Source organism: Sminthopsis crassicaudata, chromosome 1, assembly GCF_048593235.1.
Source record: "Sminthopsis crassicaudata isolate SCR6 chromosome 1, ASM4859323v1, whole genome shotgun sequence".
Lineage (NCBI taxonomy): Eukaryota > Metazoa > Chordata > Mammalia > Dasyuromorphia > Dasyuridae > Sminthopsis > Sminthopsis crassicaudata.
Genome location: NC_133617.1, coordinates 322,243,342 through 322,387,520, shown reverse-complemented (window position 1 = coordinate 322,387,520; position 144,179 = coordinate 322,243,342). Strand labels below are relative to the sequence as shown.

The 144,179-nt window shown below is 33.1% G+C and overlaps 1 protein-coding gene across 1 annotated transcript; it reads left to right on the top strand.

Annotated features, from left to right (window-relative positions):
• The first annotated feature begins 26,867 nt into the window (after positions 1–26,867).
• On the top strand, positions 26,868–115,828 carry LOC141549881 (calcium load-activated calcium channel-like). Its single transcript, XM_074279888.1, has 3 exons — positions 26,868–27,001; positions 29,353–29,426; positions 115,374–115,828. Exons 1-3 carry the CDS (start codon positions 26,868–26,870, stop codon positions 115,826–115,828), a joined length of 663 nt encoding a protein of 220 aa, XP_074135989.1.
• Positions 115,829–144,179: the final 28,351 nt, after the last annotated feature.

The following is a 144,179-nucleotide window of genomic DNA, read 5'->3' as shown; positions in this document are numbered from 1 at the left end:
GAAAATGAATTGTAAGATGAAAGAAGTGGGCTTATTTAGAAATGGGACTGACCCTAAGTTAGGTTAATAGGGAAGAAGGCTAGGCATAATAAGAAAGATGAATTCTACATGCATTTCATCACCACAATTCTGAAAATAAGTCTGACTATAACTTTAAATCAAACTAATCAGCACCATTTACCTAGACTGTAGTGTAATCATAATAATTGGTACTTTAAAATTTTTGATGATCAGACAAACAAGTAAACTGACCATATGTGACTGATTCATCTGAAGGTTACTGTCAGAATAGTTATTTTTTCAGATCTGTTAAGTCACACTACTGGATTTTTAAAAGCTGTTTTCTTGAAGTAATTATAGGGAGAAGGAGAACAGTAAGATTATATCCAATGTTTCTGTTTAATTGCTAATATGGTTCAGTGAATAATAATTCTGTATAATGATAATCATGTTCAATAAATTAGTCAAAAAGATTGTGAAATCATCTTTCATCTATCTTTTAAAAAGTACAGAAAAAAGCAACATCAACAATGGTTTTAAATAATTTAACTTATAAAGATTTTTAATCATCTGAGATATCCTTGTACAGTTAATGCAAAAAGATAAAACAATTGCTACTATTATATTTTAATAAAGTTAAATTTCTGCTTAACACATCTCTTGAAAAAAGTTTATTCATATAATAATTTCTTGGAAAACTAGTTTTCTTGTATCATGAGTTGCCATGGTCCATATATTTGTTTAGGGACTCCTCTATCAGAAATGATCTTTCCCATATTAAGCAGATTGAACAATGAACAGATTACACAATGTGTTTCTGGAACAACACGTGAAGCTTTCCCAGATAGATAAAAATTACGAGGATTTATGTTCCATTGGCAGACTTTCTAAGAACTCCATACCACTAGGAAGCATCAAAGTAATTTTTGAAGCAATTTGCTTAGTCTTCAGGGGGAAAAAAAAAAGTCCATCATAAAATATAATTCAACTTTATTTTATATGTTAACATAAAATCAAAATTAGACTAAGAAAGTATACAATAACCGCAAAGTTTGCAAATGAATTATGAGCTTTAAATATTATTATTGACCATAATTTTTAACAACATTCTCAACCATTAAAGAAAGCTGAACAAAAGTAACAAAAACTTTATCCATGTGGCACTAATATGATTATGGTATGTGAATGAAATTCAAGATGGAGGATCTCAGCCTGAAAGCTATTTCATAAGTGTCCAATATTGCCAAAATATCTAATATTGCTTAAATGCAACAGCTGTTAGAATAGGAAAGAACTGACAAAAATTATGTTGATGTGAATTAACAAAAATAAAAAGTGAAAAAGAAGTTGTTACTAGAAAGGCATTATGAAACAAAGATAATTAAATGGAACCTTAAAAAGTATAACAATGTGGGTCAAACAAGCATTTTTTCACATCCAACAGCTAATTAATGCAGGATATATTCCTTGTCCTATGGCAACTTATTTGTTCAGTTTCAGCTTCTTAAGCAATAGCAACACCTTCAAAGGTTAATGCACAGTTCTAATAATACTCCTTTTGGAAATTTATTGTTAAAATAAATTTTCTTTGAATTGCCCTATTATTTGATATGTTTTAGTTAACCTAGATATATGCTAACAAATTAAATGGAAATAAAGAAATTTTATAAGTAACTGAGATTTAATGTGACTTTTATCTGAAATATCCACTTACCTGAGGGAAATTCCATGTTTTGTTGTTGTTTTTACTCACATTGTACATATAATTATTAGTATAATTGATCATGATATTTATTCCATTATTTCAAAAGTTTGCAATGTCTTGTGCATGAAGATAGAGTAAAAAATAATGATCTTCAAATCCGTGAAGAATTACTGTTCTAAAGCAGTAACATCTCAAACAGAAAAGGTAAAAATACCATTTGGAAAGAGGAAGCTAATTATATTAAGAAGTAATTGTGATATTCAAAAAAAGTCATTCTTATGGCTCATCTCCATCAGTATTGCAGCTCCACTAAATACTATACCAAATACTATTTTTATTCTTTACTTTTTTTTTTTTTTTAATCTTCTCCTTGTAACAAGACAGACATAGGGGGAAAGAAAACTAGGCTGAGGTGAAAAGGCCTGAATTCAACTATGTCACTAGAAAACTATAAATTTTGAGATTATCTTCTGGTCCTCCATTTCTTCTACTTGGTATTATTAACTTCAGGTTGCAAAATAGAAAATGGAAGATCAAGAAATTGTTTTTTAATTTTATAATTATATAATTTTTTGACAGTATATATGCATGAGTAATTTTTTTTTATAACATTATCCCTTGTATTCATTTTTCCAAATTTTCCCCTCCCTCCCTCTACTCCCTCCCCTAGATGACAGGCAATCCCATACATTTTACATGTGTTACAGTATAACCTAGATACAATATATCTATGTAAATACCATTTTCTTGTTGCATGTTAAATATTGGATTCCGAAGGTATAAGTAACCTGGGTAGATAGACAGTAGTGCTAACAGTTTACATTCGATTCTCAGTGTTCCTTCTCTGGGTGTAGTTATTTCTGTCCATCATTGATCAACTGGAAGTGATTTGGATCTTCTTTATGTTGAAGATATCCACTTTCATCAAAATACATCTTCATACAACATTGTTGTTGAAGTGTACAGTGGAGGATCAAGAAAATTAAGGATATTGAATTAAGGAAATTAAAAAACTACCCTTTAAAGCATGTCATAATATTATTCCTTTTTCTTACACTTTATTATTCTGTACAAACTCTATGATCTAGAATTATCTGGTTTCCTCTTCCTTTGTCTTGAAATTCCATATCATGATGCTATACTTGTTTACTGGATATTCCTTAGGCTTTGAATTCTCTGCTTCATGACTGCTTACTACCTGTCTATTTTCTTTCAAGTCTCATCTCCAAGAGAACATTATCTGTTTTTTGCCATTCATCCATGTTACCAATCATTTATACCATAAATCTTGAATGTACATAGTTACTTGAAAGTAGTCTTCCTTGTTAGACTGCTGAGGTCAGGAATTGTGTTTATGCATTAATATCTCCTGAGCTTAGCCTTTATTATGTACCTCAAACATGATAAGTGCTAAATACATAATTCCACCCTGAAAAGTATTAGAGATTAAATGACTTTTCTATTGGCACAAAGGTAATAAGTGGCAAGAGTTTGTATTTACATTTATAATGTAATTTATAATTTATAATGAAACCAATATTTTTTCTAGCTATATCACATTACTTCCCTTAGGTCTCTCATTATGCATATATATGTGAAAACTATTTATCTACTTATCAGTCTAATCTATGTTTACATATATACAAAATATACTCTATTGTTGGTAAGTATTAATTTAAAATTAAGATGATTTTTTTATCATAATTAACAGATTAAATTGTATTTAACTTCACAGGCATAGGGCTTGTGATATTCAAATTCCTATAAACAAATCTTTTGTAGGCAGTTTAGAATGTAGATTATCTGGATTTCAAATTTTGTTGTTCTTTTCTAATGAGTGAACTTGTTCTACCACTTCATCATAATTGGGGTGGTACTGTAATGCACACAGGAGGAAAAATTCACAGAAATGCAAATTCAGTGTGAGCTGTAATAAATGAGTTGCTGCTGTGGAACCCCCACAACAGATAACAAACCTAGTGCAATTTGGTTTCATAAAGTTAAGCAGTGTTTGTTATGATTTTCATATAAAATGTTTGCTATGCCCAGCTGCTACTTTTTATTTAATTGTATAATTTGTTTCATAATTAGTTTTTGCTTCATTTTCCACAAAGTGTCAATTCTAAAATCCAGGCTCTGAGGTATCCACTGTAGAGCAGAGCCCATTAGTTCCTCAGCTTTCATTTGCAACCCCAATCTCAAGTTAGAGGAAAACAAATACAACTACATAGAAGATCAATAAAATGCTGAAGAAGGCTATATTTGATGTTCGAATACTAAATGGTTGCAAGGAAATTATTATTTCTTGGCTTCTTCTAAAGAGATTAAATAACTTTTCAACATGAAATACTCATGTGGTTATGTTGCCCACTTTTTCCAAGAATAAGCCAGTAGGGATGTGGTCAGGACAACAGATACTTTGTGAGTACTGTTTTACATTAAGATTTAAAATTTTAAAAGCTAGTAAAAGCAAATAGATTATGCCATAATACTGTTTCTAATTCATTCTCTTCCCTAGAGAAGTTTGAAATTTTCCCTTTTATTCCTTTTGCCATAGCACATAATTCAGCAAGTAAGGAGTACAAAAGAAAACAAAATAAAATACTAAATCACATTCTAAGTGAGTTTTGCTTCCAGTGATCATAGTGAAGGTTAATAATAGAGACAACTAAAAAGTAGGGAAAACAGTGGCAAAAGCTTTTGAAAAACAAAATACTGAACTCAAGCCATAATTAAAACAAAAGTTTATTTTCCTTATTGATGCTTTCCTTTCCTTTCAGGCCCAACTGATATAAAGAAAAGCAAATATCTTCAAGAGATGTGCAGTTGAAACTGATAAGATATAACAGATGAATGTATCAAATGAATGAAACAGTATGGAGTAGAGAAGAAAGGAGGGAAGGTAGATCTACCTCAAAGAAGTAAGAGAGAAGAAGCAAGAATAAATGTGAATTGTTTTAATTGGTAATTTAAAAGATTTGCAGTTGATAGAAATAGAGAATAACTTTGAGAAAAGAATAGATTTGAATAAAAGAGAATCTCTTGTTTTCATTTTAATTGTTTACTATAATGATAAATCCTTTATAGAGGGAGAAAACTTAAAAAAGAACTTGGCAATACCAGAGTGAATTTCAGATGACTGTTAAACTTATGAATCCAGATTCAGGAATCATTTGCATAGAGGCAACACATGAATCTAGGAGTTGATGTGATAACCAAAGAAGATACTCTTAAGAAGGAAAAGAAGACACCCACAGTAGAATTATAAGAGAACATGGAAGGAATATGGGAAATCATTTAGAATAAGATATACATGAATAAAAACCCTTCTAGACTCATCTCGTCATTATTGTTGTCATTATTTTCAACTTAGACATCATCATCATTCAGCAGAATCTTTCATTGAGATTGAAGATTATCTTCTTTTTATTTTCTTTGCATTCTTAGCATCATCCCTATAATTTAGAAAAAGGTAAATAAATGATTTTTGCTCAATTGTTAAGAACTGACATTTATATAGTATTTTATGGTTTGGAAAGTTCTTTGTATAAATTATCTTAAGCTTTTACAAATGAGCTCAAACATTCCAACCACATTCTTGATAAGTGATTGTTACTTAAAGATCTCTCTTGAAAGGCAACTCACTGATCCCTGAAGCAGCCCATTCTACTTCTGGACAAGGTTAACTGTTATCAGCCCATTCTACTTCTGTGCAGGATTAACTATTAGAAGTTAAAGTCTTAGCATTGTCATATTCAAAATTATAATATCTTGTATAGTTCTTTACTTTTTTCTGAACCTCAGGTTCAGAATGATAACTGACCAGTTGTTATAGAAACAAAATGAGATAATGTATTTAAAGTACCACATAACTACAAAGTACTTAAATATGTATAAGGTGTTATCATATGTATTTCTAACACTTAAGTTGACATCACTCCAAGATGCTTGTCTCCAAATATTTTTTTAATATCATACTCTTATGAGTTAAAAAAAGATCACGAACCTCTAATATGTGTTCATTTTCCTTATGTATTAATAATTTCCATGGCTTACTATACTCTTACATATCCTTTTTGTCTCATATAGACCTCGGCCTTAAAAACAGCTGCTTTATGTTATACAATGAGTAAGAGCACTTTTTTGATAATTAGCTTAAAAAATAATTTAGGTCAAGTCTTAATGTATTTTTATGAGGATATAGATCCGACAGAAATACAAGTTCCTTAATCTCCATACTTTTAAAAGTTTTTTCAATCAATTTATTTCTCAGTACATACAGGATTTTAATTGATCCTGATCTCAAAACTGCTTTGAAAGCTTGCTAAGTTATTTGATTGTATTAATTCTCATATGTATTTTCTCTTGCCTTTAAGATACAGATGTTAATGACTATAGCACTTCTTGTGAAGGCAAATAAGATAACTTAAGGACCACTTTGAAAATGTTGAAATTCTATCTATAATCATAACAGAGACCCAGTTCAATTTCAGTCTACTAAAAAAAAAAAAAAAAAAACAAATTAACACAGTTGTGGTGATATGATTATATTAAGCTCTCTTATTAAACATTATCATCAGAGAGATTACAGAGGGTTTAATTTTAATTTTTTTTGCTGTTTTATTTGTGTGTGTGAGAGATGAATAATTTTAAAAAGGATAGTCATTTTAAAATCAATGCAATGTCAGATGGTGAAATTCACTATTACTTTATTCTGCTGTCAGCAGTTTCTTTTTCTCTAATTTTGGCAAAATGAAATAATATTCTTCAAAGAAACCCAAAGATTTTGAAGAGAATTGGTAGGCTTCATGTAGCAATGAGAAACATAGCTTATACACACTAACCCTTTGAATTGAACATTGCATTTGTACTAGATTGATTCCATTTTAAATACACATACTTTCTAGAAAAATTAATTCACTTTCATTATACATGTAAATATCAGTATATATACAATAGCAACAATAACAAAAACAATATTTGTCATTTCAGGAATAATATAACAGTAATGAGATTTTAAAATTACCTTGTATTATCTGGAGTCTCCTTGGATTTTGTTTTGTTCCTCTTTCTAATTTATATTTTGGTCTCCATTTATTTAATTAATTGGTGATTTCCACAGGGCTCCTGACTAAAGGCTCAAATATTAAAAGCATCCCTAGAGCAATTTAAAATATAGAAAAGAAATGAGAATGTTAACTTCCTGAAAATGTGCAAGAAGATGATGTACTAGATTATTTGAATAGAGGTTTAATAAAGTATTTAGCTTTCAGAATAAAAAGTCAAAAAAGAATTTATTCTCTAAGGGAAGGGGAAAATCAAGGCAATTAAAAGGCCATTTAAAAATAGCTTTCTTTTGATTATCTGGATATTTCAGACAAAACTTTCTTCAAATGTGAATTGCCTAGATAATACTTGGTTTTTGACTATGGCTACATAACAGTAAAAATTGTTCAATTAGGCAAACCTTCAATAATATTGACTCTTTCCTATTGAGTAGATAAGAAATGACTGACCCATTTGACTGAGCAAAACACTCTATAGACAGTCTAATTCAAATTTACATATCCATGTTTTTTATTGAGCAAGTTTTACCAGACTTCTAACAAATTCTTATACTGATTTTACTCTAAACAATTCTGCATAGAATTATCTTCATTTCTTATCCTTTTGTCTTAGCTTATATATATTTCTGTTTACACAAGAAAAGGGAACTGTTTGCCCATATTATTTCTAATTTTTATCAATACCAAATCTTTATTAACACTTAAAATACTCTTAATTTCCCAAGACTTCTGATTCTCATGAATATCTACAAAGATTATATAAATAAAAATATACCTATATAAGTCTACTTTCATTTGGTTGGCTTTGTTAATTTTATAATATCATATTGTGTATGTGTGTGTGTATATATAGATATATAAATATATATATATATATATATATATATATATACATAATTTGATAATCTAACTAGCATAGCTATATTTTCATATATCTTTATTATGACTTATTATGTTTTAGGAATTTAGATGTAGAGGAAAGAGTATTGAATTAAATTTATACAAATCAAAAATTTATAATTTGAATATTCAGATTACTTGACAATTAGTTCAATTTGATAATTCACTTTTCATTGTAAACAAAGTAAAGGTAATAGTTATGCCAATTTATGTCTTCTATGTCTTCTTAATTCAATCTCTTTCCTAGATCAATTCAAACAACTAGCCTTAGAAAACTTTGGATTTAAATATCCTTGACTAACTTTCTAAAAATCTATAATAATTGAGATATTTCTCAGATTTAGAGCAAGTAAACACAGTAAAATCAATCATTTTGAAAAACTTTTAACTATTTAATGGTTTATTCTAATTTGTAATTGTTAGACAAGTGAAATAAAATATACATATGTGAGCATTTGAATATTAATTTATGAATGTTACAAAGAAATACATGCAACTGAGTCCTTCCTGGGAACAAATGTGTTTATACAGACAATATGCAATTTATACAATCCAGCTCGAACCTCTACTACCATCCTACTCACACATTAAGTGCAGGTGGGATCTGAGGTCTTCTCATTTAGACTTGACTTGGTCTCTCACATATGGACAAATACCCTTTTTATAACCTCAACTAAGTCACTTAATTTTTCAAAGTTCTGGGAAACCCACTAAAATTCTAAGTTGCAAAAAAGATAGTGTCTGCATTATTAGAGGGAGTTTTCTCCTAAAGAATTTTCCTATGCCAATGAAATCGGAGATTCTATTCATATTTTATCACAAATGGTATTAATTTTCTGACAGTTTGTTATAACTGTATTTAAATTATGTTACATATATATACATATATATATAATACACACATATAAACATATATGTGTGTACATGCAAGCATGTATATATGTGTATGTATATACATATGGATACATTCATTAACAAGTGTTTATAACATGTATTATTAAACTAAAAGAGAAAAATGGAAATATAAAAAACAATGCATGGTTTTTTAACTGCTATATTCACTTTGAAAATAAATATATTATTATAAAATATACTTTTGCTTTCAATATTACTTGTTACTGTTATGTAATTTTAATGATCATATAGCTAGGAGGAATCTTAAAGGGTATCTGGACCAATCTTCTCATCTGAGTGCTTATCACAGTGTTTTATACATATAGGCTCAGTAATGCCTTTTGATTGATTGATTTATCTAATATGAGTATTTTGAGTCCCAATGCATTTCAATGATTTATGTATATGTCTGGGCCAGACACTGCACAAAATAAATAACCTGTGCTCACAATTGAATGAGAAAAAGAGAGAGATAGATTACATAATACATGCTCTGCAACATCCACTAGAAACTATGTGCTAGATTGAAAGAGCACTATTGCTGCTATTCCCCTCTGTGTTAAGTAGTCCCTGAAGTGTTGGGGTGGGCTATTTCCAAGTTCTATAATTCAAAAGCTCACATGAATGTGCTTCTCCCTATGATTATTTGTGAGTTTCAATTAGTCAGTCAGATAGAATTAACTTCAAGAAAGGCATATTTATTGTATTGGAAAGTTAAAAAAATATAAAAATCATCTATACTCTAGAAACAGCTAGGGAATGACTTGCCTTGAGCACTGGAAGTCCAAACTCACCATTTAATAGTTGGGTGACTTTGAGCAAGTAATTTAACTTCTGCCTCAAGTTTTCTAATGGGTGAAATGGAGAAAGTAATAGCACCTACCTCATAGAATTTTTGTGAGGATCAAATGAAATAATATTTGCAAGGAATTTAATATAGTGTCTTGTATATAGTATGGACCTAATAAATGATTGCTTCATCCATACAAATGTTTGCGCTCTGTGATACATTGTCCAATAAGTATAGAAATCTCAGAAAAATAGTCTTATCTACTTTAAAGTAGATATGGCAAAATTAATCATAAACAAACAAATTAATAATGACTAAGCTTTTGGGTGATAGAAGTCTTTTCCCACCACTTTATAAAATTTTCCTCTTAATTGGAAGTTAGCTTTTATTCTAGCTCCCTATAGAACCCCTTTCTTTACCACAAACAATGTCTCACTCCTGATGTAGACATTGCCATTAGACATTTGAAAGATGCTGCTATGACAACAATGAAAAGTCCCAAACTTCTGACTTAAGCAAATTCATAAATATTTCCTCCAAAGGGAGGTTGGATAGAAGGGTGAGACCAAGGATAAACTAAAGATTTTTCTACTCCACATCCCCTCACAGCAACTACTACTAAGAATTTTGACTAGAAGTTTCTACTTCTAAACTAGTTTAATTCCAAATTTTGAGTAGCTTAGTTCTGAACTTATTCCTTTTTTTTTTTTTTTTTTTAATAGGTTAACAGAAGGCAGTGATAAATTTCTAGGCAAAGTCATTCCATTCATCTGTGGGTTTCAAAGATTTCAAATTGATATAGTATTTTTACACTTTGACTAAAACCTAGGAATGATTGAAGAGGCCATGGACAAGTATTACGCAGTATGAGAAGGTATAGATTGGCATTAATCAACAATTAAGGATGAACTGTCTACATCAATGAGACTACCATTCTATTAAAGGACTGAAGAACTGAAAAATATTTCTCATAGTAAGAACAGAGATAAGAATAGAATCATTTACTTATTCATTCTTTTACAAATATATATTTTAAAAATATCTATATCTTTTAGAGTTCTTTTCTAGGGGACAGAGAAGATATAAAAATTATATAACATATGATCTCATTCATCATGCAGTTTATATTAAGTATGGGTATGCAACATGTATAAATAATGACAACAATTAAAAATAATAGAAGGGTAAGAGATATTTGAAGTCTTAGACAAAGCTCCATGGGGAAAATGAAATTAGATTGTGGAGGTCAAGGAAGACCAAATAAAAAATGGAAATCTGAATAATAATTTTAAAATGTTGAGTGAAAAGATATTCCAGATATATGAGGTAACATGAACAAGAGTATGATTGTCAGAGAGTATTTCAGGAAGTATATTTTGGAATAAGGGCAGTCCAGTTCTAGTTCAGTGCTTTTTATCACACTTTACAGCATTCCAAAGGCAAATGATAACTGGGCCTAATTTTAATTTTATTAAAAGACTCCATCTGTGAGTCTATTCAGTCTATTCAGACAAGAATTAACAAAAACTATTGAACTTAACTTCAATATATATTTAATATAATAAACACCCTTTCCTCTAAGCAAAATGTATTCAATTTAATAATTATAAATACCTGGCTGTGTGCAAAAATTCAAATATCAAAAAACAATACCATGTCTTTCAAAGAGGATCTTACAGTCTAGTAGATACGTGAGACATTGATAGAAATAACAATTCAAATAGAAAATTTTTAAACAGTGTGTGTATTGTGTGTGTATAAAAGTCACATAGCAAAACCTGAAAGAATTTAAAGAAAAAATATTATTTCCAACTTGGTGAAACAAGAAGAGATTTCATGGAGTAGGTGCACCTTTTATGAGCCTTGAGAAAAAGTCTAGAAAGGCCATGTAGAAAACAAAAGAAACAGTAAACTATAAGGAATGATAAGTAGTTCATTTTGGCAATAGTTCAGAGAGTCAAAAGGGAATAATTTAAAATAACTCTAGAAGTTTAGGTATAGACAAGTTGCATAAGATTTTGAATATCTGCATGAAGAGTTTGTTTCATATGGTAGGAAATATGATGGCATGTGTATATTAGAAGGATTACACTTTCATTAGTTGTTTATTCACTTTTCAGTCATTTCTGACTCTTCATGTACTCATTTGAGGATTTCTTGGCAAAAATGCTGGAATGGATTTCCATTTCCTTCTTCACATCATTTTATAAAAAAAAAGAAATTGAGACAAACAGGATTAAGATACTTACCCACGGACTCACATCTGTTAAGTATCTGGGACTGGATTTAAACTAATGAAGATGAGAATTTCTGATTCTTGGGGAGACCTTCTATGCATTGTGCCATTTACCTGCCTAGAACAAGGAAAGAGGAAAAGGACTGAGGGTGGGGGGACAGGGAAGCACATAATGTTCAGATAAGAGCACTAATTAGGAGGTTATCAATAACAGTACAGGTAAGAAATAATAAGACTTTGAACTCCATATGAAAAGAATATTCAGAGAAGGAGGGTAGGGAGAAAGGATGGATGGAGGAGGAAAGGGAGAAAGGGGGAAAGAAGGAGAAGGAGAAGCAAAGGGAGGAGGAGAGGAAGAAGGAAGGGGAGAGGAAAAGGAAGTGGAAGAGAAAAGGGGAGAGAGGGAGGGAAAAGGAAATATCAGTCCAGGAGAGGAAGACCTTCAGATGAAAAGAAAATAATGGCTAATTACACTTATTTTGAGTCATCAAAACCCAAACAATGAGCAAGAGAATCTTGAACTGGTCAATCAATGAAAGCCTATTTGGTTCACAATTAGCTTTTTGAAAGACTTCCCCTCCCATAGCTATATTTCAAGAAATCATAAATGAAAACTCCAAGAAACAAGAGTTAGTTGTCCCAGATTTAAAAAATAATAATAAATAAAAATGGGAGAGTAAATCTAAGCTCCAAAACCCAAGATACATATTAAAGTATAAGTGATCAAAAATTAAATTCCTTTTAAAAGAATACCTACATATAAGGGTCCCAGCTCAAAACAAGAAGGAGAAGATCAGTAAGGAATATGCCATTAAATCTGGTAATCAGAAAGCTATTATGCTTACTATGAGTAGTAAAGCATAAGGAAAGACAGATAGATTATATTTAGGGAGAGAGAAGAACTTAGTGTTGTCCACATTTTCTGGAATTTTAGCAGGAGAGGAAGGTCAGTAACTTGAAGTGATAATGGACTCACTTCATTTAATTTCACTTCAATTCAACAATATAATATTTAAAAGTCCTTAAACTATGGAGTAAGAATATAAGAAATGGTAAAATGTATATAAATGAAATAAATTAATTGACCTCAGTTTTGATACAGAAGAGATTTTTCTGTCACTAGAAAGTGCCCCCATATTTTTCAGCAAGTTTGGAGGTGATGTTTATTTTTAAATATTCTTAGAAATGCATGAGATTCTCTGCCAATTATTTTTCTAAGAGGCTATTACCTAATTTTCTAATATGACTTTGACATTTGGAGTTATTTTTGTTATTAAATGGACTGAGCTACAAATCAATATAATTGTTTTATATAAACCATCCCTATCAAGGAACATACCAAATTGAAACTTATTTTCTTTAAAATATTAGGGACCAAAAATAAAAAGATATTTGAGGTCACCAAATAAATAAATTTTCCTTTTATTTATTTTCCTTTATTCCCTCAATATTTTATGAGAACTTAAGGTTGAAACATGCAATCTCCATCTTTGTTATGGGAATAAAGGCAGCAGATTAAAGGTTGATGTTGTTTATCATCAACACTACACAGTAATATCTGATTTCAAACTTCTGACTTTCATCTTTGATGAATGAGAACATTCTTTACAAGTGCTTTTATTTTGACTCTTCTTGAGCTGATCAAAGAATTTCATATTGAGCAGAAACAAAACAAATGTTACCATCCAATCCTCTTAATCATGGATCTGAATTCAATAGGAGCATAATTTAGTCCAGGTGTTGTTCAGAATATAGAATCAAGAAATAAAATCAGATCAAAAGCTTGACCAAATTAATTTTCCTATCTCCACGGAATTTCTAACTTTACCAGCTCAATTAATCAATCTGAGAAACATATTCAAAGAAATAGCAGTTCAGCATTCTGAATATGGTAAAGAAAAGTACCTCTTATCTATGCCTTCTGGTCATATCTTCTAGAAGTGATCTGATAGAATTTTAAATTTTGAGAAGTGTTTATAAAACCTATGCAAAGGTTACATGTATCAATTTAAATGTGAAAATTTAAGTCTTTGTTTAATTTACTCTGTTGCTTTTTATCTAAAAAATAAAAACCTGCATGCCATCACTCAAACAAGCCTTGATCAGTTTTCTGATCAAAATATATGTTATGTGACCCCAAGTGAATGGAATAAGTACATTCAGGCAGTAAAGATATAATCAAAGCAATGCTAAGGAAGAGGAAAGGTGACAAGAGAAATAAATTTATAACAGATATTCAGGGATAAAAAGAGTGTTCACACTTAAAAATATTTCACACACTGGATAGAGCTCCAGCCCTGAAGTCAGGAGGAGCTGAGTTCAAAAATGGTCTCAGAGACTTAATTTCCTAGCTGTGTGACCCTGGGCAAGTCACCTAACCCCAATGGCCTCAGCAAAAAAAAAAAAAAAATGTCATCTATAGAAAATGTACCTGTATAATAACTGACATAAAGCTTCCAACCATAGTGAGAACCAAAACCAACATCATAGTTGTAACATTCTTTGGGAAGAGAGTGAAAAAAGTCATTACAAAAGATATTCTGATATATATGTGCAAATTCCATGTAGAAAAAATAATATAATCTCTATCTTATTACTCTTATCACTATTGCAAAATATGCATTTATTAAATCAAATGAGTCAATTTTCTTCCTATGGATTATTTCTTTTAATGAAAGCTCCCCATTATTGGAGACCTTCAAACAAAGGTCACATAGATTGCAGACAAAATTCTTTTTCAGATACAAATTGAACTATTTGCTCACTGATGTTCCTTTTAACTCTGAGCTATGATTCTATGATTTTATGATATATTTGTTTTTGAGATCAAATCAAAAGTGATGAACTTGAACTTTTAACTAGTATCATTCGTTACCAGAAAGAATATATAAAGATAACCTGTGAAGACCTGTGAAGGAACAGTATGAAATAGCCACAAAGAGCTTTGATCTGCTATGTATCTTGTCCAAATTGACTGATGGCTATCTTATGAAGGTTCACAGCAGTCTGCTCTTTTCCTGGTGGATCACAGAATTGTAAAGAATCATTTCCTAAGATTTTATCATCTATTTTTCCCTTAATAGGTAGCATATTTATTACAAAGAGAGGTAGATAGAATGGCATGGAAAATAGATATGTGACCTCATTGTTAGAATGACCTGGGTTCTTGAACTGCCTTTAACACACAATGATTATGTGAATCTGGGAAACTCATTTAAAGTCTCAGCATACCAAGAAGCTCTATAAGAGTGTAAATTGCAGAGAAGGTGCCAACCTAGATTGTCAGAGGAATGTTCTTTGTTCAGAGATCTCTATATCTATAATTCACAAGTCTATCCATCCATCATTCTTATTATCCATTACAAAATAGAATTGAGAAATACTATTTTTAAGAATTCTGATCAAGTACAGAATAGTATTTACTTATCATCAGTGTACTTTCTTGGTTACAGATGGCAGGAAAACCCATTTCAAGAATATAAGATCAATCTTATGACTGGGAAGAATCAAAAGGTATCTATGACTTATGAATCAATATCCCCAAATTTCTTCCCCATAGTGTATCACAGTTCCTAAATTTTCACTACATCCCTACTTCATACAACATGGTACAGTGGAAAGAATACTATCTCTATACTCAGAAGCTATGCCTATGTGACTTTGCTCAAGTCACTTGGCTTTTTAATTCATAATGAAATCATGTAACAAATTATTTAATTTGTTACATTTTAATTTGTGAGTATAAAAATAGAAATGATAACTAAGGGTCTGTATGGATTCACAAATCCTTAGGGAAAACTCTTAAGCTATCTCTGGCTCTGTATCTGAATGTATAAAATGTGAATAACAAAACAAAAGCTCACAGGGGTGTTGTGAAAAAAAAAAAGTGTTAAAACAGAAACTGCTTTATATAAAAGTTATTTGTTGACATTAAGTGTTATGAAAAATGTTAATGATGTTATTATTCCATTCATCCCTACTAGCTTCTTAGTTTATTTTATTTTCAAAATTAAAAAAAAAATGAATATAAAGTAGATATGGAAAATTTCAAAAGATAAGAGACTGGGGTGAGCCTCTCTTGGTTCTTAGTTTCTTTCTTTGAAGGGATTAACTTTGTTAATCTCTAATGCCATTCCTGGGCTATCCTTTTCCTTTTCTTCCCTTTCCCTTTCCTCCCCGTTTTCTCTCCTTCTTTTCTCTTTTTTCCTTTCCTTTCCTTTTTTTTCTTCCAAGGGGAAAAGATTGTATTACTCTACTAATATCAGGCTAAATCCATAAGGGTTTTATATTGTTTCTTTATTTGTTTTTTTGGTAAGGTAAGGATTTTATCAATTAGCTAGGGGGAAGACTAGTTCCTTATCAGTAATCTGGAGAAGATGCCATTAAGGGAAAATTGTCCCCATGTGGGATTAGTCTAATTCTTAAAGGATTTAAACCCCTAAAAATGTTAGCAAGTTAGTGATATATAGTTAAATACTTTTATAAGGGAAATATAATCTCAAAGGAGTAGAAATCATATCTTGGCTTCCAGATTAGATATAGTAAAGGTGAAGTTCTGATGGTTCAAAGCAAAGAATTCAGTTAAGAATTCTACCAGAGGCTTCAAGGCAAGGTTTGCAAAGACTTAGTTAACATCAAAAGGTCAAGTTAATCACTGCTCTACCCTGCCCCTGCCCCAGGGAGCAGTTTAGGCTGTAAAATTCAGTTTTTCTTCCAATAAGGTCAGTCCCTGAAATCTTGCTCAATTATCAAAGATCTGGAGTTCCTACCTCATCATTTACCTCTCAAACACATGGGACCCAAAATATTTTAAGGTATGGAACAGAGATCTCATTTTCTGAAACTACTTCCTTTTGAGATTACAGAGTAGCCCCTGACTCAGAGGTCCTTGCTCAGGTGGTTAGGTGCTCTCTAGGGGGAACTTGGCAATGGGAGTCTTTGCCTTGAACAAAAGTTGAGCTAGCAACTGGAAAGACATATCCTAGAACTTAGAAGAAATAAATCTGACAAAGGGTATGAACAAACATGGTCCAAAAAGTATTGTGCCACAGAGCAGGAGAAAGGTGACTAAAAGAGGTAGGTGGAAGAGACAACAAGAGAATAGCCAAAATCCCCATGAGGAAGATTACTTTAGGCAGCTGAGATTATCATGAATTTCTTGTATCTAATTAGCCTTTTACAGAATATGTTCTATACAAAGTTCTGCCAGCTAAGACTTAATAATGAACACACAAAATAAACTTTTGTCCAGGGCACAAATATCTCCACTAGAGGTGAGAAGATGGATAATCCAACACTGCTCTATTACCTCTCTACTATCTAAATTTGCTAAAGAATATAAAATTGTGAAATTTCCCAGAGACTGAAAGCTGTTTCATTAGTCATCTGATTAATGGCCTATGTAAGGTTAGAAAGAACATGCTCACATTGTAATTGCCTGTACAAAGGAAATAGATATTATGCTCCTTAAAAAAACAAACAAACAACAACAAACAGAGAACATTTTCCCAGATACAAAGTTCTTTCTAAGTAGAGATGTTAGGTTTTGTGGTATTAAAATGGAAAAAGGGGTTCCAAAATCCCAGAGTACACATGCCAAAATTTTGTAAATTGTTAAAGATTCTGTGTCTAGGACATTGCTCGAGTTACTTGAGGACATATATGTAAAGTCTATTTGCCTGTCCTTGCCTAGATATGTACACCTGAAGAGGTTTTAAAAGAGAGGAGTTTTACAGCAAATTCAAGTTTCACTTAGGAACAAATCAGGCAGGCTTAGCAAACCTGCCTAATGGTTTTTCCTAGTTTGTGACCAGTTTAGAAAAAAAAGGGGGGGGGGGGTTCAAAAGGGATTGAAGAGCATTCTTTCCAAAATAGGTAGCTTAGTGTAGACCTCTAATCATTTCTAAAGCCAAGAGCATATGTTCTCCTCCCCCTAATAAGCACCTTTGTGGGAATTAGCAGTTTGTTAGGTTTTTTTGTTTTGTTTTGTTTTGTTTTATTTTTGATGAAGAGAAAGGCCTTTGGGACTGAGATACAAAACTGGCATCTGTGAAAATATAGAAAGGAAGGAAAAAGTGGCTGAAAGAAAAAAATGATGAGAGAGAATTTTGTCTATTTACCAATTTGGGCTAAAGCCAAACTCTAACCCCCTTCACATATGCTCACTACAGGAGTTCAGGTTCATAGAGGTCAGACTTTGCAAAGCCTTGCAGGTTCAGAGATTATATTAGTAAATATGATTTTGGGCCTAAAGCAAGAGAAACTGGCATACTTTTATCCTAGTGTCCTTGCTCAGATATATTAGGAGGGGAAAAAATCTAAAGCAAATTTCCTTTGTGAAATAGCACAGCAAAGTAGAAAAAACACTAACTCTGGAGTGAAAATACCTAAGTCCAAATATCATCTCTGAAGTTACTAATTGTAGGACTTGAAGCAAGACACTGGGCCTCAGTTAACTAGTTTATCATTTTATAAATTTAACAATTGAGTTTCATTTGTGTATTGATGCTATTAAAAGTACGGTGTTCTGTATTCTGAGGATTTTTTGAAGTTTTACATTTGTAATACTATCTTTTAAAGAGAATCATTTCATTCATTAGCACAGAAATCACATGCAGTGATAGATAAGAAATATAGTCTAAGAATCAGAAAGAATGTTTGATTATAACCTTATAAACATACACAATGTATGACCTTGAAAACATCATTTAACATTTCAGTGTTTAAGGCTACTCTATGATTCTGAGGAACAGAGAAGTTGATCTCCATTTGGATAAAAACAGTTTACTCAGTAGGAATTTCCTATATCAAGAAATTATGGTTCTGGTATAAAAAAAGAAAAAGAAATCCATAACCTACACTAATTTCAAACATTTCTTTTAAATAAAAATTTGTATGAAGGCACTGTTTTTTATATGACATAATGTTTAATATGATATGAACTGGTATGTGTGACATTGTCATGATTTGATCATCCATTGTCATGCCTCCATAATGTATTTGTATGAAACAAATGTAAGGTTTTTTTGTTCAGTGTATCAAAAAGATATAAAATATATAATAGAGCCACACATATATCCCATAGAAACATATACATACATGATATATGAAACAATGTACATGTACATATTATATGTATACTCCAAATATGTAAATATGAATACATTCATATAAATATATATATATATATATATATATACATACATAAATTCAACATACCACACATGAATATATTTCTGCAGTATTTATGTATATATTATCTATATTATAACTATCATGACTCAATGAACAAAGAAATAGAAATATCTTTCATTTTATTCATGAAAAAGTTTAAAATTACATTATAGGTTTATATGTATATATGTGTGCATGTATGTACATATGATAAACATGTTTATGTACACACATACCAATATATCTCATAGACGTATTTTATATATCTACATATTTTTAGTCATTATTAAGAAAGTATGCAAGAAATTACATGATAAATGAAGTAATAAGATATAACATGTTATCTAATTCTAATCCAGTTCTGCAAATTACAAGCATCAACTAGATGTCAGGTACAGTGTAAGGCTCTGGAGTTATACAGACAGAAGCAAAACAAAAAGCATAAAAGCCTTTAAAACATCAGCTTCTATTGGATAGATACATGTATAAAGGTAGTACAAGGAAAAATGAAATTGGAAAAAGCACTAAAAACTTAGCGGATTGGAGAAGCTTAGTAGAAGAGCATCTAAGCTTATCCTTGAAAAAGAAGACCAAAATAGATAATGATATACAAGACATACAGTATGAACTTGAAGGGCTCTATGAATGGAGAGATATTGAAGATGGGTTGTCAAGCTTAGGGAATGACAAATAATCTGGACTTGTTGGAAAATAGACTTTGTAAAGAAAGACTTATGTGAAATAAAGCTAGAAATGTAGGGAAGAAGTTGGTAAGTAGAGTTATAAATATAAGATTCATGTACCCTTGGAAATATTAAATTGGAGCTCTAATGAATGTTGGTGAGCAAAGATAAAAATGCTAGATTTATCCAATAAGTAGCATTAATTGTATCCTTGGCTTTAAGAGACTAAATTTGAAGAAACTTAGACAAAGAATAGCATTACATACAAAGGTAACATTATATAATATGAGGTTGTAAAATGGAAGTTAATCAAAGCAATAGGAGCTCTTAAAGAATTATAGATTTGTAATGTGGTCACACTTAAACCTGATGAAAAGGAAAAGGGAAAGCTGGAGAGCAATAGCAAATTCAGATTTTAGTTGATGGGATAGAAACAAGATTAAATCACTGAAAATCACTTAAACAATAAGAGAACAAAACATAAAGAAAACAAAAATACTTTACATAGAAAAAAAGTTAATGGAAAATTAAAGTAAAAGTTAGGTAAGAAAGTAGAAAAATAATAACTGATACTTTCATAGTTTTAGAGTTGTCCTCTTCATGGAATCCTCAGACACATATCAGATTTTATTTAATATTAAAAGCATTTTTTTTAAAAGAGCATTGAAAAGGTACATGGATCAAAGAGATATGTATCAAAAATAGGACTGCATTTCCAACTGGCTCAGTAGTATCATTTGATCATGAAATTAGAAGAAGAAAAGACTTTAGACATCATTTATTTCAACCTTTTCTTATTACAAGTCAGAAGATTGAGTCCCAAAGAGGCTAGGACATTTAATAAGTAGCTGTACCTTATAAAAAGAGAAAATTATTCAGTTAAAATTATGTGTTAAAACACATAGCCTGTGCTTCACAGAACATTACTCTTCTACTTTATCTGAGGGCTAAGTCAAGGTATTCAAATTCGGGAGGGAAAAAAGATTTGACATATTGAAAAGTTAGTTTACCAAAATATAACAAGATTAATATGATCCCGGGTCAGCTAGGTGGTGCAGTAAAGAGAGCACCAGCCCTCAAATCAGGAAGACCTGAGTTCAAATGTGATCTCAGACACTTAACAATCCCTAGTTGTGTAACCCTGGGCAAGTCACTTAACCTCAATTTCCTCAGGGAAAAAAATTAATTAGAGCTGCATAATTTTCTCTTTTTATAAGGTATTTTAATCTACTATTCCTAATGTCATATGTGAATAGTGTGCAATCTGGTATCATTCATTATTTATTTTTTTCCTGTCTGAAATGTGTGAATTTAAATTCTAAAATAATTAGAATTACAGAGTCAGAAGATCATATCAAATTTAGAAAATACTTTGTATATTTCTAATAAAAACAATTCACCCTACCAGGGGTTCCACTATGAAAGAAAGCTCTTTGACAAGTATTACTAAAAACATTAAATAAACATCTGTGGCAGTGATGGACTCTCTTACATCTCAGAATGATGAACTTGTTGGCATTTGCTAGTTCCAAGAAATAATTTAATGTTTTCCTCTCCATCATTATCATCTGTTTAAAGCACTTTTCCCCCCCTTTTTTATTTAATATGGTCCAACATATTTGAGCATGTCTTACTTGATGTGCTCTGGCACTGGAAATTTATTCAAGGTTTGAGAAGACAGAATCATAAAATACAAAATTAGAGTATAACTTTTTAAAAATATCTATGATGGAGATAGCTAATAATAACTGAGGAATGGAATAGCATAATTCTAAAGAAATAACTCATATTTCATAAATATATCGATTATGCTGAAATATAATTCTTTGCAAGTAGAACAGTTGTCAATTTTATTTAAAAATCCATTGACAATATTTTGTTTCATACCTATTATGTGCTAGGTACCATCTTAAGAACTGGGTGTACATAACTAAAAGAAATCAAATTCCTAAAATTCCTACCTTCAACATTTTATAGGGGATATTGTATATATATATATATATATATATGTGTGTGTGTGTGTGTGTGTGTGTGTGTGTGTGTGTGTGTGTGTGTGGTAATCACATACAAAATAAACACAGGTTCTTCTGTAGAGAGGTTCAGGATATAGCTATTAGCCATATTAGGAAAGGATTTACAAAGAAGATGGTAATCAAGCTAAAATCTAGAAGAAACAGGATATCATAAGTCAGAAATAAAGGTGGTGGGCATTTCAGGTTTGGAGGATAGTCTCTTGGCAAAGACACAGTGATTGAATATTTCCTGATATTATGGCTTGCTTCTCATTAAGCCTTTGCATATAAAGATGAATAATTTATTAGAAATATGAAAAAGGAGTTTGGAGCCAAGTTGTGGAACCTGAATTAAATATCAAATAGAATAGGGACTTTATGTATATTTATTTGTTACAATAGAGGTAATAAAAAGTCTTGATTCTTTCATTTGTAAAGTGTATTTAGTATAAATCATACTCACACATCAGATAATGATGTGTGATAGAAACTTGAAAGTATTACAGAATTAAGCAATTTATTATCAACCATGCTTTTACTACTGTTCTCACTATTACCAATTCATTTTACTTTATTGTTTCAGTATTGTAACTTTTTTAAAAACAGAATTTGTATTTACCTTATACTTTTTTTTTTCACAAAGTAGTTTCTTCAAAATAATCCTATGAACTAATTTGTATAATTTCCCCACATTTTTAGATAAGGAAGCTGAGGCACTGAGAGGTTAAATTTTTTAACCATCATCATGCAATTAATATCTGAAATGATATTAAAATAAATCTAAGTACTCCAATTCTAAATCTACTTCAATATTCACCAAATCATACATTTTTAAAGAAACTCAGGTGTGATTAATCAGTGATTGAGATTGAAATGTGGATTTCTTGTTTTTCCATAAAAGTAATAGTTGTTGTTCAGTTATTCAGTGCTATCCAATTCTTCAAGACTCTGTGGACTATAACTAAATAAAATAATGTTGTCTGGGATTTTCTTGGCAAAGATACTGGAATTATTCGCCATTTCCTTTTCTAGTTCATGTTATAGATGAGGAACTGCAGCAAACAGGGCTAAATGATCTGTCCAAGGTGATACAGTTTGTAAGTGACTAAAGTCATATTTAAACCCAGAAAGAGGATTCTTTCTGAATCCAGGTCCAGTAACACATTGTGCCACTTAGCCGCCCCTGTGTAGTTGTAAGTTGGCTCCATGATATCTCTAGGTTAATCCTGCTAACATATAGATACCATTATGAAGTTCCCTTATTCAAGAACTTTTAATGGTTTTCCAAAATTCCTCTTTTTGATTTATAAGATCTTCCAAAATTTTGTATCAAACAATTTGCCCAAAATATGTTTTCCATTAGTTAGTCCCACTCAATACAAAATGGTTTGTTCACTTTATAGCATGTGAACATTGCTTTTTGTGTTCTTCTGTTATTTTTTAAAGGACTATCAGAATTCCGTGTTTCCTCTTTCTTACCTAACCACAATCTATAATTCCTTCATGACTAGTTAACTCCCACTCTCCAAATCAAACTTTTCCCTACTCTTTCAAAATACAGTGATTTCTCCCAAATCTTAACCCATAGCACTTATCATCTACACTATTTGTTGGACAATTTAATTGGTACTGCTTTGTAGTAGTTGACATCTGCATTATTTTTCATTATTTCATCATGGGATCATGGATTGAATACTAGAAGTTATCCATAGAAGTCATCTATTCCCAAATCTTTATTGTATAGACTTCATATATGGGGTCCAGAATTCATATATGTAACTGAATAGCAATGTGATTACATATTCAACTCTCTATTAATCATGCTTTATTCATGTTTGTAATTGTTCATATATCCAAATCAGACATTTAAGATCTTGAGTGAATGAAATGAATTGTTCTTTTTTGTATCCCCAGAATCACATAGGAGAGCCTATAATCAATTTCATTTTAAGATTTTCAATGTTTAGTATCTTCTCATGACTTAGCAAATAAAAAGATGTGTTATAACCTTCAGATGTATTTGAATTTGTTAGAATTGAAAAATTTTACAAATTAGATCAGCCTGTACATATATATGGGAAGAGCCTGGAATTGGACCCAGTATATATTCCTGTATTATGTAATTCTCACTAATCCATCCCTAAACTTTTAATATTATAAGGATGATTTATCAGATTAGAACAATGAATATTATGAACAATGAAAGAAAACCTACATTTCCCTATTTATATTGCTTTAGCAATTTATTTTTAATATATTACTCATTCAATAAAATATGTTTTCTTTGGTTTGGCAACCTCTAACTAAACCCCACAGTACTTAAGATTTTTCACTGTATCCTGATTTATTTTATTTTATTTTATTTTTAAATAAGCAGACTATGTTTGGGCATGTCCTGTTTCTAAAATACATTTTTCATATAAAATTTAAGTTTCATATGGGGCTGCTTCAGATAGGTAATGATGAAGAATACAGTGTTACTTTTACAGCTCTAAACATTTTTTTTTTCTCTTTTCAGTATCTTTCTCTGATTAAATGGACAAACCTTTCATTGCAGGAATTGCTGAAATTCTGCTCAAATAGCTTTTATTTTTAGAATATTACTACCAAATATTGCATGTGCTCTTCACTAAAACTTGAGTATGTCTCTTCATTAGACTAAAGAATTCCTCTTTCTATAACCACCAATAATGAAGATAAATTCTAGGAAGTGAAGGGAAAATCATCCCTTGACAGATCAGGTTTTCTGGAAATCATTTATAATAGTATTAAATAGTATAAACCCAGTTCAGTACTATCATTAAGTTGACTACTATTAATAATAATAATATGCATTATCATAACGTAAAGCCCTGTTTTTGAACCTGAGTTCAAATTTCACTGCCTTTGTCATTGACTATATAATCTTGAGCAAATAATTTAACTTCTACATCTCAGTTTTCTCACCTCTAAAATGAAAGAGATCCATCTATATGACACCTATGGTCCCTTTTAGTTCTGAATCTATAACAGGAGACTTAAATGCCTAAGTTATAATCACATTCAAATTGAAGATACAATTTCTCCAGTACATAAGTTCCTCATGAGAAGAAACTATATTTTGCAATTCTTTTAGACCAAAAGTATACAATACATTTTTCATTTATTTTGCTTGAATTCAATTGTTTTTACAGGAATATAAGGAGAGGGATTGGGGGTGGGAGAGCCACTGAATCTATAAGCCTATCAAGAATAGGTCAAATCCTGGTGGGACATGTTTAGCAAATATATGTGAGGAATAAAATGAAATAGGACTCTTTCTGACTACATTTGCAGAGATGTACCTGTTTTCTGATTATATACTTTGATTTTTTGATGTTAAAATTTAACTAAATAAATCCCAAGTATGAACTGTTATGTTTTATAAATGTATTCTGGCAATGAAGGTGGAAAACACTCTATTATTCCAATGGAAATGGAGAAAAATAAATGCAAAATTTTAGTTGATCTTATTTAATCCCAAGATGTTTGGGTATGCATGAGTTTTTTTCAGTGAGGCTAGACTTGGTAAACTAGGAAGACGGCTTATAAATTTAAAAGCCCTCTCACATCAGAAAAGAAGGGTATATAGCATCATCCAAAATCTATAAAGAAATAAGGGAAGAGGGATGGACAGACAATGAAGCAAAGGGTGTAGGAAGAGAAGATCCATGGATGGTGGGAGGTTATAGCAAGGCAAGTTAAGGAGCAGAATTAAAGAACAGAGTCAGCAGGAATAGAAAAGATATTGTGGGGGGGGGGGGTAGTGGTGTGAATGTATATGTATTTGTATATATGTACATAAATATAACCTGCTTGGGGAATGTGGGAGAAGATGAAGAGGGGTAGGGGGAAGAAGAAAATTAAAAGGTGTGCAGCAGAAGAAAAAAAAAATTTACAAGGAAATAAAGATGGACTATCATGACTATAATTTCTTCTATTACTGTACATATACTTTCTTGAACTAGTAATTCATTGTTACATATTTTGAATCCTCCTGATGTCCTGCTGGGCACATAAAAATATTCTCTTTTGTTTTGTATTCTTTTTGTCTTTTTTCTTATTTTGAAAAAAAAAAAAAGAAACAAATATGTAACTAAATCATCACAGTAGCATAATATTCTATATGCAGTCAACTTTCTTGAATTGAATTGAATGTTTCTTGAAATAGTGAAAATAATAAAAAATAATAATTATTATTATTAACATTTGAATGGCACTTACAATGTGCCTGACATTTGACGAAAATAAACTAGTCCACTAACAGTGGACTAAATACTTTAACAGTTTTATCATTTGATCCCCAAAAGAGTTCTGAGAGGAAAGTATTATTATTATCATTTCTATTTTATAGTTGAATCAATCGAGATCTAGAAGTAACTTGCTCAAAATCACAAAGCTAGTGAATATTTGAACCCAGGTTTTCTTGACTGCAGGCTCTTGTACTCTGCAAAGCCTGATCATAAAAATAATTATCAATTGTGAATATAGACAAAATTACATAATTATCCAATATTATCCATTGCATTGTCCACTTTGTTTGGGTATACCATAGAATTTAAAGGAAGATTAAATTTCATGTAATACTGTCTCTTCAGCTTACAAAGAGGAAATAGAGCCAAATTTACATATTGTAAACATTATACAATTTTACAAAAATTATACAAATTTACAAGTGGAAAATGGGAGAGCAAGAGTCTATATTTCAAATTCAGAAATCTTTGCAATGTCCCATGCTTCTTCCAGTAGTGAATATCACACATCGAGAAATTAGAGAGATAGGATGGGTTAGTAGAAAGAAATTGAATTTGAAGCCAGAGAATTTAGCTTTGAGTTCAGGCTCTACTCTTATAACTCTTAACACCTAGGCCAAATCTCTTTACCTCCCTCATTCTCATGATCTACATCTTCACAAGTAAGAGTTTGGACAACATGATTAACTAAATTCTAAGTTTTCTCATATCTGTAATTCACTTAATTCTCTGACTGAAGCACAAAGAAAAAGGTTACTTACTACAAGATTACTCACCCATACTTTACTGCATATATGAGTATAGAGAATGTCTAATTCTTTCAGTTAAGAGTAATCAGTGGGTACATTGAAAGTTGTTCCCATTCTAAAATAAGCTATTCACAATTCTATATATTCCTAAAATAAATGAAAATAAAAAGTTCTAGGATAATTCTAGGAATTTTAACCAAAATATGAAAACTATTTGATTTGATATGTGGTTATTTTCTCTTGGATATGTCTATTAATCTGGAAAAAAAATAATTTATGAGCATGAAGTATTCTTTAGGAATATGATTAATGCTTATAATAAACACTTTAAATTGAAACTAAATTAAGAATATATGGTAAAATATCCCACACTATGAAAATTTAGATAATGTCTATGGGCTTAAGACATGAAGAACTCCTCTTTACAAGCAAAGACAATCAATCATTTTGTCAGACTTTATCAGATTACATCTCCCCAAATGAATTGAGCCAATTGGAGCATAATGAGTTATATATTTCCAGGTAAGCTAACTCTACAAGAAATATGTTATTTTAATGGAAATCAATTGCTGATAGTGGCAACAAAAGATAATAAACTTGCATCTCCTAAGCACTTTCTAATCATCAACTTGTCTGTCAAGTTTCTGAAACAAATTAGCATCAAAGACTATTATCTTTTTTTATGTCAAGGCAGGGATTCCAGAAGACAGAAACACCATTATCATAACACATTCTAATGCGACAATAGAAAAAGTAAATATTAATGATTCTTGAATATATAAGAAATTAATTTTCTTTTCAAACATATCTTCTCCAAAAGGGAAAAGGCAATTTAAACATATTTTCTTTTAAAAAAAATCTAAGGACTAGGCAGATGTTTTGGAAATACAATTAAAAGTTTTTGTTGTTAAGCTCCTTAGCTCACAAGTCAAAGTGTCAGTAGGATTTCAAATTATCTTAATTTCTTGCTTGGGTCAGCACAGTTCCTAACTCAAAGGAAGTGCTTAAAAATGCTTTATCTTTAATCTTTGTTTTGTCCCATATATTATGCATGAATCCATGAGATTTCTAACCCTCTATCCTCCATGCAAATTTGGCAGTGGAGCTACTGAATTTGTCTTTGAAACCATATCTGAAGTAGGTGGCTTCTTTTGAAAACTTTAGTAGAAGGAACATAAAATAATGATGTTGATGAATATGTTGCATTGGTCTTCTATAATATGAGACATAGGTGGAATTATTTTCCTCCCATCACTGCCTCTTTAACTACATTTCTCCTTAGAAGATTGTTCAGAAAGAACTTTTACAGGAATGCATCTGGGTTGTCTCTCAATATGGAAAAGTACAGGAGAACTTGATACACCTATTGTCTGTCTAGGCTTTAAAGGATTTAATTAAAATATGAAAAAAAAAAAAAAACAACATGTAAAGTACATTGACTAATGAAGCAATATAATTCTGAGATACTCCATTATCAGTATTCTACTGTTAGTTGCTTATCTATCTATCAAATGGAACACAGAGCAAAGACTCATTGGAAATAATTTGTATTAGAATACATTTTTACTTATTACCATCATTTGAACAAACAAAAAAAATAACAAAACAAGGCAATGTTTTAGAAGCATAAAAAAATAAGTTGATTAAGTGGACTTAAATTTTAATCATACATAACATTTAAGACACCAAAATTAATTTTAAAATTATGACAATTATTATTCACATACTGTTAAATGCTTATTATTGGTATATTCTTTTGATGACAAATTCATCATATAATAGAACTGCTTGTCCTAGATTACAGAACCAGAAGTGAGTATACCAAAATAACAAACATATTAGGATTGCAGGGACAAGTAGCCCACAACTACTTCTGGCACAATGAACTGTGAACTGGCAAGTACAATACCATAAAACATAGGACCATAAGGAGCAGACTCAGAGGTGCTAAAACTATTAAGTCTGCTGAGGTCAGAATTAAGGAACACTTACTTTATCATCTTTTTTTTTTTTTTTTTCCTCACTTTATCAATCTTTCCAAAGGGAGATAAAACTTTTGCAATCTCTTTGTCTTAAGAGCTTATTATGTCTTCAGAGAACATTTTTTTTGGTTGTTGTTGCTTTGAATGTTATAAAAGTGTCTCTAAGATAAAGTAGTTAATTATTGAATTGCTGATTTGAGAATCTCCTCACAAATTATGGCATAACACTTCTACTACTCCCACTGCTACAACTATTTTTTATTCACTTAATAGTATTTTTTTCCAATTCACTTTTGTAAGATTTTGTGTGACATTTTTTTTTTCACCTTTCCCTTCTTCTCTTCCTCCTCCCCAGGACATATGCAATCTGACAAAGATTATATATGTACAATCATTTTAAACATATTTCCAATTAGTTATGGTGCAAAGAAAAATCAAAACAAAAGGGAAAAACCACGAGAAAGAAGGAAACAAAAAAGGTGAGAATTGTATGCTTTAATCCATATTTAGTTACCATAGCTCTTTCTCAGTATGTAGAAAGCATTTTCCATCACACTTCTATTGGAATTGTACTGGATCACTGTATTGCTGAGAAGAGCTAAGTCTGTCTTAGTTGATCATCACATAATCTCTTGTTACTGTGTACAATGCTCTCCTGGTTCTGTTCATTTCACACAGCATCCTTTCAGTCTTTTTCTTAAATCAACCTGCTCATTATCTTTATAGAATAATAATATACCTTTATATTCATGTACCACAATTTATTCAGCTATTTCCCAGCTGATGGACATCTAGTTAATCTCCCATTCCTTGCCACCACAAAAAGCTGCTATAAATATTTTTTTCTATCTGTTGATTCTTTTTATTTTTTATGATCTCTTTGGAATACAGACCCAGCACTAGCACAGCTATTAACACTTCTGCCACTACTGCCAACAGTAGTACTACTGTTACTACAGTTGCAGGTACTGTAAGAACAACTACTTGACATTTACATACTACATGCTATATACTAGGTCTTGTACTAAGTATTGTTTTATTTTACCCTTAAAACACCCTAGGAGATAGGTGCTATTCTTACATTTTACAATCAAAGAAACAGAAGCAGACAAAGATTAATTGACATGTCCAAGGTCATACAGCTAGTATGTCTTTGAGTTGTATTTGCATTCATGTTTTCTTGATTACAGGTCCAGCATTTTATCTACCACACCAGAAAAAGTGGCAATAGACAATAAAGTATATAGGAGGAAGATAAAATAATAAATTAACTTCAAAAACTTGTTCTTGCCTAGTATTTAAAAGTGAACAAATGATAATTAGTGGGGATTCACATTCTCATAATTTTATACAGTAATGAGAATAATATGGATTCATATTCTCCAAGTAGCAGAAGGAACAATTTTTGCAGAGAAAAAACTAGAGTGAACTGGAATCAATATGTGAAGTAGTCTCTCTGGCACATTCTACTACTATTAACCAATTCAAAAAGAAAAGCAAGCCAAGGAAGCTGAATAAAAAGTAAGTCATACTTGAGGAGAAGAGTTGGGAGGGGTAGCATTGCCCTGATTATTACAATGAAGGCAATCAAAAGGGATTGCCACTTTATTTACCTCATTGGTAAATAAAATCTGATACCACTAGTACATTGTGATGAAAAAGAGATACAGCATAAGTATAGAACACCTCTGATGTATCTCTCCATGTGGCAATACTTTAGAGACTTTTTCAGTGAGAGTTTGAATATACATTAAAGAGATTGTGGAGAACATATAGATATTTTATAACTATACAATTAGAAGCAACATTGGTGACTGTTTAGTGAGATAGAAAAATGCCTTCAAAAAGACTCAAGTCAACTTCAATCTAGTTTCTTTGGACATTTTACTTCAGCTATATTCTGCTAGAGTTTTTTGATTCATCACTGAAGAATATCCATGAAGAAATAATGCTGTAAGAAGAAAAACCTTGGGACCAACTATCTGTCAAGATCAAAAACAGTATCTAAAATTAATCTTTGGCATTTCAATTTTTATTGTTTTAATTTAGTCATTTTAGTCATGTATAACTCTTTGTGACTTCATTTGGGGTTTTCTCAGCAAAGATACTCAAGTGGCTTTCCTTTGCTTTTCTAGGAAATATTCACAGATGAGGAAATTTGGAAATTTGGACAAATAGGGTTAAATGATGTGCCGGGGGTTATGTCCCTAGTAAGTAACTGAGGAAAGATTTGAGCTCAGGAAGATGAATCTTCCAGAATCCAGATCTGATACTCTTCCCCCTGAACCATCTAAATACCTACTCTTTTTTTTTTTTTTTCCTAATGTATCTAAAGGAAATAGGGGCTCAAATTTTGTTAGCTTCAAAATGTTACAGAGAGATAATATAGTTAATTCACAAATACACTATTATCTCTGTTAAGTCAAGGAAAAAAAAAAGAAAGCTCACTTTACCTTCTTTTGAGTATTATGTGGACTTCCTTTGACAAATTTTAATCAACATAGACAAGAATATCAGTAAAGGCAGGAATGAATAGTAACAATATATATTATACAAAGTTCCCAAGATAAGTACACAGAAAGGAGTTAAGATACAAAAAAGGCCTTCCTTACTTTTTAAAAATGGAATTTCTAAGAGGAGCTCGCCAAAATAAGATACATTAGGGGGAGAGTGGTCTTCCAGATTAAAAAAGTACAGAATCACTGTCAAGTAAGAGTTCAAACCAATGGAGCATCCAAATTATCTATCTATTGTCTTTTGCTCTTTTTTATATTAAAAAATTCATTTGAATTTCTACTCATACATTTTAGATATGTTATCTTCTGAACCTTTTACTGCATGAAAGTTATCAATGGCAATAGGCTACTGTATGCCCTTCATACATTTATATATAGCTCTTTGAATTACCCACAACTTTAATTCTTGCAATTCTTTTGAAATATCTGTGACTTTTTTGACATCTCCTAGAGAACTCCCTCACAGTTCACTATTTTTATAAAAAATTAAATGTGCTTCGTAGAAATCTACTCTATAACAGATTTCAGTCAAGCTTTAGAACAGAACTATATTTAGATATTATTCCTTTTCTAGCTTTATGTTTTTATGTTCTCTCCTGGATTTTTTGTTTTTATTTTTTTCTTACCTGTCTGACAATTCCTTTATATTGTCCTTGATTTGCCTATTATTCTGTTCCCATCATGTAAACTGGATTTCACTCAAAACTCTTTTTTTCTATTTTCCTCTCAATTCTCTCTCTGCTTTTTCCCTTTATGATATCATTAGCTTCTATTCAAATGACTTCTACATCTATATGCATAGTTTTAATCATTATTCTGAGTTCCATTATCATATACAATTGATTGCTGGAATTTTCATCTACATATCCTACAGACATTGTAAAGTCAACATATATTAGGTAGAACTCATGATTTTCCTTAAAAATCTTTTTCCTGTAACCTTTCTGATTTCTATTGAAAGTGTCACCATTATTCCAATTAACAGGCTTAAAACATTGAAGTTATCATTGAATTTTTCCTTTTCCTCATTTCTTATCATTTACTAGTGTAACTGAGGAAAATCTATAGTATTACGATATATGGTATCATTCACAAAAATGGCCATCCTATAGGAATCTTTTATTACTTTTCAACTTTGTAGCAGACTTTCTTCAAGACTGAATATATTTTGGATATGGATCCAAAATATATTGCATATTTAGGACCTTGCTTGATATTGACAATCAGATCATTAAACAATCTCTATGCTTGCATTTACCAAGAAATCTTACAAGATATTAGTAATGTATGATAGACGGATTGTCTAATTACAATTGAGAACATCTGACCAAAACCAAAGCATTTATATAAAAGGCATTATGTGGAAGGCACTGTTATAAGCACTTTTTTACAAATGTTATCTCATTTGGTACCTTTAATAACCCAACCAACTATGTGCTATTGTTATTCCCATTTTACATAACTTGAGAAAACTGAAGTAAACTAAAGCTAAGTGATTAGAGTAAGGTTACACAGATAGTAAGTGTTTGAGGCTGGATTTGAATTGGGATCTTCCCATCTCCAGGACCAGCAATCTAACCACTAAGTCATTTAGTTATCCCATAGCTAGAATTGGTCAAGTATCATTCCATTGGGTAAAATTTGGAAGGCATACATGCTCAGTAGTTAAAAATCATGGTACTGATACTAATCCCGATGATGCAAATTCAGCATTTTCTGGACTATTTTGGCATTAAGTGATGATATGAGAGCAAGATCTGAGCACTGCAATTCCTAGAAAAAATAATCAGATCATACCTATGGAATCCAAGGCAATAGAAAGTATTTCATATCTCTTTGTTAGACTGTCTAGATTAATTACAGAAAAGTTTATAAGGCTACATTTCACTCTGTAAAATAAACTTTAAGTGAGAATCAACAAACAATAAACAGGATATTATATTCTCTTTTCTTAGTCAAGTGGCATTGAATTAACATCTAATTATTTCCATTTACCTTCCCATATCTTCATCAAGGAAATACTACCCACTAACAGAACATTTTCATAAAGGCTTTATAAAAATACAGAGGCAAGTTTGGCAGTTATTTCTGCAGTCTTAGTTCTCTTTTTTATTGATTCTATCCCATTATTTTGATTATTTTAATGAAATCTTGAGCACTATCTATCAGATTAGAAATTATTTAAGTACCAACACAGGAATGGATGGTGTATTTGTTGTTTGAGGCCTAGTTAAGTTCAAAGAAATTCATCTACCGAATGCTGGGGACTAGGTAATAAATGCCAGAGAAACTCATGAAAAATTAAGGCAGAAAGAACTGCCATCTGCATTAATAGCAGGAGTGTTTGGGTAGATTAAATTGTGAATCTTATGTAAGTCACAAATTCACAAAATTTGTCTTTGTTTTAAATTTCTATGGGCTTCATTCCTCCTAGGTTTTTTTTTTTGTTTTTGTTTTTGTTTTGTTTTTTACATTTTTCCCTTTCTGATAATTGAAACTGTATTAGGAAACTATTTATAAGCTATTCAGGAAAGGACTGATGAGATGTGGGGGAGAAAACCTATACTCTGAAATGTTTTATTCCATACCCCCAATGGGATTTTGGCTCCAATACTCACATTTCATTCTCCACAGGCAAATGTATTTTATTCCCTACATCCCTACTAGTCTCTCATCAAACAATGTAGGTTCTGTCAATCAATTTGTAGTCTAGGGTGCTTATGAAGCAGCATGTAAACAACATTTTCATAAATTAAAATTCCCTCTAGCTTAATTACTTTATACACATTTCTCACGCAAAGAATTAGAAAGTACAGCTCCTTTTTTCATTGTGAATGTGTTTACTTGAAATTTGCACACTATTGCCTGTGCATTAAGAAAAATTAAAGACAATGGATCAAACCTTAATTGTGAGTGGAAAATATTTTTTCTCTTAAGGAGTACCACTGATTCCTACATACATAAAGATAGTTCAGTCAATGGAGATATATTTGTGTTATATTAAAAAATGATCACAGCTACAATTATCTTTTTCATAAGAATATGTAATCATTTATAGAACTTTAAAAAATATCCATTATTAATAATCTTCATTTCTCTTAAACTGAGGTAGCTTAATGTTCCTAATGTATATTAGATCAAATTTATTGAAATATATTAAAATTTTCTTTTCAAATTTATATCTAAAATTTATTATGATAAAAATTTAAAAGACAAGAATTGCATTAAGTCCTTGAACAAAGAACCCAATCAGACTTCATTTACACTAGCCAACTATCATTTGGGCAGGAGATGATTAATTGTTTGATATATGTGTGAGTAGTTGTTATTTCTTTTTTTTTTAATTAATTTATTCAATATTTTCCCCAGTTACTTCAAAACAATTGTTTTACCTCTTTTTAAAAGATTTTTGAATTCTAGGTACTCTCCCTTATCCTCATCAATAATTAAGAAAACACTTGTGAAATTATGTGAAACATTTCCATAAAAGTCAAATTTATATATTTCCTACCCCAATTAAAATAAAAACCCTTACTAAAAATTAAGTTTAAAAGAAAGAGATAAAGAGAGAGATAAATAAAGAATGTTTCAATCTGTATTCTTCTCTGTATATGGATAGAAATTTTCCTTCAGAGTCCTTCAGAGTAGTTGTGGATGGTTGTACTATTGAGAATAACAAAGTCTTTTACAGCTTGTCACCCCAGAACATTACTATTATTTTGTATAGATATATTTCACTTTGTTTATGGAAGAGTTTCCAGGTTTTTTTGTTTTTTGTTTTTTGTTTTTTTTTTTCCTGAGAGCTCCTGCTCATCATTTCCCAGAGAACAATGATATTCCATCACAAACACATACTTACAGTTTGTTGAGCCCTTCACCAATTGATGGTCATCCTCTCAATTTTAATTTTTTGTCTTAGGAAAAGATATTATAATAATTTTTGTACATATAAGTACAGATCTCTCTCTCCTTTTTTTTTTTTTTTCAAATCTTTTTTGGTATTTTTTTCTAGTAGTAATGTTGTTAGGTCAAGTGATATGTATGAATTTTTAGCCCTATGGACATAGATGGTATATTTGGATTATTTATCAATTGCAGCATGATTCTCAATTTTTTACAAATTTGACTCAGTTCTCTCTATGCTTGAAAAATGAGGCCTTATCAGAAAAAAAAAAAAAAAAAAGTTTCAATTTATTTATTTATTTATTTTTTACAATTGCTATTCTTAATTGTATTTCCCCTATTTACCTTTCCCCCCCCTCTAGTCTCTACATTTACCTTGTTGCTCCAAAAATGTGTTTTGGGCACTTTCTTCCCCAACATGTTTTTTTTTTTTTTTTTTTTTTTTTTGTCACCCCCTGCCTTCCCATGTTCTATTCCCTTATTGTTTTCCTGCAAGGTAAAATAGAGTTCTATACTGCTATTGAGTGTGTATGTTATTTCCTATTTGAGTCAATTCCAATGAGATTAAGTTTCACTCACTTATCTTCTCCCTATCTTTCTCTTCATAGTAAAAGCTTTTTCTTGCCTCTTTTATATGATAGATAATCTGTACTATTCCACATCTCCTTTTCTATTTCTCCCATTATATTCTTCTCTTACCCCTTAATTCCATCATTAAAAAAAGATAGTATCCCTTCATATTCAACTCACATTCATGTTCTCTGTTTATATATACTCCTTCTAACTGTCATAATAATGAGATTATTCCAATGAGTTATAAGTATGATTCTCCCATGTAGGAATATAAACAGATAACCCTTATTAAATTCATTATTACATCACCTTCTTGATTACCTCCTTATGCTTTGCCAGAGTCCTCTATTTAAAAATCATATTTTTCAATCAGCTCTTGTCTTTTCATCACAAATGTTTGAAAATTCTCTGTTTCATTCAATTACCACTTTTTTTTCTGAACGGTTATACTAAGATTTGCTGTATAGGTGATTCTTGGTTGCAATCCCAGCTGCATTGTTCCCTGGAATATTGTATTCCAAGCCCTTTGGTCCATTAATGTAGAAGCTGCTAAATTTTATGTTATCCTAATGTGGCTCCATTATACTTGAATTGTTTCTTTCTGGATGTTTACAACATTTTCTCCTTGATCTCAGAGTTCTGGAATTTGGTATAATATTCCTGGGAGTTTTCAGTTTGGGATGTCTTTTAGAAGATTATTGGTGGATTCTTTCAATTTCTATTTTACTCTTTGGTCCTAGAATATCAGGACAATTTTCCTTGATAATTTCTTTCAATTACATCAATAATTTTTAAGTTATCTCTCCTGGATCTATTTTCCAGGGCAGTATACCCAGTCCCAACCCTGGGCAGACCTCTGAATCATTGGCAGTACTGATGGATTCTATTTGGGATTTTCTTCACAAAAATGCTGGAATGGTTTGCAATTTCCTTTTCCTGTTCATATACAGAAGAACTGAGGTGAGCAGGATCACATGACTTGCCTAGGGTCACATAACTAGTAAGCATTTGACACCAGATTTAAATTCAGGAAGATGAATCTTCCTAATTTCAAACCTAGTGTTCTCTGTATTGTACCACCTTGGTGCCTATAGGCTTAGGAAGATAGAAAGATAACTATGTATATATGTCTGTGCATATATGTGTGTGTGTGTGTGTGTGTGTGTGTGGTGTGTATGTATGTATATATATATATATATATAACACATATCAACATTTGTTGTTTTTTCTAAAATAAACAATTTAGTTCCTTAAATTTTATTTCTGGTGTCATATTTCTTATATTAAAAAAGATAATCTAAATGAACATGCTAAACCTGCTGAGTTGAAAATGGAGAGAAGAATTAGTTGTATTCTTTATTATAGAAGGAAAAATATAAAGATAAATGCAATGCATTTGCAAATGTTTCTAAACTTCTATTCAGATGTAATTCCAATCTTCCTTCAGAAAACAAAGCTCACCCAAATCAATGAGTTCAATCAGAATAAGTGAAGTCAATATAATGCACTCAACTGGGACTAATGAGTTGTTACATGCTTATTGCCTTTGTTGATCAGACAGAAAGAGTTGTTATTGTAGAAGTGAATCCATTTTTCCAGTTTAAGCAAAACATATAATTATTCTTTTGATTATGTGAAGGCTAACCCAATGAGAACTCCCATTAACATTTGGTATAGTTTCAAAATTGATTGCAATCTGTATGAGCATAACAGTAAACAATTGAGTAGCAGAAGAAAATATATTGAAATTACTTTAAATGATAATTATGCTTATATTTTTTCTTCAGGTAAATGATTCCTGTTTTCAAATTACCTCCTAGAGCACATTCCTTGCTTTCTCATTTTATGAAGGTGTTGTCCAAATGGAATGGGCAGAACAAAATCAATTGGTGATGCATTATAGCTCTCTATCTAACAAATCCTACTTCTGCTTCAAGGATGAACTCAAGTCCAATACTCTTATCAAGTACTGATTATTCTACTCCTTTAAAGCCTTAGACTTTATTACACACACACACATACCCATACACACACAAATCACAGAATCTCAGATTTATAAGGGACATTATAGTTCATCTAGTCAAAACATAATTGAGCAGTATCTACTATATCATTTTAAAGAGCTGAATTATCATTCTCATTGTAATGTAAACACTGTTAGGAAAAGGAGTATATTCCTATATCATGTTTTCAGGTCTAATGCATATAGTAGCAATTAACTTTTCTGTGCTATGTGTTACTGGAGGGCTTCCACATGGCATATCCATTTTTCTTTGCTACTAGTATTCCATCAGACACACACACACACACACACACACACACACACACACACATACATACACACACAAGAATTGGAGGACAGAAATCAGCTGAATTGATCATTATTTTTAAAATTATCATTTGCCTTTATTTAAAATTTCCTTGATCAATGATAACCGTTTATTTCACTCAGTAGAAGTACTAAGGATTCAACTTCTCTATAATTCTCAAGAATGATAACATTCAGTCTTCAGATTGCTTCTCAGTGGTGTAGTACCTATTCACTTTTCTGGATTGTGATATCTTGGGCATCATAAAATCAGGAATACTACAGAGTGAGTCCCAAATCAGATTAAAATAGAATTGTTCTATGATTATCAATTATGAAAGACTTAGTTCTTGGCGGATCTAAGGCGATTCTAATGAACTTTGGATAGAAAATGCCTTCTGCATCCAGAGAGAAAGCTATGTAAATCAATACATGCTATATTAACTTTTTTTCCTTTTTCTTTTTTTTTTCTCTCTCATGATTTTTCCCTTTTGTTCTGATTTTTCTTTTTCAACATAATTCACAAAGAAATTGATATTTAAAAAATAATGTATATATATATATGTATATATATATATATATCCAGAAAAAAGAAAACAATAAAAAAGAAAAATATAATTAGAAAAGATTTAATAAAATAAATAAAAAATACAGTTTCAGTCAGTCATTTTTATATCATGTCTGACTCTTCATGCCTCCATTTATTATTTTCTTGGCAAAGACACTGGAACACTTTTCTATTTCCTTTCCAAGCTCATTTTACAAATGAAGAACTGAAACAAACAGGGCTTACTGACATAGCCACACAGCCAGTAAGTTTCTGAGGCCATATATTTAAAATCATGAAGGTAAGTCTTCCAGACTTCCAGATCAGCACTCTCTCCACTGTGCTATTTAGCAGTCCCAAAATACAAGAAACTATAGATAACATAACTATGTGGTTTTTCAAGGCAATGTATAGCTTTGCATGCCATTCCCTTGCCTCATTTATTATGTAGACTTAATCATTGATTCAATGTCACCTGAGTAAAAAAAAGTGAGACCTGTTAAAAACCTTCCCTTAAGAGGGGTACTAAAATCCACTTCACTTACATGTCATGGTATCATTTCCATGATAACCATCTCTTCCAGAACAAAGAGCACAGTCCCTAAAATTCTACTTTTAGTGAGACATTTAACTTTAGAGCTAAAACGAACATTCAGAAATTTATAGTCTAATCTATCACTTTACAGACAAGGAAACAGAATTCACTCAGTAAAAACGAATTTGTTAAATGGCCTGGTGAGACATCTAGATGTCTCAGAACATAAAACATCTTACTTAGAGTCAGGAAGGCCGGAGATTAAATCTTGATCTCAAACACTCACTATCTGTGTGATCCTGAACAAGTCATTTAACCTTGGTTTGCCTTATTCTATTGGAAAAGAAAATGAAAAATTACTCCAGTATCTTTACCAAGAAAACTCCCATGGACAGCATGAACTCATAAAGAGTCACAGAGGATTGAACAAAAGAATAATAATGGGCCAAGCACTGTGCTAAATGGCAAGGATATAAAGAAAGGCAACAGCTACTCCCTTTTTTTAAGGAGCTAATCAGGAAGACAGCATTGTGAGAAATGAATAGAGATTTGTTTTCCACAGTAAATTGGAGAAATGAAGCTTAAATTCTAAAAATTAAGCCTTCAAGAACATCAAGGAATAATCAAGAGTAAAGTTAATTTCCCTCCAAAAGAATGTAAATTCCTTGGGAGTAGGGATGGACCTTGATAATGAAAGGTGGGGTCCTGAGATTTGAAAAAAATCTTTTGTTCTTTGCTCTTAACCCTGCTCTGTTACCTTTCCCATTCTAGAATGTATGCTCTTTGGGAGCAGGGACTCTCTAATGAGAGATGGAGATCCTGTAACTTCTGTAATATCCAATTGATGGGGAATCAGGGGAGGCACTTGTGCTTCAGAAAAGGAAATAAAATGCTGCCTTTGGAGTCCCAAAGGTGTGTCTACTCACCAAGATACCCATTCTTGCAAGAATATAAAATAAATCTTTCCTGCATTCATCAGTGAATCAGTGGAGTTCTTGGTAAGATACTTTGTTACAATATGAAAAAAAAAAATCCTGTATACAAATAAGCTATATACAGGAGTAACAGGAAATAATCATCAAAGAGAAAGCTCTAGAATTAAGACAGATTGGCAAAGGCTTCATGTAGAAGATGGGAATTTGCTGAGACTCAGAAAAAAAGCCAGGAGGTTGATATGATAAAGGAGAGAATTCCAGTGGCTAAACAGTTAAAAGTTAGGAGATGGAGTATCTCATTTGAATGTTTGCAAGGAGGTCATTGTCAACAAATTTCAAAGAGGGATAAGAGAGAGATAAAGTGTAGTAAGATTTAAAAAGGTGGGGGAAATGCAAGTTATGAAGGGATTTGAATGCCAAACATATATTTTTCTTAAAGGGGACATGGAGCCACTAGAATTATTGAGGCTAGGGTGAGGGTAGAAGTAACATAGTCAGACTTATACTTTACAAAGGTCACTTTGACAGAAGAGTGGAGAATTTCTTGAGATAAGAAATGACTTTTCAATGATTTCACAGTGAGTTGGGGGAAGGCACAGAAGCAGGTTTGAAATGCAGGCCTCTTGCTCACTAGTCTATTGTACTTTTCATTAAACCATACTCTCTTAAACACATGAAAAGTAAACAAACTATTCAATATTTCACTGGGAATTTCTATTTACCAAAAAACTCTCAAAACAAAAAACAATAATGTCCAACAATCAAAACAATTTTAGCCCTTAGTTTTCTGCCTCATTTAGTATATATTAAATAGAATTTTCAAGCTGTATCATATTGAGCATATGGATGATTGGCTTTGTTTCCCCAAACAGATAACTTTTCAGATTATAAATAGCTTGAAGCTTTGGAAAAAGCAATAGCATGGTTTCCAGTGCTTCAGCAACAAAGTCTCACTTCAGTGCATCTCCTTCCATTTGCTTAGCTCAAACTATGGGACTTAGGTTTGCAAAAGAAATATTTTCATTTCCTGAACTATAGTTCTGCCTATCTCTGCTTTCAGGAACTGATTTAAAGGTATTTAAAGTATGAGCCTCACATTTGTCTGGGAAACATGGGAGATAATACTGGCAAAGTCTGCTTTCATATTTCCAACCCCAAAACAGTCTTTCAGGGTTTGGAGAATGTAAAGCCATAATCTGATATTCCATGAAGGAAAAAAAATCCTCTCACAGCATGAAATAATTCAGGGGACCTTAAGAATTGTCTTCATTTTTTTTTTTTTCAGAATTCTTAGAATAAGCAGAATTCATTTCTGAATGTTGTTTGGAAATGTCTCAGTTTATTGCTTCTAGACAGGGAGGGGTAAATACATCTCCTTCTCTTTGCTAATTTTCAACAGATAAAGGGTCTTTGTCAATTTAATGCATCTCTTCCCAACTAAGTATAATTGAATGATACCAAAAATTAATGGTCTACCACTCCAATAAGATTAGCAAAAGCAAAGGAACATTTTCTTCGTATCACTAGAAGATTTTTCTGCACTAGGGATGGGAAAAATTGGGCTGGGAATTTTCTGTGAAGATTCTTTTCTACAGCAGCTATATAGCTGAGAGGACAAATGCTATGAGGCACTTGTCTAGGGAATTCTTTATATCAGTCACTTCGAAAGATAATGGAGAAAGGCAAAGAAAATCTCATGTCTTCAGAGCTTACCCAGGAGAGAAAGAGAAGTTGAAAAGGAGGCTTTTTCTCAGACCTGTTGAGAAAATGTCTATAAAAATGAATTAGACAGATGTTAGACTAAAACAAATTAAATCATTGTGATAACCCTCAATACTGAGAAGAAATAGAATAGGTTTAATCATTATTTAGCTATTAGCATTAATTAAAGTGAATAAGAGGTTTTTTTAAAGAGAAAAAAAAAAGAATATTTTACATGGACAGTTTTTGTCCTTGAATTTGCCAATTACCCCTATTCTGAAGGTAGGTGATACACAGAGAACACAAGGAAGGGATATGTGGCAATTTTTATTAACATGCTTGACTTTCTGCTTTAAGAAACGACTTCCTTAAAGTAGCCAGTACAGATTATAGAGGAGATTTATACAAATTGGTAAAATATGTATTAACTATAGTCAGTCTATAAGGCAATGGGAGCCTTGAGAATCCCACTAACAATAAAATAAGAGCTAAAACAACTTAAGTGCATTACAGTACTTTAAAATTCATGAGGAACTTTTCATGCATTATTTCAAAACAATATTGTACTAAAGTATAATTTTACAGTCTGAGACATGACAGTGGACCTGTTCATCGTCCCATCATAAGTTAGTGTAAAAGAAACTTTTCAAATTCAAATTTTCCTCACTCCAACCAAGTCCAAAATCGTATCCAGTGCCTTGAGGCATGTACGGCAGGCATACTATGTTGCCTATGCTACAATAATTAGGAATAAATTGCAAACATGTTTTGTTGTTATTGGTTACATGACTAGCAGAATTCTAGAGTTGGAAGGGACTTGAGAAAACATGTGTGTATCTGAAGAATTATCTGTACACCATTCCTTACAAGAAGTACAACATCTGTTTGAAAACCTCTATATATACACAACCTCCAAAACTAGTCAGTACACAATAATATAGATCTAAAATTGTTTAGATTCTGGGTCAATCTCCTCCATAGATTACAAAACTAAATCTGACTTCTTACAATTTCTTTCTACTGCTCCTACTTCTGCCCTCTGTAGTCAAGCAGAAAATGTCTTATCCTGCCACATGCCTCCCTTTCAAACATTTGAAGTTAGCTTTTGTGGACCTTTAATCAATCAATCATTAAGCACGTAATATGTGTCAGGAACTGTGCAAAATGTTAAGATTTTAAAAGATGCAAAAGATATTCCTTGCCATCCTGATTTAATTTTAGGAAAACTATCAGCATAAAGGACCATATCAATAACAAAATAAGTAGAAATTATATTTCAATAGATGCAGATAAAACCTTTGACAAAAATGCTGTTCTTATTAAAAACATTAGCAAGCATAGGAATAAATAATGTTTTCCTAAAAATGATAAGCCAGTATCTATTTAAAATCATCAGCAAACATTATGTATAATGGGATAAATTAGAAACCTTCCAAATAAAATCAAGGATGAAACAAGGATGTCCATTATCACCACTATTATTATTATTAAATTATTAAATATTGTACTGGAAATGTTAGCATTAGCAATAAGAAAAAAAAAGAAATAAAAGGAATTGGACTAGGCAATGGAGAAATAAAACTGCCACTCTTTACAGATGATATGTTATATTTAGCGGATCTTTGAGAATCAACTAAAACTTGAAATAAAAAATTCAGCAAAGTTGCAGGATATAAAATAAGCCTACTTCAGGACAAAATAGTCAATGACTATAGTAATCTGATGTTTGACAAATTCAAAGACCCCAGTTTTTGGGATAAGAATTCACCATTTGACAAAAACTGCTGGGAAAATTGGAAACTACTATGGCAGAAACTAGGCATTGATCCACACCTAACATTAATAAAATTCATCTGGAAGAACAAAAGTTCAAAAATATCAAGGGAAGTAATGAAAAAAATACAAAGGAAAGGGGCCTAGCCATTCCAGATCTAAAACTATATTATAAAGAAACAATCATCAAAATCAGCTGATACTAAGAAATAGAGTGGTGGATCAGTGGAATAGGTTAGGTACCATAAGACACAATAGTCAATAACTATAGTAATCTATAGTTTGATAAACCCAAAAACTCCAGCTTCTGGAATAAGAACTCGTTATTTGATAAAAATTCCTGAGAAAGCTGGAAAATAGCATGGAAGAAACTAGGCATTGGCCAACATCCATACTGTATACCAAATGGGTACACAATTTAGACTTAAGGTATAATACCATAAGCAAATTCAATAGTTTACTTATCAAATCTATGGAAAAGGGAAGAATTTAAGACTAAACAAGAGATAGAAAACATTAATCAATGCAAAATGTATGATTGTGATTACACTAAATTTAAAAGCTGTTGCTCATATGAAACCAATGAAACCAAAATTGGAATGTAAACAGAATGTTTGGAAACAATTTTTTCTCTGTGTTTCTCATAAAGATCTAATTTCCAAAATATATAGAGAAGTAAGTCAAATTTAGAAGGATACAAGCTATTCCTCAATTGATAAGTGGTCAAAGGATATGAACAGGAAATTTTCAGATGAAAAAAATTAAAATTATCTATTGTCATATGAAACAAAAACTGCTCTAAATCACTGTTGACTAGAGAAGTATCACCTTACACTTATCAGACTAGTAAATGTGAAAAAAATAAAATTGAAGAAATGACCATCAACTACAAAATGACTAAACAAATCATGGAATGTGAATGTAATGTAATACTATTTTTCTTTAAGAAATTATGAGCTTGTAGAGGGGAGCCAGGATGGCGGAGAAGAAACACACGTCTCTGTGAACGTCCTCACTCCCTCACAACCAATTAGATAAATTAAGTATCAGAATTAGCTCAGGACTGACAGATACCACAAGGACTGGAAGCACGATTTACCAGCTGAAGAGAATCTGGAGTTTCAACAGGAAAGGTCAGTTCTCAGGGGAGGAATAAGAGAGACCAGCACAGACGGTGGGGTAGTGGCACACTGCGCCCATTGCGCTGGGAAGGGCTCTGGGATCAGAGAAGCCACTGAGGTAAAGGAATCTGGCACAGGCTGTTAGCTCTTCTCTGCTAATTATTTAGCAGTTCAGAAGAGAAAGCCAAAATATTTTAAAACTCAGATTAGATTTTCCCCAGATCCTGGGAGTGACTCAGCAGATCTGGGCACCAGGGGGTGTGGCCTCAGCTACCACCTGAGAATAGTTAAGAGATTGACAAGTGGGTGGATACGGCCCAAGGCAACACACACTGCCTAGCTTAGCTGGAGGGAGTGGAACTCAGCTCCAGGAAGTCCCAGAGAAGCGGAACCTTTGAACTAGGGACCGAGGTTTCTGGCAGACACTTCCAGTTTGAACACAGGGGCTTCTCACGTCACCTGCTGCAGACATCCACTCCCCACCCGGACACATAGGCTAGGCTTCTTGCTGTCTTTACTATTCTACGCCCTCGAAGCACAGTAGTGCTAATCACCTCTGAGGAACTTCCAGGGAGGGGGTGGGGAACTCTCTCCCAGAGCTCTATCTTACCTCAGGCGCGGGGCCACTGCATCCATCCGGTCTGGGAGGAAGCTGGTAAAGAAGTAAATATTTTCCTACCCCAGGGACAGACCCCAAAAGATTTTTTTAAATATGAGCAAAAAAGCTAGAAAAACCATAGATTCCTTCTATACAGAGAAAGAGCGGGTATCCAACCCCAAGGAAGTTAACAGCAGAGAGTCAGCAGATAACAAACTAAAGGGGAACGATTCCTGCCCCCCATCACATAACTCTCTCCTAGAAGAAGCTCTTAAAAAATTAAGGGAGTTTGAAGAAAAATGGGGAAAGGAAAGGGAAGCTATGATAGAGAATAACAACGTCCTGAAATTGGAGTTGGAAAAAATAAAGAATTCACAGGAGATGCAGGGAAACAAAATTTATGAATTAGAAAAGGTTAAAAAAACACAGGAAAGTAGGATTTCTGAATTGGAAAAGATAAAAAAGTCTCAAGAAAATAGAATTTCTGAATTGGAAAAAGAAAATAATTCTCAAAAAAAAAAAAATTAGGGAAATGGAAAAAAATTCAATAGAGCAAAATAATTCATTTAAAAACGAAATTGGGCATTTACAAAAAGAACTAAAAACTGTGAAAGAAGAAAATAACTCCTTAAAAGTCAGGATGGAACAAATAGAAATGAATGATTCACAGAGAACCCAAGAATCAGTCAAACAAAACAAAAAAAAATGAGAAGCTGGAGAACAATGGCAAATACTTACTGGGAAAATCTATAGACCTGGAAAACAGATCTAGGAGAGATAATCTGCGGATTATTGGACTTCCAGAAAACTATGACCAAAAAAAGAGCCTAGATTCTATTTTACAGGAAATTATCAAAGAGAACTATCCAGAGATAATAGAAACAGAAGGGAAAGTAGATGTGGAAAGAATTCATCAAACTCCTTCTGAAATAGACCCTAAAAAAAGAACACCACGGAATATTGTGGCTAAGCTGCAGAATTACCACACAAAGGAGAAAATCCTGCAAGCAGCTAGAAAAAAACAATTTAAATACCAAGGTGCCACAATAAGGGTCACCCAAGATCTGGCTGCCTCCACATTAAAAGATAGAAGGGCCTGGAACCTGATATTCCGTAAGGCAAAAGATCAAAGACTGCAACTAAGAATGAACTACCCAGCTAAGTTTAGCATCTTTTTCCATGGAAGAAGATGGTCATTCAATGAAACAGAGGAATTCTATATGTTTCTAAGAAAAAAACCAGACTTAAACAAAAAATTTGATCTACATCCACAAGACTGAAGAGAAACAGAAAAAGGTACAGAGAACCCTTGAGAACTGTAACTCTGTTGTGGGTATATAAAAAATACTCAAGGATAATTTGATTTTACTGATATAAAAGAAAAAAAGGGGGGTGTAGTAAAGGGATGGAGGTCGGTTCAGAAAAAGGGGAAGGAGTGATAAAAAGAGGGAAACTACATCCCAGGAAGAGACATAGAAAATACACCATATCTGAGGGAACTTAGTGAGGGGGAGAATCATTGTGTGAATCTTACTCTCATCAGGAGAGGCTCAAAGAGTAAATAATTAACATATTTGTTTTTCAGAGAATTTTCTCTCACCTCATTAAAAGGGGGGAGAGGAAAAGGGAAAAGGAAAAGGAGAATAAGTGAAGGGACTTGGAGGCAGGGGGGAGGGATCCTAAAAAAAAAAAAAAAAAAGAGGGAGGGTTGCGCGTCAAAAGGGGGGTCTGTAAATTAAATATCGGGGAGGGGGATCAGGGGGGTCAAGGGAAAAAAGCATAATCTGGGGATAATACAATGGCAGGAAATACAGAATTAGTAATTTTAACTGTAAATGTAAATGGGATGAACGATCCCATCAAACGGAGACGGATAGCAGATTGGATCAAAAAGCAGAACCCTACAATATGTTGCCTACAGGAAACACACTTAAAGCAGGGAGATACATACAGAGTAAAGGTAAAAGGTTGGAACAGAATCTATTATGCTTCAGGTAAAGCCAAAAAAAGCAGGGGTAGCTATCCTTATCTCAGATCAAGCAAAAGCAGAAGTAGATCTCGTTAAAAAAGATAAGGAAGGAAACTATATCCTGCTGAAAGGTAGCATAAATAATGAAGCCATATCAATACTAAACATATATGCACCAAGTGGTATAGCATCTAACTTTCTAAAGGAAAAGTTAAGAGAACTGCAAGAAGAAATAGACAGTAAAACTATAATAGTGGGAGATCTCAACCTTGCACTCTCAGATTTAGACAAATCAAACCACAAAACAAACAAGAAAGAAATTAAAAAAGTAAATAGAACATTAGAAAAACTAGGTATGATAGACCTTTGGAGAAAACTGAATGGCAATAGGAAGGAATATACTTTCTTCTCAGTAGTTCATGGATCCTATACAAAAATTGACCATATATTAGGACATAAAGATCTCAAAATTAAATGTAGGAAGGCAGAAATAATAAATGCCTTCTTCTCAGATCACAATGCAATAAAAGCTACATTCAGTAAAAAGTTAGGGGTAAATAGACCAAAAAGTAATTGGAAACTGAATAATCTCATCTTAAAGAATGACTGGGTGAAAGAGCAAATTATAGAAACAATTAACAATTTCACCCAAGATAATGATAATGATGAGACATCATATCAAAATCTTTGGGATGCAGCTAAAGCGGTAATAAGGGGAAATTTTATATCTTTAGAGGCTTATTTGAAGAAAATTGAGAAAGAGAAGATTAACGAATTGGGCTTACAACTTAAAAGGCTAGAAAAAGACCAAATTATAAACCCCCAACCAAAAATTAAACTTGAAATACAAAAATTAAAAGGAGAAATTAATAAAATTGAAAGTAAAAAAACTATTGAATTAATAAATAAAACCAAGAGTTGGTTTTATGAAAAAGCCAATAAAATAGATAAACCTTTGGTAAATTTGATCAAAAAAAAGAAAGAGGAAAATCAAATTGATAGTCTTACAAATGAAAAGGGGGATCTTTCCACCAATGAAGAGGAAATTAGAGAAATAATAAGGAGTTACTTTGCCCAACTTTATGCCAATAAATTTGATAACTTAAGTGAAATGGATGACTTCCTCCAAAAATATAGGCTCCCTAGATTAACAGAGGAGGAGATAAATTGCTTAAATAGTCCCATTTCAGAAAAAGAAATAGAACAAGCTATTAATCAACTCCCCAGGAAAAAATCCCCAGGGCCAGATGGATTCACATGTGAATTCTACCAAACATTTAAAGAACAATTAACCCCAATGTTATATAAACTATTTGAAAAAATAGGGGATGAAGGAGTCCTACCAAACTCCTTTTATGACACAGACATGGTACTGATACCTAAACCAGGTAAATCGAAAACTGAGAAAGAAAATTATAGACCAATTTCCTTAATGAATATTGATGCTAAAATCTTAAATAAGATATTAGCAAAAAGACTTCAGAAAATCATCTCCAAGATAATACACTATGATCAAGTAGGATTTATTCCAGGAATGCAGGGCTGGTTTAATATTAGGAAAACTATTAATATAATTGACCATATTAATAATCAAATTAATAAGAACCATATGATCATCTCAATAGATGCAGAAAAAGCATTTGACAAAATCCAACATCCATTCCTACTAAAAACTCTTGAGAGTATAGGAATAAATGGACTATTCCTCAGAATAATCAGGAGCATATATTTAAGACCTTCAGTAAGCATAATATGCAATAGAAATAAACTGCAACCTTTCCCAGTAAGATCAGGAGTGAAACAAGGTTGCCCACTATCACCATTACTATTCAATATACCGTGTTTCCCCGATAATAAGACACTGTCTTATTATTTTTTTGGGACTAAAAAACACCAGAGGGCTTATTTTCAGGGGAGGGCTTATTTTATCCTCCATCATGCCCCTTTTATCCTCCATCATGCCCATTTTAGCCTCCATCATGCCCCTTTTAGCCTCCATCATGCCCCCTGAGTGCTTATTTTATTCTCCATCGCTTACTGAACTTACCGAGTTTTTAGATGGTCCTGTCTCAGCTCTACTCCGCGGCGCTGCTCTCAGTAGCGCCAGCAAGCAAATCACCAGGGAAGAAGAGGATGACGCGCTCACTGCTGCAGCTCTGATTGGATGCAGCTCGGAGCGTGACGTGCGTTTCACCCGGGAGGGGAGGGCGGCGCTGCTTAATGAAGGTACCGCTACGCAGCATATAGCGCAGGGGATCACCATGATGACCGTTTTCATAGTAAGTTCGATAGGGCTTATTTTCGGGGGAGGGCTTATTTTAGCGGAATATTAAAGAGTATGTGGGTGTCTTATTTTCAGGATAGGTCTTATTATCGGGGAAACACGGTAGTACTAGAAACGCTAGCCTCGGCAATAAGAGCCGAGAAAGAGATTCAAGGAATTAGAGTAGGAAATGAGGAAATCAAACTATCACTTTTTGCAGATGACATGATGGTATACTTAGAGAACCCCAAAGACTCTGCTAAAAAGCTACTAGAAATAATTCAAAATTTCAGCAAAGTGGCAGGATACAAAATAAATCCACATAAATCCTCGGCATTTTTATATATCACTAACAAAATGCAACAGCAAGAGATACAAAGAGAAATTCCATTCCAAACAAATGTTGAGAGTATAAAATATTTGGGAATCCATCTACCAAAGAAAAGTCAGGAATTATATGAGAAAAATTACAAAACACTTGCCACAAAAATAAAATCAGATTTAAATAATTGGAAAGACATTCAGTGCTCTTGGATAGGCCGAGCGAATATAATAAAGATGACAATACTCCCCAAACTAATCTATTTATTTAGTGCTATACCAATCAGACTCCCAAGAAACTATTTTAATGACCTAGAAAAAATAACAACAAAATTCATATGGAAGAATAAAAGGTCAAGAATTGCAAGGGAACTAATGAAAAAAAACTCAGAGGAAGGTGGTCTAAGTGTACCTGATCTAAAGCTATATTATATAGCAGCAGTCACCAAAACCATTTGGTATTGGCTAAGAAATAGACCGGTAGATCAGTGGAACAGATTAGATACAAAGGACAAAAAAGGGTACATCTATAGCAATCTAATCTTTGAAAAACCCAAAGATTCCAACATTAGGGATAGAAATTCATTATTTGGAAAAAACTGTTGGGAAAACTGGAAATTAGTATGGCAGAAATTAGATATGGATCCACACTTAACACCATATACCAAGATAAGATCAAAATGGGTCCAGGATTTAAGCATAAAGAGGGAGATAATAAATAGATTAGAGGAACAGAGGATAGTCTACCTCTCAGACTTGTGGAGGAGGAAGGAATTTATGACCAGAGGAGAACTAGAGATCATTATTGATCACAAAATAGAAGATTTTGATTACATCAAACTAAAAAGTTTCTGTACAAGTAATACTAATGCAAACAAGATTAGAAGGGAAGTAACAAATTGGGAAAATATTTTTAAAAACAAAGGTTCTGACAAAGGTCTCATTTCCAAAATATATAGAGAACTGACCATAATTTATAAGAAACCGAACCATTCTCCAATTGATAAATGGTCAAAGGATATGAACAGACAATTCTCAGAGGAAGAAATTGAAACTATATCCACTCACATGAAAGAGTGTTCCAAATCACTACTGATCAGAGAAATGCAAATTAAGACCACTCTGAGATACCACTACACACCTGTCAGATTGGCTAAGATGACAGGAACAAATAATGACAAATGTTGGAGGGGATGTGGGGAAATTGGGACACTAATACATTGCTGGTGGAGTTGTGAAAGAATCCAGCCATTCTGGAGAGCAATCTGGAATTATGCCCAAAAAGTTATCAAACTGTGCATACCCTTTGACCCAGCAGCGCTACTACTGGCATTATATCCCAAAGAAATACTAAAGAGCGGAAAGAGACATATATGTGCCAAAATGTTTGTGGCAGCTCTTTTTGTTGTAGCTAGAAACTGTAAGATGAATGGATGTCCATCAGTTGGAGAATGGTTGGGTAAATTGTGGTATATGAAGGTTATGGAATATTATTGCTCGGTAAGAAATGACCAGCAGGAGGAATATAGAGAGGCCTGGAGAGACTTAAATCAACTGATGCTGAGTGAAATGAGCAGAACCAGAAGATCACTATACACTTCAACAACAATACTGTATGAGGATGTATTCTGATGGAAGTGGAAATCTTCAACATAAAGAAGAATCCAACTCACTTCCAGTTGATCAATGATGGACAGAGGTAGCTACACCCAGAGAAGAAACACTGGGAGGGGAATGTAAATTGTTAGCACTAATATCTGTCTGCCCAGGTTGCATGTACCTTCGGATTCTAATGTTTATTGTGCAACAAGAAAATGATATTCACACACATGTATTGTACCTAGACTATATTGTAACACATGTAAAATGTATGGGATTGCCTGTCATCGGGGGGAGGGAATAGAGGGGAAGGGGGGTAATTTGGAAAAATGAATACAAGGGATAATATTATAAAATATATATATATATATATATATATATATATATATATATATATATATAATAAAAAAAAATAAAGATCAACTAGAAAAAGAAAGAAAAAAAAAGATTTTGTACAAACAAAATCAATGCAGACAAGATTAGAAGGAAAGCAGTAAACTGTGGGGGGGGGGGGATTTTCATTCAAGGATTCTAATAAAGGCCTCATTTCTAAAATGTAGAGACAATTTATTTAAATTCATAAGAATACATGTCATTCTCTAATTCATAAGTAGTCAAAGGACATGAACAGACAAGTTTCAGATGAAGAAATTAAAACCATTTTTATTATTTATTAAATTAAAAACCATATTTATCAATGGACTACAGCTCCATAATATGTGAATAGTTTCTCTCTGAATACTTGTAATATTTTCTCCTAGACTTGGAAGTTTTAGAATTTGTATAATGTTTCTGGGAGTTTTCATTTGGAGAATGCTTTCAGAAGATAATCTCTGGGTTCTTTCAATTTCTATTTTATACTATGAATTTAAGATTTCAGGAATTTTTTCCTTAATAATTTCTTGAAAATTATGTCTAGGTGCTTTACTTGATCATGGCTTTAACATTAAACAATAATTCTTAAATTATCTTTTCTTTTGTTGAAAAATGCTGTCTACCTCCAGAGAAGAACTGATAAAATCTGAATACAGATGAAAACATAATTAAAAAAAAAAAAAAAAAAAAAAAAAGAAATTATGAGCTTGTAGATTTCAGATATATAGAGACTGATGCTAAGTGAAAAGAACAGAATCAGGAGAACAGAAAGAGCAACATTTTGTGAATACTAATTTTGATAGACTTGGCTCTTCTCAGAAATATAATGATCCAAGTCAAAAGACTCATCATGAAAAATATTATCCACAGGAAAAGAAATTCTGCATTCTGAATGCAGATGAAAGCTTGACATTTTCACTTTTTTTTTTTCACAGTTTTTTCCCATTTTGTTCTGTTTCTTCTTTCACAAGATAACTAATATAATGTTATGTTTAATATGTATGTACATGTATAATCTGTCAGATTAATTGCCATCTTGGAGAGGGCGGAAGAGAGGCAAAGACTTTGAAGGGAAGAGAAGTTTAGTACATATAGATGGGGCATTCCAGAGGTCACACTGGAAGAACTTTATATCATTTGGTTGACATGGTTTGAGAGACTATATATCATTTGTATTTGTTAAGGGTGCAATAAATAACCAGGTTGGTGACAAAATGAGAATATGGACTTGAATGACAACATATAAGTGCTCAGAATCACTGCTTTGTATGCTTGTGATCAAATATGAATATGATTGTCATAGAATAGAAGATGCAATTCCCCTTCCTAGAGGAGATTAGAAATAAGATAGGAAAAATGTCCAACACAAGATAGGACATATAGGGCCATATAGAGAACTAGATTTCATTTTTCTTTCTCCCAACAAGGATTGAGACATTTCAACCGAAACAAAATTTTATACTTTATTGCAGGTGATGATAGTCCTATTCCCCAGTAACTTTCCTCTTCCTCTTCCCTGACAGGACAGTTGCAGTAAGGCATAAAGGACTGGAGGGCAGAGCTCAGGCTGATCTTTAAGCTATAGACTTGGCAGTGGAGAGAATGCTAAACATAGATCTTTGAGATGATATTCATGAAATCTGAGTTCAAAAACCAACATTGCTACTTATTACCTGTCTAACAGAAACCCCACACCTAATTTTTCTTAGTTGTAAATGTAAGCATTTATATTTACATTTAACATTTACATTTACATTTACATTTATATTTACTAGATGTCTCTATACTTTTTTCCATCTCAGGATCTATGACAATACAAGAATATAAATATAATTTTGCAAATTGCATTATGAGACATTCCGAATAGTTTTTCTTTTCTCATTTTGGAAAAATAAGACTAAAGATTTGAATTTTCTTCCAGGCTACCAAACTACAATGCAGTGTATAATGCATTTTTCACTGCTTCTCATTTACTTTTTTTATTAGAATTAATTCAGCTAAAAATCAATGATTGCTTAGGGACATGTTTCCAAACACTACAAATGACAGGTAATTGACATGTTCCAATAGCAACATTAAAAAAATATATTCCCAAGAAGAAAGTATTCTAAAAGAAATTTTATTCAATATTTAATTAGATAATAAATTCTTTTGAAATTTAAGTTATTTGTGGGAAATTCATTAAGACTTGAATGACATTTTACAACAGAATCACTAGATTTCTTTACAAACATTTTGTTCCCAAGGGTATTTACATAATCCATTGTTATGAAAAACATTTCACTTAGCATCAGTTCATGTAAGTCTCCCCAATCCTTTCTAAAATCATCCTGCTGATCTTTCCTTTTAGAACAATAATATTCCATTGCATTCATATACCTTAACTTATTCAGCCATTCTCCAACTGATGGGCATCTACTCAAGTTTCCAGTTTCTTGCCACTACAAAAAGGGCTGCCACAAACATTTTTTGCCCATGTGGGTAGGGATTTTAAAAAGATAAAATTGTGAAGTTACAGATCACTAAGAATTTGGTATTCTTACAATAACATTCACATTTTCTGATTTGGCTTACAAAATTACATCAAAATTCATGTGACTGGCTTGAAAAACTGACTTTAAAATGGTGAAATCTTTTAGTGGCCTACAGATTTGGCATTATATTTAAATATAGAAGTTATGATGTTTCCAAACTTCAGTTACCATTGGGTCTCAATTTCCTCATCTGAAAAATGATCAAGTTAAACAAAATGGTTACTAATATCCCTTCTAAGTCTAAATTATCTGGCTTCCTTTAATTCTGCGACATTGGTTTGAATAAATACCTATAAGATACACTTACATCAATGATATACAACATAGAAAGATGAAAGTCAAAAAGAATTACTCAGTTGAATATATAATCACTTTTTAACCAATTTTTAACTTAATCGAAGAAGGAAAAATTATCCCTGTTTATGATGATGGAAATTGCTAAGAAAATACATTAATTAATTCATAAACATATATTTTCTAAAAGCATATAGTGCTATTATAGAAGGTCTGATGGTTTGGGCTTTGATGATACCAAGAAGTTGCTAGCAACAGCATTCTTCAGGCTACAAAGGGTCAAACAATTGAACAAATTAAAAATGTGTCCACTAGGAGGTACCAGTCCTAAAGTTAAGATTAATACTAGGACGTACTAGTCCTAAAGTTAAGATTAATAGTGTTCCCTTGACTTAATTAATCATGTACAGACTTCAGGACATGTCTAGTTACTTTTCTCTGAAGCGAAGAATTTCTATGAAGGACATGAGATCATTAAGCTTGCCTTGTCAGGTCAAGTTCAGAACTGTACTGCTATCCAGTTATAGCTAAGAAAAAGACTATGAATAATAGACTCACTTCCCTGAAGCTTTGGAAAGCAAAAGTTCCAGAAGAAGGCATTAAGAAGGGCACCATGCACAAAGGAGTTATTAGAAATCACGGAGAATATAGCCTAAGTTTTGGGTATCTTTAAATCATTGTTTCAAAGGCCACGGATTCTTTGAAATTAAGTAGTTTTCCCCCAAGCTCCAAAAGGGGTTTACTTCCAAAGGAGGCAGAGAAAAGGAAGGTTAGAAGTACAAATGTGGTACAGCAAGCAAGAACAAAGCATAGCTTAAACAACAAGATGAAGGACAGAAGTACAGGAAGCACATTTAATGTGGAAAACAAGAGCAATCACAAGAATCCCAGTAGATTTTCTTTAAAGGAAAGTATCTTTTAAGGGGTGAAATAGATGGTTAGAACAAAAGATATAACAAAATTCTTAGTTTGGAAGGAGAGGAATAAATGTATGGGCCTTTGTCATCTTATCACAGTCAAAATGTTCTTACTTAGAAGAAGAAATTCACTGTTAAAGTAAGCCGGAAAAGACTTCCCTGAGTTGATGCAAAGTGAAATTTCTATGTACAAAATAACAGTAAGATAGTAAATTGTGAATGATTTATCTATTCCTAGCAATACAATGATTCAAGATAACTCTAAAAGACTTATGATGAAAAATGTTGTCATTGCCAGAGAAAGAACTGATGATGTCTGAATACAGATAGAAGCATGCTTTTTTGTAATGACCATGTTAACACCCTGGATACCTTAGAATCAGCCTGAGTCAGGATAAGCAAAAGTCCTTGGTCTTTATTCTTGGTCTTGTGGGGTAGCAGTCAGGGGAAATGGATACAGGAATCTCCATACCTTCTTTCTCTCTCTCCACCTCCAAAATGTCACTCTTCCTTGTCTTACTCCACCCTCTGATCCCTCTCACAATTCTCTGTCTACACCCACAGATTGAGCCAGCACAGAATAGTTGGGCAGGGCTATTCTCCAAGCATATGTTAATAGAGTATTGTCCAATTGGTAATTAGCCTTAAGTGCTGGGTTATCCAAGTGCACCTACTCAGATATTCAGCTCTTTACATTTCCAGCTTTATTTTGTTTTAGAACACAGATGATCAAGCTCTCCCTGACTTCTCAGGAAAGGAAATGAAAGTACTAAAAAGGAGATAATCACACTCTCCCTGACTTCTCAAGAAGGGAGATGTAAAGTATTAAAGGGAAGTTATGACATTTGACTCATGAACATCAAAAATTGTTGGACTTCAATATCCTCATTTTAAATATCATCAGGCTGCTTATTAGAAGTCTGTATCAATAAATCTGATGTTACTATTTCTCCTGGTTGATAAGTAACATATTGTCTACACAGTAACATTCCCAAGTTTCCCACATCAGTGTATGGATGAACACGGTTTTGTAAGAACACTCAGGAAGTGAAATGGTCAAGCCTACTATGCCTGGAGGTAAGAGATGCATAGGCTGGAGAGGAACACATTTCACCTCTCCAGGGGGTATCTCAGTTGTCCCTGCTGCATACAACTCTATTCTCCCCAATTGTAATCCCTTTCTCCCACCAGATGGCTTCCTGGCTGATTGGTCGTGTCTGGGTACTGGACTTCTAGGAACTCTCTGGGTGTAGCATTGGCTGCCATCATGCCCCAAGTGTTTTTTGCCTGGGGCCCTGGGATTGGGGCCCTCATCTCGTTTCACTGAATCAGTCTACATCTGATGCCCAATGGAAGCCTCTGTTGCATTTTGGACTTTGGGTATTGGGTCTTGTTCTCCCACTCTGTTTTCTCACTCTGTCTCCATGGCAACATTGAGCTTTCAGACGCCCTGCCTTACCACATTGAAAACATTGACGAGTCTCTCTGGAAGTCTCTTGCCACAAGGGACCTTGTCTTCCCATGTTGGGATCTTGGGAAGTCTGTATCATAGCCTGGCTATAAAAGGTATTTGTGTCCACTGTGGCACAGCGTCTTATGATCTCCTCTAAAGGAGCATCCTTGCATAACCCTAGTACAATTCTTCTGCAAACCCCATTAGCATTTTCTTTAGCAAGTTGCCTTATCATAATGTCTGTTACTGCATTTTCACCATTAGTCCATATGATAGCTGTCTGCAAACATCCCACAAAATCACAATTCATTTGGCCCTTGTACAATTTTTGTGAAGGTCTCGCCCTTGTCATTTTTATTGGGGAGAGAAGCCCATGATTTGATAGCAGCAGCAGCAGCAATTTCCTCATATGCTGCTATGGGGTAATTAATCTCTACTGAAATTTATGCATAAGACCCTACACCTGTTAGTTGGTCATAGGTGATTGAAGTATTAACTCCACTATGACTATTTTGTTGGGCTTGTATCCTACAGACTCACTATATTCAGAAAGCCACAACAAGTTTTGTCCAGGTTCTAAGCATGTCCTTGCTATAAATTTCCAGTCACTAGAAGTTAAGACTTCACAAGTAAATTCTGTAATAACATCTTAACATAAGCTGATGTAGCTGCATGAAGAGTGCAAGACTTTTTCAGGTCTTTGAGGATTTCTATATCAAAAGGAGTATATCTTTTACTTTCTTTACCTAAAGAGTTAAACTGTTCAATCACAGGATATATTTCTATTCTCAAATCAGCTGTATTCTGCCCTTCTTCTCTGTCTTTAAGTAGTGCCTTTTGCAATCTAGTCATAGGAGGGGGTGATTGCTAGAGGGGAGTTGCTTGTGGTATCACTGTCCCTTCTACTACTCCTCTTCCCTCCATCCAGGAATGTGGGAAGGTGGAGTTGATGGAGATATGTCAATTATCTACTCAATAGACAGAGTTAAAGCTGCCTTGTGAGAGTGATAATCACCATACCTTTGAACTTCATTTAAGTCCCCATGTCCTCTGGCAATATGGTCATTAAACTGTTCTTTGTCTTCTTTTTCCTCACACTTCCTCCTCTGGCTGCTCTGAAAACTTTTCTTTTTTCTATAACTTGCAGGATTCTTTAAGGCCAATTGTATTACGTTGTATATATAGAATGTTTCTTTGGAATTTGAATCAGGACCATTATCATTATAATATTCATATAGTTGATCTCCTACTAGCTACCAATTCTCTGCTCCTATATCTTCTTCACTGAAGAACCAAGGGGATGTACATTCTAATGTATCCACTAATCTATCAATCTGCTCCAAAGTCATAATTAAACCCTGTCTCTTTATAAGTCTGAGTATGCTTCCTGTAGATCTCCTTTGGCGTGGCGTTGGGGATGAGGGAGCATCTTTTCCTAATATCTCCCCCATTTCAGCTAGAAAAGGTTACTAGTTTAGCCCTTGACAAAGTAAGTTCCCTGTTTGTCTATTAAGACACTCATCTTATTTCCTGGTTACTAGGGGACTTCTTCAGTGAACCTAGGGTCCTTGGTCCACACCTAGAGCACCAAATGTAATGACCACCTTAGCACCCTGGATACCTTAGAATCAGCCAGAATCAGGATAAGCAAAAGTCCTTGGTCTTTATTCTTGGTCTTGTGGGGTAGCAGTCAGGGGAAATAGATACAGGAATCTCCATACCTTTTTTCTCTCTCCCCATGGCAAAATGTCACTTTTGCTTTTCTTACTTCACCCTCTGATCCCTCTCACAATTCTCTGTCTATACCCACAGATTGAGCCAGCACAGAATAGTTGGGCAGGGCCATTCTCCAAGCATATGTTAATAGAGTATTGTCCAATTGGTAATTAGCCTTAAGTGCTAGGTTATCCAAGTGCATCTACTCAGAGATTCAACTCTTTACACTTTTTAACCTTTATTTTTCTTTAGCGGTTTTTTCTGTTTTCTTTCAGAACATGACTATTACAGAAATGCTTTGCAATCTTAAACACATATAATTTATATCAAAATGGTTACCCTGATCAATGGGCCTGGAATGGGGAGAGCAGAAGAAAAAGAATCTGGAATTCAAAGTTTTAAAAATCAATGGTAAAATTGTTTTTACATGCAAGTGGAGGAAAATGAAATATTAAAAATGAAAAGAAAAGAAAGAAAAAATAAATTAAGCTAGAATTATGTGCATTTCTCAAGAAACTTCCTCTGAAACCCTAGAATGTATGAGGCTGAGGAACATTTCTCTATAAAAATGGGTCTTTATGGTTAAACCTTAGGGTTCCCATTTCTGCAAATATACATGTGCATACACAAGCTCTTCAGAAACTAGAAACTTTTTTTTTTCTCCTAGAAATAGGCATTATGAAGAAGACAACTGATTTTGACACTTGCATCTTTCTTTTAAAGGAGATTACTTTCAAGAAAACCTACTTTCCTTTCTGAGACAAATGCCATGGAATAAGCTCAGGCTTTCTTTAATGAGACTTTATAGTTGGGAACATTCTGCTGATGAATATAGAGCAGATGCTTTGTGGCTATTTCTTCATACAATTTGTTTGAGTTAACATTGCTTAGTCAAAAATGTGCCAGGAATTTTTCAAAATCGTTGTTTCCACAAATTTTCATACAAATACCTCTATAATTGATGTGACAAAGGTAGAAATATTAGCAACTATAAAAAGAATAAATTTATGAGGAGATAACCACTTACATATGGATATGTGTGTGTATCTCTCTCTCTCTCTCTCTTTATATATATATATATATATATATATATATATATATATATATATATATATATATATATATATATATATGTATATATATCTCCAAACTAATTTAAGGTTTAAAACAAAACAAAACTATTTCCCCTCTAATTCTGAATGACGACAGCAAGTATAAAGATAATTTCCTATTTCTTTGCTTCATTACTAATTTCAATGAAAATTATTTACATTAGCAAATTGTTTCTTTGGATAGGCACTTTGTGAAACAAATGCATGCATCTAGAGTCAAAAAAGATACTCTGTCTTTGTTTTCTTGGGGACAGATGATCCCTTCACTAAAAAGTTATCCCTTCCTTTATTTTGCCAACCAAAACGTAAATGATTTTTGATGTTGAAACATGATACAAATGAATTTTAGATAATTTTTTGGAAACAATTTCACAAAACTCCTACTATATGGAAGAGATCTAAATGGAGAAGAGAGAAAGGAAAAGAAAAAAAATCAGCAAGAGAAATACTTTAAAGACCAACAACTTCTACTAACTTGTTGGCACAGTGGATAGAGCTCTGAACCTGGTGTCAGAAAGACTAGTACAGATTTAGGCTCAGAATATGACCTTAGGAAAATCATTTAAATTTGTCTACCTCAATTTCTTCAATTATAAAATGGGAATAATAATAATTATAGACATATAAGCTATAGATTCATTGTGAAGATTAAATTAGATATTTGTAAAGCATTTAACACAGTAGATTGTTAACAAACAAATGTTCCTTCCTTCCTTCCCTTCTTCCTTCCTTCTCTTCTTTCTTTCCTTCTCTCCTTCCTTTCTTCCTTCTTTCCCTTGTTCCCTCCTTCCCTCTTTCCTTCTCTTCTTCCCTCCTTCTTTTCTTCCTTCCCTTTTTTCCTCGCTTCCCTTTTTCCTTCCCTCCTTCCCCTTCCTTCCTTCCCTCTTTCCTTCCCTCCTTCCCCTTCCTTCCTTCCTTCTTTCCTTCTTTTTTCCTTCCTTCCTTCTTACCTTCCTTTCTTCCTTCCTTCCTCCTTTATTTTTTCTTTCAAATTAATATATTCAAATTTCTATAAGTAGATCATAGTTTAATCCTACCATAATTGGTAGGGCAAACTATATAACTTTGGGCTAATTATTTAATCCCTCTCATTTTGTTGCCTCTATAAAATGATCACTAAGGTCTCTTCAAGTTCTAAATGTATGATGTAGTGATTCTATTTTTCCTCATTAAAAAAATAAATTTATAAGATATGTTTTGTTTCAAAATCATCTAAAATTTCCCAATGTCTCTTCTCTTTTACTTCCTATGAATCTGAAAGAAGATTGAGAAATGAAATTGTGCTGAGAAATGAACTCCATTTCAAGTCCTTTTTTTGTGAAGGAAAGAAAAAAAAAATATATAGGAGATGATAAGCTTTGAAATATCCAGGGAACCTGTGACTATCTCTCCCAGATGTACCAAAACAATCCTGATATAAAGAAAAAGAAATATAGTTTTTCATAAAGTTTGTCAAAAAGAATATCCTTGATCAATTCATATTGTAATGTTTGGCTCAGAAAATAGTTACCTTTCTAAGGTCAGTACAAGAGAACAAAATAGCTAAATACCAAGGAATGTTAGGTCCTCTTAGGGAAATGCAGAAAAGTTGCATCCCAATTACATAAGTAATTTACATGAAAAGAAAAAAAAAAAAAAAGGAGAGAAGATAAGTTCTGCACAGATGCATCTGCTACTTGGGTGGGTGTTCTCACCCAGAACGGAAGGCACCAAGTGCCAGAAATACATGTGTACACCTACTTCTTCTCATTTAGAACATAAGTTCAATTTTAATGTAGTTTATGGGTGTGCATTAGGGAAATTACAGACTTCAAATAGGGGGATTAGCTGTACTGTAACAAGTATTTTGTTGTAATTTAAGACTTTTCAGGAGGGCTTGATTCTCCATTTGGGAGCACAACTGCTTCTGTTTACCAAGATGTATGTAGGATTTTGTAAACAAATAACAAACACCCCCACTAAACAAACTGCTTCAGAGACTGTCATCAAAATATTTGCCAATAAATAATAATAGTGAAAGAGATGTGATGAATCACACTCTATCACTGTCATCCATCTTCTTGACTATGAGGTCCATCTGAGAAAAAACACATATAACGTTACTTAAATATAGAGTTCAGAATAAATAGAATTAACTGTATCATGGATTTTGAAGTAAGATAAATAATTTTTTACCCAGATCATGGATAATAAATAGACCTTTTGAGGACCACAATTCTGGGGAGTGAGTACTTATGTAGCCCTGTTTTGCTGGCTAATTTTTCATTAATGCTAGCTAGTATTAATATTTATGGCAATCAGGAATAATGGAAGTGATATTAAACTTGAAGCAGAGGATTTGGATTAAAATTGTAATACTATTGTTGTGCCATATTTCTCTTTTATTGTTCTGACTCGGTTTCCCTGAATTGTTCTGCCTTGGTTCCTAATTGTTCTGTTCAATCCTGCAATACCATCCCTCCCTCCTAATCATGATGATCCAGATAAGGAGAAAGACCTTCTAACTTAGGCATCATCAGCATGTTGGGTGCCTCTCCCCATTCTGTTATCCCAATTTATCAGAATGCCTCCCTGCCACCTTGTCAGAACCGGATTGTTAGTCCCATTCCTGCTCTCAGCACCCTGACTCTGCTTCTGCCTCGGTCTACCCACTGAGTCTGAGTCACCTGTATATATGTTATTGAGAACTCACATTGTTTGCTAGATTCTTGGAGAAGATAGTCTGATTCAGCCCTGGGACCAAACCATGGATCCATTTGGTCCCAGTAAATATAACATTAAAAAAACTCTCTAATCTCTATCTTGCCTCAGTTTTTTTCCGGCATTACACTATTTCCTCCTTCCTGTCTTACCTTTGGCAAGTAATTTAACATCTCAGGACCACAAGTTTTTTAGAGAAAGGAAGAAGGCTTGGCAGCATTAGACCAGATAAAACTTTAAAGTCCCATCTGTAAACCTTTAATTTTCAAAGTGTTTAATGATAAATGTACAATTGAAGTGCTGAGTTACATGAAAATTGTGTGACTTATGGTACTGTATGTTTCTCCCTGTCTATTCTTGCTCTCCAAACCATTTTCTCATTAGTTTCTTTTTACTATTAATTAAATAAAGGACATTATCAAAATTATAAACTGGGAAAACTTAATGCCTTTGTATGAAATAATTCCCTTATAAAAATATAGGTAATCTCAGATTTTTTTCATCTCTCTGTATCTGTAAAGAATGTAGTCTCTGAATATTCATGTTTACAAAAGGAAATGAAATTAATTCAAGAAATTTGCAAAGGTTCACGATGGTTTACACACTCATGATATTGCTTTTTCTTATTAAACACCTAGCATTGTATAGGTAATATTGTCAAGACATTGTCATCAAAGAGTCTATAATTTAAAGGGAAAACAAGATTAATATCTTCAAAATCAAACAACAAAATCTTAGAATTGGAACAGACCTCAGAGGCTAGGAAATACAACCTATACATAAGTAAGAATTCAATCCAATAAAATTAGAAATATTTATTATCTAAAGTGTTCAATTTAATAAGTTAGACTTTGGGGATAGGACTTAAAAACAACAATGAATCAGCCACTATCATCAAGGAGCATATATTTTATCCATTATGAGACATACACAAAAACAAATATAAATAATCACATATATCACAAAAACAAATATCACATAGCTACTCCCCACATCACATCAAACAAATATAGAATGAACTAGCTGTGTGATCCTGGGCAAGTCACTTAACCTCAATTTCCTCAGCAAGATAGATAGATAGATAGATATGTAGATATATAGATATAAATATAGACTGAAGCAAATATAGCAATGACAATAACAATAACAAATGCAGAGAATTCCCCTCAAATTATTTCTTCCTAGAAAAAAAAATAAATAAAAGCAAACCATATCACCCGACAATCACTCTTGCTTCAGGTTATCATAACTAAGGCCTCTCTACAACTCAAAAAGGCACTGTCTTATTCGGCAATAGAGAAAATAGATCCACTTCATGAAAGATGAAGTGAGTCAATTATAAGGCTTCTCCTCAGTTATGCAAGGAAAGATCCATATTTCCATTTTTCACAAGGACTTAAGAAATTCACTTTTGGAGAAGACTATGGAACTTAAAAAACTAGAATTGGTAAAGGTAAAAAAAATACAACCACAAAAATCTCTCAGTGCTCCCTTCAACAGTGTGTCAAAATCTTACTCTCCTTTTTTGATAAAGAACAATCTTGCCTAATACCAGTGGTGAGAGAAAGCATTTATCAAATATTAGAATAGGTCACAAAAACGAACTTAGAGACATAAAAGAAAATACAGTTCACATACATCTGAATGGAAAACACAATTTAATCTGAGATAAGGCATGATAGGAAAGGCAAAGATCAAAGAAAGGAAGTTAATGAAGAGTTGATTAAATAGCAACTATGAGTTATACACTATGCTAATATTTTTATAGATAATATTTAATTTGATCCCTCCTCACAAAGTTAAAAAGTAGGGAATGTTATTATATCCATTTTCTAACTTGGGAAACTGAGGCAAATAGAAGCTAAGTGATTTTCCTACAGTCACACAGCTAGTAAGTATCTGAGGCAAGATTTTAATTCAGATCTTCCTGATTCTAGATTCAAAGCTCTAGCCACTACACTTCTTAGCTAATTCTACATGACTACATTAATTAAGCATTTGAGTGGGAAAAACAGCAACTACAACAACAAAACTACTTTCTTGTCATATACTGTTGTTTCCATTGAGAACCAACACTCTAGGAATATATAATAAAACATCCAAGATTGCAAAAAGGATCAAGAAAAAGGATCAGGTAAAAACAATATGTCTTGAAAAGGAACATTGAAAATTAATTCTTTGAAATTAAGAGGATAGATGAGATGAGATTTGTGGAGTTAAAGAAATAGAAAAAAGGAAATGTTTAGATGCAAGAGTCATTCTAAGCTGGGAAAAGTAAAGGTGAAATAAAAAAAAAAAAGATAAAATAGCAATGAAAATAAACTAAAGCAACTAAGGTTTGGGTAGGAAAATGAAAGAAAGAAACCTTAGGGTAGAAGGGACCAGGATAGAATAAATGTAAATGAAATGTAAGAGAGTAGTGAAAAATACATACACATATCTAAAAATTATACTCCTAAATATGAGCTATTACATTCACCAATCTAAAGAAAGAATATAGGGGATGAACTGAAATAAACAACAAAAATATTTAGCATTTAAACATTTTTAAATACAAAAATACCTAAACTATTTTAAAATGAAAAATTGGCCAACATATATTTTGCTTTAAATTCTGTGAAAAAGTAAAAATTTTGTCATTTTGATGTAAGATGAGGGGAAACTAAACATAAATAATTTTAAATAGAGACAATTTGACTTTTATTTTATTACTAGTGTTTAGCACTTTCATAGTTATAAAATAAATATCCAATAAAAGTTTGCTGACAATCAAGAAAAGACAAATAAAAAATAACACTCTAAATCAGAATAGATAATAATGAATAGCAACAACAAAATAACATTTAAAAATTCTCAACCTCAAGATTATTCACATGGGAAAATGAAAACAAAAACAGTAATACAAGGATAAAAATGGAAGACTTACCAAAAACTGACCCGCCCCCCAAAAAAAGAAAAAACCTAAGCATCCATTTCAACAGTTTTCTTCTCAAAAATAGTAGAACTCTACTTAAACAGTCCTTGAAGTGTTAATCGGAGATAAAAAAATAAAATGGCAATAAAGATAAAATATACAGTAAATTCAGCCAGGCTGGATTAAATATGCTATAAGCATAGGGTTATGAGGGTATTGAAGAACAAATATTTAATAGGTAAAGATATCAAGGATGCAGGGGGTAAGGATCTTAGGTTTCATTGATACCAAATAAAATGTGAATATAGTAATCTTAGTAACTACTTAGCAATAAAATATAGCAACTTAATAAATACTTAATAAGTATATACTTATTTTCTCTTCTCTACAAAATCTTTATAAGGTTTATATAAATAAGAATTTAGAGATAGCTAGATGACATAGAGGATAGAGTATTTGGCCTGGAATCAGAACAACTTATCTTCCTGGTTCAAATCTTTCCTCAGACACTTACTAGCTGAATATCCCTGGGCAAGAAACTTAACTTTTAGTTTGCCTCAGTTTCCTTATCTGTAAAATGATCTGAAGAAGGAAATGTCAAACCACTCCAGTATCTTTGCCAAGAAAATTCCCAGTGAGGTCATTAATTATTGGTCATAATTGAAAAATAACTAAACAAAGACAACAAGAAATAAGAAGTTAGAATATTTTCAATAAGGATATTGTTAGGGAACAAAAAACCTTTTGTAAGCAAGCTTCAACAATGAATTACCTATTCACCATCTCCAATTTGATTGAAAAATATAGAGATTTTTACAAAATCCCTTTCTGTTTATTCATTGTTGATTACGAACACCAAGAATAATATTTGACTTTATAAAATAAACTATTGCTTTGTAACTGCTTTTGCAATGCTATTTCCATCTGTGTTTCAAGATCTCAGGATTCTTTAGAAATAACAATGTTAAATGACCCTCTGGTACTACACATTAAATGATGCTTAAGACAAACTATTTTAAATCACATTAAAAAAAAAAAAAAAAGTGTTTGCCCCTGTGATGGAAGATTTCCAAAGTCGAGCAAAGATCCAAAAGGGATTTTTCCATTACTTATAAGATTCTTTAGATTTTCCTATTGTCACACTATATTATTTTGAATACATTAAGTCCCAAGACACTAAAGAGCCTGCTGGAAGAAATATGTAGTCTTTTAAAAGAGTTTTGCCTGTATTCAAACAGTAATGATCAAATAGAAGATTAATCTATTGTCCAGATTTCAAATTGTATTGGAATAGATACACAAGAGAGATTGCTCAAAAGTTTGTATATATGTAATAGACAATACAGATGGATGATGAGCTTGGCCCAGAGTTGAAAAGGAGAAAGAGGAGATGTTGGACTTGTTCTGGATAATTTTAAAGCACTTTTCCTAACCACAAGCTTCTCACAGAAGCTAAGACTCATCTTTTCAATACAGACATTTTTTGGTTTTTATGATTATTGCAGGAATATCACTGCCTTTGAATAACCAAAAGTGACCAACATAAACAAAGTTAAGAAAAGGAATGTGATTTATATGACCAGATTGCAATATATAACAAACTGAAGAATTAATTAATGATAACAACAATAATAAATAATAATAAAATGACTAAAAGTTATATAGCACTTTAAGGTTGGCAAAAGATTTTGCAAATGTCATATCTATTCAATCTCACAAAACTTTAGGAAGTAAGTGCTATTATTATATGTATTTTACAGATAATAACTAAACCTAAATTTCTACAATAATCTGCAATATGCCACTTAGATGCCATAAAAGAATAAGAGTAGAAGATGCCTTCAAAGAACTGGTTGATAGATAGGGAAAGTAGGCTTTTCATGAGGTGAGAATGAGAAGTTTGAGAAGGATATGATAACATTGAAGAAAAAGAAGATATTCTACCATTTTTTTAAATGAAATAAACAAGACTTTGTTACCAGCACCAAAGAGAGAGACAAAGCAGGAAGAAGTATGTACTTACTTTATAACAAATAGTGATAAGAAAAAAAATTAAATGAAATATTTCTAACAGTGCAATAATATAGCCAGAAAATCAGTCAATTATGTTCAAGTTGGATTACTACCAGAAATGGAAAATTTGTTCAACATTTGGAAAGTGATTAGAATAATTAATCAAATAAGCAGCAAAAATAACCCAAAACCACATTGGTATTTCAATAAATTCAGGGGGAAAAAAAAGGTTTGTTAAAAGTGTCAAACATGTTAGAAACCTTAAAAAGCATGAAAGTGAATGGATGATAAAGACACCACAAAAAAGTCACATTATTTACAAAGAAGACCAGATTTTTCCCCCCAATACAAATAAAGGTAAAGAAAACTTGGCCCCATCTCCATTATTATTTGATTTAGGTCTAGAACTTCTTGTTGAAAAAATATTACAAAAGCATAAAATTAAAAGTATAAATATGTGCAGAAGAAGAAAAATTATCCCTATTTGCAGATGTCAAAACAAAACAAAAGAATGAGTGAATGCATTGAATTGAGATGATCATTACTATCACCAAAATTAAATACAAAATAAATCTTTAAAAAAATTTGAAATTTCTCCACATACCAAAGAGAAACTAAGAAGTAATGAAATTGTGAATGATTCATTTAAAATATATACAAGAATAATAAAAACAGATACATGACTAAAGTATTAAAAGGTCACAGTTTTTAAAAATGTAATTATAGAAGGATACTAGAAGACATTTTTCACAACTATGACTAGGGGGAAAGTTTTCATTGAAGAAAAGAAAATGTTATTCATAAAAGACTAAACAATTTCTATTTTTTTTTTAATAAAGCAGGTTTTGCAACTCCCTCAATAATCAATTAATATAGAATAATAAGAGACCCTGGTGATTGCTGATTGATTTATCATCAATAAATATATAATATTGAATATATATAATATATATATATATATATATATATATATATATATATATATATATATATACACACACACACACACACACACATATATATATATATATATTTATGTGTGGAATTGATAAAGTATGTAAGGCTAAGATTCAAAACCAAAGATGATGCAATACGATGAATATCATATAACAGGTAATATGTTAAGCACTAAAGATACAAATAAGACAGGAGTTTGAGGGGAAGTCAGAATAAAAAGAGGGAGATGAAGGCATTGTGGTCATGATGATGATGGTAGTAGAGTTAGGGAGGCTATGGAAGTAGTTTTTTGTTTTGTCCTCCAACCTTCCAATCAAAAGGTAAGTGAAAGTACTGATGAGATATGAGTACTGAAACTGAAGCAATCTCCTTGCTGATGTTTTGTAGTTATAAACTTATAAAGAGGTGGGGATATATGGAAATGATGATAGTGAAATCAAATCCACGAATTGTAGTTAGTGGGGTGATCACTGACTATCTGGATGACGAGAAGGAAACATATCAGTAGCAGCAAACAACATGATTTCCTACTACTTAAGAAAAAGTGAAGTTGAATTGGAAATTGAAGGGATGTTTATCAATTGGGGACTGGCTGAAAAAAATTTTAATGTGGGAATACTATGGAATATTATTATACTATAAGATATGATGAAGAGGATGGTTAATTTAAAAAATTAGGATGATATATGATCCAGGGAAAAATGAAGTGAGCAATATCTGGTAAATAAAAACTATTATTATTTTTAAAAATGAAGTGAGCAGAATGAGAAGAAAAATTTGCATAGTAACAGCAATATTATCAAATTAATGAACTATGAAAGACAGAAATTCTCATCAGTAAAATGAGCCATCACAACTCCAATAGATACATGATATAAAATATTATTCACAGCAAATAGAGACCTGTTGGACTCAAAACATAGATGAAAATATTTTTACCCTTTGTTTTGTTTTTGTATTTTTTTAGCATGGCTAATGCAAGAAAAAATGTTTTACATATCTACAAATGAACAATAGATATCATGTTACTTGATGTTAGGATAAAAATGAGAAACGTATGTGTTTTTGAAGATAGTAATGGGGAAGTTTTCTAGGCTTGACCATATCTTCCCAAAAACATTATTATAATATTTTATAATGAGTGGTATAGTAAAAAAGAAACTAATATTTAAAATATTATAATTTATATTACTATTATTAAAAAGCAAAATTTTGACATTAAAAAATATGGAAAGTACTTAGAGAAAAAGAAACATCACCATAAACATCTTTGCATTACATGGAATCATTATCCCTTGAGTCCCTTGAATAAAGAAGCAGTCTTGAATCACATGAGATTTCAGCTCAAATGCCCACTAAGCTTACATTATATCTGTATTTCTTCTTCTTTCCTGTTTTCCATATTATATAGAAAGATGCAGTTTATATAGTTTTTTCTCATGAAACCTTAAATTATTATATTCCCTAAGCTTTTTGCTAAAAGTCACAGGTTTGCAATTTTTCTACCTTTCTACCTTTTTTCCCCATTGCCAGACTATTTTTCAAAGAAACATAAGGATATTCTATTCACTCCTGATGTTTTTTTTTTGTTTTTTTTTTTAATCTTTTTGCTTACTTATGGGCTTATATCTAATCTGCATACCATGTAGCAGTGCCATTATGAGAATAGTTAAGATTTTTTTAGATAAGAAAAATATGACTGACAAAATAGAAAAGACCCTAAATGGAATGGCAAAAGAAAAGAATCAAAAAGTAAAAGGAATCAATGGCTTTTAGAAGAAAAAAGTTTAGGAAAGTTTTACTATAAAGGAAAAAGAGTAAATCTCTATTTTTACTTAACTGCCCTTATACCATAATCATGCCCCTCCCCTAGATTAGGCAATCAAACCTATCTTCCATTTCATAATTCAGAACCAATCATTTCTACTTAAAATTTTACTTCATAGATTTTGTTTTATTTTATGTTTTCTTTTCTTTTCTCTCCTTTTTTTTTTAAAGTATACTCTTCTGTTTCTCCTATTTCAAATTACTACTAAAAAACAAACAACTTTTAAAAATCTCTCCCTTGCCCCCCCAAAAAAAAAATTAAGAACAGATTTTTGAAGGACAGTGAGGAGAAAAAAGGAGAAAATATCTGGGATCAAACTTGAAATAAGGAAGGAGATTCTCAGTAACAAAAGAGAGCCTACCCTAAAAAAGGAAAGTTGAGAACATCAAATTTCAAAGTGTCAGCATGGAAAACAATACATATTAGAACATTAGTCTGTAGATCTGAGTTTAAAGACATTTTGCCTTTAACTCACTTTTAATCCTGAACAATTCAACAAATGCTTATTATTCATCTGCTGCACATAGGGCACAATAAATGCTGGGTAAAATAAAACATTGTATCAGGCATAAATAAATTATTTAGTTTCTTGATCTCCATGTTCTTTCATTTCTAAAAACTGAGATTGAACCGTTATCAATGATTTCTAAATTTTTCATTTTGGATAATGAATTTGTTTTACAAAAAATTGTTTGTGGTGTTACCTCAGGATAACAGATTTCTAATTAGAATCTGTTGAATATGGACATTTATTAATTATTCCCTATCTTTAATATACTATACCAGATTTTAGGGAGCTTTTTGGGACAAAATTCTCACAAGTTAAGAATGACTGTTTGTTTGTTTGCCTTTTACTTTTTATTGTTTTACTCCTTGTTGGTTTTTCCCCAGAAAAGAGAAATAAAATTATAGATTAATTTGCCTAATGAATATTGATGCAAAAATCTTAAATAAAATATTATCAATGTGATTAAACAAAATCATCTCTGGGATAATACATCATGACCAAGTAAGGTTTATAGCAGGAATGCAGGGATATTTCAATATTGGAAAAACTATTAGCATAACTGACTATATAAAAAAAAAAATCATAAGGTTATCTCAATAGATGTAGAAAAAATTGATAAAATCCAACATCCATTCCAATTAAAAACACTAGTGAGTATAGGAATAAATAGATTTTTCCATAAAATGACCAGCAGCAACTGTTTAAAACTATCAGCAAGCATCATATATAAAGGTGACAAATAAGAACCATTCCCAATAATATCAGGAGTGAAACAAGGTTGCCTGCTATCACCATTACTACTCAATATGGTATTAGAAATGCTAGCTTTGGTAATAAGAGTTGAGAAAGAGATTAAAATAATAGAGGAAACCAAATTATCACTCTTTGCAGATGATATAATAGTATACTTAGAGAACCTCACAAATTCTATTAAAAAGCTATTAGAAATAATCCACAACTTTAGCAAAATTGCAGCATGCAAAATAAATCCACATAAATCCTCAGCATTTTTATACATCACTAACAAAATCCAGCAGCAAGAAATACAAAGAGAAATTCCATTAAAATAACTGTCAATAGTATAAAATATTTGGGAATCTATCTGCCAAAGGAAAGCCAGAAACTATATGGGCAAAACTACAAAACACTTTTCATACAAATAAACTTAGATCTAAACAATTAGAAAAATATTAAGTGCTCTTAGATAGGCCGAATGAATATAATAAAGATGACAAAACTGCATAACCTAATCTATTTATTTAGTGCTATACCAATCAGACTCCCAAGAAACTATTTTAATAACCTAGAAAAAATAAAAACAAAATTCATATGAAAGAACAAAAGTACAAGAATTTCAAGACAACTAATGAAAAACAAACAAACAAACAAAAAAAAAAAAATGAAGGTGGCCTAGCTATACCTGATCCAAAACTGTATTATAGAGCAGCGATCACCAAAACCACTTGGTATTAGCTAAGAAATAAGACTAGTTGATCAGTGGAATAGGTTAGGTTCAAAGGAGAAAATAGTCAACAACTATAGCAATCTAATGTTTGACAAACCCAAAGACCCCTACTTTGGGGATAAGAATTTATTATTTGACAAAAACAGCTGGGAAAATCAGAAATTAGTATGGCAGAAACTAGCATGGACCTACACTTAATACTGTACTCCAAGATAAGATCAAAATAAGTTCATGATTTAGGCATAAAGAATGAGATTATAAATAAATTAGAAGAACATAGGATGGTTTGCCTCTCAGAATTGTGGAGGAGGAAGGAATTTGTGACCAAAGAATAACTAGAGATCACTATTGATCACAAAATAGAAAATTTTAATTATATTAAGTTAGAAAGCATTTGTACAAACAAAACTATAATGCAGACAAAATTAGAAGGGAAGCAATAAATTGAGAAAACATTTTTACAGTTAAAGGTTCTGATAAAGGCCTCATTTCCAAAGCATATAGAGAATTAATTCTAATTTATAAGGAATCAAGCCATTCTCCAGTTGATAAATAGTCAAAGGATATGAGCAGACAATTTTCAGATGATAAAATTGAAACTATTTCTACTCATATAAAAAGGTGTTCCAAACCATTATTGATCAGAAAAATGCAAATTAAGACAACTCTGAGATACCACTATACACCTCTCAGATTGGCTAAAATGACAGGAAAATATATTGATGAATGTTGGAGAGCATGTGGGAATACTGGGATAATAATGCATTGTTGGTGGAGTTGCAAATTGATTCAACCATTCTGAAGAGCAATTTAGAACTACACTCAAGAAGTTATCAAACTGTACATACCCTTTGATCCAGCAGTGGACTTATATCTCAAAGAGATATTAAAGAAGGGAAAGAACCCTGTATATCTAAAAATGTTTGTTGCAGTCCTCTTTGTAATGACCAGAAACTGGAAACAGAGTGGATGCCCATCAATTGGAGAATGGTGGAATAAATTGTGGTATATGAATTTTATGGAATATTATTGTTCTTTAAGAAATGACCAGCAGGATGAATGCAGAGAGGCTTGGAGAGATTTAAATAAACAGATGCTAAGTGAAATGAGCAGAACCAGAAGCTCATTATGCACTTCAACAACAATACTTTATGAGGATTAATTCTGATGGAAATGACTATCTTCAACAAAGTGAGGATAAAAATCAGTTCCAATTGATCAATGATGAACAGAACAAGTTACACCCAGAGAAAGAACACTTGGAAATGAGTGAGGACCACAACATAGCATTTGCACTCTTTCTATTGTTGTTTGCTTGCATTTTTATTTTTCTACCCAGGTTATTGTATACCTTTCTAAATCTGATTTTTCTTGGGGAACAAGAGAACTGTATAAATATATACACATATATTGTATTTAAGATATATTTTAACATGTTTAACATGTATGAGACTGCTTGCCATCTAGGGGAGGAGGTTGAGGAAAGGAAGGGGAAAGTTGCAACAGAAGTGTTTGCAAGGGTCAGTACTGAAAAATTACCCATATATGTGTTCTATCAATAAAAAGCTATAATAAAAATGGAATAAATACAGTTTTCCTTAAAATGACCACTTTAAAACTTAAAAAAAAAATGTAAGTGGGACAAACTAAAACCATTCCCAATAAGATCAGGGGTGAAAAAAGGTTATCCACTATCACCATTATCATTCAATATTGTTTTAGAAATGTTGAGGTAACTAAGAGATAACTGGATGTAGAGATACTAGATACTAGAAATGTAGAGATACCAGAGGTAACTGTTTAAAATACTTGTTGATAATATAAAATATTTGGGAGTCCACCTGTGAAGGCAAAATCAGGAACTACATAAACACAACTACAGAATATTTTCCACACAAGTCAGATCTAATCAATTGGAAAAATATCAAATATTCATGGATAGGTTTAGCGAATATAATAAAAAATGACAACACTACCTAAATTAACCTACTTACTCAATACCATACCAATTAAATCCCCAAGAAATGATTTTATTGATCAGAAAAAAAAAATGATAACAAATAGGAAGAACAAAAAGTCAAGAATTTCAAGGGAATTAACAAAAAAAAAAATGTAAATGAAAATGTCGAAACTGTGTAAGATCTAAAATTATATTATAAAGCAGTGGTCATCAAAACCATTTGGTACTGGTTAAGAAACAGAGTAGTCAGTCAATCAGTAGAATAGGTTAGGTTCACAGGATAAAATAGTCCATGAGTGTTTCATAAACCCAAAGACCCCAGTTTTGGGAATAAGAACTCACTATTTGACAAAAACTAGTGTGATGGAAACTTGACATTGAACCACATCTAACACCATATACCAAGATAAGGTCAAAATGGGTTCATGATTTAGATATAAAGAATAATAGTATAAGCAAAGTAGAAGAACAAAATATAGTTTATTCTAAGATCTGTGGAAAAGGCAGGAATTTGGGGCCAAAGAAGAAAGAACACAAAATAGATAATTTTCATTATGTTAAGTTAAAAAGTTTTTGGTCAAACAAAACTAATGCACACAAGATTAGAAGTGAAGCAATAAAGTGGGAAAACAGCTTGAGGTGAAAATTTCTTCAATTTTGGGGGGAAATTGGAGAGCATGAAATTTCCCTATCTACTCTGCCATCTTCCCAGAATTCCAGGATTTCTAATAAGTATAAAAAACTAAAATTTACCTATTAACTCTGAATCTGGAAGGCAATGGGAGGGGACAAGAATGGAAACAGTATTGTGGGTTTTTTTCTTAAATTTTATTTAATTTTATTTTAAAATTTTATTTTATTTTCCAAAAAGTCATCAAACTGTGCATACCCTTTCATCCAGCAGTGCTACTACTGGGCTTATATCCCAAAGAAATACTAAGGAGGGGAAAGGGACCGGTGTGTGCCAAAATGTTTGTAGCAGTTCTTTTTGTAGTGGCTAGAAACTGAAAGATGAATGGTTCATCAATAGGAGAATGGTTGGGTAAATTATGGTATATGAAGGGTATGGAATATTATTGCTCTGTAAGAAATGACCAGCAGGATGAATACAGAGAGGTTTGGAGAGACTTGCATGAACTGATGCTGAGTGAAATGAGCAGAACCAGGAGATCACTATACACTTCAACAACAATACTGTATGAAGATGTATTCTGATGGAAGTGGATATCTTCAACATAAAGAAGATCCAACTCACTTCCAGCTGATCAATGATGGACAGAAACAACTACACCCAGAGAAGGAACACTGGGAATTGAATGTAAAATATTAGCACTACTGTCTATATACCCAGGTTACTTATACCTTTGGAATCCAATTCTTACTTTGCAACAAGAAAATTGGATTTACACACACATATATTGTATCTAGGATATACTGTAACACATTTAATATGTATGAGATTGCCTGTCATCTAGGGGAGGGAGTAGAGGGAGGGAGGGGAAAATCTGGAAAAATGAATACAAGGGATAATGTTATTTTAAAAAAATTACTCATGCATATATACTGTCCAAAAAATGTATAATTACAAAATTAATTAAAAAAATAAAAAAAAAACAAAAAAATAAAATTTTATTTTATTTTCAAAAGACAGAATGAGAAAAAAGAAAAACAGCTATTTACATATATAAAATTTCTTCTAAGAACTGCTTTGGCTGCATCCCATGGGTTTTGGTATATTGTCTCATAATTGTCATTCTCTTTAATGAAATTTTGGATTGTTCCTAGATTTGTACTTTGATTCACTCATTCTTTAGAAATAGATTTATTAATTTCCAATTGCTTTTTAGTTTATCTTTCCCTAGCTCTTTATTGAATATAACTTTTATTGCATTGTGATCTAAAAAGAAAACATTTACTATTTCTGCCTTTCTACATTAGATTGTGAGGTTTTTATGCACTAATATATAGCCACTTTTTGTGAAGGTGCCATGTACTGATGAGAATAATGTGTATTCCTTTCTGTCCCTATTCAGTTTTCTCCAGAAATCTCTCATATCTAGGTTTTCTAGGATCCTATTAACTTTCTTTCTTTCTTTTTTTTTTTTTTTTTTTTTTTTTTTTGGTTTATTATGTTGTTGGATTTCTCTGATTCTAAGAGGGGGAGGTTGAGGTTCCCCACTAGCATAGTTTTGTTGTCTATTTCTTCCTATAATTGGCTTAAAATCTTCTCTAGCAATTTGCCTACTCTACCAGAGCATACACATTTAGTATCATTACTGCTTCATTATTTATGGTATCTTTTATTAAGATGTACATTTTCTTCCTTATAACTTTTAATAAAATCTCTTATTTTTCTTCTTTAATAAATAAAAATAATATATTTTAAAATTTTTGCTTTATCTGAAATTAGAATTGCTATCCCTGCTTTTTTTTTAACTTTAGCTGCAACATAATAAATTCTTTTCCAACCTTTTACCTTTACTCTATGTGTCTCTCTGTGTCAAATGTGTTTCTTGTAAGCAACATATTGTAGGATTCTGTTTTTTAATTCACTCTGCTATTCACTTTCATTGTATTAGAAAATTCAAATCATTCACATTCACAGTTATGATTACAAGTTCTGTATTTTCTTCCATCCTATTTTTCTCCCCTGTATATTTTGTTCTTTCTTTCCAACCTGTCCTGAGTCAGGTGTATTTTTTACCCACTCTGCTCACTACCTTGTCTCCTATCTCTCCTCTCCCTGTTTTTCACCTGTGTTTTTTTTATTCACCCCACATACTACTTTCTCTTCTATCAACACTTCCCCTCTTCTCTTACTTTTTCCACCAGTGTTTCTGCTCTCCCTTCTATTCTGTCCCTCTCTTCTTTTTCCTCTTTCTCCTCCTACTTCTTTATAGGGTTAGATAAATGTCTTTACAGAACTAAATGATTAAATTAATCCCTCTTAGAGCCAAAACTGTTGAGATAAAGTTTTAAACAAAGCTCATCCCCTTACGTTCTTTCCTTTCATTGTTAGAGGTCTTTTGAGCCTCTTGATGTGAACAAATTTTCCCATTATACCTCTCCTTTTCTTTTTTTTTTTCCAAGACAGTCCTTTTTCCACCCCTTAATGTCATTTTCTTTAATATCCTCACATCAAAGTCTATTCATAACACACTCTCACTCCATGTGATGCCCCCCTCTATCTGCCCCAGTGACAGAAACAATTCTCAATTGTAACAAATGTTGTTTTCCCATCTAGGAATGTTAGCTTTTAAATATATATTAACATACATTTTAGAAATATATTTCTATATAATATGTTATATATTGTATATATATTGTAGAAGCTGCCAGATCCTGGGTAATCCTGACTGTTGCTCCTTGATATTTGAATTGTTTTTGTCTGGAATGCTCTCCACACTCTTCTGGTGATTGTGGTCTTTAGGTAGGCCTATAATTTTAAAATTATCTCTTCTGGATCTATTTTCCAGGTCAGCTGTTTTGCCAATGAAATATTTCACATTTTCTTCCATTTTTTTCATTCTTTTTTGTTTTACTGATTCTTACTTTTTCACACAGTCATTAGCTTTCTCTTTCCCTGTTCTAGTTTTTAAGGTATGATTTTCTTCAGTTCCCTTATCTTTTCCACTTGATTAATTCTACTGTTTAAGAGGAGTTGTTTTCTTCAGACAAATTTTTCTTTCCTTTTCCAAGCTGTTGACTCTCTCATGCATACCACTCATTTCCTTTCTTATTTTTTCTTCTCCCTTGCTTATGTGCATTTTAAAATCCTTTATGAGCACTTCTAAGAAGTTTGTTTGGGCTTCAGACCAATTTATTTCACTCTTTGAGATTTTTTCTGTGGACTTTCTGTCCTCATCTGAATTTGTGTTTTGCTCTGCCATAGTAGTTCTTTATGGTCAATGTTCTTTATTGTTTCTTGTTCATTTTCTTTCCTTTTCTTTTGGTATTTCTTCTTTTTTTATTTTTAAGGTGAAGCTCTGTTCCTGAGATAAGTGGGTGCTGTCCCAAGCTTCCCCGTGCAGCTTTGAGCCTTGCCTTTCATCACAGAAGTCCCTTGTGTTTGCAGAGGTAGCTTTATCTGCTCTTTTCAGGAAACATCCTGGTTTCTCAGAGTTTGCCTTCTGAGCTCAGACTGGAAGCTACCCCACTGATTTGTTCTTCTTCTGAGTCAGGGCTAAAGGTCTTAGTTGCTGATTTGCTCTGGATTAAGACCCTTGTCACAGGCTTTCCCAAGGTCTATGTCACCTGGGCTAAACACCCTTTTCAGCCGAGTGAGAATGACTTTTCTTTAAGTTTTCCCAGTCTGTTTTCAGCTGGAGAGTTGTTACATTGGGTCAGACTCTGTTCAAAGGCTGGGTTTCATGTGGTTTTGGAGGGAAATTGGGAAAGCTTGAGCAGCTTCCTGATTTTACTCCACCATCTTGAATCCACCCTCAGAAGTTCCCCAAACTATTTGTTTTCACTTCAGACAAATCAACAGCTCTACCCCACAATAACCTATTTTTGCTTTCTATTTCACTTAGAAAAATAAGTCAAGGGCTCTGCTCAGTTTAGACCTCTTGCTTAAAAAGAAAAAGATATTTAAACATCTAAAGTAACAACTAGAATGACCAATGAATCCAAAACTATATCCCTTGAGAATCAACGGAATTTTTATAATATTTATGTGCATCTTTATCTATAGTAGACATTTCATAAACATAATATTCAAATATCCCAATGTTCTATTTATAAAGAATTAAAATTCAAAGGTCTTTTTGTCCTTTAAAGTATGAAACTGTGCAGATGTTAATATTAAAAAGTCACTTATTTAGTGATGGTCTTAGCAGAAATGACTAAATCTTAGGTGGACCTCACTTCTCCTGGAGAAAAGAAACATTTTTGGTTATTAAGAAGTTGGCCCATGTCTTTTCTAATCTCTGTAAGTGTGAACTACAATAATAGTAATAATAATTACAATGAAAACAGCTATATAATAACCTAAGGATTACAAAGCATTTTATATAGGTTATCTCATTTTATGCCAATAACAATAACAATCTTCATATTGTTTGCATTTTACCTATTAGAAAACTGAGGCTTAGAAAAGCAGTGACTTGCCCAGAATCACCCCCAATTACTGAATGTCTGCAATCAAGTATTAATTCCAGGCTCAGTGGTCTATCCACTGTACCAACCAGCTCACATTTCAATGTGGGAGAAGTAAGTAATGACTTGCATATAATAAACATTCAGAGAAGATGGAAAATAATCTGAAAGGGAAAGATATTAGCAATTGGGTGTGGAAGGAAACTGATGGAGTCCTCCATATATTTTTGAACATATATTTGAGTAGTTTCAATTCAGTTCAATGATCGATTATTATTATTTTTTAAAGATTATTTTGCCCCTTCACTCTTTAAAATGTGCTTGTTGCTTCTTCTTAAACATTCTAGGACAATGAATATAGGCTTATGTTGTTAAAGATTCAAGAATCTCTTCTATCTCCTGTTATAATAAAACATTAATGGGAAAACATCTGGTCAAATTATATCACCTAGTTTATATTACTCTTCTCCCATCCCCTTTCCTCATTGTTATTGACCTTTTTATATTTTATGAAGCACTAAATTTGCCTGAAAATTTATTCTAAGCTAAAAGTTGCTATCTTACTTCTAAGTGGAAAGTAGGAAACAAATAATGTGAGAGGAGATTAAAAATGAACAAGAGATAGATTCTATACTCTCTAGATGATTTAAAACAAGATAGAAACCTTCAGTCATTTTGAATTCTATAGAATCATTTTAACAGCATGTGAGGAAGGCAAAAAGCCAGTTTTTTTCTGGCCCCTGCTGCACAGTTCAATTTTATAGAGGAGCTGAATAAAAATAATATTTCAATCTTGTCTGATATTTAGGATTGACTTCAATGGTAGAGTGGGCCACAAATAGCTTCTGGACTTTTGCATAGAGCCTCTATGAAGTTTAGATATAGTTGTGATAGCAAACAGGAATGATCTGCACATCTCCAGGAACTCTTTATGGTAAAATCAGAGCTTATATATTTTTGTCTTGCCTTACTGATAATTTCATCTTCAGAATGTAGATAGAAGAGACAAAGGGAACAGCCATCTGAAGAAGATAAAATAAGTGAATTTATTCTTTGCCTCAGTCACATTATATATACTTTTTAGTTTACAAATTAGATCTTTCCAATTAGATTGAAAGCTTTTTGAGGGCAGGAATTTTTTTTTTCTTTTCATCTCTGTATCATCAATATCATGCTTTAAGCATAGTAGGTACTTATCTAATTAAGTTGAATACATAAAATCAAAGTGGATTGAATTTAAATGGTTAATAAAGTAAATATGATCAAAACTTCAGAAAGAAGAAGTAAATTTCACTGCTGTTAACAAGGAAAACAATGAGCATTTTTTGAAGTGTACCATAGATTTTGGGAAAATAGATTTCAGAACTCAAGGGGAAAATAACAAGGCTTTCTCAAGGCCTAAGATTTTAGAGATAATATATGTGTGTGTGTGTGTGTGTGTGTGTGTGTGTGTATATGTATGTATGTATGTATCTTAATGTTAGGCATGTTTCTTTGGGATGTCAAAGACAGAAATAAAAGTTTTGCATGTACTAAAATATCCAAAATACTGAGTATTAAGTACTCACTACATTTAAGCATTATAAGTTTAAGATGTTTTGGGTTGTTCTCTTCTGTCAAAAAGCTTACAACTTAATGAAGGATACAAATGCAAATAATTATGTGACTACAAGATAAATACAAGACAAAAGGAAGTAACTTCAGATAAGGCTCTAGTAGTGGAGGTAAAGAGATTAGAAAGGGAGGGGTTGAAATGAGGGGCAGAATGTATCTTGAAGAAGATAGAAAGTTAAGGAAGCAGGAGGCAAAGACGCAGAAAGTGAATATTTCAGGTATAAGGAATAGACAGAGAAAAGAAATAAAAACTGCAGACACAAGATCATATGTAAGGAGAAGTGGTCATTGTATCATAGAGTATGTGGGGAAGAATAAAGATCAGAAAGGTAGAAAAGAATTAGCCATGTTATGAAGTCTTTAAAAAAAAAAATCTTTTTTTTTGTATTTAGGGATAAGAGTGAGCCAATAGAGTTTATTGACTATATGTGTGAATATATGAGATGGGGAGAGAAAGTAGAATACACAGTCAAATCTGCTTTTAGCCACTTTGACAATTGGTTGAACAATGAACTGAAGTGGAGAGAGATGAGCAAGAGAGGCTAAGCAAAAGGTTGTAACATTTGTCTGGGTGTAAGGTAATGAGAGCATGAAGAAGGATGGCAACAAGGGGAGAAAAGATGAATATCTCTAGGGCAAGGTAAGAGGGAAAAGAGGAAAAAAACACAATTTATATGATTACTTTATTACATTCTTAAAAGAAATAGCATTTTGTACATAATGGATTTGCAGTTTCATGTGTGATCATCTTTTTAAAAATACACTGGAATAGAACATCCTTAGCCAGTGAAATCGATTATGGTTTGCTGAGAATTTTTCATGTATTTTTGGGAAATATGTTTCTTTGGTTGGTGGATGTGGGCAAAAGCCATACTTATGAATTCTATTTTGGAAATATTTCCCCTGAAACATCTTTGGGATATTTTGTTCCAGAGGTTTAAGAGGCAATTGATAAGTCAAGCCTAGGGATTAAGACAAAAGTTAAAGCTGGAAAAATAGATATGACAGTAATTTCTATGGACATGATAGCTGAATCTACTGAAGCTGATGACATTGTCGAGCAAAACAATAGAAAAAGCCCAACTCTTAGTTTTAAAGGAAACTGAGACAGAATAACATGAAGAAAAATCTGGCAAGGAAAATGGGGAGAAAGAAAACCAGAAAGAGGCCAATGAGACAGCATGGGGAGTTCATTATCTTAGATTTTTAAAAGCTATATACAAATGGATTTGTTTTAAACATATTTGTCACCAGACCCAGTGGAATGAGGTTCCATATTGGTGAAAAAAACTTGTGACTGTGTGGCAGAACTGCTAATATGTAATATTTGGTTGTATTTCAGCAACCAGAATTTCAAGATTCCAATAAGTATACCAGCATGTAGTGTAGAGTGGTTTTGTGATGAGCTCACTGGAGCCAGGGAGGTACTCCATAATCATTTTCTTATTAACTTTGCATATCAATTCCCTGTTAAACATTTTTAACCTGCTGTATAACCAATATGAAGATTAATATTCTTTTAAGAGAAAATCAAAGCAAAATATGAGTAAAGAATTTCTGGCAAATCTCCCAGTTAATCATTTAAAATCTAATAGCAATTCTATTTCCCCTTTGATCTTCTTGTGCTCTATCTAGTTAAAAAGGTATCTACTTTTTTAGCAAAAAAGGTATTCACTCCATTTTTTTCCCCTTAGCATTAATTGAAAACTTCCCAACTTCCTTTCTATATTTGTCTCTCTGGTTTAATTTTTGCAGTACTGAAGACTATTTTGTATTGATTGTCAATTACCTGTTGAGACATCTATAAACATCCAGTTCTATCGCACCAGGATATTTATCCTATTATTTTTATTGTTGATTTGTATTATTTCACAAGAAGTTCTCTTGAACTGTATTCCTATATTAAACCATTTTTTGCAGCATAGAAAATTGTCCAATAATATATATCACATTCTACATTTATAATCAATATCTTTACGCTAAATAGGGATGGAAGTATATTTCTTTGTTAATTTTTCCTTTAAAATATTTTATAAGCATTTACAAAATGTCTCTTTGGGTTTGAGACCAATTGATATCACTCTTTTAGATTTCCTCTGTGGACATTTTGTCCTCATCTAAATTGGTGTTTTGGTCTTCTCTATCACCATAATAGCTTTTTATGGTCAAGGTTCTTTTCTGTTTTTTGTTTATTTTTTTTTCCTTTTCTTTTTATATTTCCTTTTTTTGTGACTTTTATGGTCAAGCTCTGCTCTTGGTATAAAGGGGGCTGGGTTTCAAGCTCCCTGTGCAGCTCTGAGCCTTGGCTTTAAGCACAGAGGCCCCTTGTGTTTGGTATTTTGCTCACAATAGGGGTAGCTTCACTTGTTTTGTTTTTTGCTTTTGTTTTTTTTTTCTAGGAAACAACTTTTTTTTTTTAGAATTTTTATTGTGCCTGGGATTGGAGGCAGCTCCACTGGTCTGTTCCATTATTGAGCCAGGAATAAAGGTTATTAGCTACTGATCAGCTGTGTTTAAGATCCTCCTACTGGCTTTTTCAGACAGCTGGATTGAACATCCTTTTTCAACCTCTTGAGACTGACCTTCGTTGCAGTTCTTTCAGTCTATCTTGAATTAGAGAATGGCTCATTCTTTCAGAGGCTTGGTTTCAGATAGTTTTTGAGAGAAATTGGGAGAGTTCTAGCAGCATCCTGGCTTCACCCTGTCATCTTGGCTCTGCCCCTTATTAATTTTTCATAATATCATTTTAAGTTAATTTCTATTTCCAGTTAATATAACTTTTAATGAGAAAATTGAGGCTATTAGACAAAAACTTCCTCTTCTCCCCTTCTTTTCATTTCAAAATCCCTTGCCATCATCTCTAATTCTTTCTTCTTTTCCCTTTTTTTTTTGCCTTCAATTAAGTGCACATTCTTCTTGCCAAGGCAAACTTCTTCACGTTTGCTGATCTCATTTTGTCACTTTTCTCCAGGATAAAGATATTTCAATCCATGCCCTGGCCTTAATTTTCAACCTCAGCCTTTAAATGCTTCATTCCTCTATTGATTCTGCTTCTGGTTATCTAGAATTTTAGGACAGACCTAAGACACCTTCCCAGCCTTGAAGATATCTCCATCCCTGTTAACTCTGCATTCTAGAAAATCTCTCCACCTCATGGTTCCTTTCTATTCACAAGTTCTTCTTTCAAGGGACCAAGACAAGAATATTCATTGTTCTTGTGCCTATTTTTCATCTTTCCATGTGTTGTATTTCCTTCTTATTATATAAAGCTCTTTAAGAATTGGACCATATTTATTTTTTACTTTATTTGCATCCCTAACATTTAAAATATTGCCTCATACATAGATTGTTGTTGTCATTGTTGTTGTTCTTCAGTGATTTAGTAGTGCTCAACTCTTTGAGATCCCATGGACCATATGGTTTATGAAGTTTTTTGGTACATAGTTGGTACATAATAAATGCTTGATGACATGCTCAAGTCTCCCCTCTTCTTCAAAAAGAAATAAAGCAAATAAATAAACAAACAAAAATATCTTTACTAGATACAACCATTCCCAAAATTTATTGCCTTCCTTATATTTCTTCATTATACTTTAGGAAACACAGCTTCTGTGAAAAAATAAAGGACTCATCATTTGAAAAAAAAATAATTTCTTTTTATTTTTAAAATATATGCAAAGAAATTTTCAACACTGATCCCCACAAAACCCTGTATCTAAATCCCTCTGCCTCTTCTCCCTTCATCCCCTCCCCTGGACACCAAGCAATCCAAAACATGTTAAATATGCAGTTCTTCCATATAAACTTCAATGTTGCACAAGAAAAATCAGATCAAAAAAGGAAAAAAATTGGAAAAAAAAAAAAACAAGCAAACAACAACAAAAGTGCAAATACTATCTTGTGATCCACAATCAGTCCCCACAGTCTTGTTTCTGGGTCTCTTCATCACAAGATCATTGGAACTGGTCTGAATCATCTCATTGTTGAAAAGAGCCACATCCATCAGAATTAATCCTCACATAGTCTTGATACCATGTACAATGATCTCCTGGTTCTGGTCATTTCACTTAGCATCAGTTTATGTAAGTCTCTCCAGGCCTTTCTGAAATCATCATTTTTCATAGAACAATTATATTCTATAACATTCATAAACCATAATTTGTTTATCCATTCTCTAATTGATGGGCATTCACTAAGTTTCTAGTCCCTTGCTACTATGAAAAGGGCTGCCACAAACATTTTGCACATATGGATCCTTTTCCCTTTTTTTAGGATCTCTTTGGGATACAGACCCAGTAGAAATACTGCTGGCTGAAAGGTACACACAGTTTGCTAGCCCTTTGGGCATAATTCCAAATTGCTCTCCAGAATGATTGGATCAGTTCACAACTTCACCAACATTATACTAATGTCCCAGTTTTTCTACATCCCCTTTAAAGTTTATCTTTATCTTGTCATTTTAGCCAATCTGAGAGGTTTATAGTGGTACCTTAGAGTTGTCTTAATTCACATTCATCTAAATAATAGTGATTTGTGCCTCTCTAGGCAGCAACACTTACCTAGCAACACCTGCTTAGCTGCAGGATTCAAGATAAACTAGCTTTGTATTTCCCTTGACCTAGCCTAAAATGTTAGCCAGCATCCTGGCAAAGACTGAGAAGAATTATCATTAATCAGGTTGGCAAGGAGGTGAAGCCATTTCTATAGAGAACGCCTAGTTTCTACTAGTACACAAAACTTTCATGCACTGATTGGTTTTTCTGTTTACCTTAGTAATTTTGTGGTTTTAGGGCTTAAATATAGAAAGCATAGATACAATAAACTTGTCTTGATCACTTACATCTTATCTTGACCACATGCATCTATGTTTTCTATCTTTTCTTGCTTTCATGGTCTCTGTGAGAGCCAAAACAGCTGGTTTGTCACTGACATTTCACAATGATTTAGAGTATTTTCTACTATATAAGAAATAATTAACTTCAAAGAAGAATTAGAATATAGAGGATATCGGGACAATGGTTGAACAAATAGGATGAGGACTACCCATGTGATAAAGAATAACTTGTGGACTGCTCATATGTGCCCCAAATCTCTTAAAAATGAAATAAAAGTTAAGAAACCTCAAGAACATTTGGAAGACATAGACAAATCTGGTACTTGATGGGAACTGAAAAAGTGTGATAGAAGCAGTGTTATAAAGAATGTGTAGTTCTTGGCAACTAGATTCCCTTGCAAATCATTTCTCCTACCCATAACTAAATAAAAGCACATTTGAAGCCATGAAAGGATGAGCCACAGTAAAATGGAAAATGATAATCATAATAAATCATAGTAAATGGAAAATCTACTATATGCTGTTTTGAGGGAAAATACAATGTTGGATATTAAAATAAATAAAGAATAGAAACACCGCATGTTTTGGGGCTAAAACAATAAAAGACAATGAGTATAAGAAATAATATGCATATTTTTCTAACTTTTATAAACATAAATTTCTTAGCACCTGAAGGTAGTTTTGAGTTAATTGGTAATAACATTAAACAAATAGTTAATATTGTACTCTATATACCAAACTCTGAGCATGGGATCACAATAATGATTTTCTATTTTCTTATATAAATTGAATAAAAAAAACCATTAGTTTTACATGACAAATTGAAAAGATGCTAGGGTTTTTTGATAAATAACAAACAAAACATAGTATTTAACCTAAAAGGGGAATTTCTGATTTTCACAGCTTGGAGCTAATTTTGAGATAGGACACATTTAACACTTCACACTCTGCTCCTTTTTTTTTTTTTTTTTTTTTTTTTTTTTTCATTTTGAAGTCATTTCCACCTCCAAACCAAATGCTTGCTGCATTGAAAATCATTCCTTATTTGTTATAGAAAAGGGAGAATATGAAATTTCCATGTGACTAGGTATGAGGAAAAAACCCTTATTTGCTTCAGGTTTTTGTTTTCTTCTTGTTTAAGAATTAGGGTCAGAAAAATTCCTAAGTGTATAATTTTAATTTTCTTGAAAAAGTTTAAGATAATATTTTTCACTATATAGGATTTCATTTTAAGTGTTCTCACCAGGAATCCAATCCAAAATTTCTTAGTAGAAAATAAAATCATGTTTTAAAATAGCAATTTTGTATTTAAAAATAAAATTTAAATTATAATATAATTGAGAAGAGTCAGTATTTTTCAAAGGGAAATAGTCTTCAATACATATTAAACTTCCTATTACATTAAGGCTGACAGTACAAGTGGGTGCCATTATTTCTGCACTCTGATGGTCATCTCTATCTTCCTTTATTGCCTACAACTGTCTGAAAGCCAAATTTCTATAGCTCATAAAAAGAGTACTGAAAATTCTAATTGAAGAACAGTTAGACTTTCATCATCAAGTAAAGCAATATGACCTTGTAATGTGTGGGAGTCAGGGTGCCAGCAAATCAAAATGGTTTATTAATGTACTCTTGAGTTTCAAGTACCAAAATAATTAGGGATCTCTCATTATTAATTTTTATATGGACATGACATTGTTAGAACTTCAGATCTTTAGAAAATTATTTGTGTTTAATATAATTAGAGAAAGGAAAATAAAGCTATGTAATATATACAAATAAATTTTATTTGAAGTAGGTTTTACTCAATTCAATGATATTATTAAAATTTTTATCATTTAAAGAATAAAGTGTTTTCTAATTCTCATTAATGTCCTCATCCAGTTAATATTATATTCCCATCCTCTTATGTTTTTTTCTTCCAAAAGGTTTGAGATGAAAAATTTAGAAAAAAAGAAAATGCAAGTAATGACATTTTTTTTTCTCTCAGTAAAATATAATATAAAATCCTCTGATTAGAGGATGGGACACAGCAGGTAATGTGAAAGTTATGAGAAGAAAAGGAAAAAAAAAATCTGTGTGGAGGTAAGTCTGTTGATGAAGCATGAAAAATTTCCTCTTATGTAGTGAGGGTTCATTTGGGATTAGAAAATATAAATTAGTAATGGATGTAGTCAGCATTGTTATTGACTTCCTCTAGCACCATTCAACAGAATAATACCGAGATTGAAGATAGTTATTAGAGCATTTAGGATTTAAAAGACACAAATATTGGGAAAATTAGTGGGCAATGTATCTGAGCCTAGAAGATAGTGCATACATCTATATCTGCATAGAGAGAGAGACAAAGACAAAGACAATAAAGTTTTATTAGCTTTGTTGGAAAATAACTACCATTCATGGGCAAAGCAAAAAAAAATCTGGTAATTCAGTGCCTGACTGTGTTTTCTCCAAAACTGTAGCTCCATGGAATATGACTCAGAATGAAGCAAGGTAAAAGGAGGACAAAGACAGAAAACATATTATGCTTTTCTTGAAGAAAACGATTTTCTTTGAGAGAATGCTTTTCTCGGTATGCTTTCTGATTTGTCACATCTCTTTGTAAGTATGTCATTGGCAAACATCCTAGTACCACATTTATATTGCTGCAATAAGGTATGACAGGAGAATCTTCATCTTAGAATGGAATACATACCAATGAGGAGATAAAATATTGACTTTTTTCTGCTACTTGCTAATTTCAATGGGTGTATATGTAAACACTTTGCATGTTATACAATTCTTCCAGTGATAGGTCCTAGTCCTATAAATGACCATGATAATCCCTCCAAACTAGATAATAAGGATATGGAAAGACATAGAATATGTCCATATGGTCAGATATTAAACAGAATGAAAAACATCATGACAAATTTACACTATATTGGTAATTGTATATTAGTGTAATACTATCCAAGTCAGAGACTACAAACAAAAACAAAAAAAAGATGAAAATGAACACAGAGAAATAGCTATGAGTTGTTTAGGGATTTTAAAGAGGAAAGGGATTGATTGCTTTTTCTTTTTTTCTTTCTTTGCCATTTCATCTTCCAGATTTCTTTCTTTTATGTTTTTTCCCCCCTGAGACTGGGGTTAAGTGACTTGCCCAGGGTCACACAGCTAGGAAGTGTTAAATGTCTGAGACCAGATTTGAACTCGGCTCCTCCTGAATTCAGGAATGGTGCTCTATCCATTGCGCCACCTGCTGCCCCTTTTTCTTCTATTCCAAAAATATTTTTATATTTCTATGTTTGGGAATTATAGTGGACTTATCTTTTCATAATGCATATATCACGATATTTGATATTCCTTATGATATATATTATTTTACCCATTATCTTGGCAGCAAGATCAGGGTAAATTGTTTCTTATCATTTTCATAATATTTTAAAGCTTTATTTATCTTATAGGAATGAAATTTAGAAAAATTAGAGACCTCAAAAGAAGGGTGGACAAAAGTTCCAATGTTAAGGAAGAGACCTGCTTACTCATAGAAGAGAATTTGATCTAGATGATATTTCAAAAATTGTGGTTTTATTGATTACATTTGGCAAACACAGATAGCAGCTTACCTCTGCCAAATGCAAAGCACATGTTGTTTTCAGATGTTCCAATGACTTGAGAATGCCAACTGCTTCTAAAGCTTCCTAACAGTGTCTCTCATCTTACACTCTGCCAGGAGTATTAGCATGGGGTCCACTAATGAGAGCAAAAAAAAAGCTGAGATAATAGTCTCAGTATCAACATCAAGTATAAGCCCTGATACCATGATCAGCATTTATTGTAAATTCTTTAGTCAATCGGTAGAAGTGGTTATTAGAACTTTAAATTCTGATAGATGACAATAAATAATGATGACCACTTATATGCTTTGTACATGAGATTCTTCTGGGTTAGACAAAACATAGAAATAACTGGAAGAAAATCACTTTATTTAGATAAAGAAGAGATCCCTTGCCTTTTCCAGCTGCTATTATCATTGCAGGAGCCAACACAGAATATGAATGGTAGCTTCACCTAATTTCAGCTCTTCTTCACCCCCTCTTATTCTGATCAGTGTAAGCCTGAGGAATTGTTGTTTGGGGATATGACAGAAGCTCAGAAATGTAGATATATGTTACCTGCTACTACTGTACCCCTTCTCTTTCCACCTCCATTTAAAATTGTTATTAAGCAAAGAACCAAGCAAAAGTTCCATTAAATAAATTCTGGTTTTACCTCCCAGTAATCTTTTCTCATACATCCAGAGGACTTATTTAAAAACCTGACATATTACAAAAGTAGGCCAGGGAAAAAGAAGCCCAAGGCCTCTTAAATCAATTTATTTTATAGTTATTAAAGTGTAAAGGAATGATTTCTAAAAAGTTTATATTTACATTTAAACTTATGAAACTAAAAAAAATATTTTTGTCAGTATTATGATGAAAATCCACAAAATCTACAAGATAGAAAATTGTGAGGGCCAGGAATGTTTCATTTTCTTTTTGTGACTCCATTGCCCAGTGTAATAGTTATGTAATAAGTAAGAACTTAATAAATGCTTATTAATTTGTTGATATCATTCTTGTCTCAAAAGGAAGGGCATCTAGGTTTTGTTTAGAGATTTCTAAATTAAGAATTGTCACTCTTGATTGGAAACAGCATCAAGTAGAATAATCCTAAGCCTTCTTGTTATAGGCTTCCAGGATTGGCATAGTGAGTTTACATAAGGTATTTCTTTATTTAATATGATATAATATAATATAATATGATATTATATTATATGTATTATATAATACCATATATTATTTATAACATTATATATGTATAATATATAATAATATGTATTATTATATAATAATGTAATAATAATGAATCATATAATTCAAACACTCAGGAATTTATAATATAAACAACCCTTCAAGAGAGACTGTTGTTGATGACCCTCCATTTGTCATATAACAGTAAAGCTCATAAAGCAGGCATGTTGTTGATGTTGGTGTCACTCTAGAACAGAGGTTAAAAAGACTAATTTTCATGGTCTATTTGGAAGTCTTGTGAAGATTTTAGATACCTTCTCACAATCATGTTCTTTAATGCATAAAAATTTATGTGCAGAAAAATATAGTACAATACAAACAGCAACTCAGATGAATTCTCCTAATATTCCCCCTCTGAATGACTTTAAAATAAGGTCTGAAATCAATTTCTGGAGTGGGAGAGAAAATGCAGGGGACAGGTGAGACATCTTTTCAACCCAAGACAACTTAGGAGGTCAGCAGGAGATGTCTGACATCAAGCTATCAACCTCAGAATTTAGTACAGTCGGCTGCAACATCAATAGCCCGTCTTTGAGGTGGCTATGACTGCAGGACAGTAGCATTGCCATAGGACTTCTTAGTGCTGAGACAATAAAGGGGGTCAGACAATTGGTCAGGGAGAGACTACAGGGGACCCTTTGCTGGCACTGAGTGCAGGACTTATTGCATTGCCTCGTCATAGTTCTGAGTTGCAGTTACAGAGCAAAAATGAACACTAGTATTTGTGGTAATGGGGGGGGGGGCAGGAGCCCTGGTGATAGTTCTAGGCAGAGAAAGGCACTTGTAGTCACTTATAGAGGAGTAAGTGCCCTTTCTCAGTTCCAAGGCAGAAAGGAGCACTAGTGCCTACAGCTAGTATTTAAAAATGAAAAGGGTATATCACTAATAAAGATGAAGTTAAATCAATATTAAGAACTATTATGTGTCAGTATGTATGCCAATATCTGCCAGTAATATGCCAATACATCTGATAGTCTAAGTGAAATGGATGTGTTTTTTTTTAATAAATTGCTCAGATTATAAGAAGCAGAAATAACATACTTAAATAACTCCATCTTGAAAAAACCCATAAATGAAGTCCCTAATGTGTGGGACAGTATGGACTATTAAAAAGTCAGACTCTTAGATTTAAAAAAAAAAAAAAAAAAAAGCAAAAAAGGGTTTATCTCCCCTCTGATAAGGTGTTTGTCAGTAAAGAAGTGCAAAGTATAAACTGAAAAACACAAGATTAAATAGAACAAAAGCTCCCCCCATCACCATCTCTGTTTTCTCCCATTGCTTTGGGGGAGTTGAAACTTATACTTTAAACATGAAAATCTATCCCCAAAACAAAATAAATTGCATTTAAAAGAAATATTAAAAAGCTAAGAGTTAGTGGGAAACTGGAGAGAAATGTTCATTCTAGATAATCAAACACCTGCAGCTTTTTAGTTTGTAGATTAATTTGTTATTGCAAAAGTCTCAAGTCATTATTAAGGAATAATTTAAGGTCATATTCCTATGAGAAGATCTTCACTCAGTTCATCCCACATACTAAGGGAGAAAAAAATCTCCAGGACCAGATGGATTCACAAGTGAATTTTACAAAGTATTTAAGAACAATCAATTCCAATGATATGCAAACTATTTGAAAAAATAATCAAGAAAGTCCTACCAAATTCCTTTTGTGTCACAGGTATGTTGCCAGGAAGAGCAAAAACAAAGAAAACTATAAACCAATTTCTTTAAAGACTGTTAATACAAAAAAAAAAAAAAAAAAAAAAAAAAAGAAAAGAAAAAAGGAAGAAGAGGAGAGGAGAGAAGGGGAAGGGAAGGGAGGGAAGAGGAAAGGAAAGGAAAGGAGGGGAAGGAAGGGTAGGGAGGGGAGGGGAAGGAAGGATAAGAGAGAGGAGAGAAGGGGGGAAGAAAGGAGAAGAGGAGAGAAGAAAAAGTCCTGCCATCCCATGCCATGCTATGCTATGCTTAGGAAACCTCTGCCGGCTGAAATAATATTCTTTTCCAGTGCTACCCTCTCTTTATCTCCCTCACCCATTGCCCTAAAGAGACTCTCTGCCCTTCTCTCGAGATTTCTCTAAACTTTACTTCTCTGCCAGGACTCCTCTACTACTTTTGGGACTTCCCCACATTCAGCCTTTCCATTCATGCATAGTAAAGGCTGACTTCCCAATGCCAATAATAAACCTCTTTCATCAGTCTAACTTTTTCGGGTTCTTAAATTCCTTTATGAAGAATCTCTGCACTGCCTTAAAGAGGGTTCCCAAAACCTACCCATGCGAAGAATCCCAAGGGGATTTAGGGGAGCCCTGAACCCGGAACCTGCCACTAACCTCAGCATTTAACTCCTTGACCACCAGAAACCCTAATCTCATTTTGGTTTCCTAAATCTACTCTCATCATTTGGTACCCTGACAACCCTAAATCTAAACCTCATCATATTTTGTTTCCCAGAACCCCAAAACCTAAACTTCATCATATATGATCTATATTCTGAATCTTAAGTTTTGTCTTGCTTTCTCACTTTAATAAAGACTTATACTTAAAGGATAAGGTTACAAAATTTTATAGAATGTTTTTAAAAAGGTGATTTTAAAAAAAACAATGGGTAAGAAAGATTGTTAATAAAAGCAATTGATAGAATTAAAAAGCCAATAAGAAGCTTGTATTGTCATTAACAAGAATCAGGTTTGTAATGCTGGGCTGGTGACAACTTCAAGGCAAAAAGTTCTATATTCTAGAGGTGGAAATGGGCATTTGACTCTTTCTTGGTTTGTGTGAACTTGGAACCTGCTAAAGTAATTGAGTTTAAATGGAACATATAGTTAGAATCTACAAATTACTGATTTTTAAAATAACTTTTCAATTGATGTATATTAAAATTAGAAACTTGATTGTAAATTACATGGTTCCTTTTTTTTTTGTGATAGGCTATATTATATCTATTTGGCAATCACTTGGGAAAATTGTGAGATTGTTAATTAAGTTATTTGGAGCTATGGTCATAATATTGAAATCTAAAATGACTAAGTGTAAGAGAAAAGCCCACAACACTTAGAAGAATAGAAAAGATGGGGCTGGACAGACAAGGGAAACAGAATCAGCCCCTGCTCTGGGGCCCCTTCTCCTAATTTATAGATTTACCAGATTTGGGGAAAACTTGATTTTAGCTTGAAAATTTCAATCTCTTCACCTTTAAATTTCTAAAAATTCTTGATTACTTAGGATTTTTGGTAGTTAATTTGAAATTCAGAACTAAAAACTGTATAATACTTATTAATATGATTTCACATTTTTTTATTTTAGATTACTTGGCTTGGGAAGATGTGGATAATCCACTCTTCCCCCACTGGCTGGCTGCTCCTTAGCCATTTTCCCTGGGGGTGGGGAGAATGAGAAAACAAACCCACTCACTTATGCTCACCCCACCCATCCTTCTCTGGGCCCTTCCAGCTGGTTAAATGAAATTCCTGTAATATTAATTGCTTCTACTGTTTAAAGGAATAGTTTAGAAGATTCTGGAATAGAGGGGATGCCCATCCATTGGGAAATGACTAAACAGATTGTGGTATATGAATGTAATTGAATACTATTGTGCTATAAGATGAATAAGAGGAATTCACAAAACCTGTAAACACTTACATGAACTGATGCTGAGTGAAATCAGCAGAAGGAGGAGAACATTGTAGATAGTTGTAGCCACACTGTGTGATGATCAACTATAATAGACTTAATTAATCTCAATAACAGTGATTTAAGATAATTGCAAAAATTTTGTTATGGATAATGCCATCAATATCCAGAGAAAGAACTATGGATTATGAATGCATATTGAAGCAAACTATTCTCACTTTAAAACAAAACAAAATAAAACAAAAAAAAATAAAAATAAAATAAAAAAAATAAAACCTTTTTGCTTGTTTTTTCTTTCTTGTGGTTTTTCTCTTTTGTCCTGATTTCTTCTTTCACAACATGATTAATGTGGAAATATGTTTAACAGGATTGTACATAGATAGCCTATATCAGATTGCTATCTTGCTATCTTGGGGAAGGGGAAGAAAAGAGAGGCAGGGAGAAAATTTTGGAATTCAAATTTTTCAAAAATGAGTGTTGAACACTACCTTTACATGTAACTGGAAAAAATTCTATTAAATGGTGGGGGAAGGGGGAGAGATACTCTGTTCTCAAGGAGCTCATGGTCTAATAAGGGAGAGAATATGTAAATAACAAGCAAGATATATATAGGACAAATTTGAAATACTTGACAGAGATAAGGCAGTAGAATTAAGGGGTAAGGGTGTCAGGTTTCCTAAAGGAATATAGCTGAGATTTTAAAGGAAACCAGGGAATCCAGGATGAGCTGATGAGGAAGAATATTACAAGCATGGGGAGAGCAAATGAAACATTTGGTATCTTGTATGAAGAAAAAACAAGGAGGTCAATGCCATGAAATTGCAGGAGACAGAGAAAAGGGTGGTGTGTAAAATATAAAACTATAGATAGTACAGAACTTTTACATTCACAACATATGGGATCCAAGAAAGAAGCCAGAAAAAGAATCCATGACTTCAGATAATCTTGTTGTTCAGTTGTTCAGTCATGCCTAAAACTTTGTGACCATCTATGCGTTTTTTTTTGTTTTTGTTTTTGGTTTTTTTTTTTTGGCAAAGATACTGGAGTAGTTTGTCATTTCTTTCTCCAGTGGATTGAGGCAAATTGAGGGTAAGGCTGCCCAAGGTCATATAGCTAGTAACTTTCTGAAAATGAAACTGAAATCAGATCTTCCTAACTCCAGGCCCAATTCTCTATCCACTTTGGTACCTAGATATATTAGACAAATGTCTAAAGTATGGGTCATGAACAAGACGAAGTGGAGATCCTATTGCAGGGAAGATAATTTGAATTCATAGGTTCCAGTGAGATTCAGGAGACTGAGACCTCTGACTGAGCAGTGTTTTCCTGGTTCTCAGAAGAGCTGCAAAGTTTGAGCACTAGCAATTTGAGGATTTCAGGGCTCAGGAAAGCCTAAGCTGGAGAGATGAGTAAAGGATAAGTATGCAGGAGAAATGACCAGCTCATGTTAATGAAACTAGTAAGAGCCCAAGACCAGATTTGAAACCAGATTTTCCTGACTAAAGGCTCAGATCTCTATCCACTATCCCAAGTTAGAATCTCTTATAGTTCCTTCATATGGGCACTTCTTTGATATTCTAACAGGGAACATGAGGCTTACAGAACAAAATAACAAAACAGAATTAGAAGATTACTATTCAAGAACTACTTTCTTCTTACAAATGGAAAACAACAAAAAACAAAAAATGAGGTTCAAAGAACTTACATGACTTACTCAATGTGACAAAAACCATCAGAATCAGGATTTAAAACCAGTTTCCAAGATTCTAAGTTGAAAATTCTATCTACTGTAACATGGCTCTCCCACAGCAAGAACAATTTTCCAGATCATTATATTTAAGGTATTGAATAAGATTGTGCCATTAGTTAAGTCCCTGTTGATCTCTGAGAAGTGTAACACTTTTTAAGTTCAAACTTTTATTCAGAAACTTGAGATAATCTCCCTTCTGTGGAGCCTGACAGCTTGATCCTCGTTCTCCTGAAAACAAGTAGTCTGGTCAAGGGTTACCAAGGTGAATTTTGTGGAGGGAGTGGCCACTACATAAAGAAGACCACAGATAATCTTCTCTTTGGTGTGACTACCTCCATAAATACAGATATGCATCCTTATATGCCTTCTTTACAGCATTCTTATCCATATTTGGCATAAGCAGATTGAAATATGATGATTTGCATAAAACACATTTCCATAGTCTTCAAGAGGGCATCTGAAGGCTTAGTTCTTTTTAAAAGTTGGTGAACACTGAAGTAGCACACAAATTATTCATCCTTTCTTTGCTTTTGCTTACTAGAAAGCTCAAATAATTTTTCAGGAACACACATATTTGAAAATATGTTTTATGCAAACTAAAATCTTGCACTGTGCTTCTTCCAAACATATGTCTTTACATTAGCCTCTGTGCCACCTAAAAATATGTTCTCCTTCATTGTAACTGACTTCACAATTGAGATGAACACATTATATAATAACACTAAATAATAAGTATTGTATGGTATGATGTAAGGAGTAGTGAATTTGTAGTGAAAGGACTGGGTCAGATCTTGATTCTGCTACACTACTAGAGATTTGAGCAGGTAATTATCTTTATTTCTTTTTGTTTTGTTTTACAAGATCATAGTATTTAGTGGTACAATGAGTTTTAGAGGTAATCTATTCCATTTAGATCTTTATTTAATTGAGGAGGAAACTTGGCCCAGAAAAGAAAACAAGAAAATAAAAATCAGTGAATAAAAACAAAACCTGTAAAATATATATCTTTCCTTCCCCACAAATTGTGCTTTAACATGGATTGTAACTTTGATAAGTTATTTTTTCTCCATTCAATCTGAATCCACTGATGAAGTAAAGGACTAGATATAAAGAAGATCTATAATTAAACATACACATAGAGAGAACACTGGTTCCTTATTTTTTTAATTTCATTTTTTAAATACACATTTCTTTCTGAATCATTTTGGAAGAGAAAAATCAGAACAAATGGGGGGAAAAAAACATATGAGATAAAAAAACAAAACAAAACAAACAAAAAAAAAAAAAAAACAGAAAAAAGAAGTGAATAGAGCATGTGTTGATTTACATTCAATCTCCATAGTTCTTTTTCTGGATGCATATGGTATTTTCTATCCAAAGTTTATTGGGATTACTTTAAATCACTGACCCATTGAAAAGAACCAAGTCTTTCATACTTGACCATCACACAATCTTGCTTTTTACTATATACAATATATTCCTGATTCTGCTTATTTCTTTCAGCATCTGTTCATGTAGATTTTTCCAGGCCTTTTAAAAATCAGATTTTCATCATTTTTAGATTCCATTACCTTCATATATATATATATAATACCTTCATATATCATAACTTATTAAGCCTTTCCTGAATTGATGGACATTTACTCATTTTCCAATTTTTTGTCACCACAAAAAGAGCTCCTACAAACATTTTTGTACAATTCCCTCCTTTATGATTTCCTTGGAAATCCCAGTAATAGCATTGATAAACCAATAAGTATGCAGTTTTATGGCCTTTTGGGCATAATTCCAAATTGCTCTCCAGAATGGTTGGATCATTTCACAACTCTACCAATAATGGATTAGGGTCCCAGTTTTCTAACATCCTCTCCAGCATTTCTCATTTTCCTGTCATCTTAGACAATCTGAGAGGTGTGAGATGGTAACTCAGGGTTGTTTTCATTTGCATTTCTCTAATCAATAGTGATTTAGAGATTTCGATTTCATCATCTGAAAAAACTGATTCTTTTTTGACATTAAGCAACAGCAATAATAATCATTGTCATAATAATAAACCCTCAGATTCAATCAGTGAGAGGATCTCATTAAGTTTCTTGAGAAGTGAAATCTAAACTTGAAAGGCATCATTCACACCAGAGTTGCAATTTTTGTTTCATAAGCTGAATGGGATTTATGCTAGAAAAGACATCAAAGATTAGCTGGTCTGACTATCATTCAATTTTTAGTTGAAGATGAATAGCTACAAGAAAATGAAGAGTAAGAATGAATGACATTTCATTATGCAAATTCTAAAAAAAAAAATGTCATCTTCCATTATGGAGTTTTGAGTACATACTGGAAACATTCTAAGTAGTAAACAGGAATAAATGCAAAATTTTTAAGTTCACAAATTATAATTCAAAGAGCCTAGGTGAAATTTCATGCTGACCAACATATGTGAAGAAATTGGAAAAAAAAAATTTCTCTTAGTTTTCCCCTTTCTGTTCAAAAAAAGGGGTAGTAATATGCTCCCATAGAAAAAGAGTTCCATCTTTCCTTTTTCTTATTTATCTGTTAAAAATATGTTGCACCAGAAGTAAATATGCATTTAGTCCTACTCTGCCACCTCCCTAGCTTGCTATTTTGAGGCAAATCCCTTATTTTTCCTATGATTCAGTTTTTTTTTTTTTTTTTTATCTTGAGAGTTAAGGGTTTAAAATAATTATTCAAAGGTGACTTTCAGTTCTAAATTTCTTTGATTTGAAATTTTAGTCTTCTTTCTTCTGCCTTTTGCAACTTCACCTATAATGTTCTCTTCTCAAAAATACAATATTCTCTGGTTGCAGGATTCTTGGGGAGCTTCTGGAGGCAGCCTTAGTTTCAGTTCAGTGTAATCATCATCTAAAATACAGCCAGGAGTTAAAGTCCAGATCCTTCATTTTCTCCTTCAAGGTCTTGTCTCTTTTCCTGGGCCCAGTTAGCTTTCTTAGAGGCCTATCTCTCTCCTTGGTTCCAAGAGCTCTCTCCAAATCTCCAGCCAGAAGAAAAGTGGAAGTTGGAATGAATCCTGACTCCTCCTCCCAGAGAGTGGGCTTGTGGGTTTCTGACTTGTGAATCTCCAGGAAGTTCAAGAGTAGGCTTGTCCTTTAGTGGGCTTGTATGTCTGGCTTAGAGAGCTTCTTGCTTATATTTCTGCCCAATTCATGCATCTCCTCTTTATATATGCTCTCTAAAGGTGTGAACTCCTTTAAAGGTGTGAACTAAGCACCTTGTTTCAAGTTCTGGCCTATAATATCCACCAAACTGGTTTTCTCTCTATTTCTCATATATGATATTTCATTTCTCCTTCCTGAGTTGCTTTGTTTGTTTTTGTTTTGTTTTGTTTTGTTTTGTTTTTGGCAATTCTCTATTTCTTGAATGCATTCTCTTTTTACCTCTCCTTCATAGATTGCTTCTATTTCTATAAGATATATTTCAGGAATTATTTAATACATTTGTATATAAGGCTGATTCTTAACATTCAAGGTAAACAAATAACATCTGAATCAATGATTACTGAACCATTACTTCTAAGGAAAAAGCAGGGTTAGGTTCTTGCAAGCCTCTTGACACTTTAGCATTTTCTGGAGCATTCATACACATAGACAAGCAAATTTTCTCTTCCTTTTTCTGCATGTACTATATCAGTGAATTATTAAATTTAATTCATGGTCAGCAACACTATAACTCATGTCTGGACTAAGCATATCTACCATATATATATGTGTGTGTGTGTGTGTGTGTGTGTGTGTGTGTGTGTGTGTGTGTGTGTATGTGTGTGTGTGTGTGTGAATATATATATATATATATATATATATGTGTGTGTGTGTGTGTGTGTGTGTGTGTGTGTGTGTGTGTGTGTGTGAATATATATATATATATATATATATATATTTTTTTTTTACATAAGCCGTACTCTGGTTTTTTTATGCTCAGGAACACTAGACAAGACTATATCACTATACATGGGCCATTTTAAATAGCACTTTAAATAGCATTTAACACAAATGCAAAAATGCAACAACAAAATAACCAAAAAATGGACGTTTATTTACATTATTAGAGCTGAAAGATGGCATATCATTGTATTGGTTAACTTTAGCTCAGAGAGTGCATATCAGGTGACTCAAATTTATCCCCACTCTGTGAATGATCATGGAAGTGATTCAAATACTGATTTTTAAGTTACAAATAAATTTTAGCAAGTAATTTAATTTTAAAATGTGAAATCTGTGAATAATGAAAGTAACATGTATTTTCATTTATGAACTTTGTTTTTATGTTGCATAAATATATAACATATATATATATATATATATATATATATTTTTTTTTTTTTTTTTTTTGCATAAGCTATACTCTGGTTTTCTTGTGCTTAGGAACACTAGACAAGACTACATCACTATATATGGACCATTTTAAACAGCACTTTAAACTTATTTGATGTTATATCCCTGTAAAATGGTGTGGCAAAACCACAATTAATCAGCAAAAAATTCTGGAGTTATTACTTTATGCAAACATAATGTTAGACCATATGGATACAAAAAGAAAAGTGAAGCTTAATGTTATAGAACAAAGCAAACATTGTCACAGATAGAGGGAGAATAAGTGATCTGGGTATATACATATACACATAGGTATTCACACAATAAGATAGATACATAGATACATGAGATGTAAGCTAATCTTGAGGAAGAAAACACAACATGGAATGGAGGAATCAGAAAAGGATTTGCATAGAAAGTGGTATTTGTACTAAATCTTTTTTTTTTAATTATTTTTATAATTATAATTTTTGACAGTACATATGCATGAGTAATTTTTTTTTACAAAATTATCCCTTGTATTCATTTTTCCAGATTTTCCCCTCCCTCCCTCTACTCCCTCCCCTATATGACAGGCAATCCCATACATATTAAATGTGTTACAGTATATCCTAGATACAATATATGTGTGTAAATCCAATTTTCTTGTTGCAAAGTAAGAATTGTATTCCGAAGGTATAAGTAACCTGGAGAGAAAAACTGTAGTGCTGATATTTTACATTCAATTCCCAGTGTTCATTCTCTGGGTGTAGCTGTTTCTGTCCATCATTGATCAACTTGAAGTGAGTTGGATCTTCTTTATGTTGAAGATATCCAATTCCATCAGAATACATCTTCATATAGTATTGTTGTTGAAGTGTATAGTGATCTCCTGGTTCTGCTCATTTCACTCAGCATCAGTTCATGCAAGTCTCTCCAAACCTCTCTGTATTCATCCTGCTGGTCATTTCTTACAGAACAATAATATTCCATAACGTTCATATGCCATAATTTGCCCAACCATTTTCCAATTGATGGACATCCATTCATTTTCCAGTTTCTAGCCACTACAAAAAGGGCTACCACAAACATTTTGGCACATACAGGTCCGTTTCCCTTCTTTAGTATTTCTTTGGGATATAAGTCCAGTAGTAGCACTGCTGGATCAAAGTTTGATAATTTTTTGGGCATGGTTCCAAATTGCTCTCCAGAATGGCTGAATTCTTTCACAATTCCACCAACAATGCATCAGTGTCCCAGTTTTCCCACATCTCCATCCAGCATTCATCATTATCTTTTCCTGTCATCTTAGCCAATCTGACAGGTGTGTAATGATATCTCAGAGTTGTCTTAATTTGCATTTCTCTGATCAATAGTGATTTGGAGCACTCTTTCATATGAATGGATATAGTTTCAATTTCATCATCTGAAAATTGTCTGTTCATATTCTTTGAAATTTATCAATTGGAGAATGGTTTGATTTCTTATAAATTATAGTCAGTTCTCTATATATTTTGGAAAGGAGGCCTTTATTAGAATCTTTAATTGTAAAAATATTTTCTCAATTTGTTACTTCCCTTCTAATCATGTTCACATCAGTTTTGTTTGTACAAAAGCTTTTTAATTTGATGTAATCAAAATCTTCTATTTTGTGATCAATAATGATCTCTAGTTCTCCTTTGGTCACAAATTCCTTCCTCCTCCACAGGTCTGGGAGGTAGACTATCCTCTGTTCCTCTAGTCTATTTATGATCTCATTCCTTATGCCTAAATCGTGGACCCATTTTGATCTTATCTTGGTATATCGTGTTAAATGTGGGTCCATATCTAATTTCTGCCATACTAATTTCCAGTTTTCCCAACAGTTTTTTTTTTTCAAATAATGAATTCTTATCCCAAATGTTGGTATCTTTGGGTTTGTCAAACACTAGATTCCTATAGTTGTACCCTATTTTGTCCTGTGTATACCTATTCTGTTCCACTGATCGATTAGTCTATTTCTTAACCAATACCAAATGCTTTTGGTGACTGCTGCTTTATAATATAGCTTTAGATCAGGTACAGCTAGACCACCTTTATCTGACTTTTTTTTCATTAATTCCCTTGAAATTCTCAACCTTTTGTTCTTCCACATGAATTTTGTTATTTTTTCTAGGTCATTAAAGTAGTTTCTTGGGAGTCTGATTGGTATAGCACTAAATAAATAGATTAGTTGGGGGAGTCTTGTCATCTTTATTATATACATTCAGCCTATCCAAGAGCAATTAATGTCTTTCCAATTATTTAAATCTGACTTTATTTTTGTGGTGAGTTTTTTGTAATTTCGCTAGTATAATTCCTGACTTTTCTTTGGTAAATGGATTCCTAAATATTTTATATTATCGACAGTTGTTTTGAATGGAATTTCTTTTTATATCTCTTGCTGTTGGATTGTGTTGGTGATGTATAAAAATGTTGAGGATTTATATGGATTTATTTTGTATCCAGCAACTTTGCTAAAGTTGTGAATTATTTCCATTAACTTTTTATTAGAATCTCTGGGGTTCTCTAAGTATACCATCATATCATCTGCAAAGAGTGATAGTTTTATTTCCTCATTACCTACTCTTATTCCTTTAATCTCTTTCTTGACTCTTATTGCCAAGGCTAGTATTTCTAATACAATATTGAATAGTAATGGTGATAGTAGGCAACCTTGTTTCACTCCTGATCTTAATGGGAAAGGTTCTAGTTTATCTCCATTTGTGCTAAATCTTAAAAGAAATAAGGAATTCTAAGAGGCAGAGGTGAGAAGAGAGTATGTTTTCACAGTGGGGAGCATTCATTGCAAAGACAGCTCAGGAGAGAAACATATTAAGCAAAATGGGCAGCTAGGTAGAGAAATGGATAGAATGCTGGACCTAGAGTAAGGAAGATTCATTTTTCTGAGTTCAACTTTGGTCTCAGACATTTCTTAGCTATTTAAGCCTTGGCAATTCACTTACCCTATCAAGCTTGGCTGTCTCATCTGTAAAAGGAGCTGGAAAAGGAAATGGTATAATAACTTGAGGAAGAGTATATCTTGTGACTATAGGGGAAGTTCATTTTTGTTGTTGTTGCTTTATTTTCAAAGCTGTTAAATGCTTTTGTCTGGAAATAATATATCTTTTGTGGTTAATTTAGGAAAAGTAAATAAATTGGTCAGGACTCCTAAGATGGATTTTGACTGGGCAAATTAATTCAACCCGGATAGTTTTCTGTGAGTATCAATATGAGGGGGCACATAGGATGTGTGGTTATATACATGTGTACATACAAATATACATGTATGCCATATATCATATGTTATGTTGTGTGTGTAAATGTATAGCATGAGGTAGAGATGTAATTTCCTTGCTATTTTGCTGCTGTGACTCCTGATCTAGTGAGTAATAACATGATAAAATGTGAAATCTTTATACAAGGCAAAAATATTGAATTAACATCTAGAGAACCTGGAGTTACTCCTCATTTTGGCCTTTATATTCATAACTCCAGTAGTTTCTCTGTGTCTTACCTTTCTCAAATACAAAATTAGAATAACAGTATTGGCCTTATCTACTACCTAGAGCAGGTAATAGTTTCTAATAAAATATTGTAGGTAAAAAACATTTGAAAATTACAGAGTGCTAAGTATTATTAATATCAAAGACTTTTATTATATGTAAGAACTATTACAGCATTAGCAATAGTCCTTCCATGAAAGATCATGCATTTTTCTATGAATATTTCTGACTATTTGGTCAGCTCTAACCATTCAGCTACCTTTTGAAAGGAAATAACTAAGTGATATGGATTTTCTTCAGGACATTATTTCTGTAGCGAATATCTTTACTCAAATAATATTCTGTTTTTATGGTTTAATGATCAGTAGACTTTTTGGAGGGATCGTTCCCTTTTTGGAATATTTAAAAATATATAAGTGCCTTTTAAATTGTTGTCTTCAAAACAAACTTTAGCTATATATTTGTTTGTTTTAATGTTGAACCACACGTTCAGATTTATTTTTTCATAGTCCTCTATTCCATCTTTAACACTAACAACTTTTCTCTCTCCCACTACATATTAACAATATGTGTTTTCATGGCTTATAGAACCTAAGAAAGATATTCATAGGATCTCCCCACTTTTTTTTCTTTTCTGTTGCAGATAATATTAAAGTATAATAATTTTTATGTTGTCAGTTTTGTCTTTGAACAACTAAAATGATCAAGACCCAACAAAGTTGTTACTCTTAAGTAGAAGTAGCATGGCACAGTGGATGCATTGCCACTCTTAGAGTTATAAGAGTTGGGTTCAAATCTTCTGCCTGACTTGTTATCTGTGCAATCCCAGGAAAATTTATTAATCTCTTTTTCTTGGGCAATGACTAAGGACTTAGAATTAAATATTGAAGAAGGCAAATTCCACTACAGAAATTTCCCATCCTTTTCATATTTTTTGCAATTGGTACTTATATTCACTTTTCTAAGAATCTGTAATCTGTGTTTCCATTTAATTTCAATTAATTTCTTTTTATTTTCTTTATAGTAAAAATGTCCAGATATACGTGTGCTTATTTTTCTCAATTCTTGGTCATTGGAAAAAGATCTTAATTTAAATGACCAATAATAAAATTTTGATGGATTATCTCAAATATATTTGTACCCTTGACCCATTAGCATTATTACCCTTAGTTGTATTCATCATCTCTGAAGAAACAGGTCATTTTGTATTTCTAATTGATAATGAGTTGCTTTTACCAAAAATGTAAATCTGATTAGTAATAATCAGAATCATTTTTTAAAATGTATTTCCCTTTTTCTAAGATCAATGCTTTGCTTGAACATCTATCAGATAAATTGCTAGCATTGTACAACTCTGTATTTAGTTGCAATTAGTAAATAATGATTGCAGTAGGATATGGGAGAGATTTTTCTTAGATATCAAAAAATAAACAAATATGGAATAAGGAAATGGCCAAAAAAAAGTAAACATAAATATTCTACAATGAAGAAAGCTAATTTGAAAGTCAGATAATGAAAGCTTACAGCTGTCCATGTTTGTGATTGATTATTCAACACTAAAAGAGGGTATTTTCTTGCCACTGATAATCATTGGAGTAGATGATGTGAAAATCAAATCTTCAGTTTTTATGATGGTACAGTACAATAGAGTACAAGCAGATTTTGAGTGCATGACGGGAGGTTGATTATTATCAGACTGTAGCAAAGTATTGCTGATGTGTGGATTATAGGGGAATGTGTATTGGATATAGATCTCTGTAAAGTTCCAATTGACTTTTTCAAGGTGAAAATGCATTTAGTGAATAGATGAATAAATGAGACAATGGTTATTAGGTAGAGATGGATGTCACTATTCTGCACCTGGCCAATAACATTAAGAGGAAGTTTGACTCTGGCTCTGACCTTCCATAGACTAAATTCAGTATACTAAGGATTGTGATGGCAGAGCCCTGGTAAATGTCATATCTGATTGGTGCAGTTCTAAGTCACAATAACCCTACACAGGAAAGGTGTATTTCAAAATTGCCTAGTCATCATCAGCAAACTCAGAGACAAATGATGAGAAACGTAAGAGAGAGAGAGAGACAGACAGACAGACAGACCAGACCAATGACAGAGAGATAAATCAAGCTAAAAATAGAACTAGTATTATTTTGGTCATTTTAGAGGCAATCAGCTTTCCATAAATTAGTGACCTTTGATGGCACTGTATTCAAATAGATGTTTATTCTAGTGTAATACCTAGTATTTTCTGTAGTTACTAATTAAAAAATATGTTTCTCAAAGAAAAAAAAATGGCTTTTTTCATGTTTCAAATGTACCACTTGGATGCATGGGTACTTACCCAGCATAGCACAAGGGAGTTGTTATGTCACCACGCCAAGAAAAAAATGAGGCAACATTTGAAATTATTACATGATTTATTTGGTGATATCTAATCACTGTAAAGGAAAAAAAAAAGACTTACAGGAAAATATAAAAATTAAATCACTGAACTATTTTCAGGAAAACTTTTGGAATAGAATGTATTTTGCAATTACACTTTTGGGTACAATGGCATGGCAATGTTTTGGGTCCATCAACCACATAGTTTCATATAGTGATACAAAATCCCCAAATTTCACAGTTGAAAGAAACTTCAAAAAATAACATAATCTAACAAATACCTGAATAATAAGCCCCTTCTGATAACATTATAAGTAGTTAACTTGACTCTCCTTGAAGTCTTCCACTGACAGGAAACTCTTTACTTTCTGAGGCAAACGTTTCCACTTTTGGATAATTCTAATCATTACAACTAACAGTTAGGTGGCACAGTGAATAGTACATAGTCAGGATGACCTGAATTCTACTTTATTTGCTTCTGTTTTCTCATCAGTAAAAAGAGTTGGAGGAAATGACAAGCAACTCTTAATACCTTTGCCAAGAAAACCCCCAAAATGGGATCATGAAAAGTGAGACATGGTGGGCACTGAGGTGATGCAGTGGATAGTGCTAGGTCTAAAGTCAGAGAAACTCAAATCTGGCCTAAGATTTTTACTAGCTCTGTGATACTGAGCAACTCACTTAATCCTGTTTGCCTTAACTTCTTATCTGTGAAAAGAGATGAAGAAATAAATGGCAAACCACTCTAGTATTTCTGCCAAGAAAACCCCAGGTGGGGTCTTGAAGATTTGGACAAGATGAACAAAAATCATTGCAAAATGTTTTCCTTACATTAAACCAAAACTGTTCTCTTTTCAACACCTACCTTTTTTCAGCCACTTTAACGATATCTCACCCCAAAATAAGTCATCTTTTCTTAATATAGTTCTGATTTATTTCAGCCAGTCTTCTTATGAAAAGTGCCCTCTTATTTTGGAGATAAAATATAAAATCCTTGATTTGCACGTTAGAATTTTTTCACTATCTCTCCAACACATCTTTTCAAATTAATTTTACATATATTCCTCCAAAATAATCTTTATTCCATTGTAAGTCACTTGCTGATCCTACTATGTGATATTTCATTTTTACCTGGACCTTTGCATAGACTGACATCAAATCTGGAATGCTCTCCATCCTCCCCCTCTTCCTTAGAGTTGCTTGTCATTTCCTCCAATTGCCATTGTACCCAAAAGTGTAATTGCAAAATACGTTCTCCTCCAAAAGTTTTTTTTGAAAATAGTTCAGTGATTTAATTTTTATGTTTTTCTGTAAGTCTTTGTTTTTATTTTTATTTTTTTATTTTATTTAGAATGTTTCCACAGTATATATGCATGAGTAATTTTTTTTATAATATTATCCCTTGTATTCATTTTTCCAAATCATCCCTCCCTTTCCTCCATTCCCTCCCCCCGATGACAGCCAATCCCATACATTTTACATGTGTTACAATATAACCTAGATACAATATATGTGTGTAAATACCATTTTCTTGTTGCATATTAAATATTAGATTCTGAAGGTATAAGTAACCTGGGTAGATAGACAGTAGTGCTAACAATTTACATTCACTTCCCAGTGTTCCTTCTCTGGGTGTAGTTGTTTCTGTCCATCCTTGATCAACTGGAAGTGAGTTGGATCTTCTTTATGTTGAAGATTTCCACTTCCATCAGAATACATCCTCATATAGCATCGTTGTTGAAGTGTCTAGTGATCTTCTGGTTCTGCTCATTTCACTCAGCAACAGTTGATTTAAGTCTCTCCAAGCCTCTCTGTATTCCTCCTGCTGGTCATTTCTTACGGAGCAATAATATTCCATAACCTTCATATACCACAATTTACCCAACCATTCTCCAATTGATAGACATCCATTCATCTTCCATTTTCTAGCTACAACAAAAAGAGCTGCCATAAACATTTTGGCACATACAGGTCCCTTTCCACTCTTTAGTATTTCTTTGGGATATAATCCCAATAACAGCAATGCTGGGTCAAAGGGTATGCACAGTTTGATAACTTTTTGGGCATAGTTCCAAATTGCTCTCCAGAATGGCTGGATTCTTTCACAACTCCACCAACATTGTATCAGTGTCCCAGTTTTCCCACATCCCCTCCAACATTCATCATTATTTGTTCCTGTCATCTTAGCCAATCTGACAGGTGTTTAGTGGTATCTCAGAGTTGTTTTAATTTGCATTTCTCTGATCAGTAGTGATTTGGAACACTCTTTAATATGAGTGGAAATAATTTCAATTTCATCATATGAGAATTGTCTGTTCATATCCCTTGACCATTTATCAATTGGAGAATGGTTTGGTTTCCTATAAATCAGGGTCAGTTCTCTATATATTTTGGAAATGAGACCTTTGTCAGAACCTTTCCTTTTAAAAATATTTTCCCAATGTGTTACTTCCCTTCTAATCTTGTTTGCATTAGTATTGTTTGTACAGAAACTTTTTAGTTTGATGTAATCAAAATCTTCTATTTTGTGATCAATAATGATCTCTAGTTCTCCTTTGGTCACAAATTCCTTCCTCCTCCACAGGTCTGAGAGGTAGACTATCCTCTGTTCCTCTAATCTATTCATGATCTCATTCTTTATGCCTAAATCATGGACCCATTTTGATCTTATCTTGGTATAAGGTGTTAAGTGTGGATCCATATCTAATTTCTGCCATACTAATTTCCAGTTTTCCCAACAGTTTCTTCCGAATAATGAATATTTGTCCCTAATGTTGGTATCTTTGGGTTTGTCAAAGATTAGATTGCTGTAGATGTACCCTTTTTTGTCCTTTGTATCTAATCTGTTCCACTGATCTACTGATCTATTTCTTAGCCAGTACCAAATGGTTTTGGTGACTGCTGCTATATAATATAGGTTTAGATAAGGTACACTTAGACCACCTTCCTCTGACTTTTTTTTCATTAGTCCCCTTGCAATTCTCAACCTTTTATTCTTCCATATGAATTTTGTTGTTATTTTTTCTAGGTCATTAAAATAGTTTCTTGGGAGTCTGATTGGTTTAGCACTAAATAAATAGATTAGTTTGGGGAGTATTGTCATCTTTATTATATTCGCTCGGCCTATCCAAGAGCACTGAATGTCTTTCCAATTATTTAAATCTGACTTTATTTTTGTGGCAAGTGTTTTGTAATTTTTCTCATATAATTCCTGACTATTCTTTGATAGATGGATTCCCAAATATTTTATACTCTCAACATTTGTTTGGAATGAAATTTCTCTTTGTATCTCTTACTGTTGCATTTTGTTGGTGATATATAAGAATGCTGAGGATTTGTATGGATTTATTTTATATCCTGCCACATTGCTAAAATTCTGAATTATTTCTAATAGCTTTTTAGCAGAGTCTTTGGGGTTCTCTAAGTATACCATCATGTCATCTGCAAAGAGTGAAAGTTTGATTTCCTCATTTCCTCCTCTAATTCCTTGAATCTCTTTCTCGGCTCTTATTGCCCAGGCTAGCATTTCTAGTACTATATTGAATAGTAATGGTGATAGTGGGTAACGTTGTTTCACTCCTGATCTTACTGGGAAAGGTTGCAGTTTATTTCTATTGCATATTATGCTTACTGACGGTCTTAAATATATGCTCCTGATTATTCTAAGGAATAATCCATTTATTCCTATACTCTCAAGAGTTTTTAGTAGGAATGGATGTTGGATTTTGTCAAATGTTTTTTCTGCATCTATTGAGATGATTATATGGTTTTTATCAATTTGATTATTAATATGGTCAATTATACTAATAGTTTTCCTAATATTAAACCAGCCCTGCACTCCTGGTAGGAATCCTACTTGATCATAGTATATAATCCTGGGGATGATTTTCTGAAGTCTTTTTGCTAATATCTTATTTAAGATTTTAGCATCAATATTTATTAAGGAAATTGGTCTATAATTTTCTTTCTCAGTTTTCGATCGACCTCGTTTAGGTATCAGTACCATGTCTGTGTCATAAAAGGAGTTTGGTAGGACTCCTTCATTCCCTATTTTTTCAAATAGTTTATATAGCATTGGAGCTAATTGTTCTTTAAATGTTTGGTAGAATTCACATGTAAATCCATCTGGTCCAGGGGCTTTTTTCCTGGGGAGTTGATTAATAGCTTGCTCTATTTCTTTTCTGAAATGGGACTATTTAAGCAATTTATTTCCTCCTCTGTTAATCTAGGAAGCCTATATTTTTGGAGGAAGTCATCCATTTCACTTAAGTTATCAAATTTATTGGCATAAAGTTGGGCAAAGTAACTCCTTATTATTTCTCTAATTTCCTCTTCATTGGTGGAAAGATCCCCCTTTTCATTTGTAAGAGTAACAATTTGATTTTCCTCTTTCTTTTTTCTGATCGGATTTACCAAAGGTTTATCTATTTTATTGGCTTTTTCATAAAACCAACTCTTGGTTTTATTTATTAATTCAATAGTTTTTTTACTTTCAATATTATTGATTTCTCCTTTTAATTTTTGTATTTCAAGTTTAATTTTTGGTTGGGGGTTTTTAATTCGGTCCTTTTCTAGCCTTTTAAGTTGCAAGCCCAATTCGTTAATCTTCTCTTTCTCTATTTTCTTCAAACAAGCCTCTGAAGATATAAAATTTCCCCTTATTACTGCTTTAGCTGCATCCCACAGATCTTGGTATGATGTCTCATCATTGTCATTATCTTGGGTGAAATTATTGTTTCTATAATTTGCTCTTTCACCCAGTCATTCTTTAAGATGAGATTATTCAGTCTCCAATTACTTTTTGGTCCATTTATCCCTAACTTTTTACTGAATGCAGTCCTTACTACACTGTGGTCCGAGAAGAAGGCATTTATTATTTCTGCCTTCCTACATTTAATTTTGAGATCTTTATGTCCTAATATATGGTCAATTTTTGTATAGGATCCATAAACTGCTGAGAAGAAAGTATATTCCTTTCTATTGCCATTCAGTTTTCTCCAAAGGTCTATCATACCTAGTTTTTCTAATGTTCTATTTACTTTTTTAATTTCTTTCTTGTTTGTTTTGTGGTTTGATTTGTCTCAATCTGAGAGGGCAAGATTGAGATCTCCCACTATTATAGTTTTACTGTCTATTTCTTCTTGCATCTCTCTTAACTTTTTCTTTAGAAAGTTAGATGCTATACCACTTGGTGCATATATGTTTAGTATCAATATGGCTTCATTATTTATGCTACCTTTCAGCAGGATATAGTTTCCTTCCTTCTCTCTTTTAATTAGATCAACTTCTGCTTTTGCTTGATCTGAGAAAAGGATAACTACCCCTGCTTTTTTGGCTTTACCTGAAGCATAATAGATTCTGCTCCAACCTTTTCCCTTTACTCTATATGTATCTCCCTGCTTTAAGTGTGTTTCCTGTAAACAACATATTGTAGGGTTCTGATTTTTGATCCAGTCTGCTATCCGTCTCCGTTTGATGGGAGCGTTCATCCCATTCACATTTACAGTTAAAATTACTAATTCTGTATTTCCTGCCATCATATTATCCCCAGATTATGCTTTTTCCCTTGACCCCCCTGAACCCCTTCCCCAATATTCAATTTATAGACCCCCCTTGTGACGTGCAGCCCTCCCTTTTTTTTTTAGTATCCCTCCCCCCTCCCTCCACGTCCCTTCCCTTATTCTCCTTTTCCTTTTCCCTTTTCCTGTCCCCCCCTTTTAATGAGGTGAGAGAGAATTCTCTGAAAAACAAATATGTCAATTATTTACTCTTTGACCCTCTTCTGATGAGAGTAAGATTCACACAATGTTTCTCCCCCTCTCTAAATTCCCTCAGATATGGTATATTTTCTATGCCTCTTCCTGGGATGTAGTTTCCCTCATTTTTTCACTCCTTCCCCTTTTTCTGATATTACCCCCTTCCCTTTACTACACCCCCCTTTTTTATATCAGTAAAATCAAATTATCCATGCGTACTTTCTATATATCCACAACAGAGATCTAGTTCTCAAGGGTTCTGTGTACCTTTTTCTGTTTCTCTTCAGTCTTGTGGATGTAGACCAAATTTTTTGTTTAAGTCTGGCTTTTTTCTTAGAAACATATGGAATTCCTCTATTTCATTGAATGACCATCTTCTTCTATGGAAAAAGATGCTAGCTGGGTAGTTTATTCTTGGTTGCAATCCTTGATCTTTTGCCTTTTGGAATATCAGGTTCCAGGCCCTTCTATCTTTTAATGTGGAGGCAGCCAGATCTTGTGTGACCCTTATTGTGGCACCTTGGTATTTATATTGTTTTTTTCTAGCTGCTTGCAGGATTTTCTCCTTTGTGTGGTAATTCTGCAGCTTAGCCACAATGTTCCGTGGTGTTCTTTTTTTAGGGTCTATTTCAGAAGGAGTTCGATGAATTCTTTCAACATCTTCTTTCCCTTCTGTTTCTTTTATCTCTGGACAGTTCTCTTTGATGATTTCCTATAAAATAGAATCTAGGCTCTTTTTTTGGTCATAGTTTTTGGGAATTCCAATGATCCTCACATTATCTCTCCTAGATCTATTTTCCAGGTCTATAGATTTTCCCAGTAAGTATTAGACGTTATTCTCCAGCTTTTCATTTTTTTTTCTTTTGTTTGACTGATTCTTGGGTTCTCAATGAATCATTCATTTGTATTTGTTCCATCCTGAATTTTAAGGAGTTATTTTCTTCATTCACAGTTTTTAGTTCTTTTTGTAAATGCCCAATTTCGTTTTTAAATGGATTATTTTGCTCTATTGAATTTTTTCCATTTCCCTAATTTTTTTTAGAGAATTATTTTCTTTTTCCAATTCAGAAATCCTATTTTCTTGAGACTTTTTTTATCTTCTCCAATTCAGAAATTCTACTTTCCTGTGATTTTTTAACCTTTTCTAATTCACAAATTTTTTTTCCCTGAATCTCCTGTGAATTCTTTTATTTTTTCCAACTCCAATTTCAGAAGGTTGTTATTCTCTATCATAGCTTCTCTTTCCTTTCCCCATTTTTCTTCAAACTCTCTTAACTTTTTAATAGTCTCTTCGAGGAGAGAGTTATGTGATGGGGGGCAGGTATCACTCCCCTTTAGGCTGTTATCTGCTGACTCTCTGCTGTTAACTTCCTCGGGGTTGGATACCCGCTCTTTCTCTGTGTAGAAGGAATCGATCGTTTTTCTTGGCTTTTTACTCATACTTAACAAATCTTTTGGGGTCTGTCCCTGGGGTAGGAAATTATTTATTTATTTCTTTACCAGCTTCCTCCCAGACCAGATGGATGCAGTGGCTCCTGCGCCTGAGCTAAGAGAGAGCTCTAGGAGAGAGTTCCCCACCCCCTCCCTGGAAGTGCCTTAGAGGTGATCAGCACTGCTGTGCCCGAGGGCGCTGTGTTTTAGCGGCTTCCCTGAGGTTGAGACTTTACAGGAAAGGCAACACAAAGCCTAGCCTATGTGTCCCAGTGGGGCGTGGATGTCTGTAGCAGGTGACATGAAAAGCCCCTGTGCTCAACCTGGAAGTGTCTGCCAGAAACCGCGGTCCCTAGTTCAAAGGTTCCCCTTCTCTGGGGCTTCCGTTCCACAGCCTCCAGCCAGCCGAGCCAGGCACTATGAGTTACCGCCCTGCCCACTCTTCAATCTCTTAACTACTCCAAGGTAAAAGCCTGGGTTGCCTTTGTTGGCCACACCCCCGGTGCCGAGATCTGCTGAGTCACCCCCGGGATCCGGGAAGATCCAATCTGGTTTTAAATTTTAAAGTGGCTTAGATTTCTCTTCTGAATTGCTGTTTTATAAGCAGAGAAGAGCTAATAGCCTGTGCCAGATTCTTTTATGTCAGTGGATTCACTGATCCCAGAGCCCTCCCCAGCGTGACTGGTGCAGTGTGCCACTACCCCACCGTCTGCACTGGCCTCTCTTCTTCCTCCCCTGGGAGCTGACCTTTACTGCTGAAACTCCAGATTCTCTTCAACTGGTAAGTCGTGCTTCCAGTCCTTGTGGATTCTTTCAATCCAACGCTATTTCTGAGGCTGATTAAATCTAGTTGGTTGTGAGGGAAGAAAGGAGCTTACACAGTGGCGTGTATCTTCTCTGCCATCTTGGCTCCACCCCATAGGAATGTAAAGTCTTACAAAAATAAGTGTTGAAAACTATATTTACAAGTAGTTTGAAAATAAAATACTATTGAAAATTAAAAAATAAATTTTAAAAATATTTTGATCAAATTTAAATAAACTAAATGTACAATATTTTTCTATTAAATAATCCTTTCAAAGAGGAATAATCACAAACCAAGATTCAGAGGGACATTCCATTTGACCTAGAATCTAGGGAGTAGTAGGATCTAGCTTCAGTCATGTGTTGTTAGGATTATTAAGTGAGAACTCAGGTTTTCTGGACAATTACAAGGTGAGAACTCAGGTTGACTTGATAGAGGGGGCAAGCTCATTGGCTGGGGTGGTTCTTCCCAGAAGCCCTTGCATTATCCCACGCCCATTCTCTGGGAGAATAAAAGAGAGGACTCTCAGAGAAAGAGGAGGACTCTGAATTGCATCAGGCTTGACGGGGCTCTCTGCAGGAAGGGAAGTCACTTCTTTGGACAAGAGTTAACAGCAACTGCCTGGAGACAACGGTTCATTACAGGAAGAAGAATCTGTCGGAGAGATTTGAGTAGAAGACACAGCAGATCTCTTCCCAGAGAGCGATCCAGCAGCTTCTGGAGACTACAGCTCGTTACAATTGGCGCCCAACGTGGGGCAAGGACTTTTACTTATCCTGACAAGAGGAGCTAGACCAGACCTTCGCAATTTGGCGCCCGAACAGGGACAGGGGGAGCCACAGGTAGCCCTAGGGAACTTCTAAATTTAGTTCTCTATACCATTAATTTTCTAATTTTTTCGAAATCTGTTGGGAGAAGATTATACAGACTGTTCCTTCATCTTCCTCTATATACTCTGTACTATGTCTATCAGACAGGTATTACTTGGGTACTGGTTTACAGGACGGACAAGTATAAGAGATTAAAAGCTGAAGTGGAAAAGCAGAGCAAAAAATTGGAAAAGAAGAAGGAAACAATAACAGAATCAGCTGGTCGTCAGCAAAAGAAGAAAATAGAGAGGCAGGAGGAGAAACTGAAGAATAACAACAGGGATCTATCTATGGTTCGAATGAAATCTATGTTTGCTATTGGCTTTTGTTTTACTGCCTTGATGGGAATGTTTAACTCCATATTTGATGGCAGGGTGGTGGCAAAGCTTCCCTTCACTCCTCTTTCCTACATCCAAGGTTTATCTCATCGAAATCTGTCGGAGAGATTTGAGTAGAAGACACAGCAGATCTCTTCCCAGAGAGCGATCCAGCAGCTTCTGGAGACTACAGCTCGTTACAATTGGCGCCCAACGTGGGGCAAGGACTTTTACTTATCCTGACAAGAGGAGCTAGACCAGACCTTCGCAATTTGGCGCCCGAACAGGGACAGGGGGAGCCACAGGTAGCCCTAGGGAACTTCTAAATTTAGTTCTCTATACCATTAATTTTCTAATTTTTTCGAAATCTGTTGGGAGAAGATTATACAGACTGTTCCTTCATCTTCCTCTATATACTCTGTACTATGTCTATCAGACAGGTATTACTTGGGTACTGGTTTACAGGACGGACAAGTATAAGAGATTAAAAGCTGAAGTGGAAAAGCAGAGCAAAAAATTGGAAAAGAAGAAGGAAACAATAACAGAATCAGCTGGTCGTCAGCAAAAGAAGAAAATAGAGAGGCAGGAGGAGAAACTGAAGAATAACAACAGGGATCTATCTATGGTTCGAATGAAATCTATGTTTGCTATTGGCTTTTGTTTTACTGCCTTGATGGGAATGTTTAACTCCATATTTGATGGCAGGGTGGTGGCAAAGCTTCCCTTCACTCCTCTTTCCTACATCCAAGGTTTATCTCATCGAAATCTGTCGGAGAGATTTGAGTAGAAGACACAGCAGATCTCTTCCCAGAGAGCGATCCAGCAGCTTCTGGAGACTACAGCTCATTACAATTGGCGCCCAACGTGGGGCAAGGACTTTTACTTATCCTGACAAGAGGAGCTAGACCAGACCTTCGCAATTTGGCGCCCGAACAAGGACAGGGGGAGCCACAGGTAGCCCTAGGGAACTTCTAAATTTAGTTCTCTATACCATTAATTTTCTAATTTTTTCAAAGTAAACGCTTCGGGCCCCGCGGGACACTCAGCTAAGAGCATCGAGGGGGCGCCGAGAGGCAGGGGCTGGGACAGGCGGTGGCTCGCCTCGCGGCGGACCGCCAGCTCGATCCCAAGATCCAACTACGAGCTTTTTAACTGCAGCAACTTTAATATACGCTATTGGAGCTGGAATTACCGCGGCTGCTGGCACCAGACTTGCCCTCCAATGGATCCTCGTTAAAGGATTTAAAGTGTACTCATTCCAATTACAGGGCCTCGAAAGAGTCCTGTATTGTTATTTTTCGTCACTACCTCCCCGGGTCGGGAGTGGGTAATTTGCGCGCCTGCTGCCTTCCTTGGATGTGGTAGCCGTTTCTCAGGCTCCCTCTCCGGAATCGAACCCTGATTCCCCGTCACCCGTGGTCACCATGGTAGGCACGGCAAGTACCATCGAAAGTTGATAGGGCAGACGTTCGAATGGGTCATCGCCGCCACGGGGGGCGTGCGATTGGCCCGAGGTTATCTAGAGTCACCAAAGCGGCTTTTTAAAGGGGTTGTACCCTTTATGGGGCTACATCAGCTTATGTCAAAATGTTACTAGATGGTTTGTCTTATGAAGTCCTAACCCCGAATGATTGGAAATCCATAGCAAGGACATGTCTGGAGCCTGGAGAAAATTTATTATGGCTTGCGGAATTTCATGAATTATGTAAAATTCAAGTCAGATGCAATTTGGAAATAGGAGTTAACACACAATTCACTTTTGAGCACTTAGCTGGTGAAGGTCAATATGGAGAGAATTCGGAACAGATTAATTATACTATGACAATATATGAACAAATTGCTAAGGCTGCAATAAAAGCTTGGGGTGTCCTTCCTGGACAGAAAGATCGTGGAGAGGCTTTCACTAAAATACAGCAAGGTCCCAATGAACCTTTTGCAGATTTTGTGGGACGTTTGCAAACTGCTGTCAAAAGAACTATTGGAGAAAATATAGCTACAGAAAAAATTCAAAGACATGCTCCTTTTCAATATTTAGGATATGAAGTATATCCTAAGGTGCTTACAGTACAAAAACTCTCCTTAAGAACAGAGAAGTTGAACACCTTAAATGACTTTCAAAAATTAATAGGAGATATCCAATGGATGCGTCCAGTGTTAGGCTTAACTACCAATCAACTACAACCACTATATGACATTTTAAGGGGAGACAGTGCTTTAAATTCACCACGCCAGCTTACAAAAGAAGCACAAAAGGCTTTGAGAGAAGTTGAACTGGCTTTATCCAATGTGGTTGAAAGAGTCACTCAAAAACCCTTGGAAATATCAGTTTTTGCTACAAAAGAGGCACCCACAGCAGTCCTTCACCAAGGAGACAGAGTGATTGAGTGGGTGAACCTCCCAGCACAACCAGAACAAAGCCTTACACCTTACCCAGTGCTTGTGGCTAGGATTTTATTAAAGGCTATTAAGAGAGTAACACAATTATCTGGGATAAGTCCTGAAAAATATACACATTCTATACTAACGCACAGATTAATGTATGCTGTGAGACCATCCCAGAATGGCAAATTTTATTGGCCACCGCTCCAAATTTTGCACATGGATCTCCATTAAAGATTACCCGGCTACTACATAATTGGCGATGGATTTTTGAAGAAAAGGTTTCTAAGGTTCCTCTTAAAGGACCAACAATCTTTACAGATGCCTCCAAAGAAAATATTTGTGCCATATACTCTCATGATTTAACCATAAAGAGAGTAATCAGGACTCCTTTTCAATCCACTCAACAGAATGAATTATTTGCTATCATGCTAGCTCTCACTTATTACCCAGGAGACGTAAATATAATTACTGATTCAGCCTATTCAGTAGGTGTAGTACAAAGAATTGCCACAGCCCAAATAAAATTTGCAGCCTCCAATATTTATCAGCTCTTTAAGGAACTTCAAGAGCAAGTGAGAAAACATCCAGGCAAGATTTATATCTTGCATGTCCACTCACATAGTGGACTTCCAGGTCCCATTTTTGATGGAAATTCAAAGGCAGATAGCCTTCTAACCATGTTAGCCAGTAGTCCTTTATTTCAGGAAGCACAAGAATCTCATTCTAAATATCATCAGGCTGCTCGAGCTTTACGTTTACAATTTGGAATCACAAGAGAGGAAGCTAGGAGCATAGTAAAAAGCTGTACAGCTTGTCTTCCTTTCCACGCTCCTACACTCCCTCCAGGGAAGAATCCTCGTGGTTTGAGACCCAATGAAATCTGGCAAATGGATGTGACCCATTATAAATCTTTTGGTCGTCTATCTTTTATTCATGTTGTGGTAGACACCTTTTCAGGATTCACATTTGCAATGCCAGCAGCAAAAGAGACAGCCCGAGTGGTCACTGAATTCCTTATACAGGCTTTTGCAATTATGGGTGTGCCACAAGCAATAAAAACAGACAATGGACCTGCATATATGTCCAAACATTTTACACACTTTTGTGCACAGTATAAGATTTTACATACCACGGGCATACCCTTTAATCCTCAAGGGCAGGCAATAGTAGAGAGAAGAAACAGAGATATTAAGACACTCCTCCAAAAACAAAAGAAAGGGGGAGCCACAGGTAGCCCTAGGGAACTTCTAAATTTAGTTCTCTATACCATTAATTTTCTAATTTTTGACAAAGATGCACTGGCTCCAGCAGACAGGTTTTATAACCCACCAGAAGGGCAGTGTCCAGTGAGAGCATCTCCACTGTCCTTAGATAATCGCCAGGTGATGTGGAGAGATCCAGAAAGTGGTGAATGGAAGGGACCAGATAGGTTAACTGCCTGGGGGAGAGGGTTTGCTTGTATTTCTTCAGCAGGAGAAGGAATCAGATGGGTGCCAACGAGTCATATTCGCCTTGTCCATCAGAGAGAGACAGAAAAAGAGAAAGACCTCAAAATAAAGGAGAAGATCTAAGAAACATCTGACACTGAAAGAGCATGGATAATAAGAAGACTGTTAAAGAACTTTAAAACCAGCAGGAATCATTGGACTTCCTCACACAAGATGAGACTAATGGACAATGGACTTATGGACATTTATAAATTTTCAATTATGTTATATACTTCTAGCATGTGTTATGTTACTATGTTACTATATGCTTATGTAATTTATGTAATTATCTGTAATACTTCCCATATTGATGGATTTATGTTTCAAGGTCATGACTGTCCTATGTTCTAAATCAAAAGAAAGGGGGAGATGTTAGGATTATTAAGTGAGAACTCAGGTTTTCTGGACAATTACAAGGTGAGAACTCAGGTTGACTTGATAGAGGGGGCAAGCTCATTGGCTGGGGTGGTTCTTCCCAGAAGCCCTTGCATTATCCCACGCCCATTCTCTGGGAGAATAAAAGAGAGGACTCTCAGAGAAAGAGGAGGACTCTGAATTGCATCAGGCTTGACGGGGCTCTCTGCAGGAAGGGAAGTCACTTCTTTGGACAAGAGTTAACAGCAACTGCCTGGAGACAACGGTTCATTACAGGAAGAAGAATCTGTCGGAGAGATTTGAGTAGAAGACATAGCAGATCTCTTCCCAGAGAGCGATCCAGCAGCTTCTGGAGACTACAGCTCGTTACAATGTGTGATTCATTGATTAATTGAATTTCCTGATTTTTTACTAAGAGATAATTTTTTTGCTTGATAGACAACTTGACCAATGGCCTTTGTCTTCCTCTTTTTCCTCAGGCATTGAGAACAGGAGGCTGTCCTTCCACAGCAAGGAAGCTGTTTCTGAAAAAAGGCCACCACCCACTTGCATTTTCTTTCCCTAGGTCTTCTGAGACTTTAAAAATTAAAACTATGCAGGTGGCAGCGGCACTATCTCTCTCATGTATGGATCTGGGGTATAGTCACTTTTCTCAATAAAACCATGGAGATTCTCTACAACCACTGCTTTCTTTTTAAGGTATTTAGAAGCCATCCCTTTAAATATGTGACCTAGAATTTTGCTAGTAGTAGTCAATCAAGATTATTAGTCTATTAAAATAGAGATATATTATCATTGCCATTTTTCAGACAAAGAAATGGGCTTAATGAGGTTGTGGTTTACTAAGAAATGTTCAACTAGGAAATGTAAGTGGAACTTAAAATCCAGTCATCTTCATTTCTAATTCAAAGCTTTACACAAACATTCCACTATTTCAGCATGGAGTTTGACATTTGTGAATTTGTAACAGGTGACCTCATGAAGTTCTCTATGATGTCTTCAAACTATACCATTATTATTTTTGTTGTTCAGTCATTTCCACCATATCCAACTCTTTGACAGATATATTGGCCGGGTCCTTCTGTCTTAAAGTCAAGTCTTCTATGCATTGTGCCACTTTAAATGCCCTATGATTTTTCTAACTCTCTTCTTATCCCATACAGCCATGGTCAGGAACAAAGAATAAACATGCTTACCAAAAAAACTTGAAAATTCTTCATATCACTACCTGATACACTTAAATCCCTTGTTCCCAATCACTCAGACTTTGATGTTGGAATTTTAATATTACAAAAGCAGTTATTCCTTTCTAATCCACAATGGAATTGTTAGCTGTGGTGGAATAATAAAAAAAAAAAATCCCTACCCCCAAACCATTAACATATTATATACCTGAAATAGGAGGACGATACCTAAAGTCATGTCTGTATCATGAATAAGGGCTAAGACAGTGGAAGGAGATAAGAGGTAGGTTGTGTGTGCTTTTAAATGTCCTCACATTTGTTGTCCTCTTCCTACTCTATTAGGAGAGGAAAATATTATACAATTGTTGGCTCGACTCCAAATCTCTTTCAGATCACCTTGGCCTGTATAGTTTTCTTGTTTTCCCTTATCTCCAATGCCATCCCTCTTAGTTCAGTAGTGATACTGGAATGAATGAACCAAACGTCATTGAACAGTTAAAAAAAGTATCTTTTTCCTAATACTTCAAGGATGTACAAGGGTACAGTGGAATTTCACTTCTATGGATGTGACTGCCCCCTTTCCATATGGAAAACCATCTGGGCAGCAGGACAGAACATAGGGAAGGTTATAACTCCCACAATTTTCACAAATCTGCCTTTGAAAATTCTTTGTTTCTAACCTTTGACCACTTACATATCTGGGAATAGCACTTAAGTGCATAAAACATACACAAAGCCCATCTTCATAAATATACATTATGTACACACACACACACAGAAAACTTTCTAAGTCTATAATTGCAAGGTCATGCATTGAAAGAAGGAATTTCAATCTAAGAGCATCTTTTATAAAAGAAATCACAGATCTGCTAAAAAAAATCATCTTTTTTATTAGACTTTTTATCAGAAATATTCGATGCAAATATTGCCCTAATTAATAGTCTCTTTTCTTATAACTGAATTTTATTTGGGCAAAAGCTTTTTAAATTTCATATGATTTCATATGATTCTATTTTAGTAATCTCTGCTCCTCATTTAGTTAAGAATAGTTTCCTTATGGCAACTTGCAGTAGATATGGAGCACCAGCCCAGGAGTCAGGAGGACCTGAGTTCAGATAATCCACAGAAACTTAACACTTCCAATCTGTGTGAACCTGGGCAAGTTAGTTAACCCCAACTGCCTCAAAACAAACAAAAACAACAAAAAAGATGTTTTCTGATTCAGAGTTGTGAGATACCTCTCTTCATTCCCCTTCACTTTTTTAATATGACTTTTCATATTTAAGTCAAACATCAAGGTGAAAATTATTGCATTATATGGAAAAACAGGCAAGTCTGAGTGTCTTTATTTTTGTTTTTTTCTAAATTGCTTTCTACTGGCTATAGCCAAGATGGCAGAGAGAAGCCAGGACATTGTCTGAGCTCTCCCCAGCTTCCCACAGAATCAACTTTAGATCAAGCATCTGAACAGATTTTGGAGTGACAGGATCCACAAAAAAAATTGGAGTGTAATAATTTTCCAGGTTAAGGTTTCTTGGAAAAACTTCAAGAAAGGTCTTTCCCAATTGGGCAGGAGGGAACATAGTCAAGTGCAGACTCAAGTGTCGAGAGGCCCAGCATGAAGAGGCCTGTTGCAGAGAATCTAGCATTAAGCTCTAAGCCAGAATAAAACAATGTTGGCTACCTTGTCTTTGTTCAGAAGACTAGTGGATAAGCAGGCCAACTATTAGAACACCAACACAATCATTGTATATAAATTATGAGCCCCTGAACTGAAGCAAAACTAGTGAGACATGGCCAGGCAACCCAAAGTCCTAGCATGACAGAAAGACACTGTCCACCTGCAAAAGGAACTTGGACAATCTATCCTGTGCCCTAGGAGTACACTTCAACTTTTTAAAATGAACAAAAAAGCATAAACAATGCTGACCATAATAAACTACTATGAAAAGGCTAAACTTACCACCAATAAAAAGAAAATTAAAGCAATAATTAAGAGCTATTTTATCCAAGTGTATGCCAATAAGTCTGATAATTTAAGTGAAATAGGTGAATACTTACAAAATAGAAATTGCCCAGATTAAAAGTAGAGGAAGTAAGATGTTTAAACAGTCATATTTCAGGAAAAGAAATTAAACAATTAATGAACACCCTAAATAATCTTCAGGGCCAGATGGATTTACAGTGAATTCTACAGAATATTTAAAGAACAATTAATTTCGCTACTACATAAAATATGTGGAAAAATAGGAGAAGGAATCTTACTAAATTCCTTTGATGACACAGATATGGTGCTGATACCTAAACCATGAAGCACTGTTAAGATTCTTACAAGGTACTCAAATAGTGGAATTGATAGAGATAATAATTATCTAATTTAACATGGTTCAGTATGATTGATTTAATCCTACAAGGAGATGTTATGGGACAGAACTTGAAACAAGATACTAAGTGGAATTGAGGAGACAGTGGTTAAATCTAATTTAGCACTGATTTAATCCTACAACAAATAATGGTTTCCTAGTGATGTAATGATTGGAGTATACTCAATGTTCAGCACATAAGCAAGAAGCTCTCAGGGCCAAAGGGGATTCTGGGAGATTGAGAATCCAGGATTCAGTTGAGCAGAACTGAGGAAGACAGAGAAGTGGTGGCAGGCTGTCCTGTGGAGAACACTGAAACCAAGATCTGGAAGGTCTCCAGAAAAGCTAGCCGAGCCCCAAGTAAAGGAAAGAGAAAATAAAGGATTTGGACTTTAACTCCTGGCTACATTTGAGGTGATTATTACTATGAACTAAAATGAAGGCTGCCTCCAGAAGTCCCCCAAGAAATCTGCTCCCAGAGAACAATATACTTTAGAGAAGAACATTACAAAGGACCAAAACAGAGAAAGAAAATTAGAGACCACTTTCCCCAATGAATATTGATGCAAACATCTTAAGCTGAAAATTAGCAAAGAGATTACAGCAACTTTTCAAGTGCATAATACATTCTGACCAAGTTAGAGTGATACCAGGAATGCAGGGTTGCTCTAAGATCTGGAAAACTTTTATCATAATTGACCATATCAAACATAAATCATATGATGATCTCAATAGATGCAGAAATAAGCATTTTACAAAACCCAATCCCCATTCCTAAGAAAAATGCTAGAAAACATAGGAATAAATGGAGATTTCCTTAAAATGATAAGTAGCACCTTTCTAAAACCATTAGCAAACATTATAGGTAATGGGAATAAATTAAAAGCATTCCCAATAAGATCAAGGGTAAATTATCACCCCTATTATTAAATATTGCAGATGATAGGATGAGTTTGAATTCTACAGAATTCACTGAAAAGGAACTGAAACAACTAAAACCTTTAACAAAGTTACAATGTATAAATCTACATAAATTTTGGCAAGAGATAGATAGAGAAATCTCATTTAAAATAACAGTTGACAATATAAAATATTTGGAAGTCTACATGCCAAGATAAAGCCAGGAACTATATGAACACAATCACAAAAATATTTTTATACAAAGAAATTTAGATCTAAACAATTGGTAATATCAATTATTCTTGGGTAGATTAAACTAATATAATAAAAATATCAATTCTACCTAAATAAATCTTCTTGTTAAGTACTATATCAAGAAACTGACAAAAATTACTTTATAGAGCTTGAAAAAGTAATAACAAAATTCATCTGGAAGAGGAAAAGGTCAAGAATATCAATGGAATTAATAGAAAAAATGCAAAGGAAGGTAGCCTAGCCATGCCAGAAGAAAAAACAGTACAAAACAGTAGTCATCAAAACCATTTGGTACTGCTTAAGAAGTAGAGTGGTGAATCAGTGGAATAGATTAGATACACAAGACACAGGTCAATGGCTATAATCTTTAGGCTTTGGAGTTTGAAACCAAAAAACTCTTGCTTCTGGGATAATAATTCATTATTTGACAAAAAAAAAAAAAAATTGCAGAAAAAACTGGAAAATAGGATGGCAGGAAATAGGTCTTTATCACCATAAAGAAGATCAGATTGAAATGGGTTCACGATTTAGACATAAAGGGTGATATTACAGGCAAATCAGGAGAGTGAGGGAGAATCTACCTGTCAGATCTATAAAGAAGGAAAGAACTTACAGCCAAAGAAGAACTAGAACAGTATGATATGCAATATGGATATTTCTGATTACATACAATTAAAAGATTTTCCTTTTTTATCTCTCTAAATTATGGTCTTTTTTTATTTTTTTAACTAGAGCTTTTAATTTTCAAAGTACCTACCTACTTGGACAGTTTTCAACATCCACCTTTACAAAACCTTGGGTTATAATTTTTTACCCTCCCTTATCCCCACCCTTCCACTAGAGAGCAAGTGATCCCATAGATGTTAACCATGTTAATTCTTCTATGCATATTTCCATACATATCATGCTGCACAAGAAAAATCAGATCAAAAAGGGAAAAAATAAGAAAGAAAACAAATTGAAATCAAACAATAACAAAAAGAGTGAACATGCGATGTTGTGGTGCCCATTCAGTTCCCATTGTTCTCTCTCTGGGTACAAATGGCTTTCTCAATCACAGGAACATTGAAACATGCCTGAATCATCTCATTTTTGACAAGAGCCATGTCTATCAGAAAGGATCATCATATAATTTTGCTGTTTCTGAGTATAGTGGTCTCCTGATTTTGCTCATTTCACTTAGCACCAGTTCATATAATTCTCCCCAGGCCTCTGAAATCTGCTGAACATTTCCTACAGAACAAAAATATTCCATAATATTCACAAGCCATACTTTATTCAGCCATTCTGCAATTAATGGGCATCCACTCAATTTTCAGTTTCTTGTCACTACAAAAAAAAAAAAAAAAAAAACTACCACAACCATTTTTGCACATGTGGGTCGCTCTCCATTCTTTATGATCTCTCTAGGATACAAAAGCCCAATAGAAACACTGTTGGATCAAAGGGTATGCACAGTTTGATAGCTCTTTGGGCATAGTTCCAAATTGCTCTCCAGAATGGTTCAAGCAGTTCATAACTCCAACAATGTATTAGTGTCCCAGTTTTCCCACATCACCTCCAACAATTGTTATCTTTTCCTGTCATCTAAGCCAATCTGAGAGGTATGTAGGTGAAACTCAGAATTGTCTTAAATTTGCATAATTTCTCTGATCAATAATGATTAGAGCATTTTTATATGACTAGAAATGATTTTAATTTCATCATCTGAAAATTTTCTGTTCATATCCTTTGACCATTTATCATTTGCAGAATGATTTGAATTCTTATTAAGTCAATTTTCTAAATATTTTAGAAATGAGGCATTTATCAGAACCCATTTATGTAAAATTTCTTTCCCAATTTATTGCTTCCCTTCTAATCTTGTCTGCATTGGTTTTGTTTGCACAAAATGTTTTTAACTTCAATATAATCAAAATTATTTATTTTATATAATAATAATGTACTTGAGTTCTTTTGCCACAAATTCCTTCCTTCTCCACATATCTGAAAGGTAAACTAACTTTTGTTCTTATTTGTTTATTATATCACTCTTTATGTCTAAATCATGAACCCATTTTGATCATTTCTTGTTTGGGGGTTAGGTGTGAGTCATTGCCTAATTTCTGCCATACCAATTTCCAATTTTGTCAGCAATTTTTGTCAATTAGTGAATTTTTATACCAAAAGCTGGAGTCTTTGGTTTTTATACTAGGTAATTAGTCATTTTTTCCCTGTTAACCTAATCTATTCAGTTTATCAGTGGATAAACTACTCTATTTCTTAGCCAGTACCAAATAGTTTTGATGAGTGATGCTTGATGATATAATTTTAGGTCTGGTACAGCTAGTCCATCTTCATTTGTATTTTTTTTTTCATTAATTCATTTGAAATTCTTGAGTTTTTGTTCTTACAGATGAATTTTATTATTTTTGTAGCTCTGTAATTTCTTGTGAATTTGATTGAGATATCACTGAATAACTAGGTTAATTTAAGTAATATTGTCATCTCTATTATATTTGTTCAGTGTATCCATGAGCACTTAATATTTTTTGTCAAGAGATTAGATCTGACTTTGTGTTGAAAGTGTTTTATAATTGTGTTCATAAAGTTCCTGACTTTGCCTTGACTAGTAGATTCCCAAATATTTTACATAATCTACATTTATTTTAAAAGAAGTTTCTCTTTGTATCTCCTACTGCTGGACTTTGTTGATAATATAAAAATCTCTGTTGATAATATAAAAATTTCTGATTATGTATATGGATTTTATTTTGTATCCTTTAACTTTGCTAAAGTTGTGCATTTTTTCTGGTACTTTTGAGTTGATTCTCTAGGATTATCCAAGTATACCATTAAATCATCTGCAAAGAATGATAATTTGGTTTCCTCATTGCCTATTCTAATTCCTTTAATGTCTTTTTTTTTCTCTCATTACCTAAGCTAACTTTTTTTTTTTATTGAACCTTTTTTTTATTTACAAAGCATAGTCATGGATCAATTTTCCAACATTGATCCTTGCATAACCTTGTGTTGCAAATTTTCCCCTTCTTTCCCCCATCCCCTCTCCTCCCCTCCCCTATCTAGCAGGTAGTTCAATACATGTTAAATATGTTGCAGTACATGTTAGATCCAATATGTGCATACATATTTAGACAGTTATCTGGTTGTTCCAGAAAAATCAGATCAAGAAGGAAGAAAAATAAAAAGTGAGAAAAAATGCAAGCAAATAATGACAAAGAGACTGAGAATGTTATGTTGTGTTCCACCCTCTGATACGATGGTTCTCTCTATGGGTGTAGATGGCTCTCTTCATCACTACACAAATGGAACTAGTTTGAACCATCTCAATGTTGAAGAGAGCCATGTCCATCAGAATTGATCATCATATAGTCTTGTTGTTGCCCTGTATAATGATCTCCTGGTTCTGTTCATTTCACTTAGCATCACGTCATGAAGGTCTCTCCAAGCCTCTCTAAAATCATCCTGCTGGTCATTTCTTACAAAACAATAGATTCCATAACATTCATATACCATAATTTACTTGACCATTCTCCAATTGATGGGCATCCACTCAGTTTCCAGATTCTTACCACTACAAAGAGAGCTGCCACAAACATTTTTGCATATGTGAGTCCCTTTCCCTCTTTTAAGATCTCTTTGACATATAATCCCAGTAGAAACACTGCTGGATCAAAGAGTATGCAAAGTTTGATAACTTTTTGAGCATAGTTATAAACTGCTCTCCAGAATGGTTGGATACATTCACAGTTCCACCAACAATGTAACAATGTCCCAGTTTTCCCACATGCCCTCCATTATCTTTTCTTTTCATCTTAGCCAATCTGACAGGTGTGTAGTGGTATCTCAGAGTTATCTTAATTTGCATTTCCCTGATCAATAGTGATTTGGAGCACCTTTTCATGTGACTACAAATAGTTTCAATTTTTTCATCTGAAAATTGTTCATATCCTTTAACCATTTATTAATTGGAGAATGAATTGAATTATTGTAAATTTGAATCAATTCTCTCTATATTTTAGAAATGAGGCCTTTATCAGATCTTTGGATGTAAAAATGTTTTCCCAGTTTATTGCTTCCCTTCTAATCTTGTGTGCATTAGTTTTGTTTGTACAAAAACTTTTTAACTTAATATAATCAAATTTATCTATTTTATGATCAATAATGATCTCTAGTTATTCTTTGATCACAAATTCCTTCCTCTTCCACAAATCTGAGAGGTAAACTATCCTATCTTCTTCTAATTTGTTTATAGTATCATTCTTTATGTCTAGATCATGAACCCATTTTGACCTTATCTTGGTTTATGGGTTTAGGTGTGGGTTTATGCCTAGTTTCTGCCATACTAGTTTCCAATTTTCCCAGCAATTTTTGTCAAATAATGAATTCTTATCCCAAAAAGTGGAGTCTTTGGGTTTGTCAATTACTAGATTGCTATAGTCATTGGCTATTTTAGTCTGTGAAGCTAACCTATTCCACTGATCCATTTCTCCATTTCTTAGCTAGTACCAAATTATTTTGCTAACTGCTGCTTTTACAATATAGTTTTAGATCTGGTACAGCTAGGTCACATTCATTTGTTTTTCTCTTCATTAATTCCCTTGAAACTCTTGACCTTTTGTGCTTCCAGATTAATTTTGTTGCTATTTTTTCTTAGTCAGTAAAATAGTTTTTTGGGAGTTTGATTGGTATAGCACTAAATAAATAGATTAGTTTAGGGAGTATTGTCTTTATTATATTTGCTTGACCTATCCATGAGCTATTGATATTTTTCCAATTGCTTAGATCTGACTTTATGTGGAAAGTGTTTTGTAGTTTTGCTTATATAGTTTGTGACTTTCCCTTGGCAAATAAATTTCCAAATATTTTATATTATCAACAATTACTTCAACTGCAATTTCTCTTTGTATCGTTTGCTATTAGATTTTGTTTGTGATATATAAGAATGCTGATGATTTATGTGGATTTATTTTGTATGCTGCAACATTGCTAAAATTGTGGATTATTTTTAATAGAATTTTAGTTGAATCTCTGGGGTTCCCCAAGTATACCATCATATCATCTGCAGAGTGATAATTTGGTTTCCTCATTACCTCCTCTAATTTTTTTAATCTTTTTTTTTTTTTATTCTCTTATTGCCAAGGCTAGCATTTCTAATAAAAGTATTGAATAGTAATGGTGATAGTGGGCAACCCTGTTTCATACTTGATATTATTGGGAATGATTCCAGTTTATCTTCATTACATCTAATGCTTACTGGTGGCTTTAAATATATTCTATAAATCATATTAAGGAAAACTCCATTTATTCCTATACTATATAAGTTTTTTAATAGGAATGAGTACTGGATTTTGTCATATGTTTCTCTTTATCTATTTAGATAATCATATGATTTTTGTTAGTTTGGTTATGGTATATCAATTATGCTAATAGTTTTCCTGATATTGAACCAGCCCTGCCTTCCTAGTATAAATTTTATTTGATCATGGTGTATTATCCTGGTGATAACTTGCAGTAATCTCTTTGCTAATATTTCATTTAAGATTTTTGTATCAATATTCATTAGGAAAATTGGTCTATGATATTCTTTCTCTGTTTTGACCCTACCTGGTTTAGGTGTCAATACCATGTCTGTTTCAAGAAGAGAATTTGGTAGTATTCCGTCTTTTCCTATTATTTCAAATAGTTTCCATAATATTGGAATTATTTGTTCTTTTAAATGTTTGATAAAATTCATAAGTAAATTCATCTGGCACCAGAGATTTTTCTTAGAAAGTTGACTAATATCTTGTTTAATTTATTTTTCTAAAATAAGACAATGTAAGTATTATGTCCTCCTCAGTTAATCTAAGCAATCTATATTTTTGTCAATATTCACCCATTTCACTTAGATTATCACATTTATTGGCATACAGTTGGGCAAAATAGTTCCTAATTATTGCTCCAATTTTCTCTTCATTGTTGGAAAGTTCACCAATTGATTTCATTTTTGATACTAACAATTTGATCATCTTCCTTTTTTTAATTAAATTAACTAAAGATTTACTTATTTTTCCAGCATTTTTCATAAATCCAACTCTTGGTTTTATTAATTCAATAGATTTTTTTACTTTTAATTTTTTTCAATCTGTCCTTTTACTTTAAGAATTTCAATTTAGGTATTGGAGATTTTTAAGTTGTTCTTTTTCTAGCCTTTTTAGTTGTGTGCCCAATTCACTGATCTTCTCTTTCTCTATTTTGTACAAGTAAGTATCTAGAGATATAAAGTTTCCCCTAATAACTGTTTTGTCTACATCCCACAACTTTTGTCATTCCCTTTCTTGAAATTATTGTGTCTGTGATTTGTTGTTTTACCCACTCAGATTAATTAGATATTATTCTGAGAGAGAAAAGAATTTCTTTGCTCTACAAGGTGATGCATATATGTATAATATTACTTCATTATCTATGGTACTCTTTAGCAAGATAGCTTCCTTCCTTAGCTCTTTTAATTAGATCTATTTTTACTTTTGCTTGATCTGAGATCATGAACGCTAACTCTGTTTTTGTTACTTCATCTGAAGGATGACAGGTTCTGCTCCAGCCTTTTATCATTACTCTGTATTACTTTGTTTTAAATGTATTTCTTTTTAACAACATATTGTAGGATTTTGTCTTTTAACCGTTCTGCTATCTGCTTTTTTTATGGGAGAGTTCATCCCACTCACATTCACATTCACAGTTAAAATTACTAATTTTGTATTTCCTGCCATCTTATTTCCCCATTATGCTTTTCTCTTTTCTTTCCCCTTTCCCTCATCCCTCCCCATTATTATGCTTCTGACCATCACCTCCCTTTACAGCCCCTCTTCCTTTCTTTCTTATACCTTTTCCCTATTACTTCTGTTTTCCCTTCTATTAGACTCCCCCTTTCCTTTCTCCTCCTATTTCCTTATAGGGTGAGAAAAGTTTTTCAGTCAAGTCAAATATAGTTGATATTTTCTCTTTGCTCCAAATCTGATGAGATTAAGATTCACACAAAGTTCATCCCTCTCTCTTCTTTCTCTCAATTATAACAATAAATTACATGCCTCTTCATGAGATGTAATTTTCCTCATTTTACTTCCATTTTCCTTTTCTTTCAGTACAATCTCTTTTCCACTTCTATGTTTTTTTTTATATTATCACAACAAAATCAAATTATACCTGCACCTCTAAGTATATCTATAACAAACATAATTCTCAAGAGTTCTTTTCTTTTTACCTTTTTATGCTTTTGAGTTCTGTTTGGAGATCAAATTTCCTGTTCAGTTCTGATCATTTTATAGAGGAAATAAATGAAATTCACCTGTATTATTAAAGGTCCATCTTCTCCAATGAAAGAGAATGTTCAGTTTCCCTGGATAGTCAATTTTCATCTTCAATCTAAGGTCCTTTGCCTTTCAGAATATCAGTTTTCAGGCCCTCTGATCCTTTAAGGAGGAAGCTGCTGGGTCCTGGGTAATTCTGATTGTGGCTCCTCAATATTTGAATTATTTCTTTCTGGTGACTTGCAATATTTTCTCCTTGATCTGATAATTCTGAAATTAAGCTATGATAATCCTTGGAATTTTCATTTTTGGGTCTCTTTCAGGAGGTAATTGGTGAATTCTTTCTTTTTTTATTAATTTTTTTTCAAAACATATGCGTGGACAATTCTTCCACATGAGCCCTTGCAAAACCTTGTGTTCCAATTTCCCCTCCCTTCACCCAGGCCCTCCCCTAGATGGCAAGTAGTCCAATATATGTTAAATATGGTAAAAATATATGTTAAATGTATTGGTCGACCTGCCATCTGTGGGGAGGGGAAGGAGGGGAAAAATTGGAAAAAAAAGAAAGTTGTCAATGTTATAAAATTACCCATGCAAATATCTGATAAATAAAAATTATTATTATTTTTTAAAAATTAATTTAAAATATATATATGTATATATATATGTTAACTCTAATGTATACATATATATTTATACAATTACTGTGATGCAAGAGAAAAATCAAGTCAAATCAGTAAAAAAAAAAAGAAGCAAAATAAAATGAAAGCAAGCACCAACAAAAAGAGTGAAAATATTATGTTATGAACCACACCCCCAATCCCCACAGTCCTCTCTCTGGGTGTATATGGATCTCTTCATCACTGAACAATTCGAATTGGTTTGAGTCATTTTATTGCTGAGGAGAGTCACATACATCAGAAATGATCATCATATAATCTTGTTGTTGCCATGTATAATAAACTTTTGCTTCTGCTCATTTTACTCAGCATCAGTTCATATAGGTCTCTTCAGGCCTCTCTGAAATCATCCTGCCGGTAGTTTCTTACAGAATAATAATATTCCATGATATTCATATACCATAATTTACTCAGCTATTCTCCAATTGATGGGCATCCATTCAGTTTCCAGTGGTGAATTCTTTCAATGGCTATTTTACCATCTGGGTTGATGACATTAGGGTAGTTTTCCTTGATGATTTCCTGAAAGATGATGTTTTAAGTTCTTTTTTATCATGGTTTTCAAGAAGTCTAATAATCCTTAGATTGTCTCTCCTCTATTTTTCAGCTCATTTTTTTTTTTTTTTTTTTACTGATTCTTGATGTCTCATTTATTAAATTCTAATTTTTGGTAAATTATTTTCTTCAGTTACCTTTTTAAGGTCCTTTTGTATTTGCCAACTGAATTTTTAAATGAATTATTTTATTTAATTGATTTGTTTTTATTTCATAAATTCTGTTTTTCAGAGTTGTTTTCTTTTCCATTTTGTCACATCTATTTTGTAAGTAGTTATATGCTTTTTCCATTTCACTAAATCTATTTTGTAAGTAATGTTCTTCAGATAATTTCTGTGTTTCCTTTTCCAAATTCTCCCACAATATTCTCATTTTCTTTCCCCATTTTTCTTCTCTCTTTTAAAATCCCTTTTGAATTCTTTCTTCCAAAAGAGCCTTGTGAGATGGGAATTAGCTCATATCATCCTTTGGAGCTTCTTCTTCTGGAGATGATCTGCTTTCAGTGTCCTTAGGGTTTGAGGTCTGTTCTTACCTTTCTCTGTAAAACCTATCTATGGTCAGATTTCTTTTTGCTTTTTTGTTTATTATTTGAAAATATTGAGGCCTGCTTTTAGGGCAAAGGGGAGATTGAGATTGTCCAAGCTTCCTCTACAGAGGATAGTGGCACACTGGGTTGGTACTGACTAACTGCCAGTGCTGGGTGGGCATAGCAAGGTCCTGTGTTATTCTGGGGATCAGAGGCTCCCTATTTGACTTTTGTATTTGTGCTGTATGTCTGACAGCAAATATGCTGATCTCCTGGCTTGCAAGCAGGACAGAGTAGCCAACAAAGCTATAAATTCCTCCCATTATATTCCCCAGTGCACAGATCCACACTGTTCTGGATCTCTGCACTGTACCTGTGCACAGCTACCTCCCTCCATGCCCAATTAAAACAGAACTTTTCTGAAGTTCTTCCAAAGTATCTTCCGCTGGAAATTTGTTACACTCTAAATATTTGTGTGTTCAGACACTCCAAAACCAGTTTAGAGACTTGATTTGGTGTTGATTTGAGGGACATCAGGGAGAGCTGAGATAAAGACATGTCTCCTCTTCATCATCTTAGCCAATTAAAAGATTTTTCACAAACAAAAGCAATGTAGCCTAGATTGAGAACTGAGCAGAAATATGTGCTATAAATTTTATAGCTGGTGTTTCTGATAAAAATCTCATTTCTAAAATATATAAGGAAATAACTCAAATTTATAAGAATACAAACCATCACTCAAGTGATAAATTGTCAAAAACTATGTACAATTTTCAGATGAAAAAAGTAAAGCCATTTTTAGCAAATGGTTGTTGATTGAAGACATGAAATTTAAGGTAACTCACATATGATAAATGTTGAAAGGGATGTGGGAAAACCTTGGTATTAATGCATTTTTGGTAGAGTTGTGAAATAATCCAAGCATTCTGCAGGGCAGTTTGGAACTATGTCCAAAGGTCTATAAACCTGTGCATTCTCTTTAACCAAGAAATCTAGCTGCTTTAGGTTTGTATCCCAAAGAAATAATAAAAAAGAAAAAAGAACCCATATGTGCAAAAAGATTTGTAGCAAATCTTTTTGTAGTGACAAGGAACTAAAAATTCAATTGATTCCCATCAAATGAGGAATGGTTAAATAAGTTATGGTATATGAAGATAATAGTTTATTTTTGCTAAGAAATGAGCAGGCTGATTTCAGAATATCCTGAAAAGACTTACATGAAATGATGCTGAATGAAGTGAATCAAACCCAGTTAACATTGTACAAAGTTAACAAAAATATTATGGGATGATCAATTGTGATGAACAAGGCTCTTCTCAATTTATGTAGTGATTCAAAGCAATTCCAGCAGTCTCGGTAAAGATGGTTAACATTTAGAGAGAGAACTATAGAGACTGAATGTGTATTGAAGCATAGTATTTTCATCTTTTGTTTGCTTGTTTTTTTTTCTTTCTCCAGTTATTTTTTTCCCTTGCGGTTGAATTATTTTTCAACACACAACACACAAACATGGAAATATGTTTAAAAGAATTACACATATTTAAGCTACATCAGATTGCTTACTGTCTTGGGAAGGGAGATAGAGAAAATGAAATAAAAAGCCTTACAAAAATGCATGTTGAAAACTATATGTATTTGGAAACTAAAATAGAAATAAATTGTTTTCTATTTCTTCAATCAATCCTTATTTAAATAGGTTATCCTTTCCCTAATATTTGTTTATTCTGAATAATTATAAATAATGTTTTGAGGATTATTATGCTACAATGAAATTTGAGGTCTAGGAATATTGTTTTATTCCTATTTTTTATTAAATTAAAAATATATATTTTTCAAATTAAAAATATATATTCTTTTAAAATTTTGAGTTTCAAAGTCTCTCCCTCCCTCTATCCTTTCCCCTACCTACTAAAAGGTGCACAATATATACATTGTTAAAGTGAAATCATGAAAATATTATTAACCACATTTCCCCCCCAAAGCTAAAACAAAATAGAGAAAAAAGGAAAAAAAATATACTTCAGTTTGTCTAATAATTCATCAGTTCTCCCTTTGGAAGTGGATAACATTTTGTCAACATGAGTTCTTTGAAATTATCTAAGATCATTGTATTGATCAAATACATTGTCATTACAATGCTGCTGTTACTATGCACAGCAATATTGTGTTCACAGTACAATACTTAACTCCCAATTCTCCACACTTTTAACTTTACATCCATTTAAACAGGTTTGCTATAAATTTCTTGCTTTTAGTTTTTTTTTTTTTCCCCTTCTGAGCACCCCTTTCATTTCACACAGTCCATTTGTACTCCATTACAATTATATATCATTACTTGTTCAGTTGATCCTCTGTTGAAAAGCATCTCCTCAATTTCCATTTCTTTACTATGACAAAAGAACTGTTACAAATATTTTTGTATGTATAAATTTTGGATCTCGGGATTGTAGTTTTGAGTAGTTCCAAATTATTCTACAGAATGGTTGGACCAGTTCATTATTTCACCTCCAATTCACGGATGCATCTATTTTTCCCTCATTTCTGACTGGTTTTGTTTTTGTTTTTCTCCAATCTGTAGTGGTTCAGAAGATATTTTTAGTATGATGACTAGAGATAGCTTTGATCTCTCTTCTTTTATATCATTTGGTGATTTATTAAGTGGGAAATGGCTCATTTATGTTTTATGACTCAGTTCTATATTCAACATGTATTTGAGAAATGAGGTCTTTGAGAAACTTGCTGTACTAAAAATACTACTACATTGTTTTTAGGTTTTTTTTTTTTTTAAGCAAAATATAGTTTCCCTATTCTTTCTTTTAATTAGGTCTATATTTTTGTTTTGTCTAAGATCATGATTGCTATTGCTACCCGTTTTTTTGGATTTTTAAATGAAGCATATTAGATTTTGCTCCAGTGTTTTTACCTATTTTTTTATTTTAAATCTCTTCTAAAGAACATTATTATTTTTATTTTATGAGATCAACAAATTCACTTTCAAAGTTATCATTACTGTGTTTTCCTCCATCCCATTTTTTCTCTTTTATCTTCTCAAAAGTTTATTTTGCTAATAAGCTCTGACTTTCCTAAGTTCTTCTTCCTTTTTCACCTCTAGTCCTGTTTTGCTTATTCCTTTTACCTTCTAATTCTTTATTGGAAAAGTTATGCTTTCGTACACAGTTTAGTTTGTAAATATATTCTTCCTTCTATGACCCGTATTAAGAGTGAGGTTCATGCAATGCCCTCTTGCTCCCCTCCATTTTCCCTTCCATTGTAAAAGTTCTTAAATGCATTTTTTATTTGTAATTTTTCCCATTATACTTCTCCCTTCCCCCTTCTTATAGTGCAGTCCTCTTTCATATCCCTCCATTTTTGGGGGGGAGATCATTCCAGCATAAATCAACTCATATTCATATTCTATTTCCTAATATTGAAAAAACTTTGAGGAATTCATGTATCATCTTCCCATATGGTAATGTAAATCAGAGACTCTTTATGAGTATTCTTTCATATTTACCATTTTATATTTATCTTGAATCTTCTGTTTGAATGTCAAGTTTTATATTGGGCTTTGCTCTTTTCATTAGGAATGAAAGTCCTCAATTTTTACTAAATATCTATTTCCCCCCAAAGGATAATAGTCCATTTTGTGGGTAGATTATTCTTGGCTATAAATCCAATTTTTTTGTTCTCCCCTTTGGAATTTGATTATAGTATTTCTAGAGGTTTTCATTTTGGGAATCCTTTTGGGAATTTATATTTCATTTTTGCTCTCTGGATCTAAGAGATCAGGGCATTAAATAGTCCAATAAATTCAGATTGTGCTACTCCTCAATCAATGTGAATTTCTAATTAAATATTCTTTACCTTTAATTTAGTCAATTAATTCTTTGTTAAAAAAAGAAAATATAAGTTCTCCTTCAACAGTCAATTTAATAGAGAAACAAGACCCAGCTTTAGCATATGCATCCTTATAAAAACCAAAGACATTTTCATAAGAATGTCTGTGATTTCCAGTTTTCATCCAAAATGATGCACTGAAAAATTCACACTATGGAATCAATTTTAATGTACAATAACAAATTGAAAGGTTACTTTTAATATATAAAATTTGAATATTTATCTACATTAAAAGAAAACAAAACAAGCTAAAAAAAATCTAATAGTCTGAGCAATTTTTATTCTTTTCCAGTGTAAGGTGAAGTTTAATTTGCTTGATAAAACCCACATGTGTCTTGAACAATTGTGTAAATGGTCAACCAAACCAAAGCAGGTCTGTAATCTGTATGTGTCTGGACTTAACAAAGCAGGCTAAAGATGAGTCAGGAATCAAACAGTTTAATTTATCAGTGAAGGAAAATGCTCACAAGAGAAGTCCTACTGAGAAAGGGGGCTTAGGGCAGGGTATTTAAAAAAACAAAACAAAACACTAAAGGCAGGGCAATAGTCAATTTTAGGTCTTGAGCAAAAAATTCCCCTGGCAGGCCCACGAGTACTCTGGGGATAATAGAGGCATTCTGGGGTCCTATGGAAATAGCCTCCAAGTCACTTGCAGTGTTGAACTTTGTAATTGTCTCCAGTCTTAAGGGACATTGAGAGTTGTGATCAGACAGCAGGAGTAGAGAACCAGTTACATGAGGAGAACAGGAGTGCAGCACCTGATTTGGTTCCCATTTGCAGTTACAAGGAAGGGGATTGTTCAATTAAGAGATCTGTTTAATCAATTTCTGCTACGACTCAGCTCAGATCAGGATCTTCTGGGAAACAGGGAAATCATAAGTCTCAGTGCCGGGGCTTTTGCTGTGGCTGACATCCAGAGGGGATGTGCAAAGGATTGTTGGTATGCCAAGCTTGGAGCACAGCCTGCTTGCTAGGCCTTAGCCATGGTAAACAGTGTCTCTTAATAACTTGACAAATAGAACAAGACATTGCAAAATATGCATACGTATATATTTTGTGGTAAAACAATGAAATTCTTTGCCTATCAATTCCAATCAGCTGACTTTCTAAATTTTAGTTTTGTAATAGCAAGAAAATAATGAAGTCATATTGATTTCACAAATCACAGCTCCTCAGACAGGGAGCTTTAGGCAGTTCTGGCCATTTTAGCCTCATTGTAAACATTCTCTGTGCCTTTTTCCTTATTCCATCCATTTTCACAAGGTGATGCTCTTCAGTCCTGTTTGCCCTCCCGCCACTGGCTTGAGACTTCATTCCAGGTCACGTAGAGGAAGAATGCAAGGACCACGTGAACAGCAACAACCGCAACAATTGCAGCATAAAAATTGCTGTCTCGGTTGGGCATCCCCAAAGTACCTTCAAACACATAAGACTTAGAAGAAAAATATAACCCAATGGGCAAGGTGATCATTAGAGTGGTAAAAACCAGAAGCGTCTTCAAAGTGGATGTTATTGAGTCTTCATTTCTCAGCTCAGACGGTTGCACCTTTCTCTTCTCGTTCCCTTCCATCTTGGCCAGTACTGAAGAGAGGAGGGGAAGTGAGGCGGTGACGGTTATGGTAACTAAGGACAACTGCTCATGCTCTGGCAGGCTCCACCCACTGGAGGTGGGGGAGGAGCTAAGTTTGGGGAGAAGCCAAGTGAAATCCTCCAGAGGGCGCCAGTCAGCTGGCTCCTGGAGCCTGCAAGCGCTGCACACCCTGTCTCTCAATCAAGCTAAAAGTTCATTCTTGAACCAAGGTATGTTCATATCACTTTAGAGTCTTTCCTTTTATTGTAATATCACATTATGTTATTCCTTATGTATGTATCATAGGAATACTCATGAAAAAAAACAATTTTTAAAAACATGAAACTTAATACATGTAAGGTGTCTGATTTAAGTGGAAAAAACATAATCATGAAGATATTTCTACAGAGAACAGCAAATATGCATCTTGTAAACAAAATGTCTGAAAGATTGACAAAATTTTTCTTTTGGCTGGATTTCATTTTGCTATGCAAAAAGTGCCTATCTCATTACATGTCATCAATTTCTTTGCTTGCTATCCTGTTGTCAATTGCAAAAACAATGTCGGAACTGTAATTTATATTTCATTCTTCATTCTAACCACAGATGTATTTATGTTCTTTTAGATAAGCTGAAAACACCCAAATAGTATCTTTATTTTTCAGCTGTTTGCAAAATAAAATGGACTTTTTTTCCTAGTGTGCTCAGAATATTAATAGATCTATAGATATCTCTCCAAAAAATAAATCACAACACTTACAATATTACTTATATTATTATGCTTTTCCCAATATATCATTCCCATAAGCATCTCTTCCGTTATTTTTATATAGACTGATTTACTATCTTTGGAATTCCAACTAGGTCACTTGATTGTAATGACTAGGCTCTTTACTCAATGAAATATTTCTAGGAAAACAAAACAAAACAAAACAAAAAGAAAAACAGCCCTTTACCCTTTTAAATAGAGACAAGGTAGAGAAATAAGCAAGGTGAAATATATCTCATTCCCCTGTAGCAGAGGTCTCTAAATTTTATGTAGCAGTGTGGCCACCCCATTTAACAAAATAAATTCTGTGTTCCAAATGCATACATGCACACAGATGTGTATCCTTCCAATTCAAGTGGGATTCCAATTGCAATGTTCTTTCTAAAAGCTCAGTTACCATTATGTAAAAGTCCATATCTTTTTTTTTTAACTTTTATAAATCCTAACTTTTTATTTTATTTTAATAGTTTTTATTTACCACATATACCCATGGGTAAATTTTACAACATTGACAATTGTCAAAGCTTTTGTTCTACTTTTCCTCCTTCCTCCCCCCCCCCAGATGGCAGGTTGACCAATATATGTTAAATATGATAGAGTATAAATTAAATACAATATATGTATACATGAGCAAACAGTTGTTTTGCTGTACAAAAAGAATAGGAAAAAGTCCATATCTTTTCTAAAGAACAACCACAGCTGAGAACTAGCCTAGAAATTGCTGATTAAGTGGGAATATACCACATAATGTAGGCTTAGAAATCTAAGAAGTTTCAATAATTCAGATTATCTTCATATAGATCCATCCTGTAAAACATAAGGTCCTCTATTTGTAAAAAAATTATAGAGAGAAATACAGGCAAAATATTTCAAAATGGATTCAAAATAATTGGGGGATCAGTAGTCTTCATGTAGAAGCTGATGCTTTCTTTTTAAAGGAAAATAGGATTCTAAATGTTTTATATTACATATCTAATAAATTTCACTTTTAAGAGGTTCACAGCAAATGCTAAATATTTTTTCCTTTGCATTTATTAATCTACTTACTTTCCCAGCTTGAAAAGAATCTTATGGGAGACAGCTAGAATGAAAGGTTACTTTGTATGAGAAATCATTCCAATAAACAAAAAATAAAAATAATGTGCAAAGCACTATGCTAGGATTTCAGGATGCAGATATAAAAAAAAAGAAAAAAAAAGGTATACTCCATTAGAGAAGGCAATGTTCCATAATGAATAAATTCAAAGTAGTTAGATATAACTTAGAAATTGAATGCTGGGAGTGGAGTGGGAGGGAGGAACAATAGGAAGGCCAGTTTGACTGAACTGTGGGATGAGAAGTATATTGAGACTAGAAAGGAAGACCAGTGCTTGTTTATAAAGAGCTTTCATTGTCAAAAGTAGTAGTTTATATTTGATATTAAAGACGATGAGGAACAACTGAGTTTACTGAGTAAAGGTCAGATCTGTACTTTAAGAAATCACTTTATCAGCTCTGTGGAATGGTGATCCTGTGAATCCTGATATGTTAGGAGTAGAGAGAGACTTAAGACAGAGACCTCACTAAGTAGGCTTTAAATTAGTGTTCAAGTATGGTACTGCTACCTAAAAAAGGAACAGCCAAAACAAGAGAAAGATAATTACAGACCAATCTCCCCAAAGAATATTGACACAGTAGTGCAATGGATAGACTACCAGCCCTGAAGTCAGGAGGATAACCTGAGTTCAAATTTGAGTGTCAGAAACTTAATACTTCCTAGCTGTGTGACCCTGGACAAGTCACTTAACTCCAATTGCCTCAGCCAAAAAAACAAAACAAAACAAAACAAAAAAAGAATATTGACACAAACATTTTCAATAAAATATTAGTAAAGAGATTACAACAATGTATTAGCAGGAAAATACACTATGACCAGGAATGGAAAGCTGGTTCAATATCAGCAAAAATATTGCAATAATTGATCATACCAATAACAAAACTAAAAAATTATGTGATAATCTCAATAGGTGGAGAAAAATCTTTTGACAAAATAGTGTCCATTCTTATTAAAATGATAAGCAGCATCTATCTAAAACCATCAGTAAATACTTTTTGTAATAGAGAGAACCTGGATACATTCCCAGTTAAATCATAGGTAAAGCAAGGATACCCATCACCACTATTATTCAATATTGTATTAGAAATGTTGACATTGGCAATAAGAAAACAAAATCAAAGGAATTAAAAAAGGCAAGGAGGAGATAAAACTACCTTTGCAGATGATATAATGATATATTTAGAAAATCCTTGAGAATCATCCAGTTGAAACGATTAATAACTTTAGCAAAATTGTGGGACATAAAATAAGCCCACACAAATCATCAACATTTCTATATTTTACTGACAAAGCCTAGCAACAATAGATAAAAAGAGAAATTCCATTTTAAATAACCGTAGACAAAATAAAATATATGGGTATCTATTTGCCAAGACAAACCTAGGAACTATATAAATCCAATTATAAAACAGTTCTCACACAAAGAAAGATCTAAACAAATGGAAAAATATCAATGCTCAATGTAGGCTGATAATATAATAAAAATAAATATAATAAAAAGAAAATTCCACCTAAATTCAGTGCCATACCAAACTGTCACAAGTTATTTTATAGGGCTAGAGAAAATAAAAAGTGAAACAATTCATCTGGAAGAATAAAAAGTCAAGAATATCAAGAGAATGGGGAAAAATGCAATGTATGGTAGCCTAGCAATACTAGACCTAAAACTATATTTTAAAGCATCAGTCCTCAGAATCATTTGGCTCTGACTAAGAAATAGAAGGGCAGATCAGTGAAACAGGTTAGACACACATGACATAACAATAACAATAGGAAGTCCTCATTTCTAATATAAAGAACTGTCAAATTTATAAGGATATAGGTCATTTTCCAATTGATAAATGGTCAAAGAATACGAGTAAACACCTTTCAGATGAAGAACTTAAAGGCGTCTATATGAAAAGATGCTCCAAATCTAAACTGATTAGAGAAATGCAAATTTAAAAAACTCTGAGGTTTCACTTCACACCTCTCAGATAGACTAAAATGACAAGAAAAGATAATGATAAATGTTGGAGGGGATGTGGGAAAACTGGGAAACTAATGTGTTGTTGGTGGAGTTGTGAAATGATCCACCCATTAATGGAGAACAGTTATATATTATGCCCAAAAGATTGTAAAAGTTTGTATGCTTCTACTGTCTATCTACCCAGGTTACTTATACCTTCGGAATTCAATATTTAACGTGCAACAAGAAAATTGGATTTAAACACATATATTGCATCTGTTATACTGTAACACATGTAAAATGTATGGAATTGCCTGTCATCTAAGGAAGGGAGTAGAGGAAGGGAGGGAAGATTTGGAAAAATGAACACAAGGGATAATATTATAAAAAAATTATTCATGCATATATACTGTCAAAAAATGTATAATTATAATTAAAAAAATAAATTAAAAAAAAAAGTTTGTAGTGCTTTCTGACCCAGCAGTGCCCCTACTGAGTTTCCCAAGGAAATCATATCAGCAGAGGAAAAAGGACTTACATGTTCAAAAATATCTACAGCAGCTCTTTTTTTGTGGTGGCAAAGAATTGAAAAGTGAGTACACCAACAATTGGGGAATGGCTAAATAAGTTTTGGAATATGAAGATAATGCAATATTATTGTTTTATAAAAATGATGAAAAAGCTGATTTTAGTAAGGCCTGGAAAATTTTATATGAACTTAATGCTGAGCAAAACTAGTAGAAAAATATATAATATACAAATAGAACAATACTATATACAAGTAGAACAATATATAAGTAGAACAATATACAGGTATATTGTAACAGCAAGATCATTCATTCATCAACTTCTCAGAAATTCAGTGATCCAAGACAATCCCAATAAACTTTTGATAGAAAACACCACTTAATCCTGGGAGAGAACTTTGGTAAATGAATGTAAATCAACAAATGCTATGTTCACCTTTTTTTTTTTTTCTCTTGTGATTTTTCCTTTTTGCTCTGATTGTCCTCTCCCAACATTATTCATAAAGAAACGTATATTTTAAAAATAATGCACATATATAACCAGAAAAAAGAGAATATTAAAAAAAATTAAATAGTTTGTATTCATTCTGGCCTTTTGAGAGGGGAGAGTAAAACTCTATAGTGATAAAGGGTCTAGTAGGCTTAGAGGCAAAGAGAATAGTCAGGGTGACACTGTTACTTTTTGTCCTTTGTAGTAGCTTTCAATATATGGAAAAGTCACTTTTTTTCCTTCCCTGAATAATTGGGCAAGTTGTAACTTATATTCCAATGATTCTCTCCCAAAACTCAAGTTGATGTAGAGTCACTCTGGGAAAATAAACAGTAGGAACAGGACTTAGCAAAAGTTATTTTGCTCATCTGGAGAGATATATATTGTTGATGCCTGCAGAGCTGGGAGGGAAAATATGCTATTTAGTGACATGACAGAATCACTAACAATGTGTCCCTGGTTGACTGCCAGATAGACAAAATTGGCAAAATGCTTGTTTTGATAGTAAGTCAACTCTATAGCTAGTTATCTCTGAGAATGAATAGCTATAAACAACCAAGAAGCTTTTTTTGATGAGCTTAAAGTAATAAAATAAAATAATGTAAATAAATAAGCTAGGCAGAGCATTTGGAAAAAGCATCTTTAGATTACCCTCTCATGTAGTAATCATTAGCAAAACCTAAATATACTCTTTAAGTTTCAAAGGCAAAATTTATATTGTAAATAGTGACACCAGTAATGCAAAGGATGACCATTGTCTATATTGCATTAAAGCTAATTGTCATGTGTCACTTGCTTTAGCATATTTTAATGGCATAGTGCTAGTAGTCATTAAATGGATCAAT

Bases quoted from the DNA above. Each gene is read 5' to 3' on its own strand.
- LOC141549881 (XM_074279888.1), top strand. From the start codon at position 26,868: ATGTCTATGGGCTTAAGACATGAAGAACTCCTCTTTACAAGCAAAGAC. The intron at 27,002-29,352 runs GTAAGCTAACTC...TTTGGAATACAG, and splicing joins AATGAGTTATATATTTCCAG to ACCCAGCACTAGCACAGCTA. The intron at 29,427-115,373 runs GTACTGTAAGAA...TTCTAAATTTAG, and splicing joins TACTGTTACTACAGTTGCAG to TTCTCTATACCATTAATTTT.